Source organism: Suncus etruscus, chromosome 13 (genome assembly GCF_024139225.1).
Source record: "Suncus etruscus isolate mSunEtr1 chromosome 13, mSunEtr1.pri.cur, whole genome shotgun sequence".
Lineage (NCBI taxonomy): Eukaryota > Metazoa > Chordata > Mammalia > Eulipotyphla > Soricidae > Suncus > Suncus etruscus.
In genome coordinates this window covers 24897356-25041534 of record NC_064860.1, presented here as the reverse complement: position 1 = coordinate 25041534, position 144179 = coordinate 24897356, and the positions used below count along the sequence as shown (strand labels likewise).

At 45.1% G+C, this 144179-nt stretch overlaps 2 protein-coding genes, 1 long non-coding RNA gene and 1 pseudogene across 3 annotated transcripts; 1 reads left to right on the top strand and 3 right to left on the bottom strand.

The window, feature by feature from the left end:
• Nucleotides 1–43784: 43784 nt before the first annotated feature.
• LOC126025751 (60S ribosomal protein L17-like) lies at nucleotides 43785–44457 on the bottom strand (annotated as a pseudogene).
• A 6335-nt stretch (nucleotides 44458–50792) lies between these two features.
• C13H3orf80 (chromosome 13 C3orf80 homolog) lies at nucleotides 50793–51451 on the top strand. The gene has a single exon (XM_049785934.1). It carries the CDS (start codon nucleotides 50793–50795, stop codon nucleotides 51399–51401), a length of 609 nt encoding a protein of 202 aa, XP_049641891.1. The 3' UTR covers nucleotides 51402–51451.
• A 3555-nt stretch (nucleotides 51452–55006) lies between these two features.
• Nucleotides 55007–56361, bottom strand: LOC126026257 (uncharacterized). The gene is made up of 3 exons (XR_007501595.1): nucleotides 55984–56361; nucleotides 55268–55782; nucleotides 55007–55071 (listed from the first exon to the last, which is right to left on the bottom strand). It is a non-coding gene; the product is annotated as an uncharacterized LOC126026257 (long non-coding RNA).
• Nucleotides 56362–57765: 1404 nt separating this feature from the next.
• IFT80 (intraflagellar transport 80) lies at nucleotides 57766–133636 on the bottom strand. The gene is made up of 18 exons (XM_049785528.1): nucleotides 133405–133636; nucleotides 126263–126373; nucleotides 123462–123530; nucleotides 109553–109662; nucleotides 100883–100972; nucleotides 97859–97996; nucleotides 90048–90227; nucleotides 88615–88733; nucleotides 86274–86348; nucleotides 81804–81967; nucleotides 78262–78326; nucleotides 73274–73409; nucleotides 71509–71656; nucleotides 69575–69746; nucleotides 66958–67047; nucleotides 66674–66846; nucleotides 61890–62013; nucleotides 57766–58366 (listed from the first exon to the last, which is right to left on the bottom strand). Exons 1-18 carry the CDS (start codon nucleotides 133634–133636, stop codon nucleotides 58259–58261), a joined length of 2304 nt encoding a protein of 767 aa, XP_049641485.1. The 3' UTR covers nucleotides 57766–58258.
• Nucleotides 133637–144179: the final 10543 nt, after the last annotated feature.

Sequence of the window (144179 nt, the reverse complement as noted above, 5' to 3'; positions counted from 1 at the left end):
TCATCCCACTTCCTGACTGCTTCTGGGAAAGCATAGCAGAGTATCAGCTAACCAGGCACCTCGCTTGCTCCAATAGACACAGTCTTCTGGCCACAGTGCTTGAGCACTAGTGCTGTCAATTCTTTTTCTGTGCCAATTTGTTCTCTGCCTGCTCACTGGAGCAGGAAAGCCCACCACAGGCCTTCACACACTTTCTACTGGGTCCTAGAGCCTGTCAGCCACATATCCCAGGGCTGCATTCATCCATGCAGAAAGGGGTCACCTCCCAGCTGAGGGGACTGGCACAGTGTTTACCTCCCTCCCCCCCATCCACTTTGTTAGACAAAATGAATTCCACCCCAGCAATGACTAGAGTGCGTGCCAAGAATGTACGGACCTCCAGGTTCCATCCCAGGTTCTGACCCCCTCAAGCTTCTCTGGGGGTGTCCTTGTTGGGCCCCAGCAGCACCTTCAAGTTGAGTTTCACCTGGAATGGCCCCTGTGGGCCCCTGAAGACTCTGAGCCTTTGCTCCAAATAAAAGAATTCAATTTAAGTTAACTTTTAGTTTTGTTTTAGGGCCACAGCCAGCGATGTTCAGGACTTACTCCTGGCTCTGCACTTAGGAATTAGTCCTGGCAGTGTTTGGTGGCCCTATGAGATGCTAGAGATCAAACCCAGTCGGTCACGTGCAGGGCAAGTACCCTACCCACTGTACATTCTCTCCGACCCAAGTTATTTATTTTTCTCAATTTTGGCTTTTTGCCTCTCTGCACATAAAGAGAATAATTTCTGTTCTGTGAAAATAGTTAAAAACCCACAAAACGGGGCCCGGAGAGATAGCACATTGGTTTTTGCCTTGCAAGCAGCCGATCCAGGACCTGGTTGGTTCGAATCCCGGTGTCCCATATGGTCCCCTGTGCCTGCCAGGAGCTATTTCTGAGCAGACAGCCAGGAATAACCCCTGAGCACTGCCGAGTGTGGCCAAAAAAAAAAAAACACACAAAACAGGGACCAGAGTAATAGCACAGCAGTAAATCGTTTGCCTTACAAGCAGCCAATACAGGATGGACCCCGGTTCAAATCCCAGTATCCCATATGGTCCTCTGAGCCTACCAAGAGTGACTTTTTTTTTCTTTTCTTTTTTTTGGGGGGTGGGTGGGGTGGGGCATACCTGATGAAGCTCAAGAGTTACTCCTGGCTATGTGCTCAGAAATCGCTCCTGGCTTGGGGGACCATATGGGACAACGGTGTGTGTGTGTGTGTGTGTGTGTGTGTGTGTGTGTGTGTGTGTGTGTGTGTGTGTGTCACAGTCTGTCTTAGGCTAACACCAGCAAGGCAGACAACATACTGCTTGCGCCATGGCTCCGGCTCCGACCCAGGAGTGACTTCTGAGTGCAAAGCCAGGAGTAACCCCTGAGCACCACCAGATGTAACCCAAAACCAACCAAACACACAAAAACACAAAACAGCCAAAAAAGATAATACAGAGGCATTGCATGTGGCCAATTCCAGCAGTTTCATCCCCAGCACCTCATATGACCCTGAACCCTGCCAGGAATGATCCCAGAGCACAGCTGGCTGTGCTCAACTCCCTTCCAAAACAAAACAGTTTACTTATTTAACATGGGAGACAGAGGGTGTAAATGGTAAAAGATCTGAAGCAGAGGCCGAAGAGATAGCATGGAGGTAAAAGGCGTTTGCCTTGCTTGCAGAAGGTTAGTGGTTCGAATCCCAGCATCCCATACAGTCCCCGGAGCCTGCCAGGAGCGGATTTCTGAGCATAAAGCCAGGAGTAATTCCTGAGCAATGCCGGGTGTGACCCAAAAACAAAACAAATAAACAAACAAAGATCTGAAGCAGAGGTGGAGAGATTCCTAATGGCATTTTGGGGAAACCTTGACATGCAAACAGCCTTTTCAGTTGCTCAAAGCACTGACAAGGATCTTGGAATAAAGTCCTGTGAATAGAGCTGTTTCTCACCTGCTTCTCCAAGTGAGATACTTGAGATACTATCTCTTGCCTAGGGGCAGGCACATCAAACAGCTATGCCCAGAAGGCTTGTGAGGACAGAGTCCAGGAACATAACCCAAGACATCTCAGAGATCATATAGGCATTAATTAGCTCTGTTCTCCAGAGCGTGGATACCTCTAATACCTCTGAAAGGGTCTTCCAGAATGCAGGCAGGGAGGGCTGTAAATTTACAGAGTGCTTTCTCCACGGCTGCTTTATGGGGTCTGGAGTCACTCATCCACCCAATTTCCCCTCGCCAGCGCAGATCAGCATCAGAGAAACCCCAGTTGCACCGACTGTCTGTGCCCACTCACCTCTGATTTGTAAGTTGAACCTCCCCAAGTTCAACAACTTGAACATTGTTGGGAGTTAGTGTCTGTGGAAGATTCCAAGGAAGACATGAAGATGGCCTCCTCTTCCCAGAATGGGATTAATTCCTTTTTGGGGGAAAGGGGGCAGGAAGCCACACCTGGTGGTGTTTAAGGGCTTACTCCTAACTGGGCTCAGAGATCACTCTTGGTGGGGTTCAGAGGACACTATGATCTAGGCAGCCTGAGTGAACCAAGCACACCCCTGAGTCTCTGCCTTAAGCCTATGCCCCCATCTAGAGACACTTAACGTCAGCCCTTCCAGATCTGCTTCATCTCGGGCCCACCTGAACCTGTGTCTTCACAGCAGCATGATCTACACAGCTCCATAAACCTACACGGCTCCACAGAGTCTCCTGGAGTACTTGGAAGCTGGGTTAGACTCACTGCACCTCACCCCACACCCCCACATCGGGGAAAGGCAAAAATCAAGATTGTAGCCAAAGTCATGGAAGAGAAAGCTTTTATTTGTGCAGACCAAGAATTCAGATAGCCTGAACAAATGGACAAAAATGGAGTCCACTCCATTTTTATGTCTTCAAAAGCAGAAGCAAAGAAGCAAGTAAACAGGTTTATACCCACAAAACTGCAGTCAAGTCTGATGTGGCTTGAAGGACAAAGGGTTTTGCTCTGAATTGCTTTGCACTAACCAAGTTCTAAATTCTAGTGATTTGGATTCCTCCATACCTGTTTTGAAGGTACCTCTTTACCTTGTTTTCACCTCTTCCTGTGACCATAAATCTTCACCACTTTGTCTTTCTCTCTTTCTGATGCTCTTAAATCTTTTGTCAGCTACTTTTCACTCTCCGGTTATCTTCAATTTCCCTCAGGAAAGGAAAGGTGCTTTCACGTTAGGCATGGGATGGGAATCATCCGGGTAAGAGAGTCCTGCTGCTGATAGCCAGAGAGAAGGGAAAAATGGTTCACCCCTTTCATTTGAACATGACTTACATTGCCACTAACAGTCCTTTCCTGCAGTTTTACTCCAGCACCACACCAGCCGGGTTAGTCCCATTCTGTGGACTAACTCTTCAGTTTTGTTGCTTTCAGCCACTTCGGTTGCTCCCTTCCAGAGTATCTAGCAGACTGGAGCTGTCACTTCCCTAAAGACTTGAGGGGTGGATAATAGGCTGACACAAAGGTGCTCATTGCCCCTTATTCTTAAGGAAATGCAAATCAAAATGACAATGAGGTAGCATCTTACACCAATGAGAGTGGCACAGATCAAAAAGATTGAAATAGGGGTCCCCCCCCAAAGATAAAATGGAGGTAGGGCATTTGCCTTGCATGCAGAAGGACGTTCGTTCGAATCCCGGCATCCCATATGGTCCCCCGAGCCTGCCAGGAACGATTTCTGAGCATAGAGCCAAGAGTAACCCCTGAGTGCTGCCGGGTGTGGCCAAAAAACAAACAAACAAAAAAATGTTGAAATAGGAGCCAGAGCAATAGCACAGTGGCATGGCATTTGCCTTACATGCAGCCAACCTAGGACTGACCCTGTTTCGATTCCCAGCATCCCACATGCAGAGCCTGCCAGGAGCAATTTCTGAGCGCAGAGCCAGGAGTAATCCCTGAGCGCCGCTGGTGTGACACAAAAACAAAACAAAAGGTTGGAAATAATCAGTGCTTGTAGGGATGTGGTGAGAAAGGTCCTTCATTCACTTCTGTGGGAGGAACGGGGTGGCCCTAGATGGAGAATTTGCTCCATTTTTGGAAGGAGAAGCTCAGCCCAGCCCTACCTGCTGCCAGCCCCTCTGCCTGCAGACCTGTTTCCAGCCCTACTAGCTCAGCTGGACCTTTACTGATGTGAGGGCTCCTGAGGAGCTTGATTGCTTGCAGAGCATCCTCCCCAGGCTTCTCACCAGCTCAGCAGGACACCACTGCATGATAAAGAAAGGCCTATTAATCTGCCTTTTACAGTTTCAAAGTCCAGGGGTGGTCTCTGTAGCCACAGTTATCGAGTCAAAGTTTACAAGCAGAAACTATTTCCTCTAGCAAATGAATCCCTTTCTTTCCAGTAACGTGCAGAGAAAGGATCCTGCTGCAGATGGTAAAGCAATCAATCTGGGCATCAGCTAGGGTGCTTGCTTCATAAAAAGCCTACCTGGGTTCAATCCCTGGCACCCCAAGGGATCCCTCAATCACACCAGGAGTGATTCTTGAGTGCAGAGTTAGGAGTCTGTATACTTCCAGGTGTGACCCCCAACACAAAATTAAAAATCCATCAGTGCCATGGTACATGTAGAAACCCAGAAGGAAGCAATTTATCAGGTTGAGGTGGGTTTGTTCTTGTTTGGGGGTGTCAGGGAATCAAATTCAGGGCCTTGTGTACACCAGGCTTGAGCACTACCCTGGGCTGTATTCCCAGCATGAGACTGTCTGGATGTTGAGAAGAATCCTGCCTGTACCCTGGGAACAGTGAGACTGTGAATTGTTTGTTCTCATACTCTAGCATTTCCACCTCAGCTGTGAAGCCAGAATCCAAGCTTTCTATTCTCTACATAAGTGTTTATTTTATTTTATTTATTTGTTTTTGTTTGTTTGTTTTGTTTTGGGGCCAGGCGATGCTCCTACCTCTCCAGGAATCACTCCTTTTGGTGATTGGGAGACCAAATGAGGTTCTGGAGATTAAAGCTGTGTTGGTGAAGTGCAAAGCAAGCACCTTCCCAAGGGACTAGCTCTCTACCTCTCTCCCCACCCCATGAGTTCTTATTTTGGCTTTCTCAAATGACATACTTCCGGGGTTTTCTTTCTAGAAAGACACGTTCTTTTCTCTTTTTTTGTTTTGGTTTTTGGGTTACACCCGGGGTGCTCAGGGATTACTCCTGGATCTGCACTCAGAAATTCCACCTGGCAGGCTCAGGGATGCCGGGAATCGAACTGGGGTCCTTCCTGTTGTGGCAGGATGCAAAACAAACGCCCTTCCACTGTGCTATTGATCTAGCCCCTTTTCTTGTTTTGTTTTGGAGCCACGTAGTGATGCTTAGGGGTTACACCTGCTCTGTAATCAGAAATTATGCAAGGCAGGCTGGGGGTGGGGGGGTCGCTAAGGGGAACCATATAGGATGCCAAGGATGGAACCCAAGTCAGCTATGTGCAAGGTAACACCCCATCTAATGTACTATCACTCCAGACCCTCCCCACCTCCCGTTGATTGTTTTTAGTGTGGGATCACTCCAGCCTTCAGGCAACTCTGTGAAGCCAGAGATTGACTCCAGGACTTTGCCCATAGAAAGCATGTGTTTGATCAAATATGCCACATCCCCACCTCCCTATTTTATCTCTTACAGGAGCAGGGCACCCCCCACAATCATGCTGTCCAATTTGTTAGGAACTGAACTAATTATAGTTCACTCCAACATTATCTCTTTTGTTCATTTGCTCTTCACTCAGGGATCGATCTTGGTGGTGTGTGAAAAACCATATGAGGTGTCGGGGATCAAACCTGGGTCAGCCACAAGCAAGGCAAGCTCCCTCCCCAACTGTACTATCTTCTCAGCCCCCAAACCTTACTTGAAAAACTGAGAGGAGCATTTGTGTTCCTGTTTATTGCAGCGCCACCTACAAAAGCCCAAATCCGTAAACCCATGTGTGTGGATAGGGAAATCATGGTATGTGTATGCAATGGAATTGTACTCAACTATTAGATGAGGGAAAAAATCATGCAATTTCATTGCTTCATGGATAGATGTGGAAAGTATGAGAGAGAATGAATTAAGTCAGCAGGAGAGAGACATGGTCCAAAGTGATAGTGTACAGTGAGGAGGGTGTTTGCTTTGCATGAGGCCAGCCCAGGTTTGATCCCTGGCATCCCAAATGGCCCCCTGAGCACTGCCAGAAGTGATTCCTGAGTGCAGAGCCAGGAGTAATAGTAATCCCTGAACATCCTTGGGGGTAGCCCAAAAACCAAAACCCCTACCAAAAAAAAGGAGAGGGTCAGAGGAACAAACATAAAATGATCTCTCTCGTGTGTGGAATTTAAAAATACACAGTAAGGGAACAACAAATGACCAAAAGCAAGAGACCTGAGAGCTGCTTTACAGAACTGAGTGTTCCATGGTGTGTGTGTGTGTGTGTGTGTGTGTGTGTGTGTGTATGTAGACTGTGAGGAGCAGAAGGTGTGGTGTTGGAAAATTGAGTGCATGAAACATGAAACTCTATGATTAACAATATTGAAAATCACAGTAGTCTAAACTTTTAAAAAAGAAAAAAATTGTGGTCGCAGCCATAGCCCAGAGCATATTTATCCCTGGCATCCCATGTGGTCCCCTGAATCTGCCAAGAGAAATTTCTGAGCATAGAGTCAGAAGTAATCCCTGAGAACAGCCAGGTGTGTCAAAACAAACAAACAAACAAACAAAAAACCTGATATGAGGGACTGAAATAAGGTATTTGCTTCGCATGGGGTAGACCTAGATTTAATATCCAGCACCAAATATGGTTCCCTGAGCACCACCCAGAGTGATCCCTGAGCAAGAAGGCCTCCTCAGTAAACTATAGTAATAATAATAATAATAGAAAACTTTCAGGCCCGGAGAGATAGCACAGCGGCGTCTGCCTTGCAAGCAGCCAATCCAGGACCAAAGGTGGTTGGCTCGAATACCGGTGTCCCATATGGTCCCCCGTGCCTGCCAGGAGCTATTTCTGAGCAGACAGCCAGGAGTAACCCCTGAGCACCGCCGGGTGTGGCCCAAAACCCAACCCCCCCCCCCCCCCCGCAAAAAAAAAAAAAAGAAAAAGAAAACTTTCATTAGGGCCAGAGGGATAATACATAGGGTAAGGCATGCCTTGTACACAGCTGACCCAGATTTGATAAACCCCAGTACCCCATCAAATCCCTGAGTAAAAGCCAAGAATGAGCACAGCCACAGCCGGATGTGGTCTCAAAACAAAAATACTTCTTTGGAGAAATGTTAACTAACTGGGTTGAAAATAAAACACCCCATTCTGGGGCTTGAGTTATTGCACAGTGAGTAAGGCATTTGCCTTGCACGCAGCTGATCCAAGTTTGATCCCAGGCATCGCATATGGTCCCCCAAGCCTACCAGGAGCGATTTCTGAGCATCGAGCCAGGAGTAACCTCTGAGCGCTGCTGGGTGTAACCAAAAAAAGTATGTTTATTTCCTTAGAAGGTTCCAGACCAAGCAATTTGAGATAATTGTTAACAGGTCTAGAAATCCCAGCACTCAATTTAGGTCTGAGCTCAGAGGACACAGGATTGCTCCAGTGGGACACAACACCCATTTTCCCACGGCCAATGTGTCTGAACTGACCTGGCTGGGACTATCACAGGAAAAACAGAAGTTGTTTCAAGGGAGTAAAGGGGGGGCAATGGTGCTCACTGTTTCTCTGACTCACTCTTGGGATTTCACAACCACACATAACAAGTGTTTCCTGCTTGCAGCCCAGTCAGGAAGAGCTGAGCTGCATGGTCCATCAGCAGCTGAAAGCCGCATCTGTGCCCATTCCTGGCTTAGTCCCTGGCTCCAGTCCCTTAGGGACTAAGAGGAAAGCCCCAGAGTCCACAGGCTCTTGGAGCCAAAATAAAGACACCTGCACAGCTTGAAGAGCTGTCAACACAGAAATAAGTCAAAAGAGCATTAGAGTCAGCAGCATGTCTGAGTCTAGCACCCCAAAACATTTGAGAGGTTAAACAAACAGCTGCTCCCTTGAGCTGAAAGCTTTATGGGAACCCCAATATCCACTCTCAGAGTGCTAAGGTCTCCTGGGCTTCAGCTCTCACTCTCCAGAGCAGACTGACACAATAGGTCCCCCTGCTATGTTCAAAACATTCCTCATCTTCAGAACAGTCCCCCTGCCCCCAACTCTCCAAGGCATGCATCTCTTGGATCAGGGATGGAGATTTGGGGCTGAGGTCAGTCAAGATTTCTTACCAATTTCTAAAGAAGCATTAACCATTCTTGGACCAGAGCACTGCAGTGGATAGCACTGCAGTAGGGCGTTTGCCTTGCACACTACTGACCTGGGACAGACCCAGGTTTGATCCCTGGCATTCCATAGGGTCTCCTGAGCCTGCCAGGAGCAATTTCTAAGTGCAGAGTCAGGAGTAACTCCTGAGTGACACTGGTGTGGACCCAAAACCAAAAATAAAATAAAATAATAAAATAAAATAAAATAAAGAAGAATTAACCATTCTTTTAATCACCAGGAGAAAAACAATAGGAGACAAATGGGATTACCCACAATTCCTGTTACTGCAGAAATAACCCTTTAGGGACTGTTAAGATAGCTCAGAGTTAAGATGCTTGCCATGTGTACTGACAACTCAGTTTCCTCCCTGGTACTGCCTGGTTACCATAACATTGCTGGAGCAACTCCTGAGCACAGATGTGGAGTAGGCCCTGAGTACAGCCAAGTATATGAATTCAAAACCTCTCCCCAAGGAAGAGCCCCCTCCTCAGACACGGGCCCACTCCTTCCTCCTTGAAGTCTTAGGTCCTTAGCCTCAAAGATAATGCTTCTTTGTGTCCTTAAATCTACATATATTCAGATGCCCCAGATGTTTATAATTTGGTAGTATTGCATCCAATATCAACCACATTTGCTCCACCAACCCAAGAAGAACCCAGGGGCTTGGGCAAATTTTCTCTCATCCCACACATTTGTTGTTGGCAAATCAGCAAAATCATATGGGACGAAAGACCCTAAAGATAAAAAAAAAAAAAATTCCTGGGAAATGGAAAATCATGGATTGAAGCAGCAATGAGTCATTTCTAAACATAATCAGACAGAGCAAGTGACACTGCCTGAGTGCGGAATAACAATTGAGTCAGAAATGCCCAGGACCCTCTTTTCAAATCCCAGAAAACCCATGTGACTTGGACAGCAATAGCATTTAATTATTTAAAAGAATGGTCTATAGCTGTAATATGATATAAACCCAGTCTCAGGGCATAGGAGGCTGAGAAAAATTTAACTCAGTATTTTAAAGGCATATTCAGACATTTCACAACTTATTTGAACATTCCAATGAAAATCACGAAGTGAGAAGGTGATATCTGTATAAATTCCTTTTGTTTTTGTCATGGTTCTCTTCCCTCTTTAATCTCTACTATATTTTAGTGCTAGCATCTTTGCTTTCAAAACCATCCTGTTGGTTTAATTTTTTAAAGTGCTTTTCTCTACTCTCTTTCAAATAAATTATTTACCCCCTTTGAAAATGTTTTAAACATCCACCCAGCCAAAACTGATGTAATTGAGCCCAGAGGAATTGACGACACACCAAATAAAAATTTTGTGTGTGTGTGCTGGGGTTGCAGAAAAACTAGGAAAAGTTGACAGAAGAAAACCCTTAATCTTTTATTTTCAAGGAGGCAATGCAAATTGGAATGGGTCTATTTTTAAAATCTTTTTCAAAGCAGTATTAACATTTTAATGCCCCTTACCAATAAGTAAATCTCTAACTTGCAAAATAGTTAATTGCTACATGAAGCATGTCCCATACATTTAGTTAAAAAAATAAATATTATAATAGACCACAATAAATATTTAGTGCAATTGAGTTAGCAAGCAAATAGGGTTTAACTAGAGAGAATTTAACATACCAAGTATTGGCTGGCACAAACTTTTCAAAGTTCTGTTTTGTAGCAAAAAATAATCAGAACAGGGGCCAGAGCAGTGGCACAAGTGGTAGGGCATTTGCCTTGCATGTGCTAACCTAGGTCGGACGGTGGTTCAATCCCCAGGCATCCCATATGGTCCCCCAAGCCAGGAGCGATTTCTGAGTGCATAGCCAGGAGTAACCCCTGAACATCATCGGGTGTGGCCCCAAAACCAAAACCAAACAAACAAAAAATAATCAGAACACACAAAATAAACTGATTTTCCTTAGGCTCCCAAAACAAAATGAGCATGTTGGTACATCAATGCTGACCCTAAAACAACTACAGGAATGGGGCCAAATGAGGGCATCTCCCTGGATCTCCAGGACTACTCCAAGGGGTGCTGGGTAGAAGGTGCTGAGCCCCAAAGAAGCAGGAACAGGCAACACCACCAGCTGGCTCTGCTCCCACAGATTTCTCTGCTCTTTGGAGACCAAAGGCTGTGGCCTATGACAACCTTGGAAGCCAGAACACTCGATGGGGTAATGGTGACAGTCATGAGGGAGATGGAAGCCAGTGACAGATCTCATCATGAGGAGGAGGGCCTTAGAGTGCCTGGCCCTGGGGCCAGCGAGGTGGCGCTAGACTGCTAGGGGTCTGCAACCTTTCAGACATAAAGAGCCACTTGGACCCGTTTCCGAAGGAAACTGGGAGCCGCAAAACCATTGCAACATTTAAAACAAATATAACACTGCATATATTGTTTCTTACCTTAATGCTATATACGTCACCAGGTACGGCTGCCTCCATTGGCTCCGCTCCTCAGCTCCGCCTCACTGCTATAGATATAGCGGAGAGAAGCGGAGCTGAGATTAAAGCAGTATTTTTTTTTTCTGACATCGGCTCCGGAGCCGCGGCAAGCCTTCAAAAGAGCCGCATGCGGCTCCGGAGCCGCAGGTTGCCGACACCTGCGCTAGAGGTAAGGTGTCTTGCCTTGAAAGCGCTAGCCAAGGAAAGGACCATGGTTCCATCCCCCAGCGTCCCATATGGTCCCCCCAAGCCAGGGGCAATTTCTGAGCGCTTAGCCAGGAGTAACCCCTGAGCATCAAACGGGTGTGGCCCGAAAAACCAAAAAAAAAAAAAAAAAAAAAAAATAGAGTGCCTGGCCCAGTCCCATACCCTCCCAAACTTCATTCCTGAGAGCGTTGAAGTGGGTTTTATAACCACAAGGTTTGGTCCCAGGCGACTCTGGGGCCAATCAAAGGAGAGAGAATTTGAGGGGTGAAAAAATTGGTTGGAAGTTGTGGACTCGCATTCTCACAGCATAAGGAAAGTTGAGTAGAGAAAGCTCAGACTTAAGGGCAGGCTGCAGAATAACAGCAAGGAACAACCTACCTTCCATAGCATCTTATCTGCAAACCTAAATAAGTCAGGCTAACCGGATGATAAACTGAGAACAAATGCTTCTAGGCAAGCACCTTTGTCCTGAAGGGATGGGGGAAGCTGGTCTGACAAGGCCCCTAAGTACACCAGGGAGAAGTATGAATGGGCTGGGGCTCAGATGGGGCATAGATGTGGGGGGACCCAATACCACACACATACATGTATACAGAGTCTGGAGCCTTCCAGCCAAGACTGTTTAATACAATTTCCTGTAGACTTGAACAGACCAACTCTGCAAAGTCCTGAGAAAGGATGGGTAGGGAGGAAGGGACCCCCTTTATCTCTAGGAAATCCTATCTACAACATGCCCAGTCTTCCATCCACCTTCCACCTTCCTACTACTTCCTACTGCAGGAGTCTTGCCCCCAAAGGTCACTCATTCAGAGCTTCCACACAGGGTATGGAGGGTGTCAGTTACAGAGGGGGTCAGTACTGGGTTCTCTTCCCTCAGCTCCAAATTTCTACTCACAGCCTGAATGAAAGTCAAGTTCTAGGGCCGGTGATAGTCCAAGGGATAAGTGCGTGTCTGCACACAGCTGACCTGGAACTCTATATATAATCTCCAGAGCTCAGGAGTGATTCCAGAGGGCAGAGCAGGAGTAAGCCTTGAGCACACTGAGTGTGATAGCAAATTAAGGGGGAGCATGGGACTGCATAGGGGCTGAAGATGCAGCCTGCTCCCCTGTTCCTAAGATAGGGAGATGTTTCAAAACGTGCTGCTTTGGGGTCCGGGCGGTGGCGCTGGAGGTAAGGTGTCTGCCTTACCTGCGCTAGCCTAGGAGACGGACCGCGGTTCGATCCCCCGGCGTCCCATATGGTTCCCCAAGCCAGGAGCGACTTCTGAGCGAATAGCTAGGAGTAACCCCTGAGCGTCACCGGGTGTGGCCCAAAAACCAAAAAAAAAAAAAAAAAAAAAAAAACGTGCTGCTTTTGGAAACCCCTTCCCCATTATAGTGTAGGGGTGGGAGGATATTTGGGAATGGGAGTCCCCAGGTGGCTTGGGAAGTGGGGGGAGAGGCAGCAGTCTTCAGAAGAAAATCTCTCTCTCTGTCTCTGTCTGTCTCTCTCTCTCTCTGTCTCTCTGTCTGTCTGTCTCTCTCTGTCTCTGTCTGTCTGTCTGTCTGTCTCTCTCTCTCTTTCAGATGGGTGGGGCCAGAGCAAACAGCACAGTGGGTTGGGTGTTTGTCTTGGCACAGGTTCAATTCCTGCCAGGTGTGGCCCAACTGATCCTCAAAAAAATAAAAGAAAAAGTCTGAGGAAGGAAAAGAAGGAAAGGAAAAGGAAGAGAAAGGGTGAGAGGGAGAGAAGAGAGAGGGAGGGGCCGGAGAGACAGCATGGAGGTAAGACGGTTGCCTTATATGCAGAAGGACAGTGGTTCGAATCCCGGCATCCCATTTGGTCCCCCGAGCCTGCCAGGAGCGATTTCTGAGTGTAGAGCCAGGAGTTGCGGGGTCCTAGAGTCCCCCGGAGAGGCCCGGCCAGCGGGGAAACGGCTGGGAGGCTCTTGGACTTCCGCACTCTTATTTTGCTGAGTTAAAAGAACAACCACACCTGTAAAAAATCTGAGAGAGGTTAGTAAAGAAGACCCCAGGCGAAGTTCCGGTCAGAGGCAAAATTTATTGGGTTCAGCAACTCTTATATAGAGGAGGAGAAATGGGCAGGAAAAAGAACATGTCAATCATACTTTTTGGCGGGAAGGTTTTTAGAACAAAGGGCAGTAAAATATTCAGAAGGGATGGAGACCTTATGTCTCCAAAGTGGGATCTGCAGCCGCTTATCTGGGCTAACATCAGTCTGTGAAGGGGCAGGTTTTTGAAGGTAGCTATTAACTCCGGAAAGAAGCTAAAGGGAGTGGTCTAGATCTGGATTTAGCATTGGGGGTGTTCACTTTTCCTTTGGCTTCAAAGAAAAAATCTCCTTCAGCTGTGAAATACCTTTCCTGTTAGTCCAACAGCTTACAGCAAAATCAGCAGATGGGCAGCCTTAGGTAAAGGCTGCATAAAAGACAGAAGACAGAAAAATTGATCCTCTGACAGGATACTGTCTCCAACAAGGAGTAACCCCTGAGCATTTCTGGGTGTGACCAAAAACAAACAAACAAACAAAAATAAAAAAGAGAGAGGGGAGAAAGAGGGAGGGGAGTGAGAGAGAGACAGACAGACAAGTCATATCCTCAAGAGAATGTGTCTTCTACAGAGTAGAGAGAGCCCCCAGTATACATCCCATGGTGAAAGGATGAGTCACATCTCAAGAGGGGAGATGTGCTCTGATACCATATATCTAAGCATCACATGCACATAGCAATGATATGTGAGCCCAGAGAGCACGTGTGGCACTGCCTTTGTTCCAAATTGGCTTATCTAGAAAAACATCTAGTTTTTCCAAACCTTTCCTCCCACCATGGGCCTTCTACCTAGGCCAGAATCCTTCCTTAGCTAGTGTGGTTGCCAGGCGAGAGGGCTGGGGTAGTTGATGGTCTTTGATATTCCATTCCTGGCCTTGGTGACAAGCCCTGCTGGTGCTCATCTCTATAGGGGGTCCAGCCATGTCTGATCCTGCTGGGCTAGCACCAAGTAAAACAGGTAAAAGTCCTATCAGGTCTTAGGGTCCACAAGGTGACTCCTTGCTGTAATACTTTTAGCATCGTAGGGCCATCTTAGAGTAACTCCTTCAATTCCCATCTCTTGATTTTCTTACAGTCCAAGAACTCTTATTATGCCTCAGAAATCATTGCCATTGGGGAGGTGGGGGAAGACCTTCCTTACTTACCTGTTTCAAGACACCAGGGATAATTAAATCTGGGGTTGCTGCTTGCAAAATATGCACTCCAGCCCTTTGAGCCTCTTGCTTCGGGTCTTGTTTGTTTGGGGTGGGGGTTGAGGATACACACAGGTGTGCTCAGATATCAGGGATCAACCCAGGATCAATCACATACAAAGCAAGCACCCTGACCATTCACTGTGTTTCTGGTCCAAGCTTTGTTTTTTTTTTGGTTTGTTTGTTTTGGTTTTGGTTTTGATTTTATTTATTTTTGGGGGGTCACACCCAGCAGCACTCAGGGGTTACTCCTGGCTCTATGCTCAGAAATCGCTCTTGGCAGGCTCGGGGGACCTATATGGGATACCGGGATTCAAACCACCGTTCTTCTGCATGAAAGGCAAACGCCTTACCTCCATACCATCTCTTTGGCCCCCCAAGCTTTGGTTTTTAAATCAGGAAATTTTTGTTTGGTTGGTTGATTGGTTGGTTTTTGGACCACACCCGGCAATGCTCAGGGGTTACTCCTGGCAGGCACGGGGGACCATATGGGATGCCAGGATTCGAAACACTGTTGGTCCTGGTTTGCCCACTTGCAAGGCAAACGCCCTACAGCGGTGCTATCTCTTCAGCCCAGGAACTTTTAAGATCTGATTTTCTACCAGATTTTAGAGGTTTGTTCAGGGGTGTTAAAGGGTTATTCCTATCTCTGCACTCAGAGGTCATTCATTCCTGGTGGTGCTGGGGGACAATATAGGATGCCAGAGATTGAACTCCAGTCAGCCACATTCAAGGCAAACATCTTACTATATCTTTTAGGGCCTCACAGAATTTTTTATAAATAGATTTGTGTTTGTTTTTTTGTTTGTTTGTTTGTTTGGGGCCACACCTGGAGATGCTCAAGGGTTTCTCCCTGGCTCTGCACTCCAAAATCAATGCTGAAGGGCTCAGGGGACCATATAGGATGCCAGGAATATAACCTGGGTTGACCACATGCAAGGCCAGAGTCCTACCCACTGTGGTCTTGCTCTGGACCAAGATAGATTTATAGAAAGAGAAGCCCAGAGCCAGAATGTCCTATGAAGATTTCCTTTGAGCTACTCAGAATTGGGCCCAGAGCAACCAAGGGAGCTGGTTTTCAGGGAAAGGGAGAAGAGTAAAAAAAAAGGGGGGGGGCGGCGAGGTGTCGCTAGAGGTAAGGTGTCTGCCTTGCAAGCACTAGCCAAGGAAGGACCGAGGTTCGATCCCCCGATGTCCCATATGGTCCCCCAAAGCCAGGAGCAATTTCTGAGTACTTAGCCAGGAGTAACTCCTGAGCATCAAATGGGTGGGGCCCGAAAAACAAAAACAAAACAAAACAAAAAAACTCTGGGGCTGGAGAAATAGCATGGAGGTAAGGCATTTGCCTTTCATGCAGAAGGTCATCGGTTCAAATCCCACATCCCATATGGTCCCCCGTGCCTGCCAGGAGCAATTTCTGAGCATGGAGCCAAGGAATAACCTCTGAGCACTGCCGGGTGTGACCCAAAAACCACAAAACAAAACAAAACAAAACTGTGTGTGTGTGTGTGTGTGTGTGTGTGTGTGTGTGTGTGTGTTTGCACGCGTGTGCCAGAAAATTCTCTAAGAGTCACATTGGTTTATTTAGTGAAATTTTTTTTTTTGTTTTTGAGCCACACCCTGCTGTGCTCAGGGATTACTCCTGGCAGTATTCAGGGGACCAAATAGGGTGCCAGGGATTAAACTGAGATTGGTCATGTGCAAAACAAGTACCCTGCCCCATTTTACTATCCCTCCAGCCTCAACTTAGTGTATTTTCTGAACTGAGACTGCCTGCCACCCTTTGAGTCAATCTTCATTGTTTTGGGGGATCTAGGGGGCCACACATAGCAATGCTCAGACTTTACTCCTGGCTCTGTACTCAGGAACTATTAGTGGCAGGCCTGGTGTTTGTATGGGGGATCAACATCTTTTTTTGTTTGTTTGTTTTTTGTTTTTTGTTTTTGGGTCACACCCAGCGGTGCTCAGGGGTTACTCCTGGCTGTCTGCTCAGAAATAGCTCGTGGCAGGCACGGGGGACCATATGGGACACCGGATTCAAACCAACCACCTTAGGTCCTGGATCGGCTGCTTGCAAGGCAAACTCTGCTGTACTATCTCTCCGGGCCCAACATCTTTTTTATTACTGGAGCTATTGAAGAACAGGGAGGTGAGGCCAAAGCGATAGCACCGTGATAGGGCGTTTGCCTTGCATGCGGGGCTGACCAAGTATATACCTAGGCTTGATTCCCAGCATCCCATCTGGTCTTCCAAGCCTGCCAGGAGTGATTTCTTTTTTTCTTGTTTGTTTGTTTTTTGGGTCACACCCGGCAGTGCTCAGGGTTACTCCTGACTCTAAGCCCAAAAATCGCTCCTGGCAGGCTCAGAGGACCATATGGGATGCCGGAATTCGAACCACTGTCCTTCGGCATACAAGGCAAATGTCATACCTCCATGCTATCTCTCTGGCCCCACCAAAAGTGATTTCTGAGAGCAGAACTAGGAGTAACCCCAGAGGGTGTGGCCCAAAAATAAAAATAAAATAAAGTAAAAAGGAAGAGCGGAATGGGTACTTACCTTGCATAGTTTGAACCCTGGTACCACATATGATTCACCAAGCTCTGCCACAGGGTGGATCCCTGAGCACAGAGCCAGGAGTAAACCCCAAGCATCACAGGGTGCCTCCCACCTCCCAAAAAATGACGGGGCCTCTCAGAGCAATGTGGTGTGAAATAAAAGGAAGATCAATGCCATGGCAGATGGGGGTGTCCGTTAAGTAAGAATGTATCTGGGGTCATGTGTGAAAGAAAGGTCAGGCCCTGTTCCTGCTGCTGCTATCTTCCAAGGGGTGTCACTTAGCCTTGGATTTGGGTTGGGGTGATTGAGTAGAGAGGGGCTGGATGAGGTGGCAAGGGAGACCTTGTGGCAGTACTTAGAACTGCCAGAAAAGGAAAAAAGCTAATTGTTCTGAGGCCTGAGATATTCAGTGGGCTTAGTAGATCTATGCATGTGGTGGCCAGGGCCCATGGGCCCATTTCTGATACTCTGTGGTCAGTGTCTGGAACCCTTGGCTGTGACAGACTCAGCTTTTGTTTCTTGGCCACACTCCTCTGTGCTGGGGAAAGCTTCTCCTAATTCATTGAGTTTGGTTTTGGAAGTAGGGGAGTGTTATACATGAAGTGTTCAGGGCTTACTTTTGCCCTATTTCCAGTGCCAGGCATTGAACCCAGGTCCCTGACATGTAAAGCCCATGTCCAGCCCACGGAGCCAGCTTCAATGCTCATTTTTTCAAGATTTTCTGGAATTCAGAGCTAAGTCCCTATCTCTATAGGTCAATGGGAGGAGAGACCTTCCTTGTGAGTTCACCATCTGTCCATCTGTTCCTCTGTCCTCATTTCCTGTCTGCTGCTTTCCCCAGGGGATTTTTGGAACTGAAATCTCAGGATCTTCGTGCTCATTTTACAAAAACTTGAACTCTTCTGCTGAAGACCCTCCCAGCAAGAGAGCACAGTGGGCTGAGAGCAGCTCTGCATGCATCAGGTCTGGATTCAGTCTCTGACATCATGTGATCTCCAGAGTGACACCAAAGGTGACCTCTGAGCCCAGAGCCTGGAATAAGCCCCAAATAAACAAAACAGAAGCTTCCGCTGAGCTCCCACTCCAGCACATCCCCCAAGCCAGATGTTCAACATTGGGCCAGGCTCAGAAATGGTCATCAGCATTATCCATTCAGCTAAAGTAAGAGGGAGGGATGGGACACTCAATCTAACACCCAGTAGTGCTCAGAGCTTTCTCCTGTCTCTATACTCAGGGATCACTCTTGGTGACCTCAGGGAACTATATGGGATCCCAGGGATCAAACCCAGGTCGGCTGCATGCAAGGCATGCTCCCTCCCTGCTATAGTATCTCAGAAGCCATGAGCATTGAGATCTGACTGTGTCTTACACAGAGCAGCAACACAGGTAGGAGGGAGGAAGAAGAGGCCCTGAGGAAGTGGCGAACCTTGGCTGTGACTCACCCCTCCCACAAACTGCCAGACTTTAGACCTGTTGGGGGGTCTCAAAGGCTGAGGTAGCCTCTTTCCTACTGCCCTGAGTTCACAGGGCAGAAACAAGACTGCTCTGGTTAAGATCAGCTTACAATCTGGAAGCAAGCCAGGTGCCCTACAACAGATGGGTGACTAAAGAAGCTGTGGTATATCTACATAATGGAATACTATGTGGCCGTTAGGAAAAAATGAAGTCATGAATTTGGCTTATACTGTTGGAGACAGTATCCTGTCAGAGATAAATTTTTCTGTCTTCTGTCTTTTATGCAGCCTTTTACCTAAGGCTGCCTACCTGCAGACTTTGCTGTAAGCTTTTGAGCTAACAGGAAAGGTATTTCACAGCTGAAGGAGATTTTCTTTGAAGCCAAAGAGAAAAGTGAACACCCCAATGCCAGTTCCAGCTTTAGGCCACTCCCTTTAGCTTCTTTCCGGAGTTAATAGCTACCTTCAAAAACCTGCCCCTTCACAGACTGATGTTAGCTCCAGATAAGCGGGCTGCAGATCCCACTTTGGAGACATAAGGTCTCCCTCCCCTCTGAATATTTTACTGCCTTTGTTCTATAACCTTCGCGCCAAAAAGTATGATTGACATGTCCTTTTTACCTGCCCATTTCTCCTCCTCTATATAAGAGATGCTGGACCAATAAATTTTGCCTCTGATCGGATATTTCGCCTGAGGTCTTCATTACTAACCTCTCTCAGATTTTTTACAGGTGTGGTTGTTCTTTTAACCCAGCCAAATAAAGGTGCGGACGTCCAAGAGCCTCCCAGCCGCTTCCCCGCTGGCCGGGCCCCTCCGGGGGGCTTTAGGACCCCGCATTATACTGGATGGTCATGGAGAATATTATGCTGAGCAAATCAGTCAGAGGGAGAGGGATAAACATAGCATAATTTCACTCATCACAGGGAGATAAGGAAAATAAAAGAGAGTGGGGATGATATCCAGAGACAATAGAGATGAAAATCAGGAGCACCATTCTATGGTAGGTAGCTTGCTACAAAAAGCAGAGAGTGCAGTTAGACTAGAGAAGGTCTAATATGGAAAGGACATTCATGGCATCCCTTCATTTGCAGTAGTACAAAGCCACAATGTTATAAAACAAAAGAGAGGAGAGAGAAGGAGAGAGAAAAGAGAGTAAGAGAAAGTGAAGTAAAATGCCTGTGGGGAGGGGGGAGGTGGTCAGCGGGAGAGAAGAAAGCTTTTGGGGGGGCCGGGCGGTGGCACTAGAGGTAAGGTGCCTGCCTTGCCTGCGCTAGCCTTGGATGGACCGCGGTTCGATCCCCAGGTGTCCCATATGGTCCCCCAAGCCAGGAGCAACTTCTGAGCGCATAGCCAGGAGTAACCCCTGAGCGTCACCGGGTGTGGCCCAAAAAACCAAAAAAAAAAAAAAAAAGAAGAAAGCTTTCGGGAGAGTGAGAGGGAAACTCTTGACATTGGTGGTGAGAAATGCACACTGATGAAGGTTGTTATACATTGTATAAGTGTAACTCAGTCATGACTAACTTTATTTTTTGGGTTTTGGTTTTTGGGTCGAACCACAGTCCTTCTGCATGCAAGGCAAATACAGTCCTTCTGCATGCAAGGCAAATACAGTCCTTCTGCATGCAAGGCAAATACACTGCTATCTCTCCGGCCCCGTCATGAATAACTTTATCTGTGAAAAAAGAAAAACTATTATTATGAACAACCTTGAAATATATATGTATATATTTTTTAAAATCTGCTGTGCATAGAGAAGACCCAAAAGACTGGAGCCCAATGTTAGTGCACAAGAACCCCTGATTTGGACCCCATCAAATACATGCTCTGCTTCCTCCCTTCAGCTAGATTCTGTGTCTCTGATTACTCCCATGTCCCTGTACCACCACCACCACCACCACCACCACCACCACACCTGAAAAAAAAAAAGAATGATTACTCCCTTGGGAAGTGTAGTAGTCACTTGCATGAGAACCCCAGGACAACGATTTTGCAAATGGCTTGTGGTCAGTAGGATCCTCGCCAAGGGGGAGTTGGCCCCACTCACACACAGGCAAGTGGATGTGAGGAACCCGCCTCACACACCTCGAGGTGCTAATGATTGGATCGTGAGTTGGGCAGGTTGGGTGGACCTTTCTTGAAGCTGGGCAGATAGAAACATGAGCTGTTCAGCATGTCTTCTAGAATCTTCTACCTTCTCTAGAAAGGGATATTACTGCAGTTCTTTGCTACCACCTGTTACCCCACTGCTGTGATCTGGGCTTCCTCTTGAGGCCCTGGGTCTTCCTTCCTATGGACTGTGACAGTCACTCATCTCTCCCAACCCCCCCCCCCCAACTGTCTTGACCCACCAGCAAGACTGCAAGTTCAGGACTGACTCCTGGCTGTCTCTTGCACTCAGGAATCACTTCACTTCAGTCCATCACTCCTGATGGACTGGGATGCTGGGGATCAAACCTAGGTCTGCGGGACCGGAGAGATAGCATGGAGGTAAGGCGTTTGCCTTGCATTCAGATGGACGGTGGTTCAAATCCTGGAACCCCATATGGTCTCCCAAGCCTGCCACGAGCGATTTCTGAGCGTAGAGCCAGCAATAACCAACCTCTGAGTGCTGCCGGGTGTGACCCAAAAAACAAACAAAGAAAAAAAACCTAGGTCTGCTGCATGCAAAATAAATACTCCACCACACCTGCTATATTATCATGCAGACTCTTTATTTTTTTTTGGTTTTGGGGCCACACCCGGCGGTGCTCAGGGGTTACTCCTGGCTGTCTGCTCAGAAATAGCTCCTGGCAGGCACGGGGGACCATATGGGACACCGGATTCGAACCAACCACCTTTGGTCCTGGATCGGCTGCTTGCAAGGCAAACGCCGCTGTGCCTATCTCTCCGGGCCCTATCATGCAGATTCTTAAGGCATTTGTTCTCAATTAAAAAAGAGGAAGTAGGGGCCGGGCGGTGGCGCTAAAGGTAAGGTGCCTGCCTTGCCTGCGCTAGCCTTGGACGGACCGCGGTTCGATCCCCCGGTGTCCCATATGGTCCCCCAAGCCAGGAGCAACTTCTGAGTGCATAGCCAGGAGTAACCCCTGAGCGTTACTGGGTATGGCCCCCCCAAAAAAAAAACCAAAAAAAAAAAAAAGAGGAAGTAAAGAGATAGCACAGGTGCTAAGGCACTTGGCTTGCATGTGGTTGACCCCACTTGATCCCTGGTGCCACACGAGGCCCTCAAAGCCACCATCAATACCACCCCAGCATACAAAGCCTGGAGTGCGGGGACAGGTAACTCCTGCTAGTGGTGGTCTTCTGGGCTTGGGGGAGGATGTGCTGCTGTTACTGCAGCCACAGTTGCTGCATGGAAGAGGGAGAGGAGCTACTGACAGGAGCTTGTGTGTAGCTGCTGAGGCTGCTGCTATGGACATGAACTCTAAGATGAGAGTCGTGAAATGGAGGATTTAGGTGTTTGCGTGCTCTGAGTCCACAGGAACCCACATCAGCAACCACTGTGCATTACATTTTACAGTGGAAAACAAGGTGGCACAATGACAAAGGGCCCTTCTTGGTGTATGATAATGGGGCTCAATGCCCGCAGGTGCTGCAAATATAGTTGTGCCTAAAGATGCAGCATTCTCTGGTGTGCATGTCATGCTTGTGTCCTTCTCATGAGCTGCACACACGGTGAGCAAATGCCGGGGCATCCCCTTCCCCCTTGTTCTGTCCCCTAAGGCTTGCTCAGCTCTGAAATCAGTGAAAAATGAGCCAAGTTCTGTAGTAGGATTTTAATTCAATTAGCTATGGCTGGGAGGCACAGTCTAGATATCAGCATTAAGCTAATGGACCTTAACCTGGGGCTATTTTTTACCTTATGGGATGCAGACTACCTTAGAAAGTTCCAGAGTCTCCCCTTTCTGCCTACCTGCTGTCTGGCTCTGCCCACTTGAGCAGAGCTGCTTCCAGAGGCCTGTGTGGTGGAGAAGGTCAGTCCCTCTGTTAGAGCAGCTGGCAGAAAGCACCAAGGAACAACCCTGAACCCCACACAGCCCTGGCCCCAAAGGCTCATGTCTTGTTTGGGGCTGCCTAGGACCATCTTCAAGCACTAAGCTAGGGGCTTCCTCCTGGAAGTATATTTTAGGAGGATTTGGGGGTCAACCCAGCAGCGCTCAGGGTTTACTCCTGGCTATGCACTTAGAAATTGCTCCTGACAGGCTCAGGGACTATATAGGATGTCAGGGATCAAGCCCGGGTAGGCCATGTGCAAGGCAACACTACCTGCTGTGCTATCACTTCAGCCCCTCCTAGAAGCATTTTTCAGTTTCTTGGACTTCCTTTTTTTTAGGCTAGTCAAGTGAAGCAGTGGGAGTGGTTGGACTCCCATTATAGGCCCAACATGATGCTGATTGACTGCCTGCCTCAAAAATTAATAAAATTGGGGTTGGAGAGATAGCATGGAGGTAAGGCGTTTGCCTTTCATGCAGAAGGTTGGTGGTTCGAATCCCGGCATCCCATATGGTCCCCTGTGCCTGCCAGGAGTGATTTCTGAGCATAGAGCCAGGAGTAACCCCTGAGCGCTGCCAGGTGTGACCTAAAAACCAAAAACAAACAAAAAAATTAGTAAAATTTATTTGATTGGGGGTGGGGGACACAGAGATGCTCAGGTGCTAGTTTAGTTGTTTTTTTTGTTGTTTGTTTTTTTGTTTTGGTTTTGGTTTTTGGTTTTTGGGCCACACCTGGCGGTGCTCAGGGGTTACTCCTGGCTGTCTGCTCAGAAATCGCTCCTGGCAGGCACAGGGGACCATATGGGACACCGGGATTCGAACCAACTACCTTAGGTCCTGGATCAGCTGCTTGCAAGGCAAGCACTGCTGTGCTATCTCTCAGGGCCCTCAGGTGCTACTGTTAGGTCTGTACTTAGTAAATACAACTGGCAGTGCTCCTCAGGGGACCATATGGGATACTGGAGATCAAATATGAGTCAGCCACACGCAAGGCAAATGCTTTACCTATTGTACTATCTATTCAGACCACAAAAGTAATGAAATTTTGATTCACCACACACCACACATCACATCATACACACATATGTTTAGGTTTGGCTGCTTTCCCCTTCCCATAGGGAGCTCTCCCCAGGCCTCTCAATAGTGGAGAGCAGGATCTTGTGATCACTGACCTCTGCAGGAACCCCTGACTTTTGAGGAGAGGAAAACTTTACTTTTTTTCTGGTGCCTAGAACCCAGAGCTCACATGTGCAAAGCCTGTTCTCTGCCATGGGGTTGAGGGTGTTGTGTCCTTGACTTTAGTGGAACCAATGGTTGAGCTGTGATTGCTTTGTCATGGTTACTGCTCTTGGAGTCTCACCAGATAGACAGGAGCTGGAGAATCCACATACAGGAACTCTCAGACCTCACTTGGACAAGGTTTGATGGGGTGCCAGTGAGAGACTCAGAGCAAAGGGGCATCATGCCCATGGTCCCCTCTAGAACCCATACTAAGGCCAGAGAGGTAATCAGGAATAAAAGGCATTTGCCGGACCCGGAGAGATAGTACAGTGGTGTTTGTCTTGCAAGCAGCCGATCCAAGACCAAAGGTGGCTGGTTTGAATCCCGGTGTCTCATATGGTCCCCCTTGCCTGCCAGGAGCTATTTCTGAGCAGACAGCCAGGAGTAACCCCTGAGCACCGCTGGGTGTGACCCAAAAACCAAAAAAAAAAAAAAAAAAAAAAAAAAGGCTTTTGCCTTGTACCCACCAAGCTGTATTCAACCCCTGTACCACATGGAAGTCCTCTGAGCACTGTCTAAGGTAGTCACTGAGCACAGAGCCAGAACTTGCCCCTGGCTGTGTGGTCTTAAACCTACAAGAAAAAGAAACAGGGGCCTGGGCTGGAGAGATAGTATGGAAGTAAGGCATTTGCCTTGCATGCAGAAGGGCGGTGGTTCGATTCCCATATGGTCCCCCAAGCCTGCCAGGAGGGATTTCTGTGTGTAAAGCCAGGAGTAACCCCTGAGCGCTGCTGGGTGGGACCCAAAAACCATTAGAAAAAAAAATAAACAGGGGCCAAAGAGGTGGTGCTAGAGGTAAGGCTGCCTTGCAAGCACTAGCCTAGGACAGACAACGGTTCGATCCCCTGGCATCCCATATGGTCCCCCCAAGCCAGGGGTGATTTCTGAATGCATAGTCAGGAGTAACCCCTGAGCATCAAATGGGTGTGGCCCAAAAAACCAAAACCAAAAACAAGAAAAAGAAACAAAACTGAGAAGCTGCATTAGGGCAGCATATGCTGGTGTGGCCCTCATATGGCAGTCCTGGCATGCAGTGAGGTACGTCTCCACAATCCGCCCACACCTCCTCGCCAAGCAGTCAAGACAGTCTCAGAATCTGCAGCCTCCCACCAAAAGCCATTTGGGTCAAAATCCAAAATATATCACCTGGGTTATTGCTGAAAGGGAGAGTTACACAGACCAGACCCGATCAGAAGGACAAGGGGCAAAATAACAAAACCAGGGTAGGTTCTTGGAAGATAATGTGGGAGGCTGACCACAAGCATAATGGCTGGTGGGAGATCTGGTGGGAAACCAGGTTATGTCACATCTGGGCCACTGGATTAAAGAGGGTAGACAATTTGGGATTCATTCTTAGACCTTTTCGAAAATACTTTAGTGTGGGGGCCGGAGAAATAGCATGGAAGTAAGGCATTTGCCTTGCATGCAGAAGGACAGTGGTGGAATCCCAGCATCCCATATGGCAGGGAAGCCTGCCAGAAGTGATTTCTGAGCACAGAGCCAGGAGTAACCCTTGAGCATACCAGATGTGACCCGCCCCCACTCAGAAAAATAAAACAAAAAAAATTACACAAAGCTGGGCCCTAGACATCTGCTTTATGAGAAGAGGCAAGTTTGTATGAGTTAAGCATGCATGGGGAGAACAGGGGTCTCCCTACAGAAAAGATGCTAGGATGGTCTCAATAGGTGCCCCCAATATTCCCTCAAACCCAATATGGGCAGTCTTTTTGTTGCTCATTCTCGAGTGTGACCAGGAGGTGGCGATCATTGTTTATTGCTAGCTCATAGCAAATATCACAGATAATCTAATTCTTTTTTTTTTTTTTTTTTTTTTTTTGGTTTTTGGGCCACACCCTGTGACGCTCAGGGGTTACTCCTGGCTATGCGCTCAGAAGTTGCTCCTGGCTTCTTGGGGGACCATATGGGACGCCGGGGGATCGAACCGCGGTCTGTCCTAGGCAGCACAGGCAAGGCAGGCACCTTACCTCCAGCGCCACCGCCCGGCCCCCACAGATAATCTAATTCTTAGCTTGTTTGGATGAACCAGAGAAATTTACATAGCAGTGCTAAAAAAAAAGAGACAGGTAAAATAGTTACTGATATCAAGAAAAACTGTCTATACCTAATTGAGGTTTCAACCCCCTCAGCAGGAGAGGGTTTTTAGTTTTGTTTTGGGGGACACACCCAGCAGGGTTTAACTTCTTGCTCTGTTCTCAGGGAACTATCTGGCTGCTGGGTATTGAACATGTAAGACAAGCAACCTATACACTGTACTATCTCTCTGGTCCAGGGTTGAATTTTTATTTTATTTTATTAGGTTTTTGTTTGTTTGTTTGTTTTGGTTTTGGGGTCACACCCGGCAGTGCTCAGGGGTTACTCCTGGCTCTATGCTCAGAAATCACTCCTGGCAGGCTCCGAGGACCATATGGGATGTCAGGATTTGAACCACCGTCCTCTGCATGCAAGGCAAACACCCTACCTCCATGCTATCTCTCCGGCCCATTTTATTAGTATTTTTTTTGTTGTGTTTTTTTGTTGGTTTGTTTTTTTATTGGATCACATTCAGCGCTGTTCAGTGGTCACTCCTGGCTCTGCACTCAGAATTCGCTCCTGACAGGCTCAGGGGACCATATGGGATACCAGGTATAGAACCCGGGTCCCTACAGGATCAGTCGCATACAAGTCAAATGCCCTATTGCTGAGCTATCGTTCTGTCCCCCAAGGGAGGAATTTTTAAACTAATGATTTAAAATGAATGATTCTTTGTAAGGTAATTATGTCAGAAACAATCCTTTTATTTTCTTTTGTGAATAGCTTCATTGTTCTACCTTGTTCATTTTTGTTGTTTTTTTGTTTTGTTTTGTTTTGTTTTGGGGCCACACCTGGTGACTCTCAGGGTTTATTCCTGGCTATGCGCTCAGAAATCATGCCTGGCTTGGGGGACCATATGGGGTGCTGGGATTGAACCAAGGTCAGTCCTGAGTCAGCCACATGCAAGGCCCTACCACTGCACTAATGCTCCGAACCCTGATATGTCTTTTTTTGGGGGGAGGGGCTACACCCAGTGATGCTCAGGGTTTACTCCTGGCTATGTGCTCAGAAATCGAAATCACTCCTGGCTTGGTGGACCATATGGGACTCTAGGGGATAAAACCTCGGTCTGTCCTAGGCTAGCACTTGCAAAGCAGATGCAATTACTTCTAGCGCCACTGCTCCAGCCCCTGTTCTACATTTTTCTATCTATAAAATCTGCAGTTTATTTTTTTCCCTGGCTATAACACAAGATTAGGACTACAAAGTCATTATCTAAAAAGTTGCACTTGAAATTGCAGAAATCACCTTTGAGAAATCACCTGGTGCTTTGAGGATAAAAAAATCTGCTGTCGGGCCCAGAGAGATAGCACAGCGGTGTTTGCCTTGCAAGCAGCTGATCCAGGACCAAAGGTGGTTGGTTCGAATTCCAGTGTCCCATATGGTCCCCCGTGCCTGCCAGGAGCTATTTCTGAGCAGACAGCCAGGAGTAACCCCTGAGCACCGCCGGGTGTGGCCCAAACCCCCCCCCCCCAAATCTGCTGTTTGAGAGGCAAGAGCCATAGTATAGCAAGTAGGGCATTTGCCTTGCAAGCAGCTAATGTCGGTTCGATCCCTGGCATACTATATAGTCTCCTGAGCCTGCCAGGAGTGATTCCTGAGCCAGGAGTAACTTCTGAGCACTACAGTTGTGGGCCTTCCCCTTACAAAAGAAAAAAAACCCCGGTGTCCCATATGGTCCCCCCTGCCTGCCAGGAGCTATTTCTGAGTAGACAGCCAGGAGTAACCCCTGAGCATGGCTGGGTGTGGCCCCCCCCCCAAAAAAAAAGAAAAAAGAAAAAAAACACAGTAAGGGAATAAGAAATATTCCAAGGCCACAGAATCTGAGAACTGGTCTGTGGAATAGAATTTTCCATGCAGAGAAATGGGGGGGGGGGGTGAGGAAGAGGGCTGGGACAAAGGTGGAGGTAAATAAACATCTATGAAGATGGGGCTGCGATGTTGCATTTATGAACCTCTACAATAGACAATACTGTAAAATTGTAGATCACAGGGACTAAAATAAATTTGAAAACAGAAGAAACCATGCTCTAGAGTGGTTCCCTGTGTGTAGTACTGAACTATCTGGTGCAAAGTACTCACTGAGTACTGACTCTGAATCCCCATAGAGGTACTGTAACAAGATGGAGGATGTAACACGTGGCAGGCAGGGCCCCAACTTTGTCACATTGAGGGGTGGTGGATGGACTCTTGCCAACCCCAGACAGGACCTGCTCCATCTGCTCTGCCAGAGTCACTTCCGAGTTAACAGGGTACCAAAGTCAGAAAAGTTGGTTTCAGGGGCTGGAGAGATAGTACAGATGAGGGCGCTTGTCTTGCACACATCTGACCAGGATCCCCAGTATCCTGTGCTGCCAGTTGTGGCCCCCAAAAAACTTTTTTTTTTTTTTTTTTTTGGTTTTTGGATCACATCCGGCAGCACTCAAGGGTTACTCCTGGCTCTACTCTCAGAAATCGCTCCTGGCAGGCTCAGGGGACCATAGGGGATGCCGGGATTTGAACCTCCATTCTTCTTCATGCAAGGCAAACACCCTACCTCCATGCTATCTCTCTGCCCCCCCCCAAACTTTTTTTTTTGTTTGTTTTTGTTTTTGGGCCACTCCCGGCGGTGCTCAGGGGTCACTCCTGGCTGTCTGTTCAGAAATAGCTCCTGGCAGGCACCGGGGACCATATGGGATACCGGGATTTGAACCAACCACCTATGGTCCTGGATAGGCTGCTTGCAAGGCAAACGCCGCTGTGCTATCTCTCCGGGCCCACCCCCCCCCAAAAAAAAATTTTTTTTAAATGTTGATTCCACAATCTCTGGAGCAAGCAAGATGCACAGTGGGAGAGGACTGCTAGCGAACACTCTTTATTGATATGCTTCTTGGGACCAAATTTCCTTCACTCGCCTACTTTTGCCCACACAATAAAGCGCAGTGTTCTCTGTGCGACCTTGAAGCTGAAAATCCAGCATCATTCGAGAAGAGGCATAAGGTCCAGGAAAGTCTCCAGGCCAAATCCTTCTGCAGTCTGCAAAGCGGTGGGCCCCGAGATGTTCACCGCAGAACTTTCATGGCACTGAAAGATTTGCAATGGGTCAACGGCCCTTCCTCAGAGCCCCTATAAAGAGGGGAATACTGGGAAAATCGAGCAAAGGTTTATAAGGACAGGAGCCTGCAAGATGAACAAACAAATCTCATCTAGAATGTGGCCTGAGCCGGGGTGGGCAAGCAGAAGCTAATTCAACCTTGCTGTGAAATCTGATGCTCCGCAGAGAATTTGCACAGACAGAAATCAAGAGCAATGATAGTATGGAGAAATCTAGAGAAACACAAACCCGCTGCCTAGCCAGGAGGAAGGGAGAAAGGTTTCGTTTTTGGCTTCCTAAATGATGTATTTCTGGCCATCTCTGAATTATTTACAAGCACCTCTTCACTTCAGATATCTGAAGAGAATCGCCAACAGATAAGAGGGCAGACAGGCCTCTTGAGTGGGAAGAATACTCTCTCCAGAGACCTCCCCTTCCCCAGTGCAGAGACCCCACCTCACCTGCCTTGGGTACCTGGATCTAGCAGGACACAGGGAGGCAGGAGAGAACTAGTAGAAATCTTCCTGGAGAGAACAGGAACCAAAACTCTCCCAAGGCATTATCACAAACAGGGAAGCCATAAAACTCAGCCACCCCCAGTTTTCATCCCTGGGAGGAAATATGGCCATTAAGCCAGTAAAAGGGATGCAGCTCGTTAGCAAATAATTGCTCTCTGGCTGCAGGACAAGAAGCTGGTGACACTAAGTGCCATCTGTCTCCATAGAGCTCACGCCACCCATTCGGCCTCGGAGCCTCCCTGGCTGAAGAAGCAGCAGCAAGAAGGGGTGTGAGTATGATGAGTGACCCCAGACCCAGACTTTCCTAGCAGCCTCATGCTCTGGCTGCCCTCTGTCTCTCTGCTCTCCAGGATAGGCTTTGTGAAAAGTTTATGACCAAGAGTGTGGAACCAGCATTGGTGAGGGCAATAACAAAGTGCCATTTATTTGGAAGCAGATGGAGGGACAAGAATGACACATAGGGCCCGGAGAGAGAGCACAGCGGCGTTTGCCTTGCAAGCAGCCGATCCAGGACCAAAGGTGGTTGGTTCGAATCCCGGTGTCCCATATGGTCCCCCGTGCCTGCCAGGAGCTATTTCTGAGCAGACAGCCAGGAGTAACCCCTGAGCACCGCCGGGTGTGACCCAAAAACCAAAAAAAAAAAAAAAAAAAAAGAATGATACATAAAGCACAAGGGAAACTGAGACCATGAAAGGCAGCTCCAGCCTGCTTTTTAGTGAACACAAACACAAACCTGTCAGCATCTCTTCTGTTTCAGATGACTGGAAGGTATTGCCGTTCAAATAATTCTAATGCTTCTTCAGATCCAATAATAATGCTTCTTTTTTGTTTGTTTGTTTTTTTGGGCCATACCCGTTTGATGTTCAGGGGTTACTCCTGGCTAATCGCTCAGAAATTGCCCCTGGCTTGGGGGGACCAAATGGGACGCCGGGGGATTGAACCTCCGTCCTGATCCTTGGCTAGCGCTTGCAAGGCAGACACCTTATCTCTAGCGCCACCTCACCGGCCCCAATAATTCTTCTTATAAAACAATTCAGACCCAAATTTGAGACATAGTTTCAGAAGAAAGTTACTGGAAACCAACTTCTCAATTTCTAATATATATATACATGTATATGTATATATATTAGAAATATATATATTATATATTATATATATATATATATTAGGGGTAACAGAGGCCACTGAATAGGCTGAGAATGGGCTTTGCATGCAAAAGGCTCAGGTTTGATCCTCTGCACCAAGTACAACATGATCACTTGAGCAGAGCAGGAGTGAACCCTGAGTATAGTCAAATGGAAGGGAGAGAGGAGGAGAGGGAAAGAGGAAGGGGAGAGAGGAGGAAGAGAGAGGTGGGAGGGAGGAAAAGAGAGAGAGACAGAGAGAGAGAGAGAGAGAGAGAGTGCTGGGACTGTAAAGATTAAGTAACTGACATTTGTAAGCTTAGAAGATGCAGAGGCCTTGAGTGGGGATTTCGCAAGATTTCTCCTTGGACTCTACAAATTCAGTCCAGTCACAGAAGCCTGAGATCTTGGTGGCCTGCATGTCTACAGCTTGTCATAGGATCATTCAGGCTTAATTGGATGTGACTGGCAGTGATCAATTCTGCCGTCCTATATTACAGGACCCAATTCATTACCAGCTCCTTGGGGACTAAGTGTAGCATTAAATATGGTTGCAGCCGCAGACAAATTCATAATCTGCCTGTCAATTCCTTCTCTTACCTCATCACTCTCTGGGCTGCACAAAATGGCTTTCATTGAAGGAAGAATAATAAACACATCTTCGAACAAGCATGGGGCATGACCAGTCACAAAACACCCAAATGTATTTGGATTTTTCCCCCCTGGAGTTTTTTTACCACACCTGGCAGCATTACTCCTGGATTACTCCTGGCTCTGAACTCCTGACAGGCTTGGGGGACCATATGAGATGCTAGGGATCAAATCCGGGTCAACTGTGTGCAAGGACACCCTACTTCTGTGCTATCTCTCCAGTTCCTCAGAGTCTATTTTTTATTTTGCTTTTGGGCAGTACTCAGTGATCACTTTGCTGGTGGGGCTCAGGGGACCATATAGGATGTCAGTGATACAATTCCCATCAGCTATATGCAAGACAAGGACCACTGGACTATGTCTCTGGGCCCAGTTTTCCCTTTTTTTTGTTGTTGTTGAGGACAGGCTTGGTGGTAATTGGGGGAGCATATGGTATCCCCATACTACACAGTGCTCCCAAGACCCTTAACTTTTGTGCTTCTAGGACAAAAAGAGCTTGTAGTAGCTCTTTAATGTTTGACAGGAAGGAGAGCTCAGCCCTGACATCCCAAAATCATCACCAGTTAACACCCCATCTGTGACTCACAGTCTGCTGTCTGTGCCTGGAAGGAAATCCCTTTCCCCATAGAGAGGCCAGGACAGACACAATGAGAGGGGCTGAGTCCAGTCTGAAGCTATCCAGGAAACTTTTTTTTTGGGGGGGTCACACCCGGCGGTGCTCAGGGGTTACTCCTGGCTGTCTGCTCAGAAATAGCTCCTGGCAGGCGCAGGGGACCATATGGGACACCGGGATTCGAACCAACCACCTTTGGTCCTGGATCAGCTGCTTGCAAGGCAAACGCCACTGTGCTATCTCTCCAGGCCCTCCAGGAAACTTTTGAGTAGACAGCTGTTGCTTCTGTGCTGACACCAGCTCTTCTGGATTGCTTCATGCTTGCTAAGATTCTGGGGGGCCATGGATCTTGCAGGCTATGCATTAGGAAGAAGCTCTCAGACATGGTTTGGGAGGACCCTTAGAGTTGGACAGCTTTCTTAGTGAGCCAAGTGTTCCCTTAAACCTAAATCAGCAATTGGTGAGAGCACTGTGCATGTGGGGCCCCTGGGCCATCACCAGCACCTCACATTTTCAGAACATCCCAAGCATGATCCTAAAGCATAGAGCCAGGAATAGCCCCTGAGCATGGGTGGGTGTGGCCTTTAAACTCATACCAGAAACTCTAGAATGAACTACTCAATTCCCTGAAAACAGAGAACAGGGGAGAGGAAGCCCCCTAGAAGAGAGGATTCATAACATATCAAAGGATTTGAGGACAGGTGCAAGGCGAAAGGCACAAATGCTGCCCTCAAGTCCTTCATTCCCCTATTCCCATCAAGGCTGCATAAGGCAGCTCCGGTCTCCCTCTTCCATGCCCTGGAGGTTTTGCTTCTACCCAGCAGGAGCTCTCTTCTGTGTGTGGGACAGTGCTTAGCCTTCCCTGTACCAATTCTCATGAGAGCACAGACTTCCCTGGATCACCTCATCATAATCACAACTTTGGCACCAGCACCCCTCAGCTCTGCCTGTGGAAATTCTCCTGAGACACCCTTTCTCAGCCTCAGTTTCTTGGGCACCATTATCCTTCCTCTTGATTGTCTCCCAGATCCTCTAATCCTCCTCCTCCTTTCCCACCTTGTACCTGAATGCCTCCTTTGGAAACACTTGCCTGGACTCTGATGCCCATTTGGTTTGGATTTTGTTTTGTTTTGTTTTGTTTTGAGTAGTTGGCAATACTCAAAACTCACTCCATAATCTGCTCAGGACTCACTCTTGGCAGCACAAGGGGTAGACTGGATTTGGGTGCATGAGAAGAAATCCAGCTTGCATTCTTGTCATCATTTTAGTCTCTTTCCTGACCCTCAACTATATCAGTCTTTTCATGTTTCTTTTCCTGATGTTTTGGATCATGCTTAGAAATACTCGTCCAGAGGCCAGAGAGATAGCATGGAAGTAAGGTGTTTGCATGCAGAAGGACGGTGGTTCGAATCCCAGCATCCCCTATGGTCTCCCGAACCTGCCAGGGCGATTTCTGAGCGTAAAGCCAGGAGTAGCCCCTGAGCGCTGCCAGGTGTGACCCCAAAATTAACTAACTAACTAACGAACTAACTAACGAACTAACTAACTAACTAACTAACTAACTAACTAAATACTTGTCCATTAAAGAACCAGGCATAGACCAGTGTTTTGTCACTTGTGCTGTTGTTTTTGGGCCACACTCAATTTTGCTCAGGGATTAATCCTAAGGGCCGGAGAGATAGCATGAAGGTAAGGCATTGGCCTTGCATGCAGAAGGTTGGTGGTTTGAATCCCAGCATCCCATAGGGTCCCCTGAGCCTGCCAGGAGCGATTTCTGAGCATAGAGCCAGGAGTACCCCTGAGCACTGCCTGGTGTGACCCAAAAACCAAAAAAAAAAAAATGGGGGGATTAATCCTGGCTTTTCACTCAGGGATCACTCCTGGTAGGCTGCAGGATTATATGGGATGCTGAGAATCAAATCAGGGTCAGTTGCATGCAAGGCAAGCACCTACCTATTGTTCTATCTCTCTGCTCCCAAGTATGTTTACCACTTTTCAGGCCAGTGAGATAGAACAAATCAAATCTCACCCCACAGTGCTGAGAGACACCCCAGCTGAACTCCCATTGTCCCCTTATTCTTCCTTAATTGGTTGTCTTTACCTTGGGAGTCTTTAGTCATAAAACATTTAGCTGAAACATTACCAATTCAGCCCTATGGATAATGTATCAGCTGCATAATCCCCAATTAGTGTGGCCTCATCAATGCCTCCCTTGGGAGGGTTGGGGGATGTGGGAGGAATGATAGGGCTCCCTCTGGGCTCCCCAGCCTGGGATCTACTCTCAGGCATGGATGCAATCTCCCTGTATACTCTCAGTCCAGGAAGCTGCTCTCTCGCCAATTGATATTTTTTTAGGAATTGTACAACTCATTCTGGAGCTTCCTGGTTTGAATTTGGGTGCCATGCCCAGCAATGCTCAGGGGCCACTCCTGGCTCTGTGTTGGGGTTTTTCCATGACTGGGTATGTTCAGGGTCCATGAGACTCTGGGGCTGGCCCCAAGGTTCCATAGAAAGAAAACTTTCTTTTTGTGTGTGTGTGGCTTTTGGGTCACACTCGGCAGTGCTTAGGGGTTATTCCTGGCTCCAGGCTCAGAAATTGCTCCTGGCAGGCACGGGGGACCATATGGGACACCAGGATTCGAACCGATGACCTCCTGCATGAAAGGCAAACGCCTTACCTCCATGCTATCTCTCCGGCCCCAGAAAGAGAACTTTCAATGAACACGAGCAATAGCACAGCAGTAAGGTGTTTGCCTTGCATGAGGCGACCTGGAATGGACCCAGGTTCAACCCCCAGCATCCCATATGGTCCCCCGAGCCTGCCAGGAGTGATTTCTGAGTGCAGAGAGAGGAGTAATCCCTGTGCACCACTGGGTGTGGCCCAAAAAACTAAAATAAATAAATTAATTTAATTTAATTAAAAAAAAGAAAGGGAACTGTCATTTCTCCTGTTAATCTCTAATGCACAGACATTTTAGTGTGGTCCAAAGTGTTGAGTTCTGCTAGGAGAAAATGTTAGACTCTATCTCTTTTCTTCAGAAAACACAAATTTGAAAGATGTTCTGGCCACAGCTGAACTCCCTCTTATTCTTGGGTGAGCCCCGACAAGATCATCTATTAGTCAGAGAAGAAAAAAAAAAAAGAGTTAATTCCATAAAACGCGGTCACTGCTGGGCCAGCTCCTTTGAAAACATTTTAGAGATTTTTAAGGTCAAGAATTAATGGCCCGCTTGCTTCAAAGGGATCAATTTATTTCTTCAGTGTTCATTTTCAGAATCAATCATTTTGCGTCACCTAGAGAGCTTAAGAAATTGAACTTGAGAGCACATTACGGTAAGGCCCTCATCTGTCTGTTCAGGGCTTGCGGCTGCACTGAGCCCCACCCCCACCCCCACCCTATAAATCCCAGCCATGTCTGCTTTGCTTTGGCTTCACTGTGGATGGAGTAGCTGGTGGTACTGAAGGACTGCAGAGGCATTGGAAAGCACAGGCAGCAAAGCCAAGGGTTTGCAGGCATAGTTCAGACCAACACACCCAGGAGCTTGTAGACTGGTCTGCAGTGAGCTCAGGAAATGGACAAGATCAAAATATAGGGATGCCCTGCACTCACTTTACAGAGTTGTGCCTATAGGTGTTGCTTCAAATCCTCAATTGTTTAAATACCTGTGCCAATGAGATAGAAGGTAATGATTAGATACCTATGCATACTGAGTCATGTTGGTCAGGGATCCGCATTATTAAAACATCCAATTCAGGGCTGGAATGACAATATTGTGAATAGGGTTCTTGCCTTGCATATGGCTGATTCAGGTTCGATCCTTAGCTCTGGATGAAACAGACATGATGAAATTTCACACTCCTCACAAACTGGATTTTTCAGTCCTGGCAGTGAGACTAAAAGATTGAGATTCTCCTCTGCCCTTCAGTGCTCTGAGATCAAGGTCACACTCTCCGGCTATGTTCCTATTACAGGGCATCTGACTTTCAATCAAAGCTATCAATGCCTGAAGTAGGGAGTGGGGTGGGGTGATGGCCAGCTATGGTGTTGGGGTGGGGTCTTGCTCTCCTAGACCCTGAGCTAATCTGAGCCAGGAGCTAGCCGTGCATCTGGGCGATTATCCCCATATCTGGTTTCTGATGAGAAACAGGCATGGGTTCTGGGGGACAGATGAACAGCTCAGGTCCTCTGCCTGAATGGCAGGTGGAACTAAGGGTTCTGTGTAAGCCATGAGGGCAGTAGCAGGACAGGGATGGAGACAGGAGCCCTGCCTACTCGAAATGTTTCCTCTTGCTCCTCTTTCTTCTCAGGCCTGCTGACTGTTCAGGCCCTCCCACCCCTAGTAGGGCCCATGATGGCTATTACTTTTATCTGCTGGTGAGCTTTTGTCTGAGGCCAGAACAAATTCTGCTTCTCTCCTCTTTCCTCTGCCTTCATTCTACCTCTGCCCCTGTATCCCCCACACCTCGATGCATCTGCCAAATCCTATTGGGCACATTGCCAACACCCCTCCCACCCTCCACACCTTTCCAAAGAAGGACAAGTCAAAACTGGCTCCAGCTGTTAGAGGCCAAACTAAGGGTAGTGAACACACATGCCCCACGTGGTCCTTGGAGACCTGAGTTTCAGCTTCAACTGAGAACATGGGGGATGGAGGTTAGCAGCATTATTTGGCAGGGGCCTAGTCCAAGCTTCACCAGATTCCCTTCCCCTTGTTTAGTCCCTAATTGTCAGAACCTCTGTGTCTTCTTCCTTTGGCCCAAAAGTCCCCATGGAACAGTTATAATAATTCGAATCTCAGAGCAAGTATCAAGTGCTTGTTCATGCTTCTGAGAAACTACAGGACTTCAGGGCTGGAGAGATGGGATAGTGGGCAGGGCAATCATCTTGTATGTGGCCAACCTGAGTTTGATCCCCTGCCAAACTATAGTTGGTCCCTTGGGCCCCACCAAGAGTGACCCCTGAACACAGAGCTCTGAGTAAGTCCTAAAAGCCAAAGGTGTGGCCCCAAGAACCAAACACAGCAGAAGAAATTTGGAGTTCTCTGCAAGTGATCTTAGGTGATACCAGAAAGTTCTACTTTAGCCTTCTGCAATGTTGCTCGTAGGAGACTCATGTCTGCAGAAAAATTAGGGTAGAGCATAATGGAGGGCTGATCAGCTTTGCCATCTGCACTCTCCTTCCATGATAGGAAATCACCTGTCAACCTTCAGAAGGCCTCAAATTGAGGGACAGTTAGCACACGAGGCTTGTGGCTTATGGAAAATGTATGTTTATTATAATTTATTTATTAAAAAGTTGGGGGGTCACATCCAGCTATGTTCAGGGCTTGGCTCTGAGCTTAAGGATCATCCCTAGCAGGACTTGGGAGACCATACTTGAGGATGACAGTGATCAAACCTGAGTCAGTCATGTACAAGGCAAGTGCCCTCCTCACTGTATTAGCTAAGTGCATGTTTATTTTTAAAGAAAAATAAAAGGAAGAAGGTAGGACTATGGACATGGCTGGTTGAGAATACTGGCCTTTGCTTTTGCCATCCAGAAAAAAACCCTCCCTTTGATTGGAGAAGCTCAATGTTGCTCCTGAGGGTAGTGGGAAAGGATCAATTCGAAGGCATTAAAACAGATCAAAAGAGATGAAAGGAAGAGGAAGCAAAAGTAGAATGAAACAAGGGATGCTGAGACTTAAACAAGTATGCCTGGGGTCCCTGTGTTCTCTACTGAGAAGCATCTAACCACTCTAGCATTTACTCTTGTAGCCTCACCCCTACAAGATAATGATGATGATTCCAACATCAGTTAGCATCTTCCCAGGGCTGCTTTGACCATCTTCAATTAGGATTCATACAACAGATAAGCCAAGAACCCCCATTCTCATCCTCCTTCTGGAATTCCTCCACATACACCCAGAGCCCACAGATGTCCCCAAAGTAGGAAAAGGCACCTGTTAACGAGTTTCCGACTGAGCTCTGAGCTCTTTTCACTGACAAGACACTGCCCGCAGGAGCCTTTTTTTTTTTTTTTTCTACTTTTATTTAAGAAAGAGGACAGGGTAAAGTTAAAGTGGAAGCCCAATCACCCATAAGCAGAATTCTCGGTAGACCCCGCAGGAGCCTTCTTTACTTTCCCTTTTCTGGTGAAAATGTTTAGTTCTCAGTAACGAGTTACAGAGCATGTCTTGGTCAATGCAGTGTGCCCAGTTGGGGGACAGGGCAGCAGGGGCTGGGTTGATCAAAAAGCCCTGGGTTGGTGTTGAATCCACCAGCTCATGGTTAAAGGGATTTTTCCTAGCACGCTGGCTGTTTATTTATTGATTTTTCAAAACGCTTTCAAATTGCGGTTTGTTTCTCATGGAGGCTAAGCTGCTGAAAGTTGACCTCAAATCGACATAATTAACTGATTTTAATGTGCTCTGCTTAATTGATGTAGAACTGCAGTAAAAAAAAAAAAGTGTGGGGCCCGGAGAGATAGCACAGCGGTGTTTGCCTTGCAAGCAGCCGATCCTAGACCAAAGGTGGTTGGTTCGAATCCCGGTGTCCCATATGGTCCCCCGTGCCTGCCAGGAGCTATTTCTGAGCAGACAGCCAGGAGTAACCCCTGAGCACTGCCGGGTGTGGCCCAAAAACCAAAAAAAAAAAAAAAAAAAGTGTGTGTGTGGATAAAATTTTCCACTTATTTGAATGTTGTTTTTGGCTTTGAAAGACTCTGATTTCTCAACAATAAGTTTCTTAATGTTAGCTCGGCCCTAATTATTAGCTTTCAGATGATCATTTTGCCATTCTACTTCATCAACAGTTGTGTGGAAACTCATGTTAAACATATTTTCCTGCTTAGAAATGAGTAAATGGGGGCCGGCGAGGTGGCACTAGAGGTAAGGTGTCTGCCTTGCAAGTGCTAGCCAAGGAAGGACCACGGTTCGATCCCCCGGCGTCCCATATGGTCCCCCCAAGCCAGGGGCAATTTCTGAGCGCTTAGCCAGGAGTAACCCCTGAGCATCAAATGGGTGTGGCCCAAAAACAAAAACAAAACAAAACAAAACAAAAAAAGAAATAAGTAAATGTAGGATAATTAATATCAAATGGCAGCAGAGTTTGGCCAGCTGTTTCCTATCTAACACTGTTAAACCAGGAGAGAGTAAAGGTAAAGAAATAGAAACACTTTTTCCTGATAGGTAAGGTTGAATGCCTGGTTGTTTCTTTTTCTATCTAGGGGCTGAGAATCATCCATTTTTCCCACTGAGACCTACCAAGTCAAGGTAATTTTATTAAATAATTGAGTGAGTGAAGTGGGAAGAAAGATGCTTTATTTGGAGGAAATTTTAGCAGTTCGGGAATGGGAAGGCGACTTCCTCAGATCCTTCCCTGAGCCAGAAATGTTTTTCCTCTTTGCCTCTTCATAGAAATATCAGAACCTTCTGGAAAGCAAGGTTCAGGGCTCGCCTGCAGACATGTGGTGGTTATGGCACATTTCTGGGGGAGGAACTGTCAGAGATTCCCAAGGGGACTGTGACCTCAAAGATGTTTAGAACAAGGAGCCAAAGTGATAGGGCAGCAATAGGGCATTTGCTTTGCACACAGCTGACCCAGGGTGGACCTGGGTTTGATCTCCGCATCCCATATTGTCCCCTAAGACAGGAGCAATTTCTGAACACATAGCCAGGAGTAACCCCGGAGTGTCACCAGGTGTGACCCCAAAACAGAACAAACAAAAAAAAATGTTTAAAATCAGATTGAGCTTGAGGCCAGAGAGATAGCATGGAGGTAAGGTGTTTGTCTTTCATGCAGAAGGTCATCAGTTCAAATCCGGCTTCCCATATGGTCCCCCGTGCTTGCCAGGAGCAATTTCTGAGCATAGAGCCAGGAGTTTCCCCTGAGCACTGCCGGGTGTGACCCAAAAACCACCACCACCACAACAACAAATCAGATTGGGGTGGCTGAAGTGTTAGTACAGTGGGTAGAGTACTTGTCTTGAATGCCCATGAGACCCAGTTTAGTTTCCAGCATCCTACATGGTCCTTTGAGCCCCACCAGGAGTGACTCCTGAGCCCAAAGCTGGAAAAGCCCTTAGGACTGCTGTGTGTGGCCCCAAAACAAAAGAATCACAGACCATGGCCAGAGACAAAAAAAAAAAATAGGAGTTAAGTAGCTTACCTTGCATGCTGTTGATGCAAGTTTGTTCCCCATCTTTGCATAGGATCCCTAGAACCCCACCAGGAGTGATCCTTGAGCACAGCCAAGTGTGGTTCAAGTCTCCATATGACCCCCATAAAAACATGAAGTCCAAGAAGGTTGTTAGAGTCAGTTGTAACCAAGGTGGAGCTCACAGACTTCTGGTCCCCTTGAGCTGCTTTCACCTCTGACCCAATATCACTGCCCACCCCACCCCCTTCTGGAGGTCACTGCCCTCTGCCCTCACCCTGAAAATGCAGTGACTGGTCCTGAAAAAATGGGTAGAAGTCTCTGATCCAGAGGATCTCTTAGTTAAATATCCCTGTAAGACCAACAGCACAAAAAGTGGTCAGAGAGAAAATGCTTCCCTGGTTCCAAAAAATCTCAGTAACAATTCACAGATAGGAAAATTGCAGCTGCAATGGCTACAATATTCTGCTGCTATTGATATTGAATTACGGGGGGGGGGGTGTCTTTGGAGATGTAGAAACGTTAATGGGGCTGGACATCTCAGGGGAGAGTGATTAACTGATAAAACTTAGGCAAGAGCCCTGAAACTTCTGCATCAGAGTCACCTGGAGGGTAGAGATGATCCAAGATGCAGAGACCTACCTTAGGGTTTTATTCAGTGGACCTGAGACAAGACCTGAGAAAGGGAACCCTAACAAGCTCCCCAAAGAGTTCGAAGCTACTGACCCAGAAATCAGGCTTTAGACAACCATTTATTGGAGCCAGGGAGATGTCTCAATGGTCAAGGGTACAGGCTTTACACATAGAGGTGCTAGTTTGATTCATGGATGGTATGACCCAATACTTACTCCCCCACCCCAAACCAAAAATTGACACTTGTCTGGAATTTTGGTGATTGTTGCTATAATGCTATAATGTTTATACACATGGGTGAGGGAAAATAAAAAAATACTGACATTTTATACTACTATATTCCAAAGACAAGTGTGTGTGTGTTTTTGTTGTTGTTGTTATTGTTGCTGTTCACGTGGCCTGGGCGTCCTTACCATATGGAACCAAACTTCAATGTGACCTGGCTTTGGATGTCACTTGGGGTCACCCCAATTGCCTTCTATTGGTGCATTATGTGTGACCTTACCTGCAAGACCCCGCCCATTCCTGGGAGGGGTCTTGGAAAAGGTAGATAAACCTTTGAGCGAGGTCTTGGAAAAGGTAGATAAACCTTCAAGCGAGGGGATTAGGGGCACTCTGCCCTGCTGGGCTCTCTGGCTTTTGGGTCTGTGCCGCTTTTGGTCTTTGACCAGGATGGAGGTCAAAGGAAAATGGCTGAAAGGAGTTAAGAGGCAGAGCTAGCCTAGAATGGCTGAATGCTTGAAACGTTATGATGTAGGCCACACACATGTGGTGGATAGGGATGAATAAAGCTGATGCTTCCTGATGCCTGTCTCTGGATGAGTCTGATTCCGCCATTCACCTGGGCCTGGGACCCGCCGGCTGGATGGGGGTTGCAGAGCCACGTGGCCTGGGATGGCATCCACCTCCATCCAGCTCCATCGTTAATTATTTAATACAACAGTGCAAAGTGAGATCTCCTGGTCCCTTATACTATGTACCCCTCTCATTTATGGAGGCTGGAATAAGAGACCCCATCTCCTAGCACTACTAATTTGTGGGTTCATATTTGCATATGTGGATTTGGGGGTGACCACTGAGTCTGTGGTGGTCCCATGGATTCTATGGTAAGATGGGGGCACATGTTTGGTGTTGGAAGAACCAGAGTTTCCTGGTCTTCTTATCACACAGGCACTCTCTGTGTTCAGCAACTCTCTGTGCCAGCACTTGGTCCTCCCCCAGATTCCTGCCATAATTCATGTGTTTGTGACCCCAAATTCAAACATGCTAACACCAGAGACCCAACAGCAGACGCTCCTTCTTTGAATATTCCCTGCCCTTCTTTCAAGCATTTAAAGGTAAACTTGAAATTATGTCTCAAAGAACCTATTGACTTCCTGTAACTACAAACCCTTGGAAGAGCTTGCCAAAAATGTGAACTGCTAAGAGTCTATTAAGGAGCATTAATATTTTATTTTGAATTATGCAGATGAAAGTTTATAAACAAGGTTGTAAAAAAAATAAAGGGAATGAAAAAGCTGTGCGGGCAAAACAAGAAGTAAAGTGGAGCTGTCACCATTCTGGTTCAAATGGGAAACTTGCTGGATTAGAACAAAGAATGTCGGAAGCAGAAAGGAATCTGGGATTTGATAGTTCTCTTTCACTGTGTATTGCTTTGTTCAGCTTTAAGAGAAAGCAAATATTTGTTAACTGTCTTTTCTAAATGCTTTAATTATGGATTTGCTTTGTCAATCTTAATAAAATGATGTCTCTTGCTTCAGGGTTATATATGGAAAAGCGCTCAAAAGTAATTACTTTTATTTCCCAAGTAGATCACTTAAGAAGAGGCTCCTATTCACAGCTCAATCCCCTAAACTCTATTCTTAGCTGCATTTTTAATTTGACTCTATCTAAAACAAAATCGGTGTTATATGATATCGAGCAGCTTCAATATTAAATTAGTGCTGTGGCTATTGATTTTGTTCTTATCCCTATGTTTAAAATATGCATTGGCCTCCAAAGATACTCCCTTTAAAATAAAGTCTTTATATATTTAATGGTGCACAGTCTTTTTTTTTCTTTTGGATTTACTAAGGAGGTGGCCCTTTCTACATTATGTGGGTATAACTCAATGTATAGACAGATAAGCTATATTGGAGAATTCCTCAACATCTTAACTGGACTTTCAATTCAGGAAAAACTAGGCAGTGGGACAAAGGGGGGTTCTGTGGTCAGGACAATGCTACCCTCAAATGCTACCAGTGAGAATCAATGCACTAGTTTGTATGTACTCAAGACTCACATAATGATCTGGATCTAGGCATTTCCAGCATACTGGACACAAAAATGCTTTTTCCAAAAAACACTAACATCCATAAAATTTGTGCTCCATGAGAGTTTGGTAAAGGCTGTTAGAATGAATTCCAAAATAAAACCGGGGCTGGAGAGAGTACAAGAATTAGTTGGATAGGGCTGGAGAGATAGCATGGAGGTAGTGCATTTGCCTTACATGCAGAAGGTCAGTGGTTCAAATCCTGGTATCCCATATGGTCCCCCGAGCCTGCCAGGAGCGATTTCTGAGCATGGAGCCAGGAGTAACCCCTGAGTGCTGCTGAGTTGTGACCCAAACCTGCCCCCCCCACAAAAAAAGAATTAGTTGTGTAAAGGAAAATTTTCCCCTGAGTTCCCTAACTGCCCTGATCACCTACCCCCCTTCACAATTGTGGGAACTTGTAGACCCAGTTACAGTTCAACTTTCTTTCTGTTCTGACATGGTTCTAACCTGGTCATATTAACCCTGTAAGCTTGCACCTAAACCTTGCAAAAATGTGATTGAGCAAATGCCAGATACTTCCTAAAACAAATCAATCTACTGTAACTTTCTATTGTTTGAAATGCTATATACAGCTTGTAAGCTCATGGCTCGGGGCTGGCAGTTTCTGGCTTATGCTGGATTCTAGCACAGCCCCTGCATATGCTTGTAAGGAAATAAACCCACTGCTTTTGCATGAGACTGTGGTCTTGGTGTCTTTGAATGGCGCATCGTTCTCCTGGACTTAACAGTTGGCTTGTGGCTGAGTCCTGATCAAACTCCCTAGCACTGTATATGGTTTCTCAAGCCCCACCAGGAGACCTGAGCTCTGACTCTTCAGGAATGGTCCCTGAGTTCCACTGACTGTAGCCCACCATCCCACTCAACCCTCAAAACGTGACACACTGTTTGGACTCCCCAAAAAGGCCCCATCTCCAACAATACTTTCCATCACTCAAGGGCATCCCCTGTCCCAGCAGAAAAGACACATTCAAAAAGAATAATTTCATAGAAGATATGTTGCATCCAAACATCTCCCAAAACAGTAGCCACTGTCAAGTGTCACCGGGCCTGATTCTGATTTCAGCTGCTGCGGGAATTCAAGTGATAAAGTCAAAGTCACATTATTCTTTGCCATCTACCTAATCTGACAGGCAAGAAAAGGTCATTTCTTTTTGGTTTATGTTTTGGGTTTAGGAGATACACTTAGTGGTGTATCTGAGCACTGTGGGTTGTGACCCATAAAACCAGGGGGGTGAGGAATCAATGTGGCAGGGAGAACTTATATATGGGTTAATACACCCATGAGCCCTGTATATTCTTTGGTGCATCTTTTGTTTGTTTGTTTGTTTGTTTTTGTTTTTGGGCCACAACCAGTGACACTCGGGGACCATATGGGACGCCAGGGGATCTAACCTCGATCCGTCCTTGGTCAATCACGTGCAAGGCAAACGACCTATCACTTCCTAACCACTCTGGCCCATCTACCGTGCATCTTCGGTGCTTTGTTCACCTGGATATGCTCGGTGACCAGAAAATCAGCATTTAAACCCTTAAGTTCAGCATTGTTCTCTGCATTTTTAAGCATGTGCAATAAAAATTCAGCACTCCTTTTGGGCCAATGACCATGTCCAGCCCCACTGTTTGACCTGGGTGCACCTACCAAAGCCACCATTGTAAGGCTGGAAGGACACACACTGCTTCTGTAGGGTGACATCCTTCATATACTTAGTGGCTTTTTGGATATGCTTGCCCTTGATGGCCTGAGCCATTTCCCGAGTGTTCTTGAAGTGAATATGAATGTTTAAGCCTGTGGACTTGCATGATTTTTGTCAGGTTTTGGGGGTCCAGTGAATAGCGCACCATTTTAGCGGGGCCACCTACTGCTGCTATCAGAAGAGGAACCACAGTTTACCATATTAGAGAATTTCAAGGGTACCACTCAATATTAGAGAGAAGCAGAATGCTGGATGGAGGGAATCCAGGTCATCGACAGGGCAGAGTAAGGACAGTATAAAACTTTACCATTATCCCTGAATTCACGGAGAATATTCCAAAGGAGGTATTAACAACCATTTTTTCCTTGTCATAAAAGGGAGGCTGAGAATAAATGCATGCTGATACAGGAGGTAGTAAAATGTCTCACTGGGGCCACGTGATAAATAGCACAGGGAGTAGGGCTTGCTTGCTTTGCATGCAGCTGGCCTGGATTTGATCCTTGGAATCTCATGGGATTCTCTGAGTTCTGCCAGTGATTCCTGAGTGAAGAGCCCCCAAAGAATGGCCCCCAAACCGACAATTAAAAAATAAATAAAAGGGGCTGGAGAGATGGCATGGAGGTAGAGCATTTTGCCTTGCGTGCAGAAGGACGGTGGTTCAAATCCTGGCATCCCATATGGTCCCCCGAGCCTGCCAGGAGCAATTTCTGAGCGCATAGCCAGGAATAACCCCTGAGCACTGCTGGTGTGGCCCAGAAATAGTAATAATAATAATAATAATACATAAATATAAGTCTCACTGTACAGGAGGATTTTGTGGGATCTGAGTTCTCTGTCACTGAACATTTGGCTGGTTCCTTGACATACGGACAACCATCATTTCAAACCCACGAGTGAGAGAGAAATCCAATGGAGGTTATAATCAGAGTTCTCATTTTATATCCTGTGACTACACAAATTTCACTCTGGATATTTCTGATTTTGTTCTCATCTCTCTCACAGTTAAGAGAAGGTTTGCACTGGAAACTGATGGCTGACTTGTGATAAAGCAGTTTCCATAGTGAGATGAAGTCACTGAAAAATAATACTGAATAGTCATTTCAAGTTCCAGACTCCAGAGCTCCTCATGCCTTAAGCACAAAGCACAAAGCTAGGGATGGGCCTGGGAGGGAATTCATAGCTAAGAAAACAGTTTTCATGTGCAGGAATGCATGCACAAATAGCCTGTCTGCTTCAGTATCAACTAAATCATTTTTTTCATGGGTTCCAAAAAGTGGCTTCAGAATAACTTTATTTGTTGACTTTCTGCTTCCTTTCTTCCTTTCTTTCTTCCTTCCTTTCTTTCTTTCTTTCTTTCTTTCTTTCTTTCTTTTTTCTTTCTTTCTTTCTTCTTTCTTCTTTCTTTTTCTTTCTTTTCTTCTTTCTTTCTTTCTTTCTTTCTTTCTTTCTTTCTTTCTTTCTTTCTTTTTCTTTCTTTCTTTCTTCTTTCTTTCTTTCTTTCTTTCTTTCGTGTGTGTGTGTGTGTGTGTGTGTGTGTGGTTTTTGGGTCACACCCGGCAGTGCTCAGGGGTTATTCCTGGCTCCAGGCTCAGAAATTGCTCCTGGCAGGCACGGGGAACCATATGGGACACCGGGATTCGAACCAATGACCTCCTGCATGAAAGGCAAACACCTTACCTCCATGCTATCTCTCCGGCCCCTACTTTCTTCCTTTCAAAAGCTGGAAAGTGAGCTCATGTGACATTTATGCATCTGAATATAAGTACTTGAAGGCAGAACAAATGATTTTTAAAAAATTTTAACTTTATTTATTGATTGATTAATTAGTTTCTGGGTCACACACAGTGGTGCTCAGGGATTACTTCTGGTTCTGCATTCAGAAATCACCCCTGGCAGGCTGGGAGACCATATGGGATGCCAAGAATCAAGCCAGATCCTCACCAGGTCTGCTGCATGCAAGGTAAACGCCCTACCACTTGCTATCTCTCCAGCTCCAATAACCTTTTTTGTTTTATTTTGTATTTTTTTGGATCACACCCAGTGATGCTCAGGGGTTACTCCTGGCTATGTGCTCAGAAATCGCTCCTGGCTTGGGGGAACCATATGGGACACTGGGGGATCCAACCGCAGTCTGTCCTAAGTTAGCGCATGCAAGGCAAATGCCTTATCATTTGGGCTTCTTCTCCAGCCCCCTCAGCCCCTAATGCTTTTAAACTCTATTTGGGAAGGAGCTGTGCTCAGGGCTAACTCTCACTTTGTATTTAGGTTGTCTCCTGGTCCAGGATTGGCTTGTGCAAGGCAAATCCCTGAACCCTAATACTACTTCTTGAGTTCTTGTTTTGGAACTTTTCCTTAAGCACCAGAGCAGGACAAAGAGCAGAGCTGTTCATGCTCACAGGAGGTGCTCCAAAGGCCTGACTTTAGGTAAGAGTGGGCCCCAATCCCTTCTCTCTATGCCTTTCCTTTTTTTTTTTTTTTTTTTTGGTTTTTGGGCCACACCCAGAGATGCTCAGGGGTTACTCCTGGCTGTCTGCTCAGAAATCGCTCCTGGCAGGCACGGGGGACCATATGGGACACCGGGATTCGAACTAACCACCTTTGATCCAGGATTGGCTGCTTGCAAGGCAAACGCTGTTGTGCTATCTCTCCGGGCCCATGCCTTTCCTTTTTTTTTTTTTTTTTTTTTTTTTTTTGGTTTTTGGGCCACACCCGGTAACGCCCAGGGGTTACTCCTGGCTATGCGCTCAGAAGTTGCTCCTGGCTTGGGGGACCATATGGGACACCGGGGGATCGAACTGCGGTCCGTCCAAGGCTAGCGCAGGCAAGGCAGGCACCTTACCTTTAGCGCCACCGCCCGGCCCCCATGCCTTTCCTTTTTAACATGCTATTCAGGGACTATTTTCCATCAGACAGGGTTACTTTTTATTTATTTGATTGTTTTGTTTGTTTGTTTACGGATTTTGAATCATACCAGGCAGCGTTCAGGGGTTACTCCCAGCTCTATGCTCAGAAATCGCTCCTGGCAGGCTCGGGGGACCATATGGGATGCTGGGATTCGAACCACCATCCTTCTGCATGCAAGGCAAATGCCCTACCTCCATGCTATCTCTCCGGCTCAGGCGGATACTTTCTTTTTTTGTTTTGTTTTGTTTTTGGGCCACACCCAGCTGTGCTCAGGGGTTACTCCTGGCTGTCTGCTCAGAAATAGCTCTTGGCAGGCACGGGGGACCATATGGGACACAGGGATTCGAACCAACCACCTTAGGTCCTGGATCAGCTGCTTGCAAGGCAAACACCGCTGTGCTATCTCTCCGGGCCCAGACGGTTACTTTTTAATTTTGGCACTGGGACCTTTGTCTATGCTCTGGAGTAATAGAGGGTACAAGATTTGAGTCTGTCCTCCTCGCCAAGTGACTAGGATTGAAGACTTCCTGGCACCAAGTCCACCCTGAGTGGAGAGAAGGGGAGGGTGAGCAAAGATGAGTCTGTCTTTACTGGGGCTTCCCCAGCCACAGAGTGGCTTGTTTTTCCTTCATGGGGTTGTGCACAATAAATCGCATTACAAGGGAGATGAATTAAGTGAGCTAGAGAGATGGGAGCAGAAAGAAAGCTAGCTCATTCCTATGGAAGGTCTTTAATGCGGGGGCACTTTGGGACCATTTATGTGGGAGCAGAAAATCTAATCAAATTCCATTCTGAGCTCATTTTTCAGACTTTACTTTTTTCTGTCTTCCTATAGGTCACTGTTAAGAGGCTCTGCTCTGCCATATACTGTCTTGTTTGTTTTTTTTTGGGGGGGGCCACACCCGGAGCACTTAGGGGTTACTCCTGCCTCTGTGCTCAGAAGTCACTCCTGGCAGGCTCAGGAGACCATATGGGATGCCAAGGACCAAACCCGGGTCTGTCCCAGGTTGGCCATGTGCAAAGCAAACGCCTTACCGCTGTGCTATCACTCTGGCCCCATGCCATATACTATCTTGGAAGGTCTGACTCCTTAAAAGCTTCCTGAAAAAAATGTAAAATGTTGATGCAGTATTTCATAATTTTAAAATAATAAGTGGGGGCCTGGAGAGAGTGCAGCGGCGTTTGCCTTGCAAGCAGCCGATCCAGGATCAAAGGTGGTTGGTTCGAATCCCGGTGTCCCATATGGTTCCCCATGCCTGCCAGGAGCTATTTCTGAGCAGACAGCCAGGAGAAACTCCTGAGCACCGCCGGGTGTGGCCCAAAAACCAAAAACAAAAAAAAAAAAAAAAGTGAGCCCAAGGTTGGATCCCCACTACAGCATGGTCTCCCAAGCATTGCAAGGTGTGGCTTCATATAATAGAAAACAAAGTCAGAGGGGGCTGGAGTAATAGCACAATGTGTAGGGCACTTACCTTGCATACAGCCAAGCTGGGTTTGATTTCCAGCATCCCTGAGGTTGAAAGGAGTGATTTCTGAATGGAGAGGCAGGAATAACCCCTGAGCATCACTGGTTGTGCCCCAAAACAGAATAAAACAAAACAAAACAGGTCAAACAGAGCAAGACAAGAAGGACAATGTAGCCTCAGGCAAACTCATCTAAGTGCCTTCCATTACTATCTCATTCCTGAACTATTAGCAGAACTCATGAAAGAAGGAAAATAAACTCTCTTCAATGCATATTTGTCGTTGGGGAAGGAGGAGAAAGAACCAGGTACCATAAAACAGAGACAGTCTTTAGGTTTTCTGTTTTAATTGGTCCTTCTGTCACCCAGTCAGCAGAGGTCTGTGAACATAAAGAACATTTCCTGAGGATTTCGCCAAGTGATGGGTTCCGGAAGGAATGATAGATTTGATGTGGGGTGGAGTGGGGAAGAAGGGTGCACAGTTACTCAGGGCATAGAGAACTTGGGGGAGACTAGCTTGAAAGGCCTGGGTGGGTCAAGATAGGAAGAGTCTCCTGTCTGAGCCCCCCAACTCCAGGAGGAGAAAAGGTTTTTTTGTCTTGCTTTATTTTTATTTATTGATTAACTGATTGATTGGTTGCAGGGCCACAACAGCAGTGCTCAGGAATTACTCCTGGCTCTGCACTCAGAAATTGCCGGAATTGAACCGGGTACTTCCTGGGTCGACTGCATGCAAGGCAAACGCCCCACTGCTGTGCTATCTCTCCGGCCCAAAAAGGATGTTTTGGAGCATGAAGCAACTCAAGTCCCAGCAGTAGAAATATTCTAATTGCTTTGTTTGGGGTAGGGGCTAACACATTTAATCTGCTAGCACATGGCTCAGGTAGTACAGAGGTAAAACGAGTGAGTGATTGTTTGCTTTTCTGTTTGGCAGCTGAGTCCAAGGTCAAGAATCTTCTCCTTTTTTCTGTCAACTGTTAAGGAATTTCCCTGTAGATTTTGTGTGTGTGTGTGTGTGTGTGTGTGTGTGTGTGTGTGTGTGTGTGTGTGTGTGTGTGTGTGTGTGTGTTTCCCTGCATTTAAGGGACCATTGGGACGAATAAACCAAAATACTAACAAGGTCATTGCCCAGCTCAATGGGCCTCCCATAAAAGCCCCTGTTAGCATCCAACACTGCTGTGAGGGACTGCACAGTTCAGCAGCACTTTGAAGATGCTGGGGGCGAGGAGAGAGCCTCCAAAGACTGTGACTTCAAAAAATTTTTTTATTTTCCCCCCTGAGGAACTGGAGCTATAGAACAACGGGGAGAATTCTTGCTTTGTAAGCAGTTGGTCCGGGCTGGTTCCGGTCCCTGGAGCCCTAACAGAAGTAAGTGATCCGTGAGCGCAGAGCCAGGAGTGAGCAGGCTGTGGCCCCCCAAACAGTAACCAAGCAGTGCCCTCCCTGGACCGTGCACTTTTCGGCAAGTAAAATCGCAGGAGGGAAATAACCTTGAGAAGCTGCTCAAGAAGGGGCTCAGCAGCTGACCGCGTTAGTCCTTGGCCCAGGACTTGCGACGCCCCTGGACCTTGCAGAGAGAACTGTTTGGCTAGTGCCAATCGGGGCTTCTTTTACGCAAAGCCCGGAGCTCGCCCGGCTCTCCAGCGGGGACTGGTGCGTGCGGTGGCCACGGTGGTGCTGCTGGTGGGGTCACCTTGGTAGACTGCCCCGGGGGTGGGGGATCCTCTCCTCCCCATTGTGGAGAGCTCCGGGGGTGCGCTCCAAGGCGCGCGGCGCGTGTCCCCGCCCCCGGCGCTGTGCCCTTAATGGCCCATCATGCATTTTTAATCAGAGCGATGGCGAGAGGGCCGGGGAGCGCGCCCCGGTGCCAGCGCATTTAAGTGGCATTCCCGGGAAGACCCACCCGATCGCTTGCAGCCGAGCAAAGGGACGGCAGGAGCCCCGGGCGGGGGGCGCCGTGACCCTCCAGGGGGAGGCCCGGGGGTCCCCACCATGCGGGCGGCGCCCGTGCCAGGAGGGCGCGCGGGGCCGAGCTCCGGCCGCGGAACGGAGCGGTGAGCCCCGGACGCACGGCGACACCCAGCGCGTCCCCGGGCCCGGCGTCGGCGGCGTTGGCATGTGGGGCCCCGGGGCGGCGGCCGACGGCCCCGGGGTGGTGCCCACGCTGCTGCTGGCGCTGGTGGCGCTGGCGGTGCCCTCGCGGGGCGGCGGGTGCGCCGAGCTGGCGTGCGGGGAGCGGGAGCGCTGTTGCGCCACGGCCAACGCCACGGCCGTGCGCTGCTGCAAGCTGCCCCTGCACGCCTTCCTGGACGGCGTGGGCTGGGTGGTGCGCAAGCTCTCCGGGCTGCTCATCCTGCTGGTGCTCTTCGCCATCGGCTACTTCTTGCAGCGCATCATCTGCCCCAGCCCGCGCCGGGCCCCGCGCCCCGGCCAGGCGGGCCCCTCCGCGGCCCCCGACGCCCACGACGCCGACGACGCGCCCAGCGCGCTGCTGCGAGACGAGGTGGCCTCCGGCTCCCAGGACTCGCTGCTGGACCGCGGCGGCCCCCCCGAGCGCCTGTCGCCGGGCTTCCTGCAGCTGCCCAGCTACGACGAGGTCAAGTACCTGCCCACCTACGAGGAGTCCATGAGGCTGCAGCAGCTGGGCCCCGGCGACGTGGTGCTGCCCGTGTCGGTGCTCGGCGCCCCCGAGCCCGCCCCCCGGAGCCGCTTCCCGCTCATCTGAGCCACCGACGAGGTCTCCGTTCGGACCCCGAGTCCCTCCACCGCCGTTGAGTCGGCTCAGGGTCCCCGCTGCCACCGGGAGTGATAGGAGCGCCCGGGCGCACTCGTGCCCCTTCCCGGCCGACAACACCCCCAAACCCTGCATCTTTCTAGCCAGCAGATCACAGGCTCGTCGCCTGATGGGGACCCCTCGGCCCCCCATAGTGGGGATGCCCGCTCAAGACGCAGTGGTTTCTCTGGCGACATCCTTGCTGGAATAAGGTACCGTTGGACTTTTGGTTTTCCCATACTAGGAGGAGATCCTCTTTATTTGCCTTTCACCAAATGCACGCGGACAGCGTTTCTGCAGCTTCATCAAAGGTCAGCCTCTGGGGCCTACACAGCTAGGAAATGACCCGCTTTCTGCCAGGATTATTCAGTGAAATGCGGGGTGGCATTGCACCTACCGTATTGGCAAGGAGGCAAGGCCAAAGGAGAAAACGTAGCATAAAGAACCACGAGGGATATTTTATTTTCACACTTCGGGAAGAATATATTTTATTTTTACTACTGTGGCATACAATATAACTTTTTTAGTAATTACCCCTGTGAAGCCTGGGTCTCGTGCCCACTCTGTGGTGGTCATGCTGGGAGCATGCCCGCCTCTCTGCTTGCTTTCCTTTGAAAGACCTTCTGCCAGATCAAAAGCTAAGAACTTGTTGTGATCCTTAACTTTTGTGTTATGTGGTGGTATCCTGGGGAAGGGCTCATTCTACTCACCGGGAGAGGAACAGGAATGTTACTTCAGTTCTTCCAATCTATGCAATGTGCTTGCAGCAAATTCTATAAAATATCTCTGAATGCTTGACGGGTTGTTGTACATATGCTGCTGTGTACAACACGCACCTATATTCCTTATAATCATTAGTTTCTGATGCTCAGAGAAAGCAAACAAAGTCTTCTTGGGTGGAGGCAACTGGCATTATTTTGACAGATTATACACAGCTGTCACATGTGTTACCTAGAAACACTTTTCTTTTGATAGGAAAAGTCTGAAAATCTGGGTAATTCTTCAAATGCCTGAATTGGATTAGCTGAAAGGGATCTAATTACTTTAAATGTTTAAAAGTGAACTGGAAATGCCTGGTAATTCTGAATCTGAAGCCTGAACTGTAACCAAAGACATTGGTTTAGTCTGAACTTGTGTTATTAAAGAAAATTCATTTGCAGTGTGTTAAAATGAAAGAACATTAAAATCTGTGTGCAAATTTTAGCAGATGTGTGGCTATGTGGGAATGTATTAAGTTATGAAATTCGAAGCTTTGTTCTTGAGAAGCATTTGTAAGATATTTATCGCCAAAACCATCAGGCCTGGGTTGAGACTACTGAAAATTGTATAAGCTTTAATGAAGTCACATTATACTAAATAGACACACATATTAATGTTATTCAAACAGTTGTAAATTTAATTACACATGGCTAGTGAGACCATGCATTGTTTAAAAGAGAAAGGCATTATGTGATGTTTGTGGATATACACTGATTTTCATATCCATTCATTTTTGAAACATCCACCTAAATATGCAATTGCCGGTCCCTGGGTTATATATATCCTGTATGTTGTTACTGTTAACATCTTGAATTTTACATCAAAGCCCTAAAAAATGCACATATACACATTTTGTCTTTTATGCCAGCCTTTCTCCCACTAAAATTCAGAACCAGTAGCGTGCAATGAAGCTCCCCATCTGGCCATTAAGTCAGTTTTATGCATGTTCTTTTTGGCTATATACATCAAACATTTTTATTCACATCCTTCAATTCAAATGAAGTGAATTTTCCCCACTTGGGTCTTTTTTCTCTTTTCTTGTAACTCATTGATTTCTCAGGGACACTTTTGTTCAGAGAATGTGGGAGTGATCCTTATAAAAGATATCCATCAGCAAGTCTTGGAAACATACACACAGAACCTGTTTCTTTTTCTTTCTTTTATTTTCTCCTTCCTTCCTTCCTTCCTTCCTTCCTTCCTTCCTTCCTCCCTCCCTCCTTCTTCCTTCCTTCCTTCCTCCTTCCTTCCTTTCCTTCCTTCCTTCCTTCCGTCCTTCCTCCCTCCTTCCTTCCTTCCTTCCTTCCTTCCTTCCTTCCTTCCTTCCTTCCTTTCCTTCCTTCCGTCCTTCCTCCCTCCTTCCTTCCTTCCTTCCTTCCTTCCTTCCTTCCTTCCTTCCTTCCTTCCTTCCTTCCTTCCTTCCTTCCTTTCTTCCTTCCTTCCTTTCTTTTTGTTGTTGTTGTTGTTGTTTTCAGGTCATACCTGGCAGCGCTCAGGGATTATTTCTGGCTCTACGCTTAGAAATTGCTCCTGGCAGGCTCAGGTGACCATATGGGATGCCGGGATTTGAACCACCGTCCTTCTGCATGCAAGGTAAATGACTTACTCCATGCTATCTCATTGGCCCCCAGAATCTATTTCTGAGGATAGAAGGCCCATGTAGAAACTTGGTTTTTTGTTTGTTTGTTTGTTTGTTTTGGGGGGGGCTCACCCAGAGGCACTCAGCGGTTACTTTTGGCTCTCTGCTCAAAAACTGCTCCTGGCAGGCACGGGGGATCATATGGGATGCTGGGATTAAAACTGCCATTGGTCCTGGGTCGGCCGTTTGCAAAGCAAATGCCCTGGCACTGTGCTATCTCTCCAGCCCCAGAAACTTTTTTATTTTTAAGTATTAAGAACAGGAGCTAGCTGGTCAAGATTTAAAATGCAACCTTGGAGTTATTACATAGCCAGAACATACATGTGCTCTCATGTATTTGGGTTTTTTTTTGTTTGTTTGTTTTTGGGTCACACCTGGCAGCGCTCAGGGGTTACTCCTGGCTCTATGCTCAGAAATCACTTCTGGCAGGCTCAGGGGGCCATATGGGATGCCAGGATTCAAACCACCATCCTTCTGCTTGCAAGGCAAACGCCTTACCTCCATGCTATTTCTGTGGCTCCAGGTATTTGTTACTGTAGAAAATAGTAATAGTGGGGCTGGAGAGAAGCACAGTGGTAGGGCATTTGCTTTGCATGCAGCTGACCCAGGACGACAGGCGGCAGTTTGAATTCCAGCATCCCATATGGTCCCCCGAGCCTGCCAGGAGTGACTTTTTTTTTTTTTTGGTCACACCCAACAGCACTCAGGCGTTACACTCAGAAGTCGCTCCTGGCAGGCTTGGGGGACCATATGGGATGCCCGGATTTGAACCAATGACCTTCTGCATGAAAGGCAAACGCCTTACCTCCATACTATCTCTCCAGCCCCAAGGAGCGACTTCTAAGTGCAGAGCCAGAACTAACCCCTGAGTGCTACCAGGTGTGATCCAAAAATAAAAAAATAAATGGTTCGATCCCCCGGTGTCCCATATGGTCCCCCCAAGCCAGGGGCGATTTCTGAGCGCATAGCCAGGAGTAACCCCTGAGCGTCAAATGGGTGTGGCCCAAAAAACCAAAAAAAAAAAAAAAATGAAAATAGAGTATTGGCTGAGCATAATCTATGGCAAGATGCTGATTTCACTTTTTTTTGGAGGGGGGGCACACCCGGTGATGCTCAGAGGTATTCCACTCCCGGCTATCTGCTCAGAAATCGCTCCTGGATTGGGGGACACTGAGGAATCAAACCGTGGTCCATCCTGGGTGAGCCACATGCAAGGCAAATGCCCTACTGCTGTGCCATCGCTCTGGCCCCTTGTTTTTGTTTTTTTTTGTTTGTTTGTTTTTTGGACCACACCCGTTTGATGCTCAGGGGTTATTCCTGGCTAAGCACTCAGAAATTGACCCTGGCTTGGGGGGACCATATGGGACACTGGGGGATCGAATCGCAGTCCTTCCTTGGCTAGCATCCAAGGCAAACACCTTACCTCTAGTGCCACCTCACCGGCCCCTTGTTGTTTTGTTTTAGGGCCACACCTGTGGTGCTCAGTGCTTTTGTATTCCTGGCTCTGTGCACAGGGATCACTCCTAACAGTGCTCATGGGATCGTATGGGGTGCCAGGGATTGAACCTGGATTGGCCACATGGAAGGCAAATGCCCTACCTGTTATATATACTATGGTTCTGGCCAAGATTTTACTTACTTTGAGTATTCTGCTTTAGATAGTTGAAGAACAGACACTTATCTACCTTTATACATCTGCCTATTTTTATCTATAATCTATCTCATGTATTTGTTGCTAGACAGTCACATGGATCCATCTTAACCAAACCCTGAAGATCTAGAAGGCCCAGTTTCCCCAGTACTCCTGGGTTTCAGCCATCAAATTAATTTCCATACTAAAACATGTCAGGCCTATTTTATCTCTGCTGATTTCTTGGGAGGAGAGAATGAATATTCATTCCTGGATATGGTAAGAAACCATCTGAGATGTGAACAGACCTTTTTGTGTGTGTGTGTGTGTGTGGTTTTTGGGTCACATCCGGCAGTACTCAGGGGTTATTCCTGGCTCCAGGCTCAGAAATTGCTCCTGGCAGGCATGGGGGACCATATGGGACGCTGGGATTCGAACCGATGACCTCCTGCATGAAAGGCAAATGCCCTACCTCCATGCTATCTCTCCGGCCCTGGATGTGAACAGACTTGATCAATTTCTATATAATATAAAATAAAACAACCAGTGGCTTAAAAGAACGTGTTATTGGGGTTCAGTGAAACATCAAAGGGCAGTGGCTTAGGGGAGAGTGATTACTAGGGTGAGCATCAGCAGCTACATCAAAGGCAGAAGGTCATGTCCTGGAATCCAGGTTCTTTGGCAGAGGCTGAAGGGAAAAAGAAAATGGTGCCAACACTTCCAAGGGACTCTGCAAAGCCCTGATGTCTAACTTCACACCTCCAGTCCCTTTCAAGCTAAGTGAATATATTCAAAGCTGAATAGGTTATAAATATGAACTTGGCATTCAGACTTCTACAATGCTCTGCATTGCCTGTTGCTTAAAAATGTTGTGAGTCATTTGAATTGGGGGGTCACACTCAGTGTGACACAGGGGTTACTCCTGGCTCTGTATTCAGAACTCGCTCCTGGCAGGCTCAGGGGACTATACGGGGTACCAGGGATCGAACTGGGGTTCGTCTGGGTTGGATGTGTGCTCCTGGCAGGCACGGGGGACCATATGCGACACTGGGATGAGGGGTGGCCCAGAGAGCCCCAGCACTGGTGGGGGGGTACAAGTGACCCCCAACAGCACCATCTCAGTGCCCTCATGTGGGGGAATTGGCTGCTAAGAAGCACTGGATAGGGCCACTTGCCCAGATCCGTGAGCACTGTTTAGGAACTCTTCTTTTTTTCTTTTTTTTTTTTTTGGTTTTTCGGGACACCTGTTTGATGCTCAGGGGTTACTCCTGGCTAAGCACTCAGAAATTGCCCCTGGCTTGGGGGGACCATATGGGACGCTGGGGGATCGAACCGTGGTCCTTCCTTGGCTAACGCTTGCAAGGCAAACACCTTACCTCTAGTGCCACCTCGCCGACCCCAAGTTTAGGAACCCTTCTAAAAAGGACATTAGTTCTGTGACTGTGGGATCAACACTCAGTTTAGGGCAGCATTGTCAGAACAGAAAGAAACTGTAAAAACACTCATAGGTATCAGAGAAGCATTAGAACATAGACTTTCATTCTTCACTTTAAAAAATAGCATCAAAATGAAAATAATAGGAATGTTACACTTTAGCTATTTTTATTTTTGAGCTTTTTATTGAACTATAATATGATACAGAAAATCTGTTTAAATTTAGGAGGACAATGACTCCATCATATTTTACCAACTCAGCAAAACCTATACTGGCATCTGGAGAAAGTCCAGGACATAGTCCTAGTCAGAGAAGACAGGCCAAGAAGACAGAAATGTTTTAGCCAAGAGCAGGCAGGTTCACTGAAGTGAGTGAAGGCACTCCCACATTCAGACACACTGGCCCTTAACACACCATTTTTGAGAAGGGCCGTATCTGCACTGGAGGGCACACTGGATGAGGCTGATCATCTAAGGAGATTGTCCGATACCACACCTGAAGCCTTTTGAGAGGAGAGGAAGGAGGCAACAACTTTTTGCTCATCTTCTTTGTTGAGTACTAGGAAGCACGTAGGAGAATGGATGTTGTAACCATTTAAGGTACAACTCAGGGCATACTCTGGCACTTGCCACCTGGTCTAGCATCTCCCTGCATAGAGAGAGACCCTGCTCCTGCCTCTCCGAGCCCTGCCAACCCTGATCTGGCACATGCCACTTGGCCTTGCTCATGTGACTCTGCTCCCCTGGCACTACACAGGCATAGCTGTGTCCTAGAAGGTCCCTGCTTGAGCTGTGACAAAGGGCAACAGAGGGTGCCTCTATATTCCCAGCGTTGTGATGTTGCCCCTGTGCCACTACACATCGGGAGAACCACTAGGAATGCTGCAGAACAGGACTTGGGGCTGTGTTCCTACATAAACTGTCTCTTGCGTTCAGGTCACTCTCTCTGTAGAGGCCAAGTGAACAGGTGTGCTAACATCCATTCTAAAGAGTCTGGGGTCAGACGACATAAAAACTGGGGATATAAGGAGGTTATAAATTTCATACATACATGGGAATACTTTGCTATCCTGGTCTAGAAAAATACAAAATTACATCAGTTATAAGACAGAGGATGGGTTCAGTGGGTGGTTGCTCACCTTGCTTGTGTGAGGCTCTTGGGCTGCATTTCCAGCACTGTCCTGAACCCCCAAGTATTTTGTGCTTAATCTTTCTTGATGCACTCAGGATTAAATACCTGGTAAGTGCTGATACAAAGATTCTGCTTTTCCCTTTGCAACAGAAACGTGAAGGCGAATGAATCCCTTTGGAGAGAAATGGGGCCAAGCTTCCTAAAGGTAAGCCTGGTGCTTAGGGTTTCAGACCCAAGTTCTTGGTCTGGCTGCTGGCTGCACGTTCCTGCTCTTTAATGACTTCAAGTTCCATTTTGGCTTTGATATTCTCCCAGTCGATTTGGATCTGTAATGGAAGAAAACTCCAGCTTAGGGGGCCGGAACAGTGGCAGAGCGGTAGGGCGTTTGCCTTGCACGTGGCTGACCTAGGACGAACTTTGGTTCGATCCCCTGGTGTCCCATGTGGTTCCCCAAGCCAGGAGCAATTTCTGAGTGCATAGGTAGGAGTAACTTGAGTGTCACTGGGTGTGGCCCAAACCCCCCACCAAAAACCCTACAGCTTACATTTGTGTTTCATTCAGAGTAAACACGAGTTTAACAACACCCCCTCCCCCCAAAAAAAGAAAATAAATTCTGAGTTCTAAAACTGGAAGAAGGGGCCGGCGAGATAGCATGAAGGTAAGGCATTTGCCTTCCATACAGAAGGATGGTGGTTCAAATCCCGGTATCCTATATGGTCCCCCGAGCCTACCAGGGGCAATTTCTGAGCGTAAAGCAAGGAGTAAACCCTGAGTGCTGCCAGGTGTGACCCAAAAACCAAAATAAATAAATAAATAAATAAATAAATAAATAAATAAATAAATAAATAAATAAATAAATAAATAAAACTGGAAGAAAAAGAGGAAAGAAAAGAAGGACTCTCCCTGTGAGGAACAAGCTTTGGGGATAAAAGCAAAGAGAGTAAGTAAGGAGCAAAGTGACAAGCAAAGACAGGCATATGGCTGCAGAAATGGAAGTGCTGAATGTCCAGGTTCTGGAGTTGTATGTGTGTGTGTAAAGTTCTGTCCTTCTCCACCCCATCAGGTGGTACTGGAAGGTGGAATGCAGGTGAGTTTAGTTGAACAGGGGGCCCATCAGAACAATGGGGTGGATGATGGTAGAAGGTAGGAAGCCCTCAAGCCAGGTCACCCCCTTTTCCTTTCCCTCGTTCTCTCAGGCCCACCACAGGATCTAGGAGAAAGTATGTCCAAACAAGATGGCAGGATAAGGTAGAATTTAGGCCTGAGTAAACAGCAGGATCAGCAGGATCTTAGGCTCAACAGATAGGTTAGAGATTAAGGAGAGCCAGGACAGATGTTAGGAAATCACTAGGGTGTAGGCAAAGGCCCCAGACTAGGAAGGCAAACACTGGACAGAGAGCAGCACAGGGACAGGATCAGTCAGTCTGTCATCTGAAGACTGTGAGAGATGGACAAGGATGTTGTACCTGGGACTGGGACAAAGTACGACCAGATGAGTGATGTTGAACATGGGTAGAGGACAGACCTGGACTTTGGGAGGGATCTGGACACATCTATTAAGTTGTAAAATAAACTCTAACTTCAAAACCTGCAGGGCGTGGTCGGCAAATCTATCATATGGTTCTCAAGAAACCACCAGCATAGGGAAACCCAATTGCTAATAAAATCTATTCCCCAGGCACCAGGCCACTCAGTTCTGGGCTGGAAGTTGATGGACTTATGCAGTTGGTTCTTTTTATTTTATTTTTGAAACTTCCATATCACTTCTCTGAAGATGAAGTCATCTGAGGCATTTTCAGAACTCCCTGAACTAATGATACTTAGCTCATCTATAATACACACTCAAGATTCAAGGAGAAGGTTGCAGACACCGGTTACTGTCATGCTGGCCAGAATGGGATGTCTTTTTTTTTTTTTCGGGCCACACCCGTTTGATGCTCAGGGGTTACTCCTGGCTAAGTGCTCAGAAATTGCCCCTGGCTTGGGGGGACCATATGGGACGCCAGGGGATCGAACCGTGGTCCTTCCTTGGCTAGCGCTTGTAAGGCAGACACCTTACCTCTAGCGCCACCTCGCTGGCCCCGGGGTGTCATTTTCATGGCAAATGCTCATTTCTAGGTCTAACAAAATATGTGTGGGGAGAGGAATATCATTGTGTCCTGAGGAATATCCTGACGAATATCAGTCTTCAGTGGATGTGTCTCTGTTTCTCCTACCACCCACATTCCAGCAGAAATGAGGGCACTCAGCACCCCAGCCCTGACCTGAGTGTTGCACAGGACAGCATTGTGCACAGGAGTTATTCACTGTCCATATCCTGTACTTACTCTTTGGGATCTGCAGTGTTAGAATCAATCTGATTTCCCTCCTGAGCAGGAGCAAGCACTTGCAATGGTTTCCTGGAAACCCTGGCCCACAGGTGATCTCTGTCTCTGTGGCCTAGGCAGATGGCCACCAGCAGTTTGGCTCAGGTTTTCCTGAGTGCTTTGTCCTGGACTGACCAGAGGTTCTGGGGGGACAGAGAGCCACAGGGTCTGTCTCTGGATCTGTGGGCGTGTGTCTGGTGAGGTGACCCCTGAGGTACAATGTGGCTTTCTACTCTCTCAGAGTAACAGAACCATCTCCAGCTGTGCTCTGTGTAATCCAAGGGGCAGAGAGGAAATGTAGAATTTAGGAGAACAAATCCAGGCATCATATGTCATTCATCTAAAGTCAGTTCCCCCAAGCCACAGCAGCCTAGGGCTGTGCCTAGTGTCTCCCCAACACACTGACAGACATGGTTCAGTTCTGTGACTAAACTCAACTAATATGAGCAGCTGAACCCTCTCAGGTGGGACCAGACTACAGACTGAAAGCTTCAGAACATAAAAACCACTAGAAGGGATGGGGCTGGAGAGATAGCATGGAGGTAATGCGTTTGCCTTTCATGTAGAAGGCCACTGGTTCGAATCCCGGCATCCCATGTGGTTCCCTGTGCCTGCCAGGAGCGATTTCTGAGCATAGAGCCAGGAGTAATCCCTGAGCACTGCTGGGTATGACCAAAAAAAAAACACACCAGAAGGGGCCAGAGCAACAGCACAGAGGTAGGGCGTTTGCCTTGCACCTGGGTTCGATCCCTGGCACTCAGGGGTTACTCCTGGCTCTGTCCTCAGAAATTGCTCCTGGCAGGCTCGGGGCACCTTAAAAATATTTTTAAAATAAAATAAAAAAGGCAGCCCCCAACTGCAACATAAATGGAATATTACAAAAACAGACTTGTATTCATCAAAGCACGGCTATGTTGGCCAGAAAGATAGTGCCGGGGTTAAGGCTCTTGGTTGGCATGATGCAGGCCCTGATTCCAGTCTCAGCACCACCAAGGGTCCCCTGAGCCCTACCAAAGACTCACTCCTGAGAAGGGAGCCAGGGATTGCTCCTGAATATCATTGGGTGTGACCCAGATCATGCTTTCCTCCAAGGAGCCAGAAAACTTAGTTTATAACTCTGTGGTCAAAATAAGATATGACATAAAGAGAAAAGGAATGTTTTTAGAAATTATGAACTATTCAAAAAATGTCTTATTCAAAGGATGACTCATGTATGTTATAAAAAACATAATTATAGGGCCCAGAGAGATAGCACAGCGGCATTTGCCTAGCAAGCAGCCAATCCAGGACCAAAGGTGGTTGGTTCGAATCCCGGTGTCCCGTATGGTCCCCCGTGCCTGCCAGGAGCTATTTCTGAGCAGATAGCCAGGAGTAACCCCTGAGCACCGCCGGGTGTGACCCAAAAACCAAAAACCAAAACAAAACAAAAAAAACCCCATAATTATAAAATTGTAATTATTATAGAATAGTGCAAACTACTTACACCTTCTGCATACTGGAGATATCGTTTATTTGTTTCTTGTTTGCTGAATGTCTCCAAAAACTTCTGACGGTAAGCAAGAACTGTATCGACGTGTGTTTTATATTTCACAGCCAGTTCGAGTGCTCTAAAACAAGAAATGAGACAGGAAATGAGGACTGCCTCTGCAGGCCTCTCAGGTGGAAAGTAGGGGGTGAGAGGGTCAAACAGGAACCTCTCCTGTTACTTCCATCAGTGTAGTAATTGCTCATTGAGAAAGTCTTAGAAATCAGCAAGCCATGTGAGCAGATGAAGTGATTGAAGTGGTTGAAATGAATGAACGCCCCCACTTCAGGGGCCTGGCAAGCTCACTGCTGTCTCTTAAGTCTACAATGAATCTATTCAACAGCTAACCAATTACTTCTCTCTTTGCATTGTTTATTTGGGGACAGTGGAGAGACACAGCTTCTTCAGCGCTCTCTAATATGTTGACCCCTGCATGTACTACCAGTGGCTCACACTTGAAAGGGGTTTGATTTAACATACTCTGCAGGGCCAGATCAGCATTCTAATCTGAGAGATCACCATACCTAGTTCTCCTTTGAGCCCAGAATAATGATGACCTACAGGGGGTCTACATTGTGTGGCTCTTTTTGCTTGACTTGGTTTGCTGGGGTAGAGTCCTCTAATGTTTAGGGGGGTCATATAGTGTCATAGATCAAACTTGGGGTTTCTACATGCAAGGGCTTTTGAGCTATCTCCCAGTATGTCACAATGTATGAGTCTTCAGTATAAAAATGTCTCAGGAGGGCCCGGAGAGATAGCACAGCGGTGTTTGCCTTGCAAGCAGCCGATCCAGGACCTAAGGTGGTTAGTTTGAATCCCGGTGTCCCATATGGTCCCCCGTGCCTGCCAGGAGCTATTTCTGAGCAGACAGCCAGGAGTAACCCCTGAGCACCGCCGGGTGTGGCCCAAAAACCAAAAAAAAAAAAAAAAAGTCTCAGGAAAGGTTAGTACAGTGGTAGAAGAACATGCTTAAAATATGACTAACCCTAGTTCGACCCTTGGTGCCATATATGATCCCCCAAGAATTTCTCCCTGGGGGGCTGGAGTGATAGCACAGCAGTAAGGCATTTGCCTTGCACACGGACGACCTGGGACAGATCCAGGTTCGATCCCAGCATCTCATATGGTCCCCCCAATTTGCTAGGAACAATTTCTGAGCACAGAGTCAGAAATAACCCCTGAGTGCTTCCGGGTGTAGCCCAAAAACCAAAATAAATAAATAAATTCACCCTGAGAGAACCCAGGTATTCCCAGCTTAAAGAGCACCATAGGCCATTAGGTTGAGGACAGAAGAGGCCTGGGTTGCCTACATCAGAGTTCCTCATTACTCCCAAATTAAATCTGTTTCATTCTCAGTAGTTCTGATGTACCTTACTGTTGACTTAAAATGAAATCATCATTTTGCTTTACTAAATGAATTTCTTTACATGCAGAACTTTTTTTAAAAATTTTTTTAATTGTTTTGGTTTTGGGCCATACCCAGTGGTTCTCAGGGGTTACTCCTGGATTTCTGCTCAGAAATTGATCGTGGCAGGCACGGGGGACCATATGGGATGCCGGGATTCGAACCACTACTGGTCCTGGGTTGGCCGCTTGCAAGGCAAAAGCCCTACCGCTGTGCTATCTCTCCAGTCCCTATAAGTGGAACTTTATCTTATCTTTTGTTTTATTAACATGAAGGAACTTTGTTGCTGGTGCTAGCTTATTTCCCTTTGCAAAGACCAACAGTGACCAAATGAAGTGAGCAGAACACAAGATTTTCTAATTTTCAAAATAAATATGAAGTTTGCTGGGCCCTTTCTTTCCTCTGTCCCCTCAGCTCTAGCTGCTCTTAACTGCCAGCCTCCCCTTAGACAGGGCTGTAGTCAGGCAGCCCTAGTAATGAGGAACTCTGAAGTAGGCAACCCAAGGCCACTTCTGCCTTAGTCAGGCAGTGGGGCAGATGCAGTCAAGCCTCAGACAGGCAGTGGGGCCTGAAGCAGTCAAGTTTCAATATTCTTTAGCCTGTTCTGGGAAACTGGCCCAGTCTGACCTCTATGTTCTCTCTGCTTCCTGTCATACTCCCACACTCCCTGGCAAATGGGAACCCTCACCCTTCTCAGGCAAGTTTGGGGAGGGAAGTGATGCTGTTACATTTCTTAGAAAACTGGGAGAATTTTAGGGACATTCAACATGCCTGTGTGGAGGGATCCATGAGGAAAAAAAATGAACAAATAACCTCAGGTGCCATGTTTGAATCACTTCAGATGCAGGTTTGAATTTGACAGAGTTGAGAAGGTATTAAGGACAGAAAGCAGATACTAATAAAAGGCAAGTAGAACATAGCATCAGTCTGAGTTTAGCACATAAGGTTTCTTTTTTTTTTTTTTTTTTGGTTTTTGGGCCACACCCGGCAGTGCTCCATATGGGACACCGGGATTCGAACCAACCACCTTTGGTCCTGGATCAGCTGCTTGCAAGGCAAACACCACTGTGCTATCACTCCGGGCCCATAAGGTTTCTTTTAAAATATAGATAGGTAGGGGGCTGAAGCAATAGTATAGTGGGTAGGGCATTTGCTTTGCATACAGCTGACCTGGGTTTGATCCTCAGCATCCCATATGATCCCCTAAGCACTACCAGGAGTAACCTGAGCATGGCTGGATGTGGCCCCCAAACAAAAACAAACAAACAAACAAACAAAAAAAAAACAAAGCCAAAACAACACCCAGGTAGGGACTAATTTGCAGCTGATGATTCTGGGTGCCAAATGGTCCCCTGAGCACTAAGCTGGGTGTGGCCCATAAACACAACTAAGAGGGGCTGGAGTGACAGTTCATGACATGGCAAACTTTGGTTCGATCTTCAGCACCCCATATGCTCTCCTGAGTCCTCCAGAAGAGAAGTGATTCCAGAGGAGAGGGAACAGAGTCAGCTCTCCAAGCCTCAAAAGAGCAAGTCACAATGTCTCACACTGCGTTTACCCAGGCTCATCCCCAGAATAACTCCAGTTCTGTGGAGGTAAGGGAACCTGGTGATGCCCAGAGGTGCCAAGGAGGCTGAGTGCCCATTCCTTATTTATTTATTTATTTATTTATTTTTGGTTTTTGGGCCACACCCATTTGACGCTCAGGGGTTACTCCTGGCTATGCGCTCAGAAGTTGCTCCTGGCTTCTTGGGGGACCATATGGGACGCCGGGGGATCGAACCATGGTCCGTCCTAGGCTAGCGCAGGCAAGGCAGGCACCTTACCTCCAGCGCCACCGCCCGGCCCCCCATTCCTTATTTATCACTGTGTACATGGAGGGGTTATTGGGGGCACAAGACAACGTGTTCTCGGTGGGAAGTACGTGAGCATCTATCTATTCTGGGTGGGGTATTTCAAAAACTCAAAGAGATACTTTGTTCTGGATCATTAATATCATTAATTATGCAGAAAGGACAGGATGTGATATGCCAGCCTGCCTCTTGATACTAGATACTATTAGCCAACCTTCAGTTATTATTGTTACAAAATTGAATTTCATTCTCTGATTGAACAGCAATAGCTAAAGGTAAACATTCAAACCAGAGTGCTATTTTAAATGTTCTCTAAAAACATCTTCTGGGTAAAAAATTATTCCTTCACTCTGTTAGGAGGGGGATTCACTTCAAATTATATAAGGGCTATGAGAACAGTATGTCTCCAGCTTTAAAATGGTTGTTTGGCAACCAAACAAATGTGACATTAGATTATGGGGCTGGAATGAATCCATGTTTCTTCCCTGATTTTTAAATAGAACCAAGTTACATAAGAAGTTATAACTTCAAATTTTCTAAGATAATTTGAATAAACAAAAGCACTGTGTGTAACTGACAGAATGACAGAAGTAGAGAAACCATTTCTTACCAATGCTTGCATAAAGCACAATATTCCTATCCAAGCTTCTAATTTCTGCCTCGCTTCAGTCCAGTTTCTGAGAGAATCAGCTACCAGCAAGCTCCTAGAGTGACTGTGAATAGCTGACCCACCAAGGCTCCACTGCATTTGGCTGAAGGCAACTTCAGAGTCAAACATGAAAGACAGAAACAAGCCAGCAGGAATAAGCCTTCTGCCGGCCCCATTTATTCTTTGGGCTACTCAGACTTGCTAAAATTAAGAAGCCATCCCAGACTTCACAAGCCACTGCCTCTGTCATGGAGGCATGATAGCATGGAGGCAAGTCTCTGCCAGTCCCACTGGCCGCAAGTCCCTCCTTCATCCTCTGCATCACTGGTGTGCCTTCGATTTCACCTTCTGATGGAGCAAAAGGTTCCATCTTCCACACATTTCTCTTCCTCATCCATCACATAATGTCCTGGTCTTGATCTTTCACCATACACATTACTTCCACTGGCTCCAAACCTTACCCACTTATAGATGACTGAAATTCACATCTCCAGTTTACCTCCTCCTCATAAAATCCAGGCTCTTGGATCATCTCTGATTCCAAATATTCCAAATCTAAAATATTAGAACTCCCTAGACCCTCTTCCAAGTTGGCTAAAGTTAGTGACTCCATCTAGTATTCCAAGTCAGAGATGTGAGATGGTTTAGAGAACATGCCTAATTGAATACAAGTTTAAGTAAGTATACATCTGTGAATAAATGTATAGAGAAATCCTTTGGGGAAATTAGACTATTAAGTACAATAGAGAAGATGATTAAGGGGCTAAGGGTAGATAGAAGGATACATTAAGGCTTGTTTTGAAGGTTTTGAAATGGATGAAACTAGTCTTATTACCTTTCCCAGTTGTAGAGGTTAATATTGATCTGGATCGCTTGGTAAACAAGGCCAGCTTGAAGAAGCACAATTTCAGCCTCTTGCATGTTCCCACTGAACATTAATATGTGGGCCATTTTTGATTCTTTGGATGGAAGATCTTTTATAGAATTAATGTATTGAACTTTATCAATCTTTTAAAAAAACACAGAAAAATTTCATAGTGGATTTTAGTAGAAATATAACAGATTAGAATAAGAAACATGTCTTAAACACACTTCTACAGGGAAGGACTCATTATTCACCTCACCAATGGCTGCATAAGCTACTTCTGCTGTAGTCATATCACGATTCGCGACTGCCATAGCTGCAAGACAAGCCCACATTGTTTGCTCCTAAAGTGAAATACGAGAACAATGACTTCAGATGTGGGTGAACCACTTTTTTTGTTTGTTTTTTGGGTCACATCTGGCAGATTGCAGGGGTTACTCCTGGCTTTGCACTCAGAAGTTGCTCCTGGCAAGCTGGGCAGGGGAACTATATGGGATTCCGGGATTCGAACCACCGTCTGTCGTGGATTGGCTGCATGCAAGGCAAATGCCCTACTGCAGTGCTATCTCTCTGGCCCCTTGGCTGAACCACTTTTAAGTAAACAGTATTTTTAAATTGAACAAAATTATATTTTAACTAAAAAAATAATTGGTACCATGGTCTTGAAAAAAAATGAACAATTTAAGAAATTATATGATAGAAATTTCATTGTGATTTCTTTGTCAAGGACTCATAACAGAAGATTTTGTTTGTATTTATTTTTGTAAAGTTTTTATTTCTAAATCAAAAATGTATATATGGGGGCCGGAGAGATAACACAGCAGTGTTTGCTTTCCAAGCAGCCGATCCAGGACCTAAGGTGGTTGGTTCAAATCCCAGTGTCCCATATGGTCCCCTGTGCCTGCCGGGAGCTATTTCTGAGCAGATAGCCAGGAGTAACCCCTGAGCACCGCCAGGTGTGGCCCCAAAACAAAACAAAACAAAATATATATATATAAATTTAGTCTAAATCAAAGTTATAAACATTAGGGGCTGGAGTGGTGGTGCTAGCGGTAAGGTGTCTGCCTTGCCTGCGCTAGCCTAGGACGAACCACAGTTCAATCTCCCAGCATTCCATATGGTCCCCTAAGCCAGGAGCGATTTCTGAGCACATAGCCAGGAGTAACCCCTGAGTGTCACTGGGTGTGGCCCAAAAACCAAAAAAAAAAAAAAATAATAATAATAATAATAAACATTAGTCTTTTTAATAAGCTGCTAAAGGATATAACTTATGGGTGCCAGAAAAATAGTGAAGTTCTGAATTAAAAAAAAAGTTCTAATCTGGCAGATGGTTTCCAACAATCTCTGGAAGGAGAGCCTAAAAGCATCCTCCAGGGCAGGAAGAGGCCCCAAGAAATAGAGAATTTACTGCAAAGAAAGCTGTGTTTGTTTCCCAACACCACTAGGAGGGGGCCCAAGCAACACTGCAGGGAGAAAACCCCTGAGCACTGCCAGATGTGGCCCCCAAGTGAAAAATAATGCCTACCTAGGGACTAGAGAGAATTCACCAAATAAGGTGCTTGCCTTGCACAATGAAGACCTGGATTCAATCCCCAGTATCATCTGGTCCGTCAAGCCCTGCCAAGAGCCATCCTGGATCACAGAGCCAGGAATGAGTCCTGAGCACAGCTGGGTATGGCTTGTGGCTCAAAAACAAAAAATAACATCATCAACAAAAACTGTGCAAGGCAAGTGCCTAACCCCTGGCCAGAGTAATAGTATGGCAGATAAGTTACTGGTCTTGCATGCATCTACCCATGTTTGATCCCAAGCATCCCATATGGCACCCTGATCCCACTAGAAACCCTGTTCAAAATCAAAAATGTGCCTTACCCTTGTACCATCTCTCTGATTCTTATTTTTGCTTATGTTTTGTTTGTGGGCTATGCTCAGTGGTACTCAGGGGCTACTCCAGACTCCTCTCTTGTCCAGTTCTGCTTGGGAAACTAGGTGATGCTGGAGAGAAAGTGAGCCCTTCACATGCAAGACACCCAGTAGTGCTCAGGTTTTATTCCTGGCTCTGCACGTAGAAATTACTTGTGGTGGGGGCAGGGGAGGCATATGGGGTTATGGGGACTGAACCTGGGCTGGTCGCATGCAAGGCAAATACCCTCCCCACTGTGCTGCTGTCTCTCAATACCTGCAATACTGAGCTGCTCCTTGGACCCTACGTCATGCCTTCTTTAGTGAATGGATAGTACTTTATTACAAGCAGATGGGGTGGGGAGAGTTGGTTGAGGATGGAGCTTAGAGCTAAGCACATGCTTTGCCTGGGTTGAGTCTCTGGTACAATATCCACTCATACACAAATTCATACATACATATACACATAACCCTAACATCTATCCAGAAATCAAATTTAATAAAAAGCTTTCTGGAGGCCACACCTGGCAGTGCTTAGGGATGACTCCTGGTTCTGAGAGAGCACTCCTGACAGTCCTCAGGGAATCATATTTATATTGTATTACCTCTCTGGCCCCATAAACCTAATATTATCATAGTAAGAAAGAGATACCTGGGGGCCGGGCGGTGGCGCTGGAGGTAAGGTGCCTGCCTTGCCTGCGCTAGCCTAGGACGGACCGCGGTTCGATCCCCCGGCGTCCCATATGGTCCCCCAAGAAGCCAGTAGCAACTTCTGAGCGCATAGCCAGGAGTAACCCCTGAGCGTCACAGGGTGTGGCCCAAAAACCAAAAAAAAAAAAAAAAAAAAAAGAAAGAGATACCATCCTATCTGCAATTTTCAAATTTTATCTTTTATCATTTCTCCTTTTGCACAAAAATGTCTGAACTACACAGACATGCTCACACATAGCTAGGGGTGCAGAGCAATACCTTGACAAAGCGGCAAAGCCTCACGGCGTCCTCCCACTTGGAGCTGCTCACGTACTCATGTAGAATAGCAGGGTACGGGGGGATACTGATGTGGATGAGAGAGCCATCAGCTCGCCTGATGGTAACCTGATTTCCAATGAAACTCACAATGTGGGGGTTTTTACTAAATTCACTGTGGACAAAAGAGCAAGGTACAATTTACATTTGGAGCAAAAATGTCTCTATGTAATTAATATAGGGTATGAATTTATATTATACAAAGAGATGAAACCGCTACCTTCTTTTTTTTTTTTTTTTTTTTTTTTGGTTTTTGGGTCATACCAGGCAGTGCTCAGGGGTTATTCCTGGCTCCAGGCTCAGAAATTGCTCCTGGCAGGCACGGGGGACCATATGGGACACCGGGATTCGAACCGATGACCTCCTGCATGAAAGGCAAACGCTTTACCTCCATGCTATCTCTCCGGCCCCCTTTTTTTTTTTTTTTTGGGTTTTGGGCCATACCCAGCAGTGCTCAGGGGTTACTCCTGGCTGTCTGCTCAGAAATAGCTCCTGGCAGGCACGGGAGACCATATGGGACACCGGGATTCGAACCAACCACCTTTGGTCCTGGATCGGCTGCTTGCAAGGCAAACGCCGCTGTGCTATGTCTCCGGGCCCGAAACCTCTACCTTCTAAAATGTACCTCCTGTCCCTCCCCCAAAACTAGTTCTTGAATATATATATGCTCAAAAAACATTTTGACTCAAAGCTGCAATATACACTTAAAGCAAAACACACAGTTTGAAGTGGCAAAGATCACTACAGATTAGAGAGCTATTCTTTTTTTTTGGGGGGGGGTCACACCCATCAGCGCTCAGGGGTTACTCCTAGCTCTACACTCAGATATTGCTCCTGGTAGGCTCAGGGGACCATATGGGATGCCAGGATTTTAACCACAATCTTTCTGAATGCAAGGCAAACGCCTTACCTCTATGCTATCTCTCCAGACCTAGAGAGCTATTCTTTTTTTTTTTTTTTTTTTTTTTTTGCACTGGGGACCATATGGAACGCTGGGATTCGAACTAACCACCTTAGGTCCTGGATCGGCTGCTTGCAAGGCAAGTGCCGCTGTGCTATCTCTCCGGCCCCAAGAGCTATTCTTGAAAGCATTTGAAGTGATCTATTTTAAGGTAAATTAGACAAAATGAATGAATCACTTAGATCCAGCTTTCAAAATGAAACTATCAAAACTATTTTTTCAGACAAAGTGAAAGAGCTAAGTCATCATTATTATAGTATTTTTAATGATGTCTCTAGTTTTGCTTAGATTGTGAAATTGAATGTTAAAAACAAACTCAGTAAAGATTTTTGTTTTTTGGGGGGGAGGGGCCACACCCGGTGGTGCTCAGGGATTACTGCTGGCTCTGCACTCTGAAATTGCTCCTGGGGGGCTGGACAAATAGCACAGAGGTAGAGCGGCCGGGTGTGACCCAAAATCAACAACAAAAAACAAACAAATCACTCCTGGTTTAGGGGACCATATGGGATGCCGGGGATTGAACCCACATCCATCCTGGGTTGCCACATCCAAGGCAAATGCCTTACCGCTGGCCCTTCAGTATAGATTTTTAAAAATAAAAATGTAGAGTTTAGAAGTCTTGGATTTCTGTTTATTTCAAAAATAGTGACTGGAGTGATAGCACAGCGATAGGGCATTTACCTTGCACGCGCCAACTCCAGATGGACTCTGGTTCGATTCCAGGCATCCCATATGGTCCCTTAGCTGCCAGGAGTGCAGAGCCAGGAGTAACCCCAGAGTGCTACCTGGTGGGGCCCCAAAACAAGCAAACAAACAAACAAATAACCTTGCAGAATTAAAATTTGAGGCAAAAATACAACACTCTCCTCATCTGATTTACCATAATCAAGGGAACTCATAGGAAGCTGTTCTTTACCTCGCATCCTTTTCATACAGGGTTTTAGGCAGAATGTCTTTGTCCACATAAACTGTATTGGGGTAATACCATATTGTAAATCGAGTGTCCTGAAGTCCACAGAGAATATTACATGCATCACTCCACGCCAAAGTATGCACCATTGTTCCTGAAGGACAAAAATGTTAAAGTGACTAACCCAAAAAACTTCCTTTAAATGAGCTGACATGTAGAAGCCATCTAATTTCTGATAGAAAAGACTTTTCTGATCATAACATGAAAAAAGTACAAGTAAAACTTCATATACTATTTTATGTATTTGTTTTTTTCCTTGGGGGTTGTTTTGATTTTACTATTCTGGGGCCACAGCAGCACAGTTGTGCTTAGGGCTTACTCCTGGGTCTATGTTCAGGGGTCACTCCTAGTAGGGCTCAGGTGACCACAGTGTTCTGGGGAGAAACTATTCACCCAATACCCATCAGATAAGGGGCTAATCTCCAAAATATACAAGGCACTGACAGAACTTTACAAGAAAAAAAAAACATCTAATCCCATCAAAAAATGGGGAGAAGAAATGGACAGACACTTTAAAAAAGAAGAAATACAAATGGCCAAAAGGCACATGAAAAAATGCTCCACATCACTAATCATCAGGGAGATGCAAATCAAAACAAATATGAGGTACCACCTCACACCACAGAGATTGGCACACATCACAAAGAATGAGAACAAGCAGTGCTGGCGGGGATGTGGAGAGAAAGGAACTCTTATCCACTGCTGGTGAGAATGTTGCATTGGTGATGGGGGGTGTCCTTATATATGACTGAAACCCAACCACAATCATGTTTGTAATCAATGTGTTAAAATAAAATATTATTTAAGGGGCTGGCGAGGTGGCGCTAGAGGTAAGGTGTCTGCCTTACAAGCGCGAGCCAAGGAAGGACCGCGGTATAGCCAGGAGTAAACCCTGAGCGTCACCGGTGCGGCCCAAAAACAAAAAAACAAACAAACAAACAAAAAAAATCATTTAAAAAAAAATAGGGGCCGGGGCCGGTGAGGTGGCGCTAGAGGTAAGGTGTCTGCCTTGCAAGCGCTAGCCAAGGAAGGACCGTGGTTCGATACCCCGGTGTCCCATATGGTCCCCACAAGCCAGGGGCAATTGCTGAGCGCTTAGCCAGGAGTAACCCCTGAGCATCAAATGGGTGTGGCCCAAAAAAGCCAAAAAAAAAAAAAAAAAAATAGGGGCCAGAGAGATAGCCTGGAGGTAAGGCGGTTCAAATCCTGGCATCCTGAGCATTTCTGAGCGTAGAGCCAAGAGTAATGCCTAGCGCTGCGGGGGGGGGGGGGGGGGGGGGGGGGGGAGGGGAGTGACCCAAAAACAAAAACAAAACAAAAAACAAAGGTGGGTTGGTCATATGCAAGGAAAGTGCCCTGCTTTTACTATCACTCTGGCCTCTGGACCATTTTTTTTGGTTTTTGGGTTACATCCGGTAGCGCTCAGGCATTACTCCTGGCTCTAAGCTCAGAAATCGCTCCTGGCAGGCTCGGGGAACCATATGGGATGCCAGGATTCGAACTGCTGTCCTTCTGCATGCAAGGCAAATGCCCCACCTCCATGACATCTCTCTGGCCCCATCAAATTAAAACATATTTTAAGTGAAGTAGTTAATAAATTGTGTGCATCAAATTATAACTAAGCTTTTTCAACAATTAAGCTATTTAATATGGCATAATATAAAGAATAGATCTAAGAAAATTGAAAGGAATTAAATTAACATTATTTTACCAAGTTTGATAATTTGTTCTTCCTTCCCAAATCGTTTTACTGATGTAATATAGAGGTCTCTATTTTTGTCAATGAAAGCAATTTTTCTATCATTGGTAAGTCCTTTTTGATCCAGAGCAATTTCCAAAATCTCATTCTATAATTTAAAAAAATAAGAATCCATTAGTACTTGATATCAGATTTAAATTCTTATAAACATTTATTTATTTAAAGATCAATTCTTCCATCACTTATAATGAAAGGGTAATAATTTTAAGCTTCTAATTAATATACTAATCATTCAGACATTACACTAAAATGCAGTTTTTTCTTCTTCTTTTTTACAAGAAAATAACCCTTTTGTTTTTGGGCCACATCCAGCTGTGCTCAGGCTTATTCCTGGCTCTGTGCTCAGGGATCACTTCTGGTGGGGCTTGGGGGGCTATCTGGAGTACTGGAACCAAAGGCAAGTTGGTGGCATGCAAGGCAAGCACCCTCTTTGCTGTACTATTGCTCTGGCTCCCTAAAAAACGTTCTTTCATAATACTGTAGAAGGGGTGTGGAGTTAAGAACACTATGAATTATGAACACTATAATTATGAACAAAACAAAACAAACTGTTTTAAAAAATGCACCCTAACCCAAATTGATGGGTCAGGATTATTTTAGTAGTTCATAATGTGTTTTGTTGTTGTTCTGGGGTCAGACGCAGCAATACCTAGGGGTTACTCCTGCTTCTGCTCTAGCCTCCTTAATAAACTTTTATAAAAACATTCTTCCCAGGGCTGGATAGATAGTATACCAAATAAGTTGCCTTATTTATTTATTTATTTATTTATTTATTTATTTATTTATTTATTTATTTATGACTAACCCAGGTCCAGTCTCTGGAAGGTAATATGTTCCTCCAAGTCCCACAGGGGCAATCCCTGAGCACAGTGCCAGGAGGAAGTCCTGAGCACAGCAGAATGTGGCCTAAAAAACAAAACCAAAAACTATTCTCTTTTCCTGGGGCTGGAGAGATAGCATGGAGGTAAGGCGTTTGCCTTTCATGCAAGAGGTCATCGGTTCGAATCCCAGCGTCCCATATGGTCCCCCGTGCCTGCCAGGAGCAATTTCTGAGCATGGAGCCAGGAGTAACCCCTGAGCACTGCCGGGTGTGACCCAAAAACCACAAAAAAAAACAAAAAAAAAAAAAAAAAAAAAAAAAAAAAACTATTCTCTTTTCCTAAGAGTACCATAATTTGCATTTTAAGCCAAAATTATTTTATTTCTTGTCTATTAAGGTTTGCAAGAAATATAACTTAGTTTTCAAAATGCTTCTGGGGACTCTGACATTTACAGTATATAATCATTGTTCTCACCATAGGAAAAAATTATAACTCTATGACATGAATTTTGTTTAGTATTTTTGTTTTTGCGGGGGCCACACCTGGTGATGCTCAAGGGTTACTCCTGGCTCTGTGCTCAGAAATCACTCCTGGCTTGGGGGACCATATGGGATGCCGGGGGATCGAACTGTGGTCCATCCTAGGCTAGTGCGTGCAAGGCATCTGCCTTACCGCTTTGTACCACCACTCCGGCCCCCTATGACATGAATTTTTTGTTGTTTTGCTTTTGGGGGCACATCTGTTTGACTCTCAAGGGTTACTCCTGGCTATGTGCTCAAAAATTTCCCCTGGCTTTGGGGGACCATATGGGACGCTGAGGGATCAAACTTCGGTCCATTCTAGTCTAGCGCTTGCAAGGCAAGCAAGGCCTTACCTCTAGCACCACCTCTCCGGCCCCTATGACATGAATTTTAAGTTTACTTATTCAGTGACTATTTAGCAATATATACAAGTATTAAATCATTATCTTGTTCCTCTGAAACTAATGTACCATCATGTCATTATATCTCAATATAAATAAAGAGCTCTTCACAAATAAAAAAGTATTGCTTCTAATGCCATATATATATGTATATAAATTTATGTTGTTGTTTGTCCCCTTTTGTCTTTTGAGTCACATGTAGTCATGCTCAGAGCTTACTTCTGGCTCTGAGCTTAAGGCATCACTCCTGATAGGTTCTGGAGACCATATGGAAGCTGGAGATTGAATCCTGGTTGGCCTACCAGCTGTACTATTTCTCTGGCCCCTATGAACATATATTTTTGTTTGTTTGTTTTGGTCACTCCCAGCGGTGTTCAGGTGTTACTCCTGGCTCTATGCTCAGAAATCACTCCTGGCAAGCACAGGGGAATATATGAGATGTCGGGATTCGAACCACTGTTGGTCCTGGGTTGGCCACTTGCAAGGCAAATGTCCTACCACTATGCTATCTCTCCAGCCCCAATGGACATATTTTTAAAAATATCCTCTAGCAGCTAGAATTTCCTCTCTAAGAAATTCAGAATCAAGGATAGAGGATAATAATGTGCACACCATGAGGAAGCCCCCTCCATACCCCTCTTTAGATGGCTCCACACTGTTCAATGCACATCTACTACTAGATCTTTCCCCATCTTCCTTCTGGGTCACCCCTTTGCAGGCAACTTGCTATTCATGAGAAACATCTCCCAGTCCTATAATATTTATTTACTAAGAGATTATCTTGAGCTCTAATTTGGTTCTACTGTTCATTTGGGGTCTACTATTCTACTATTCTTGAGAATTCACTTAAATTTTTTTCTGTGATACAAGGCAAAGAGAAAATCTCCTGTGTAATTAAGTTAAATTGTCCTATGCACCGTAATAACTCTCTTCCCCCTCATGCTCTGATTTCAAGTGATTATCAGGGCATCATCCAATGATTGTAGGGAAACAGATATCTCAGGTGCTTTCCTGGACAGATACAGAGATGGGGAGACATAAACTGACATTCCAAGAGAGAACTTAGACTACAACAATGACAATTGCTCCTGTCCCTTTACCTATGGCTCCAAGAATATATCCCAGACATGCTAATGCATGTGCAGGAAGACATATCACTAATAGTAACAGCAACACTGGAAACAGGGGCTGGAGTGACAGTACAGTTGTAGGGCATTTGTTTTGCATGTGCCTGACCCAGCACAGACCTGGGTTCAACCTCTGGTGTCTCATATGTTCCCCCAAACCAGGAGTGATTTCGTGTGTGTGTGTGTGTGTGTGTGTGTGTGTGTGTGTGTGTGTGTGTGTGTGAGATTTCTGAATAGCCAGGATAACCCCTGAGTATCACCAGGTGTGGCCCGAAAAACAAAACAAAACAAAACAAAACAAAACAAAAAGACAGAAAACATGGTGAAAGTGATATCCCAGCACAAGAAAATCAGTTCAGAGACAATCATGACCTGTTCCATGTGATGGTGGGTTCAGAATAAGTCAAGGAGCACTTTGTGTGCTGATCTGGGAAGGTCTGTGGAAAGGGAACTGAATAGTCATATCATAGTACTCTCTGTAGAGAGAGAGAGAATAACATGTAGGTAATAAATAATTCACTGGGGGCCAGAGCAATAGCATAGTGGATAGGGCATTTGCCTTGCAACAGCTGACCCAAATTTGAACCCTGGCACTCCAAGGTCCCCCAAGCACCATCAGGAATGACCCTTGAGCAGAGAGCCAAGAGTAACCCCTGAGCACTGCTGGGAATGGTTCAAAAACAAAATACAAAAAACAAAACATTACTTTTTTTGGTGGAAAGGAAGTATGTTGGTAAGAAACTATACTATGAAGCTTTTGTTTCGGGGGGGGGGGGGGGTGTTGGGTCACAACTAATGTTGCTCAGGGGTTATTCCTAGCTCTGCACTCCTTGGGGAACTGTATAGGATACCTGGGACCGAACCCAGTCCATCCCAGGTTGGCTGCATGCAAGGCAAACACCCTACAGCTGTGCTATCACTCTAGCCCTGAGGAAGGTTTTTCACTGATATTTTCTTTTCTTTTCTTTTTGTTTTTTGCAGGGGAGGGAGTTCCTTCTAGGGAACCACATATAGTACTGCTTGGGGGTTATTTCTACTGGTGTTCAGGGGAACAAGAAGTGAAGAGCATCAAATTGTTATGTAAAGCACACATTCAACTTTTTTGTTTGTTTTTTGGGGGACACACACGGTGATGCTCAGGGGTTACTCCTGGCTATTCAGAAATTGCTCCTGGTTTGGAGGACCATATGGGACACAAGGGATCGAACCACTATCCATCATAGGCTAGCGCTAGCAAGGCAGACACCTTACCACTTTGCGCCACACATTCAGCTTTTTGAGCTATCTTTAAACTGGTTGATTTTTTAATTATTATGAATGTATAATTCAAATTTACAAGCAGTAATTTTGAAAAAAGAACATAAAATACAGAGTAACATTTTACTTGTAGTAATGAACAAGGCTCAACGTTTCTAAAAATTTCACTAATTAAAAGGAAAATTCAATAAAATGTGCTCTTTTGCTTAAAGCTAACCACCAGTAACCAATAAACAATACAGGATGCAAGGTCTCTCTGTAATTCTATATATTTTTCTCAGTTTAACTACAGTCTTAAAACCTCAACACAATCCTGGCTCAAACTACTAAGCGTACTTTGTAGACACAACTTCTTTATTTACTTAGAGTCACTGACAGTTGACTCAAGACATAACATTTTATTGAGAAGAGTCAAAAGCCTAGAGAAAAAGACTAAGTTGGGGTGTTAAATGAGTTCATTTGCACGATTAGAGAATGTTCCGGAGCTAGTCTTCAATTCTAACATTCTGGGGTAAGATATTCTCTGTAGAATGTGCTAGGGATTTAAACACAAAACTCATTTCTAGGGCTGAAGAGAAGTGCAGTAGGTAAAACACTTGCTTTTGCTAGGAGCTGACCCAGATTCAATCCCAAGCATTCCATGTGATCCCCTGAGCACTGAGCACGGTCAGGAGTGATTCTTAAGTGCAGAGCCAGGAGTACGCCCCGAGTATCACTGGGTGTGACCTCAAAACAAAAGCAAAAATCAATTCATGTTTACTCTGCTCTAAAGTGGAAAGCTTCACTTCATTTGGCAGGAGACAGAGTTGTTACCTTGTGAGAAAGAAGTTTGCCATCACCCAATGGCTTTCCTGTGGATGTCTCAAACAGGTAGATTACTGGGGAAAAACACAAATTAATGAATTAGAATTCATGGGTAACTGTGAATGGGAAGATCAGGGAATCTCTGTGGAGCAGTATCAAATTTCTCTAAGTTATATTTTTGGGGAAAGGCATATCTGACAATGCTCCAAGGGCACTCCTGGCCCTACTAGGGACCCATGTAGCCTGATGAATCCAACCTGGTCCTTCCCCTCCACCAGGCCATCTCCTACCCAGAAAGAATTTTCCTTCTCTTCCTCCCCCCACCTCTCTTCCTTCCTCCTCTTTATTCCCCTCCCTTCCCTCTCCTCTCCTCCTTGGCAGAGCTCCCAAGCCCTTTGGATTCCCTGAGTGACTGGGCTGTCTTTGTTCTGAATACTGAGGGCCCATGGAGCTTCAGGTGGGAGTTGGTCACCTCTAATATCAAGTTTGTGATTAGAAGCTTGAGACTTTCAGCTCCCTGACTTCTGAGGATAAGCAGATAGGAAATTGGCTTCTATCATGTGACCAATGATTTCTTCAAGCATGCCTATGCAATAACACACCCAAAAGATGAGACATAGGAGTCCCCATAGGGTATCCTGGGTGGTACTGGAGAAAGCATCCAGGCAGGGGCTGTGCTGGGAAGGGCTGTATACGTAAGTATGTACAGAAACAGCGTGGGGATAGCTTGGAACACAAAAGGAGGCAGGACCAGTGACCTCCACTGAAGTTTGCACAGACTCTCTAACTAGCATCAACTCTTAACTCTGTAGCTCCTAAGTAATTGTAACTCACAACTCCCTAGAACATTGTAGCCTTGGCCTTCTTTTGAGTCCATAGCCAGGAGTAACCCCTGAGTGTCACTGGGTGTGGCTCAAAAACAACAACAAAATTACATAATAATCTTGTTTTGTTTTGTTTTTGGGTCACACCCCCACACTCAGGGCTTACTCCTGGCTCTATGCTCAGAAATCGCCCCTGGCAGGCATGGAGGACCATATGGGATGCTGGGATTCGAACCACTGACTTTCTGCATCCAAGGCAAACACCTTACCTCCATGCTATCTCTCTGGCCCTTTCTTCTTCTTCTTCTTCTTCTTCTTCTTCTTCTTTTTTTTTTTTTTTTTTTTTTTTTGGTTTTTGGGCCACACCCGGCGGTGCTCAGGGGTCACTCCTGGCTGTCTGCTCAGAAATAGCTCCTGGCAGGCACGGGGGACCATATGCGACACTGGGATTCGAACCAACCACCTGTGGTCCTGGATCGGCTGCTTGCAAGGCAAACGCCGCTGTGCTATCTCTCCGAGCCCCTGACATGATAATCTTGTTTGGCAATCAAAACTTATGGAAGTAAAAGATAATTTTGAGGCCCGGAGAGATAGCACAGCAGTGTTTGCCTTGCAAGCAGCCGATCCAGAACCAAAGGTGGTTGGTTCGAATCCAGGTGTCCCATATGCTCCCCTGTGCCTGCCAGGAGCTATTTCTGAGCAGACAGCCAGGAGTAACCCCTGAACACCGCCGGGTGTGGCCCAAAAAACAAAAAACAAAAACAAAAATAACCAACAAGGTAAGCACCTTACCCACTGTTTTTGTTTTGTTTTGTTTTGTTTTTTGGTTTCTGGGCCACACCCAGCGGTGCTCAGGGGTTACTTCTGGCTGTCTGCTCAGAAATAGCTCCTGGCAGGCATGGGGACCATATGGGACACCAGGATTTGAACCAACCACCTGAGGTCCTGGATTGGCTGCTTGCAAGGCAAACACTATCTCTCCGGGCCCACCCACTGTTCTCTGTTCTATTTTTTGTTGTTGTTGTTGTTGTTGTTGTTTTTGTTTTGGGGTCACACCCAGTGGTGCTCAAGAATTACTCCTGGCAGGTGTGGGGGACCATATGGGATGCCAGAGATCCAACCTGGCTTAGTTGCGTGCAAGGCAAATGCCCTATCCGCTTATGCTAATGCTCTGGCCCCATTACCCATTGTTCTACCTCTACAGCCCAAGGCTTTTATATGAAACTTTAAATTGTAATTTTTTATTAATTTATTTTAGAGATACCTATGAAAAACAAAAAACAGGGGCCGGAGATATAGCATGGAGGTAAGGTGTTTGCCTCTCATGCAGAAGGTCAGTGGTTCGAATCCTGGCGTCCCATATTGTTCCCTGAGCCTGCCAGGAGCGATTTCTGAGCATAGAGCCAGCAGTAACCCCTGAGCACTGCCTGGTGTGACCCAAAAACCAAAAAAAAAAAAAAAAACAGCACAATATTTACTAACTTGGGGCCAGAGAGATAGCATGGAGGTAAAGCGTTTGCCTTGCATGCAGAAGGACAGTGGTTTGAATCCCAGCATCCCTTTTGGTCCCCCGAGTCTGCCAGGAGTGATTTCTTAGCATAGAGCCAGGAGTAACCCCCTGAGCATTGCTAGGTGTGACCAAAAAACCAAAAAAAAAAAAAAAAAAAATTACTAACTTGTCAAAAGAAAAAAAAAAATCTACTTCCTTTTTTCATTTTGTTTTGTTTTGGGCCACACCCAGTGATTCTCAGGGGATACTCCTGGTTATGCACTCAGAAATTGCTCCTGTCTTGGGAGACAATATGGGATGCCAGAAATCAAACTGAGGTCTTTCCTGGGTCAGCTGCGTGCCAGGCAAATGCCCTACCACTACACAATCACTCCAGCCCCAACTTCTTTTTATTTTTTTAAGTAAGTATTTTTTTTTTGGGGGGGGGGTCCACACCCGGCAGCACTCAGGAGTTACTCCTGGCTCTATACTCAGAAATCGCCCCTGGCAGGCACAGGGGACCATATGGGATACCGGAATTTGAACCACCGTTCTTCAAAATGAAAGGCAAATGCCTTACCTCTATGCTATCTCTCCAGCCCCCTTTTTATTTTTTAAAAAAAAAAAAGTCTTTGTAGTTTTTTGGTGGGGGTGGCTTTTGGAATATACCCAGTGGCACTCAGGGGTTGTGTGCTGTGCACACAGAAATTACTCCTGGCAGGCTGGGGACCATATGGGATGCTGGAAAATGAACCAAGGTCAGCTGCATGCAAGGCAAATGTCCTCTATACTGTGCTATTGCTTCGGCCCAAATATCTACTGACCATGAAGTTTTAATGATGTGACATTACCTATATCCCAATAGAACTGAGTATATAGTATGATAATTTAGTTCTTTATTTCAACTTCAGGAGCTTTTCAATCTTTCATAAAAAGTTGATATTATGGGTCTGTCTTGAGGCCAGAGAGATAGCACAGCGGTAAGGCATTTGCCTTGCACGTGGCCAACACAGAACAGACCCCCACCCCACCCCCGTTCGATTCCCGGCATCCCATATGATCCCCCGAGCCTGCCAGGAGTGATTTCTGAGCTCAGAGCCAGGAGCCTGAACACTGCTGGGTGTTGACCCCCCCCCAAAATGTTGATAATTATGGATGAGAAAATAGGCATTAATTCATGAAAAATTCACTGTTAAATTTCATGGCAATGTGACATAAAATTATAAAACTACACTTACCTTTTTCATCAGTTTTATCTTTTATTGCTATGGTATCATTACTAAGAGACACTGTCTGTGCATTCAGAATATCTGTTCTCATTCCAGGAAATTTTGGAGAAGAAATGAAGCGCCCTTCATAAGAATATAAGTAAATACCACCACCATCTACCAGAAGAAAATGTCTGAAAAATAAAGAGTAACAATAGGCTCAATAGATATTTACTGTAATCCATTTTAACTTAGAGAATACTGTATAATTAGAAAAAATCTAAATGGTATCTTGTAAAAAACTGTATAATTAGAAAAAATCTAAATGTTATCTTGTAAAAATGATGTATATAAAATATTAACATCAGGGCCAGCATTTTTTTTGGGGGGGGGGGCCACATCTGTTGACGCTCAGGAGTTACTCCTGGCTATGCGTTCAGAAATTGTTCCTGGCTTGGGCCCAGAGAGATAGCACAGCGGTGTTTGCCTTGCAAGCAGCCGATCCAGGACCAAAGGTGGTTGGTTCGAATCCCGGTGTCCCATATGGTCCCCCGTGCCTGCCAGGAGCTATTTCTGAGCAGATAGCCAGGAGTAACCCCTGAGCACCGCCGGGCGTGGCCCAAAAAACCAAAAACCAAAAAAAAACCAAAAAAAAAAACAACAAAAAAAAAAAACAAAGAAATAGTTTCTGGCTTGGGGGACCATATGGGATGCCAGGGGATTGAACCGCGGTCTGTCTTAGGCTAGCACTTGCAAGACAGATGCCTTACAGCTTGTACCACCGTTCCAGCACCTAGGGCTAGCATTTATTACAGCAAGATGTTTTTTGGTTTTTGTTTTTTTTTTTTGGTTTTGGGCCATACCCGGCGGTGCTCAGGGGTTACTCCTGGCTGTCTGCTCAGAAATAGCTCCTGGCAGGCACGGGGGACCATATGGGACACCGGGATTCGAACCAACCATCTTAGGTTATGGATCTGCTGCTTGCAAGGCAAGCACCGCTGTGCTATCTCTCCGGGCCCTACAACAAGATGTTTTGATTCTAAAATATGGTGGCCAATAGTAAACAGATTCATAGTAAGGCATATTCTATGTCAAGGAATCATGTTTGTGAACAAAGAAAGCAAACTATCTCTGGTAACTTTAACTCCATGGTGATAATTTATGGCAAATAAGGAATAGGTATGCCAAAATATATTTTATATATTATATATATTAAATATATTTAATTTACTCCTACTGAACAGTTATTATAAATTATTTGTTTATTTTGTTTTGGGGTCATACCTGGCGGCGTTCAGGAGTGACTCCTAGCTCTGCACTCAGAAGTCACTCCTGGCAGGCTCAGAGGATCATATAGGATGCCGGGATTTGAACCAGGGTCCATCTTGTGTTGGCCACATGCAAGCAAATGTTTTACCATTGTGCTATCACACAATGTTCTTTAAAAGAATTTCTAGAGTGAGGCCTGAGTGATAGCACAGCAGGTAGGACATTTGTCTTGTACAAGGTCGACCAAGGTTCGATCCTGGCATCCTGTATGGTCCCCCGAGCCTGCCAGGAACGATTTTTGAATGCAGAGCCAGGAGTAAACCCTGAATGCTGAGACCCCAGTCTACTTGTATATCTAACCTTTTTATTTCCTTAGCATGACTAAGTCAAAAAGTCTTTTTTGGTTTTTGGGTCATACCCAGCGATGCTCAGGAGATACTCCTGAATCTATGCTCAGATATCACTCCTGGCTTGGGGAAGCATATGAGGTGTGGGGGATTAAACTTGTGTCCATCCTGGGTCAGCCGCATGCAAGGCAAATGCCCTATCATTTGCTCTCTCCAGCTCTAATTCAATTATTGATCTAAAGAAGAGCAAATGATCAGCGATGTACTATATATAATGTAATAATATATTATATATTTATATTATATAATTATGTTGTTATATAATTGATATATAAGTAACATTATATTGTTGTAATCAATACAATGTAATATTGTATAATTATAACAATTCTATAAAATTATATATTATATATAATGTGTGTATATTATCTACATTAAGCTGATCTACGAGATGTCATATTTACTCAACTTACACTATTGCTATGTATTCGAGTGTCTGCTTTCCTAATGCTGAAGACTTATGTTTTTAAATCTTTTGATTCAGGAATTGCTAATTTTTCTTTCTTGCTTTGGAAACAAGTACTAAAATGAATAAAAAGTCAGTAGATAATGAATACCATTATTCATTACTAATGCGTACTTTATTTAACTGAAGGGTTTGGCACACACACTTCAGCAATTGAAAAGAAGATTCACTAATGTTGGCAACATGAATTGTCATTATTCTTTCTTTGTCTTGGCCCTCAAAGCATTTTCTCTTCTAAAGGCACTGGAGCTTTTTAACCTCCTTAGGAGTAAACAGCATGCTTCAAAGGGCAAACATTTCCAAATGACAAGGAATAGGCAGCAAATAAAATCTTCCTTAATTATATCTAATCTATTTTACCATTAAAATACATCTTAACAATGGAGCCGGAGTGGTAGCACAGCGGTAGGGCGTTTGCCTTGCATGAGGCTGACCCAGGACAAACATAGGTTCATTCCCCAGCAACCCATATGGTCCCCCAAGCCAGGAGCGATTTCTGAGCACATAGCCAGGAGTAACCCGAGTGCCGCTGGGAGTGGCCCAAACAACAACATCAACAACAACAACAACTACACACCTTGACTAGCTAAGTACACATTTCATCAAAAACATTTACAAATAACAAATTGTATCTTTATTTGGAACTGTTACGAGTAAGACAAATTTCACAAGTATGCTAGCACGAAATAAAACACAGTTCAACGGCAAGAAACATTTTGACATGGTTCTTTTCTTGACTATCCCTCCATGTCACCACATGATGAACACAAGCTTTTTGAGACTTATGCCATCTGTTGGTGCATGAGGAGTAGGGCCTGGTGTCCATCTTTCTCTGTGTGACTCACTACCAGGCAGTCACACTATCACCTGCCTGCTACCAGCCACCATGCCCTTTCTTCTTGCTTTCAGGAAAGGTTGGCCACCAAGAGACCTGACAGCAGCTTCTGCAAAGGGCCTGCAGGGGTGAGTTCAAATGTGAGACTAAAGTCAGTGGTGTGAGAACAAAGATTTCTAGAGTGACTAATGCTGGAAAGGGCTGAAACATTCCACCTTGTTCTAGGCTTCATGACTGGGGCTTCCTACACCTTACTCCTCACTCAGAGGAGATGATGCCTCTGAGACACAGAACTGCTGTCTTCAAGGAAAAACAGGTTCTGGGGTGACACTCTTCCTACCTGAACCCAGTTAGCTGAGCGAGTCTCTTGCCCTTTAAACACTGACAGACAGGGGAGACATTATTTTCTCCAAGTGAAGTCACAGCCTCGTAGCCAGACTACCTCATGCTCATCAGCTCAGTTGCACTGTCAATATTTTCTAGTGACTTTCAGGATTTACAACAAAACATAAAGAGCAGAATAAGCAAGAGAAGAGCCATTACTAAGTAATATTTTTCAGCTATAAAAGTCTAAAATTTGAGTCTCTTACTTTTTTTTTTGTCTTTTAAAATATATAGTAAGGGCCAGAACTATAATACAGTGGGTAACATTTGTTTTGTACTTGGCCAACCCAGGTTTGAGCCCCAGTGTCCCATATGGTCCCCCAAAACTGCTAGGAGGATTACTGTGTGCAGAACCAGAAATAACCCCTGAAAACTGCTGGGTTTGACCCCCAAACAAAATAATAAGTAAATAAGTAATAATATAAGTATTAATAATAATAATAATAAGTATATAATTAGCAGAGGGGGACTGGAGAGAGAATATAGCAGATAGAGTTCATGTATGCTGCTGATCTGGGTTCAATCCCTGGTGTCCTATATGGTCCCCTGAGCACCATTGTGGGTAATTCCTAAGCCAGACCCAAAAGTAATTCCTAAGCCAGTGTAGCCTCAAAACAAAATAATATATTAAAAATAAATAATAATGGAGCCGGGGCAGTGGCACAACGGGTTTGCTTTGCCCGAGCTAGCCTAGGACAAACCATGGTTCGATCCCTGGTGTCCCATATGTTCCCCCAAGCTAGGAGCAATTTCTGAGCGAATAGCCAGGAATAAATCCTGAGCGTCACTGGGTGTGGCCCCAAAACAAACACAAAAAAAATAGAAGAAAAAGACTGATTCCAAAAACTTAAGTACACTAAGTAAATGGTGTATTTTAAAGAGTGGTTTCTGGGGCTAGAGAGATAGTACAGCAGGTAGGGCATTTGCCTTGTAAACAGCTGACCCTGGTTTGATTCTTGGTATCCCATATGGTCCCACTACTCTGCCAGGAGTGACTTCTGAGTGCAAGAGCTAGGAGTAGTCACCTAAGCACCACCAGGTCTGGCCCCAAAAAACAAAAAAATAAAATAAAAGTGTTTTCCTGCCATCTGATATAGTTCAAAGGCAAACTCAGTAGACAAGCATGAGAAATAAATTACCTTTCAGCCTGCAGAATCAAGCTAACAGTTCCTTCTTTGAGATCAAATATAAGTGGTGTATTCCAGTTCTTTGTACTAAAGACAAATAAAACATTTATTAACAATAAGAGAAAACAAAAACACAAATACTCTTTAATAAGTAGACAGGTAGCATTTGAATAAAGTGTCCTCCATTTCACAATTACTATGCATATATTTATATTTATATTTTATATTTATACCACTGGGCACATTGTTCCAAAATTCTTCATTTACTGGAGAGCAAACCTATCCTAGCCAGCCCGAGCACATGGTGAGCATGCAATAAATGTTTCACATATCAGAATGATATTGGGATTGAGGAATCCTAAGTATTATTCTTGTCTAAGTTTTGTCATGTATTAGCTCTGTGACCGACAAGTAATCACATGATTCTCAACTGAAAAATAAGCTGGAAGTATATGAGGAAGAACAACTTGATCTGGGGCCAGGGATGTGGTTCAGTGATAGAGAATTGTCCTACATGCAAAATGTTCTTGGTTCAATTCCCAGAACTCTATCTCCCCAGAAAACTTAGCTTCCTAAGCACTGATACTCATTTTTTTTTTGGGGGGGGGGGGCAGACTCGGTGACACTCAGGGGTTACTCCTAGCTATGCCCTCAGATATCACTCCTGGCTTGGGGGACCATAATGGACGCAAGGGGATCAAACCGTGGTTCGGCCTGGGTCAGCCGCGTGTAAGGCAAACATCCTACTACTGCGCCATTGCTCCGGCCCCAGCACTGATATTCTTAATTTTCAAGTGGAAATCGGGGTGACTTATTAATAAGGTGTCTGGTTAACTGCTATACAATAGACATTGAACAGACAAAAACTCTAGTAACAATGACATGATGAACGTGATTATTTCTCCTAGACTCCAGGGTTATCATTGAACTGAATAAAAAGATGTTTGCAAATCTAAGCATGATCTCAATGTCAGTATAGCCAGTTTATTAAATAAGTGATAAGGGACAAGAAAGAGAGAACATTGAGGGTAAGGCATTTTCCTTTCACATGGGCAACCAGGATTTGATCCTCAGCATCCCATATGGTCCCCTGACCCTGCCAAGAGTGATTTTTTCTTTTTTCTTTTTTTAAAATGAAAGGGCTACAAATTCACACTTAATATTGTATACAATATAATCAAATAATACAATTAGCTAAAATAAGATTTACAATGTGCAATTTATTCAAATGGAACTGTTTAGTGGTTAAGGAGACAGTTATGTGCCAGAATGATGTAATTTTTTTGCATGGTTTAATGAAAATGGAAAAGCTATTTGTCCAAATAAAAACCATGTTCACTCCGTGTACTTAATCTTGCTTTTCTTCTTTTTTCTTTTTATACAAAGGCCACTGAAATGTATAAAATGATTTGAACATGATGGTGGTATCAAACTCAAGGAGTGATTTCTGAAAGCAAAACCAGAGTAACCCAAGTGTTGCTGGGTGTGGCCCAAAACCAAAAATAAATAAATTAATAAACAGAATAAGTAGATAAATAAATGGAAAAATACCTCCTTTGATTTTCTTTTTAAGTTTTAAGATTTTTATTTTTAAGTACATAGAAATTGCTCTTGTTGGTGCTCAGGGGACCATATGAGATGCCAGTGATCAAACATGGGTCAGCTATGTGTAAGTCAAAGGCCCTACTGTTGTCTGTACTGTTTCTGTACTGCCTTTTTTTTGGGGGGGGGTGGCCACAACCGGTGATACTCAGGGGTTACTCCTGTCTATGCGCTTAGACATCGCTCCTGGCTTGGGGGACCATATGGGACACTGGGGGATCGAAAGGCAGTCCGTCCTAGGTTAATGCATGCAAGGCAAATGTTCTACTGCTTGTGCCACTCTGTACTGGCCCCTGTACTGCTCCTTTAAATTTTTTTTTTTAATATGATCCAAAGATAGGGATAGGTCGAAAGAACATTTCCAAATAGAAAGCCCATCTTCAAATTATCAGTTGTTTTACAATTTAAAATCTGTTTCATAATTTGAATATATACACATATACTTAGTGTGATATTGTCATAACTCAATTACTGCATGAAACTCTAAGTTATAACTATTGTACAGGGGCTGGAGAGAGAACACAGTAATGTAGGGTGCTTGCCTTGAACTGTTCCACTCTAGTCCAACCCCTGGTATCCCATATGGTCCCTGGCACTACCAGGAGTGATCCCTGAGCACAAAGCCAGGAGTAAAACACGAAAGCAGAGTAAGATGTGGTCCCCAAATCAACCAAACTTCTCTAACATGAAAGCCTGAAATGAATTTCTTATCATGGACAAATTCCCAATCCAAGACCATGGAGATGCTTACGAGAACACATAGCACTGAAGGGATGTGGAAACCACCAAATGCGCATAGTTCAAAGAGGCTTTGATCACTCGGTCCCGGAATTCCAGCAAATCCACTGCATCATTAAGTACATTACGGACCTATGTGAGAAAAAAGAAACACAAGCCAGCAAACAGCATTTAAACTAACCATGGTTTCTATAGATTGTCAAACCCCAAAATTCAATGTTCTCTTCCTTACCTTATCATGTAAGGTAATCATGTAAGGAGAAGCAGTCAGTAGGAGATACATTATAAGCCAGCATATTTAAACACAGAACCCGACAAAGTTCAGATAGAATTCTTAGAAATAAATAGAAAAAGAACCATGGCCATTTCTAACTTGCAAGTGGATCTGATGAATGCATCTTTTTACATAGAGATCAGGCCAAAGGAGTGTGGCATGCAGGATTTGGAAAGTGATGAAACTGGTTCAGTTCAGTTTCCAAGGATGTAAATCCTTGGGGAAAAAAAATTTGGTGGGGTGGAGGGTCACACCCAGTGAGGCTCAAGGCTTAATCTGGCTCTGCCCTCAGGAGTGAGATAGGGGATGCCAGGAACTGAACCTGGGCCAGCTGGTTGCAAGGCAAGCACCCTCCCAGCTGTGCTACAGCTCATCCTACAGGAAATGCTCTGCTCTCCTGACATGAAACTAATTCATGATGAGCTGGGGAAAGCTTAGGGGTCAGGGACACAGGTCTTATCTGTGCACAATCCCAAATTTGATCCTTAGCACTGCCTCTAAGCACCACCACAATAGACCCCATCCACACAGCATCATCAGAGCTAAACTAAACCAGAGTACTAAACTATTAGGTCCACTTGGCTGAGTGTGGTGGAGTGGTCACTTGGCTCCCCTGTCCACTGTTTGGGGACCCCCCACGCCAAGTTATAAAGCAGAATTAAAAGTTTTGAAAGTGGGGCCGGAGAGATAGCATGGAGGTAAGGCGTTTACCTTTCATGCAGAAGGTCATCAGTTCGAATCCCGGCGTCCCATATGGTCCCCTGTGCATGCCAGGAGCAATTTCTGAGCACGAAGCCAGGAAAAACCCCTGAGCACTGCCGGGTGTGACCCAAAAACCACAAAAAAAAAAAAAAAAAAAAAAAAAAAGTTTTGAAAGTGAATTTCAAACACAAGTTAAAAATAATTAACAGGAGACCAGAGAGATAGGATGGAGGTAAGGCGTTTGCCTTTCATGCAGAAAGACGGTGGTTCAAATCCCGGCATCCCATATGGTCCCCCTAGCCTGCCAGAGTGACTTCTGAGCTCAGAGCCAGGAGTAACCTCTAAGTACCACTGGGTGTGACCCAAAAACCAAAAAACCAAAACAAAACCAAAAAAAAAAAAAAAAAAGATAATTCTCTCTTCTGTAGAGTGAACTTCAGTGAAAGCAGTGATCTTGGGACATCTCATACCTGCATAGTCCTTCTTTTAGTGAGTGTCACTTGAAAATTCTTCCACTCCCAGCGCTGCTCCACCACATGAGCAAAGACCACGTGTCCGTTTCCACAGGCACCGGCAATCTGCGTGCCATCCACTGACCATGCGATGTTGAATATGCTGCCAGTGTTGGGCTTCTCCAGAGCATATGACCACTGGGAAATAAACAGAGACTCAGAAAGATACTCTAAGGCGGAGGAATCATGCAGGGTTCAGTCGGCCTGCCTTGCAAGGTCCCAGCCACACATTCAAATCCCTGTTGCCCACATGTGCTAAGGGAGATCCTAGTAGCTCTGCTTTCTATAACCTCTGGCACCACAATTTCCAGACAAATATGTGTAAGATCCACAGAAAAGGTAGTGCAACACCAGAAAGCACAACTAAAAAGAAGTATGAACACCATGGCCTGGGATTACATTTTTGAAGGAATTTTTACTCACTTTAGAAAACTAAGGGCCCGGAGAGATAGCACAGCTGCGTTTGCCTTGCAAGCAGCCGATCCAGGACCAAAGGTGGTTGGTTCGAATCCCGGTGTCCCATGTGGTCCCCCGTGCCTGCCAGGAGCTATTTCTGAGCAGACAGCCAGGAGTAACCCCTGAGCACCGCCGGGTGTGGCCCAAAATCCAAAAAAAAAAAAAAGAAAAAAAAAAGAAAACTAAGCAGGTAGAAGAGTGACATCAAACCACCAGCAAATGCATTACACAAAGTTAAAATGGATTAAAAACTTGGATATAAGACCTGAAATGAGGGGCCGGAGAGATAGCATGGAGGTAAGGCATTTGTCTTTCATGCCGAAGGTCAGTGGTTCGAATCCCAGCATCCCATATGGTCCCCAGTGCCTGCCAGGGGCGATTTCTGAGCATAGAGCCAGGAGTAAACCCTGAGCGCTGCCAGGTGTGACCCCCCCCCCAAAAAAAAAATAAAACAAAACAAAAGACCTGAAATGATCAAGTCCCACGGCACAACTGATGTGTGAGAGCTGCCGGACACCATGGCTAACAAAATTCAAGTATCACAGCTATGTAGGTGTGGTAGAATCACAACTGCAACCAAAGAAAGCTGGAGAGGAAGGAAATAAAAATGAAAGCATGGTTGCGGCTGGAGAGATAGCATGGAAGTAGTGCGTTTGCCTTGCATGCAGAAGGACAGTGGTTCAAATCCCGGCATCCCATTTAGTACCCTGTGCCTTCTGCATGAAAGGCAAACACCTTACCTCCATGCTGCTGTGTATGTAGACATTTCAATGGGATTATTATGTTACTGACCCTACCCTGATCAGTGATTGTGCCCTACCCTAGGGTGTGACCTGGCATTCTGCTCCTACCCTAGGGTGATACCTGATTCTGCTCCCACCATTGGGTGGTACCTGATTCTGGGGGATAAAAGCAAGGGCCTGTGGAAGGCGGGGAAGGGGGGCTTTTTGGCTGGAACTGATGCTGAGGCTTTTGGCTTCAGTCTTGTCCTCCGAATAAAGCTGAATTTTCACAAACCTGATTGTCTGCTAGCCTTTTACCTGCCGCTTCACCTCAGAACCACTGGCTGAACAGGGTGGCAGACGTGTGTTCCAAGCTGGAGGGGAAAGACCTCATCCTCCATCCCTCCATCAGTCAACCCCATCAAGGGCTGACTTGCAACACATGCTCTCTCTCTGGCCCCCAGCTTCCTATTCTTAAGGATTTATAATGTCCCTACTTTAAGTCATTTTCTTTATTCTGAGAATAATAATAATATACTGTTGAAGTAGGCAGCACTCATGGATCTTAGAGTGTTTCAGGAAACTGAATCTACATTGGTCACATGTAGAAAAGAACCATACAGTTAAGCCTCTCAGGTTTCCAATGTCCCTATTTTTTTGTTTTTGTTTTTGTTTTTGGGCCATACCCAGAGACGCTTGGGGGTTACTCCTGGCTATGCACTCAGAAATTGCTCCTGGCTTGGGAGACCATATGGGATGCCGGGGGAAACAAACCACAGTCTGTTCTAGGTTAGTGTGTGCAAGGCAAATGCCCTACTACTTACACCACCACTCCTGCTCCTCCAATGTCCCTATTTTTTTTTTTTTTTTTTTTTTTTTTTTGGTTTTTGGGCCACACCCGGCGGTGCTCAGGGGTTACTCCTGGCTGTCTGCTCAGAAATAGCTCCTGGCAGGCACGGGGGACCATATGGGACACCGGGATTCGAATCAACCACCTTTGGTCCTGGATCGGCTGCTTGCAAGGCAAACGCCGCTGTGCTATCTCTCCGGGCCCCAATGTCCCTATTTTTGAAGAAATAATTATTCTCTTCAGTAAATAGAGCTGGGAAAACTAAGCAGGTAGAAGAATGACACCTAATACTAGCAAATATGGATTAAGACTTGGATATAAAACCTGAAATGATCAAAGAGATAAAACGTGGGTGATCCATTCACAACACTGTCCAGAGAGATGTCTGTGGTGACTAGACTCCAACAGGAAAATTGAAACAAAAGAAGCAAAGAGCTTCAAAGCAAAAGAAACTAGCATTCACATAAAGAGGAATTCTCAGAAGAGGGAGAGAATATCTGCACATCATTCATCCATAAATCAGGGGTTAGTACCCAAAATATATAAAGAATGCATACATTAAATAACAAAAGGCCTAATCTATTGTAAGGAGAATGGAGAAAAAAGCTGAACAGACATTTCCCCTCATATTACATATAGATGGCCAGGAGACATATGAAAAGTGCTCACCGCCAGTGAAACAAAGGCAAATCGAAACCACTGTGTACAGAACCTCACACCTGAAGAGAAAGGCTCAGATCCCAGACCAGGAACAAATCCTAGAGGTATAAGAAAGAGGCCCTTCCTATACTCCATGTAACCTCAGAAACAGTTTCAGGTTCTCTCACAGGATCCAGTAACTCCCTCGAGTATCTGCCCAGAGATTAGCTTGCGTCAGAGTACTGATTTCAGAACTTATGTACCACCACAGCACCGTTTCTACCAGCCATGATCCAGAAATGACATCAATGTCCAATAAAAGGAAAGTGGATAAAGAAGGTATGTTCTACACATGGGGCTATAAAAATACGGAGAAAATTGGGGATGAAATTTAGAGGATTATGCTACACAAACTGTCAGAAATAAAAAGATACAGAATAATTTTACTCACACGTGGCCTAGAAAGAAAAAAGGAACAAACCAAACCAAACAGAAACCCTTAGAGTGTAACTTCAAAATGGGTTCCCAGAGGGCATGAATGAAAGGTAAGAGTGGATAGGCTGGAGAAAACAGGGTGGCTAAAAAGAGGGGGGTGATTGTACCCCTAGTGCATGCAGTGATGTGAACTTCAAGGAAAACATTTGAAGGCAAAAGTATAAGAAAAAAGATGTGACTGTAATCATTCAATCGCATTCTGAAAACTGGAAACTGCACAGAGTACAGCTAAAGATTAAAGCAACTCTAATAAGGTACATAAGATAGAAATAATCAGGCCTATATTTCTTTTCTCTTTCTTTTTTTGATTTTTGGACCACCAATGACGCTCAGGGATTACTCCTGGCTAAGCAATCAGAAATTGCTCCTGGCTTGGGGGACCATATGGGACGCCCAAGATCTGTCCTAGATTAGCCACATGCAAGGCAAATGTCCTATGGCTGCGCTACCGCTCTGGCCCCCGTATATTTCTTTCTAATGTAATCTCTTCTATAACCTATTCTCAAGAAAGGTGCCAGAGTGATAATATAGTGGGTGGGCATTTGCCTTGCATGCATTCAACCTGGTTCAATCCTGGCATCCCATATAGTCCTCTGAGCCTGCCTAGAGTAATTTCTGAGTGCAGAGGAGGGGTAACCGAAGCGCCACTGGATGTGGCCCCAAAAAACCAAAACAAATAAAGTTAAAAAATAAAATTATCTGAAATATTATTAAGCAACAAGCGGGCCGTGTGTGTGTGTGTGTGTGTGTGTGTGTGTGTGTGTGTGTGAACACTACCAAACTTCTGGAAAACTACAACTATTATAAATATACTAGATTAACCAAATTGTCTCATATAAAAGCAACAGCGCCACCTGCTGATAAATGAAAGCAACAAGGTCAGCTTACTGAAAATGTCAAGGACCTTACAGCCTTACAGGGGTCTCAAACTCAATTTACCTGCGGGCCTCAGTAGGCAAAGTCGGGGTGATCTTTGAGTGTAAAGTCAGTAGTAAGCCTTGAACATTGGGGGGGTGACCCAAACAAAACAAAACAAAACAAAGATTCCTCTAGGGCAGGGCCACAAAATGTTGTACGGAGGGCCGTTTGCAGCCCATGGTCGAGAGTTTGAGACCCCTGCCTTACAGATTCACCTGTTCCTATGAGTTTTGCTCCAAGTCAACATAATCTGATGCAATTCATTACTATAATCGAGACATTACTATAAAAATAATCTCAACATAGAGTTTTTTATCTTAAATCTTATAATCATTCTCTTCATAAAAATCACAACCAAGTGTCAGAGTGATAGTCCAGTGTTTAAGGACACTTTCCTTGCATGTGCCCAATCTGGGTTCACTGTTCACCTGAGGCTCACCAGAAGTGACCCCTGAGCACAGTCAGGAGTAATCCCTGAGTACCGCCATGTGTGGCCTCAAAACAAAAGAAATACCACGGGCCAGAGAGATAGCACAGTGGTAGGGCCTTGCACGTGGCCAACCCAGGATGGACCTGGGTTTGATTCTCGGTATCCCATATGGTCTCCCGAGCCTGCCGGAGCAATTTCTGAGTGCAGGACCAGGAGTAACCCCTAAGTACCACCAGGGGTTTTAAAAAGGGTCTGCCGGAGAGATGGAGGTAAGGTGTTTGTCTTTCATGCAGAAGGTTATTGGTTCAAATCCCGGGCATCCCATGTAGTCCCCTGAGCCTGCCAGGAGTGATTTCAGAGCATAGAGCCAGGAGTAACCTCTGAGCGATGCCGGGTGTGACCCAAAAAACAAAACAAAACAAAACAAAACAAAAGGGTCTGGAGAGATAGCATGGAGGTAGGGTATTTGCCTTACATTCAGAAGGACGGTGGTTCGAATTCTGGCATCCCATATGGTCCCCCGAGTCTGCCAGGAGTGATTTCTGAATGCAGGGCCAGGAGTAACCCCTGAGTACCACCAGATGTGGCAATAAAAATTTTTAAGAAGGGTCTGGAGAGGGGCCGGAGAGATGGCATGGAGGTAAGGCGTTTGTCTTTCATGCAGAAGGTCATTGGTTCAAATCCCGGCATTCCATATGGTCCCCCGAGCCTGCCAGGAGCAATTTCTGAGCATAGAGCCAGGAGTAACCCCTGAGCGATGCCAGGTGTGACCCAAAAAACAAACAACAAAAACAAAAAAAAGGGTCTGGAGAGATAGCATGGAGGTAGAGTGTTTGCTTTGCATTCAGAAGGATGGTGAGGGCCCGGAGAGATAGCACAGCGGTGTTTGCCTTGCAAGCAGCCGATCCAGGACCAAAGGTGGTTGGTTCGAATCCCGGTGTCCCATATGGTCCCCCGTGCCTGCCAGGAGCTATTTCTGAGCAGATAGCCAGGAGTAACCCCTGAGCACCGCCGGGTGTGGCCCAAAAACCAAAAAAAAAAAAAAAAAAAAAAAAAAAGAAGGATGGTGGTTCAAATCCTGGCATCCCATATGGTCCCCCGAGTCTGCCAGGAGTGATTTCTGAGTGTAGAGCCAGGAGTAACCCCTGAGCGATGCCAGGTATGACCCAAAAAACAAAAAAACATTTTTTAAATTAAAAAAAATATATATCAAAGCTATGTTAAAGACATGGTACAGGAGGTTAATGAACTTGTCTCAGTTGCAGTTGACCCCAGTTCAACTCCCAGCACAATATATAGTCATCAGAGCACTGCCAGGAGTGGTGGCCCTAAGAACAGAACCAGGAAAAGTTCCAGAACCTCCCTGGGTATGATTTAAACCCCTATTCCCATCAAAGATAAAGAATAAAATATATTATGGCATGTCAAGGGAGAAATGATGGCTCTAAATAGGGATGAACAGATAAAATGTTTCACAGTAGGTTTGTGGGTGTTCCTGGACCCAGACTAAGCTCTGCTGAGGTTGGGAAGCATGTGAGGATGAACAGAGCCATTCACAGCAACACAGGGGTGGGAAATGGCCAGGAATTGGCCCAAGGCCTCCCACTCATGCACATCTATGACATAAGTTGTGAAATCTTACAAACTATCCAGCAAGTCAAAAATAATATGCAGAAAACTAAAATGGACAAGATCAAAGCTTACCACAGTGAGAAATGGAACACAGGGAGATTTGAGACTAGAGAAAGTAGCAAACAGGTTGGGCAGAGAAAAGACAGCAGCCTGCAGGTCAGTCCTGCCTGCCAGTCACATCGAGACAGGAAAATGGGCCTTAAACTGTGGGGAGGACAAAAGAATAAAGAAATCTCACCCCACTGAAAATGAGTTCAAGTTCCAAGGTACAAATCTTTCCAAAGTACAAACCTGACCCATGGCAGTGGATTCTATGAATGGATGCAGGTTCCTGAGAGCTTCTACTTTCATGGGGGAAGAGAGACACAGACCTAGCAGTGCTCACAACTATCTCCTGGCTCTGTTCAGGGCTCACTCCTGGTGGGGCTCAATGGACTCTATGGAGTGCCAGGGAATGAAACTGAGTGCCTTACCCATTGTACTATATCACTCTAGCACACACACCCTAAGAAATTCTAAAGATATGAGGGGCCAGAGACATAGCATAGCAGAAGGTGTTTGCCTTGCTCATAGCTGATCCAGGTCAGACCTTGGTTTGATCCCTGGTGTCCCATATGGTCCCCCAAGCCAGGAGCAATTTCTGAGTGCATAGCAAGGAGTACCCCTGAGCATCATGGGGTTGGCTCAAAAACTCTCCAAAAAATAACTTTCTGAAGACATTAGAGTCAGAGAAGCTTATTTATTTATTTATTTATTTATTTATTTATTTATTTATTTTGGGGGAGTCACACCCGGCAGCGCTCAGGGCTACTCTTGGCTCTATGCTCAGAAATTTCCCCCGGCAGGCTCGGGGGATCATATGGGATGCCAGGATTTGAACCACCGTCCTTCTGCATGCAAGGCAAACGTGTTACCTCCATGCTATCTCTGCAGCCCCAGAAGCTTTCTTTTTTATGTAACAAAAATTCAAAATATTTAGAGCTAAAGCATAGTGCAGGAGATCGGGTGTTTGTCTTGCAAGGGGTCCGCCCAGATTCAATCCTAGCATCCCATATGATCTTCAAGCCTGCCAGGAGTGATTCCTGAGTGCAGTCAGGAATAACACTTGACGACTGCCAGACGTGGCCCCAAAACAAAACAAACAAGAAATTCTTAAATGCTAACTACTTGACAATCTTTACTAATCATACTTAAAGCTAAATATTTCCAGAAAGACAAAAATCAAAGTACATCCCATTCCTCAATCTCAGAGAGCTTATGGTTCCCTAAATCTGGAATCAACTCAATAAGCCAATGAAGACAAGTCAGAAAGATGCCATCAAATACATCCAACTAAAAATGTTTTTAAAAAACTAAGATTCCAGGGCCTGGAGAGATAGCATAGCGACGTTTGCCTTGCAAGCAGCCGATCCAGGACCAAAGGTGGCTGGTTCGAATCCCGGTGTCCCATATGGTCCCCCGTGCCTGCCAGGAGCTATTTCTGAGCAGACAGCCAGGAGTAACCCCTGAGCACCGCTGGGTGTGACCCAAAAAACAAAAAAACAAAAAAAAACACTAAGATTCCGGCTTGCAATGTGTTACCACCTGAATGACAACAAATTGGTGTTTGTTCACCAGTCTCACTTACCCCTGTTTTATCACATAAACGCAAAGTGTGAAATGATCCAACGGCAAATAGTTCTCCACCTGGAGCCCAGGCAACAGAGGTGATAGGATGCTCATGAGGTTGGGAATTGTATAGAAGACGACCATAACTATCCCACACCTACAAAAAGTGAATTAAAAAGCATTTGTTAACAGTCACCACATTATTATAAACAAGTTTGTCCTCTGGTAAGTTATCAAGTAAGGATTTAGAATCAGCATTTTATAATATTAGTGACTAAAAGCCTCTATTCTCACACAAAAGTTATATGTCTTTTTTTTTTTTTTTTTTTTTTTTGGTTTTTGGGCCACACCCGGCGGTGCTCAGGGGTTACTCCTGGCTGTCTGCTCAGAAATAGCTCCTGGCAGGCATGGGGGACCATATGGGACACCGGGATTCGAACCAACCACCTTTGGTCCTGGATCAGCTGCTTGCAAGGCAAACCTCGCTGTGCTATCTCTCCGGGCCCATGTCTTTTTTTTTTTTTTTTTGGTTTTTGGGCCACACCCGGTAAACACTCAGGGGCTACTCCTGGCTATGCGCTCAGAAGTTGCTCCTGGCTTGGGGGACCATATGGGATGCCGGGGGATCGAACCTCGGTCCTTCCAAGGCTGGCGCAGGCAAGGCAGGCACCTTACCTCTAGCACCACCACCCGGCCCCTGAAGAAGTAGTTATATGTCTTGAGCCTTAATAGCTTCCAAAAATTTTTATAACAAGATTGTGAAATCTTTATTTTACTTACTTTTGTGGGGGAGGTCACACCTGGCAGTGCTCAGGGGTTCCTCCTGGCTCTACGCTCAGAAATTGCTCCTCGCAGGCTCGGGGGACCATATGGGATGCCAGGATTCAAACCACCATCCTTCTGTGTCTAAGGCAAATGCCCGCTGTGCTATCTCTCCAACCCCAAAAATTTTATTTAAAATTAACCTGATTTCAGATTAGGGAACATGGTTATACTAGTATATATGGTTTTAATGTCCAATTACTGTACCCAGCACCATCACAGTTCCCCAAGACCCCAGTCCATCACTGGCTCATATGACCTCTAATCTTCCTCTTCATTCTCCACAGCCCTCTCCCTAACACTTCCTGGTATGCTGAGTTTTGTGATCCAAAACAAAGGGTTTGTCAGTATTGATACTGTCTACTTTCTTGTTTTGTCTCTATTCCACACACGAGGAGAGATCATTTGGTGTTTGTCCTCCTTGTCTCTGGCTTTAACATGATGTCTTTCAACTCCATTCATGTTGCAGCAAACTAGGGGAATCTAACCTTTTCTTTCAGCTGTGAAGCTTTAAGGAATCAAAATATTGCATACCTGTTTAATAATACAATTTTGAAATGTTCAGGTTTTGTTTGTTTGGGGCCACACCTAGTAGTGCTCAGCTGTTACTCCTTGCTCTGTGCTCAGGGGTCATTCCTGGAGGCGCCAGAGGGACCATATAGGATGCTGGGGGTTGAACCCAGGTTAGCTACATAAAAGGCAAATGCACTACTCACTGTATTATCACTCCAGCTCCCAAAAATGTTCATATTTTTTCATATTTTTCCCAGTAAGGGTTCTATCAACTTTTATTTTAAAAAGTAGTGATTTCAATTAAGCTTCTTCTAACTGTAGTTGCCTTAAATCTTATTATTTAGGAGCCAGAGAGATAGCACAGCGGTATGGCATTTGCCTTCTTGCATGCAGAAGGACCGTGGTTCAAATCCCGACATCCCATATGGTCCCCTGAGCCTGCTGGGGGTGATTTCTGAGCATAGAGCCAGGAGTAACCTCTGAGTGCTGCCAGGTGTGACTTAAAAATAAAAAAAATAAAAAATTATTCACAATTTATGCAAATTGTGCATATTATGCAAATTCTTTACGCAATATTGCATATCGTGTACTAAACCAATGAAACTGTTTTTTTAAAACTTACGAGGGGCTGCTTTAAACTGAGACACTAAAACTAGAATTTCCATTTTATTGCTACTTATTAAGTCAAATTGCATAGGACAATAAGCTAAATCATCTAAGAACCCCAGAACTTTAAAATATTAGAGGGGAGCAGGGTGGTGGCGCTAGAGGTAAGGTGCCTGCCTTGCCTGCGCTAGCCTTGGACGGACCGCGGTTCGATCCCACGGCGTCCCATATGGTCCCCCAAGCCAGGAGCAACTTCTGAGCGCATAGCCAGGAGTAACCCCTGAGCGTCACCGGGTGTGGCCCAAAAACCAAAAACCAAAATATATATATATATATATATATATATATATATATATATATATATATATATATATATATATATATATATATATATATTAGAGGGGCTGGGGCTGGAGAGATAGCATGGAGGTAAGGTGTTTGCTTTTCATGCAGAAGGATGGTGGTTTGAATCCCGGCATCCCATATGGCCCCCTGTGCCTGCCAGGGGCGATTTCTGAGCATAGAGCCAGGAGTAACCCTTGAACGCTGGCAGGTGTGACCCAAAAACCAAAAAAAAAAAAAAAAAAAAAATTAGAGGGGCAGAGTGATAGCGATATGGTATGGCATTTGCCTTGCACAAGGCCAACCAGATAGACCTGGGTTCAATCCGATACCCCATGCCTGCCAGTAGTGATTTCTGAGCACAGAGCCAGGAGTAACTCCTGAGTACAGCTGGATATGGCCCCAAAACCAAAACAAACAAAAACAACTTAGAAGTGATAAAATAGAGGCCAGAGAGATAGCATGGAGGTAGGGCGTTTGCCTTGCATGCAGAAGGACGGTGGTTCAGCATCTCATATGATCCCTCGAGCCTGTCAGGAGCGATTTCTGAGCGTAGAACCAGGAGTAACTCCTGAGCGCTGGTGGGTGTGACCCCCCCAAAAAAGTGATAGAATAGTAATTTTTTTTATAAAATAATAATTTGTTACTTTACTAGAAGTTAAATGACCTGGCTAAAGGACTAAAATAACTGTTTTATAGGTTTTTCTTTCCACCAAAATTCTATTTTTTCAAGCCGATGATAAATTCAAGTATTACCTACCTTATATTTACAGTCTTCACCAGCAGATAAGATCAAATCATTCACTGAATTCCAGTCTACTTTTAGAATGATGCCATCATGAGCCTTCCACTATAAGAAAGACACGACACAAACTATAACTTCAAGAGCATGTTAAAAGCTGTACATTCTTCCTTCTTTGCTCCCTTTCATTTTCCCTCTGGCCTCCCATTTTTGCATCACAGCTGGCAGTGCACAGGACTTACTCCTGACGCTGTACTCAAGAATCACTCCTGGTAGTGCTTAGAGGACCATATGGAGTGCCTGGGTCAAACTCAGGGCAACCACATGTAAGACAAACTCTACCTGTTGATTAAAAATATAAACTATAGAGATCCACATGTTGGGTGAGAGGCTGCCCCAGGCACTGTGTTTTTAACCACTCAGGCAGACAGGTCTGATGAAGCAGGGTAACATGAAAAAATAATTCACAAGCAGTCGGTTAAAGTTTCGTCGAAGTCAGCTTGTTTTATGTCCTCCACGAATCTCTCTCCCTCTTCGCTGCTTCTCTGCTATGCTTTTTGCTGCCTCTCCTCTCCACCTCTTTCTGCCTTTTTTTTAATAATAATTTTTATTTTAACCACAGTGAATTACAAATCTTTCACAGTAACAGTAATATTTAAGGTACATCTCTTTCTGCTTCTTTTTTGCCTCCCCCGAGGCTGACTTTTTTGTGTGTGTGTGTGTGTGTGTGGTTTTTGGGTCACACCCGGCAGCGCTCAGGGGTTATTCCTGGCTCCAGGCTCAGAAATTGCTCCTGGCAGGCACGGGGGACCATATGGGGCACCAGGATTCAAACCGATGACCTCCTGCATGAAAGGCAAACGCCTTACCTCCATGCTATCTCTCCGGCCCCATAAGGGGGGCTCAGGAATGTTTTTTGTTTTGTTTTGTTTTTTGGGTCACACCTGGCAGCACTCAGGGATTACTCCTGGCTCTATGCTCAGAAATTGCTCTTGGCAGGCTCAGAGGACCATATGGGATGCCGGGATTCGAACCAATGACCTTCTGCATGAAAGGCAAACACCTTACCTCCATGCTATCTCTCCGGCCCCTGGGGGCGCCCAGGCTGATATTTTTATTCTTTATTTAAAATAGCCTGCCCTTTCTCAGGTATGCAGGTCTGATCATCCAGGTGGAATTAACATCTCAAAAAAAAAAAAAAGCTTAGGTAGGGGCTGAAGAGATAGCACGGAGGTAGGGCATTTGCCTTGCATGCAAAAGAACAGTGGTTCGAATCCTGGAATCCCATATGGTCCCCCAAGCCTGCCAGGAGCTATTTCTGAGCGCAGAGCCAGGAGTAAACCCTGAGAGCTGCTGGGTGTGACCCAAAAACCAAAAAACGGAAGGAAGGAAGGAAGGAAGGAAGGAAGGAAGGAAGGAAGGAAGGAAGGAAGGAAGGAAGGAAGGAAGGAAGGAAGGAAGGAAGGAAGGAAGGAGGGAGGGAGGGAGGGAGAGAGGGAGGGAGGGAGGGAAGGAGGGAGAGAGGGAGGGAGGGAGGGAAGGAGGGAGGGAGGGAGGAGAGAGGGAGGGAGAAAGGAAGGGAGGGAGGGAGGGAGGGAGGGAGGAAGGAAGGAAGGAAGGAAGGAAGGAAGGAAGGAAGGAAGGAAGGAAGGAAGGAAGGAAGGAAGGAAGGAAGGAAGGAAGGAAGGGAGGGAGGGAGGGAGGGAGGAAGGAAGGAAGGAAGGAAGGAAGGAAGGAAGGAAGGAAGGAAGGAAGGAAGGAAGGAAGGAAGGAAGGAAGGAAGAGCAATAGCATTGTGGGTAGGGCTTTTGCCTTGCATGTGGCTAACCCGGGTTCAATACCTGGCATCCCATATAATCCCCTGAGCACCTCTGGGTGTGGCTGTAATATCAACCCTCCTCAAAAAGACATTTAGTCCTTTTCCATAAATTCTCTTGTTCTCTCTCTGGGAAAATTCCAATTTCCTTTCACAGCCATTGTGCATATATATCCTCATTTGTTTATCTACTCTTTTTTGGGGGGTGAGGGGGACCCACAACCAGTAACGCTCAGGGGTTACTCCTGGCTGTGCACTCAGAAATCTCTCCTGGTTTGGGATCCTTGGTCAGCACCTAGTTCAAGGCAAACACCCTACTGCTTGCACCACCACTCAAGCCCATTTTTCTACTTTTTAAATTTCCAATTTACTAATGAAAGCATCTAACACTACATATATCACCACACTATAATACAGATCCTTATACATTCTATCAACTGCACAAATACAAAATTGTCTCCTAATTCCGTTTTTCTTTTTTGTGGTGCCAGGGATTAAACCCAGAGGCCTCAAACAAGGCTAGTGCTCAATTGATAAGCTATACCTCAGGACCCTAGTTCTTCCCTTTTGTGGGGGACGAGGGGGTTAAATCCAGTGGTGCTCAGGGATTACTTCTAGCTCTGCACTCAGAAATCGCTCTTGGCAGGCTTGGGGGACCATATGAGATGCCAGGAATTGAACCCAGGTCAGCCACATGCAAGGCAAATGTACTACTGCTGTGCTTATCACTCTGGAGCCCAAGTTCTTTCCTCTTTTAAAACTTTCTCCCATGTGGTGGTGCCCGTGCTAGCCTAGGACAGACCACAGTTCGATCTCCTAGTGTCCCATATGGTCCCCCAAGCCAGTAGTGATTTCTGAGTGCATAGTCAGGAGTAACCCCTGAGAGTCACCAAAAACAAACAAAAAATTTCTCCCATATAGATATCTGTAAAATCACCTCATGCGCTGTATCTCCAGCCCCAGGTGAAAGCATCTTAATCAGGGTATGCATGAAATAATCCAGACCAAGCTGAGGGTGAAACATGTGTAGTCTGGCAGTCTTTTACCTAGTCACCCAGATTTACAAGAAAGACTATCTCTGTTTGGGGGTAAATCCAAATTGTAAACAAACATACAAAGAAACCAGGGGTGATCTATGTCTTGGATAATATAAGGTTAACCCAACAGATATCATCTTGAATATTCTCATCAGCAAAATCTCCTAAACTTCATTCTCTTTCTCTTCACATCTCAGAATAAGTCAATGCTGACCACATAACAAAGGATGCTTTTCACATTATGTATATATGCTACATAGCATGAATATACATATATGTCACCAAGAAGCTGACAATCCATAAAGCATGCCTGTCCTGCTCTTAAATAATTCATATACCAATTTAGCTATTTCATAAGTCATTACGAGCTATCTTTCACCATGCTTGCACAAGAAAATATAACTGAAAATAAAACTTACTTGAAGACTGTCAAATATATCTTTTTTTTTTTTTTTTTGGTTTTTGGGCCACACCCGGCGGTGCTCAGGGGTGACTCCTGGCTGTCTGCTCAGAAATAGCTCCTGGCAGGCACGGGGGATCATATGGGACACCGGGATTCGAACCAACCACCTTTGGTCCTTGATCGGCTGCTTGCAAGGCAAACGCCACTGTGCTATCTCTCCGGGCCCTGTCAAATATATCTTATATTAAAATTGTCAGAGCCGGGACCAGAGAGATAGCATGGAGGTAAGGCATTTGCCTTTCATGCAGAAGGTCATCGGTTCAAATCCCGGCGTCCCATATGGTCCCCGTGCCTGCCAGGAGCAACTTCTGAGCATGGAGCCAGGAATAACCCCTGAGCACTGCCGGGTGTCACCCAAAAAAAGCCACACCCAAAAAAAATTGTCAGAGCCAATTAGTACCATAAAAAAGTGACTGCTTTATTAAAAAACCATCAACATGGTTTATAGTAGTCAATAATACGTATGCTTCAGCACACAAAGTTCCTGTCAATGACCATCATTGTGTCAAAGATCCTCACCACTGTTCCCAGGTTTTTCTAGCCCTGTTCACCGCTGCCTCTTCCCTGAGTAAGCACTTAGAGGCTTACTTCCCAACCCCTTGCTTTCACTAAACACAAATAAAATTTTAAAGGTAGGCCAAATAAGCTCTAAGAATTAGCAGTAATCCATACTTTGCTTTCTTCAAGGTACTTTATGTGTTCTCAAAAATATGTCTTGAGGGGGCTGGAACAGTGGCGCAAGTGGTAGGGTGTTTGTCTTGCACACGCTAACCTAGGACAGATTCCCCCAGCGTCCAATATGGTCCCCTCCAAAGCCAGGAGCAATTTCTTTTTTTTTGGTTTTTGGGTAACACCCAGCAGCGCTTAGGGCTTACTCCTGGCTCTATGCTCAGAAATCGCCCCTGGCAGGCTCGGGGGACCATATGGGATGCCAGGATTCCAACCGCTGTCCTTCTGCATGCAAAGCAAACGCCTTATCTCCATGCTATCTCTCCAGCCCGCCAGGAGCTATTTCTGAGCACATAGCCAGGAGTAACCCCAAGTGTCACTGGATGTGGCCCAAAAAGCCAAAAAAATAATAATAAGGGGCCGAAGAGATAGCACAGCGGCGTTTGCCTTGCAAGCAGCCGATCCAGGACCTAAGGTGGTTGGTTTGAATCCCGGCGTCCCATATGGTCCCCCATGCCTGCCAGGAGCATTTCTGAGCAGATAACCAGGGGTAACCCCTGAGTGCCGCTGGGTGTGGCTCAAAAAATAAAAAAATAAAAAAATAATAATAATAAAAAAATAAAAGTTTGATATTGTTAGAATAAACTCATTCTGTTTATTAAAACATTAATCCAATATTCTAAAATAAACCACAAGAACAAAAAATAACATCTTGACACAGATATATAAGGAAATTTCAAATATTTCCTTTTAAAACTATAAAAGTAGGGGCCCTCCAGGGCAGTAGTACAATGGGGAGGTTAGTAAACCCTCCAAGAGTGGCCCTGAACACAAAGCCAGCAGGAAGCTCTGAGTACTACTGAATAAGGACTAAAAAAATTACAAAAATCAGTTCTATCTATTTAAAAGTTATAAACAAAATGCTTTTAATTTTATTATACTATAATTTAGAATAGCAAAGTGAATATTATATGTGATCCATAGACAGGCTTCAGTTATATCTCAGTGTATTCAGTATTCTTGACATTCCTTTTATGTTGCTGTTTTGTTTTTATAAATTTTGGGGCTATTCACATTGTCTTCAGGGGGTCATGCCTGGCAGGGCTCAGGGGACCATATATGGTGCTGGGATTGAACCCAAGTTGGCTATGTGCAAGCTCTACACAGGTACTCTCTCTCCAGTCCCTGAATATTTAAAATTGTACCTAATCCTGTGACCATAAAATAACTTAAAACACATCTGTAATTGACTGGCATCAGTTGAGTTGAATTAAGAGGAAAGTGAGCTTCATTCAAAATGTAGCCAGGTGTTATTCTCTACAGTAAAAAGGTGTTGAAAACCATACACTTAGCAAGTGTAGTTTTCTTTTACCTATGAATCAGAAATAGTGGAGAATATCATCTATTGAGGGAAAGATACTACAACCTAGCCATAGTACCTTGGCACCCCAGTAGTAAACTCCCATGAAACTACTGCATTCCATCCCCAATATTACCTGTCCACACCAATTTACCATTCAAAGCCCCCATGGGTCTTTTGACATATCTAATACTTTGTGGCATAACTTTTTCCTCTTGTTTGCATAGATCCAGTAAAATGGGATATCTTTATTTTTTTGTTTTGTTTTTGGGTCACACCTGGCAGTGCTCAGGGGTTACTCCTGATTTACGCTCAGAAATTGCTCTGACAGGCTCGGGGGACCATATGGGATGCCGAAATTCGAACCACCAACCTTCTGCATGCAAGGCAAACACCTTACCTCCATGCTATCTCTCCGGCCCCTAAAATGGGGTATCTTACTGAAAAAAATGAGTTTCCCTCTATTAGACCTAAGAACTCCAAAATTCAAATGGTGCAAGTAGATCTTACAAAACCCTGAACATTTGTCATATTGACTTGACTTCAGTTGCTCTAAAATGAGCCATACATCCCAAAATATGGGTCCCACTGAGGGACTTAGACGGCACTGGGGTAGGCTTTGTGCCACCCTGGCAATGACATGGAACCAGGGCAGGCTTCGTGCTACCCTGGCAACAACATGGGGCATGAGAGAGCCCAAATGCTCAAGTGTGATGTCTTAGAAGAAAAAGAGGGAAAGGGAGCCTTTACTTTCTCCAAAACATAGAAAAAGGACCCTCTAGGGTTAGGCAAACTAAGACTGGCCTAAAGCCTGTAGTTGAAAGGTATGACCAAAACCTTCCTGGGAAAGGCCACCTTGTTTTAATCTAATCTAGGTTAAAAGTTTTTAATCCTGGGGCCAGAGAGATAGCATGGAGGTAGGGCATTTGCCTTGCATGCAGGACAGTGGTTCAAATCCCAGCATCCCATATGGTCCCCTGAGCCTGCCAGGAGCAATTTCTGAGCCTAGAGCCAGGAGTAACCCCTGAGTGCTGCCGGGTGTGACCCAAAAGCCAAAAAAAAATGTTTTTTTTTTTTTTTTTAATCCCAGCTCTTACTGCACCTATGTAAAATATCAACCACTTTTACTGCTCTGCAATAAACTCTGCTCTGGGCATATTAGAAGTGCTCATCCATGCAGTTGGCAGAACAGATACTACTGATTCTGGGATCCTGCCTCTTGTGGAGAAAAGAAAAGTACCGTATTTTCCGGCGTATAAGACGACTTTTGAAACAAAAAAAGTCAACCGAAAATCGGGGGTCGTTTTATATGCCGAGTATATCCCGGAAATGTTTCAATATGCTGCTAAACGAAAATTGTCTGAATATTGGCACAAAACGAATTTTCCAACTCGATCCTGCACCAATCACTGCAAGGCTGCTTGGACCGCCTCTCTAACTCAGCCAATTCAAGCAGGCTTTTTATGCATGCAAATTAGACAGTGTTCTGGACCCGAATCTACACTGAAAAAGCCTGCTCAGATGGGCCAGAGTCAGAGAGGAAGTCTATTACAGTAGAACCTTTGAACCTTTGCTTGTTGTGATTGGCTCACTGTGGTACATACAGTTGCAGCACAGGAACGTTCTGTCTGATACAGTGAATATAGGCCTAAACCTATGTTTTAACTTCAAAATTAGGGGGTCGTCTTATACGCCGGAAAATACGGTAGTACATATGGAGAGCAAAGGCCTAACTAGTCTATTGAAATTTTTTTGTTTAGCAAACAGAAAAGGGGGAGATGTAGCTAATAACACAGAGCACACACCCTACTTTCCCCAAATTAGAGACTGCCCTAGTTTCCTCTTTCCTTCATTCACCCTTTTTGAGATGTAAAGACCCTCTCAGGCTTGATCAGCATTCGATAAGTACCTTTGTGTGTTAACTATGTTGGCCCTTCCCACCCCTACCCCTACCCCTACCCCCGACTGAGTCTGGCCAATAAAAATCATACAGGGAGGGGCTGGGTAGTGGTGGCACTAGAGGTAAGGTGCCTGCCTTGCCTGCGCTAGCCTTGAATGGACCGCAGTTCGATCCCCTGGTGTCCCATATGGTCCCCCAAGCCAGGAGTGACTTCTGAGCACATAGCCAGGAGTAACCCTTGAGCGTCAGCAGATGTAACCCAAAAACAAAACAAAAAAAAAAAATCCTACAGGGAGAGGCGGCCAGAGTGATGGTGCAAGCAGTAGGGCATTTGCCTTGCACCTTGCACACACTAACTAAGGACAAACAGCAATTCGATCCCACTAATCCCAGATGGTCTCCCAAGCCAAGAGTGTATTCTGAGCACATACAGCAGGAGTAACCCCTGTGCGTCAGCAGGTGTGGTCCAAAAACAAACAAACAAACAAAAAATCCTACAGGGAGGGAAGTCAGTGGCTCTTAGTCCTTGAGGCTGGTAGTTTCCTGACCCCAAGCTTTTCTTCCTTAAGTCTGTCTTGTGGGGGCCCGGAGAGATAGCACAGCGGCGTTTGCCTTGCAAGCAGCCGATCCAGGACCAAAGGTGGTTGGTTCGAATCCCAGTGTCCCATATGGTCCCCCGTGCCTGCCAGGAGCTATTTCTGAGCAGACAGCCAGGAGTAACCCCTGAGCACCACTGGGTGTGCCCCCCCCCAAAAAAAAAGTCTGTCTTGTGTTTGTTTTTTTGTTTGTTTTTAAGCCACACTCTGTGACACTCAGGGGTTATTCCTGGCTATGCACTCAGAAATCACTCCTGGCTTGGGGAACCATATGGGATGTCGGGGATAGTGCAAGGCAAGCGTTCTACCACTTGCACCACTGCTCCGGCCCCTGTCTTGTGTTTCTTAATCCTTGCAGAGCCCCTGCTTCATACCTGTTCACCTGGGGTAGGGTTATGGCAAGTGGAGCCTGTATAATAGAGTGGGACTATAAAAAGACTTCCAAAAGAAAGGGCCTTGGCAGGGAAAAATATATAGCTCAGAAAACATGCCTCGCTCTGCCAGGCCCTGGGTTGGAGCCCAGGCACCATTTAGCACCCTGAACACCAACAAAATGTGACCTCTCCCTTCTTCCCACAGCAGCTTCATTGCTTTTTGTTTTGTTTTGGGCTACACTTGGTGACATTCAGGGGTTACTCTTTGGTTTTTGGGCTACAATCAGTGATGTTCAGGGGTTACTCCTGGCAGGCACAGGGTACCATAGGGAATGCCCTGAATCGAACCTACTTGGCCGCATTCAAGGTAAACACCCCAACCCGAAGTACTATCATTTGCCCCACCCCCAGCAGCTTTTTAAAAAGGAAGTGGCCAACTCACTTAGCAGTGTAAAATGCCTGGGCAGCAGTACCTGTAAAACTTTGGCGTTTGGTTGGAGTGGTTTGATGACCAGCTGCTTGCCTGCGGTATAGAGCACCTTTTCAGAATCAGGGCCCCATGCCACTGAATACACTGGCGAGCCTGTGAACAAGAGGAAGAAATATGAAGCTGACAAGCTTTCATTATTACACCCTATGCAAAGGGGCCAGTAATGAAGATCAAAAAAGGCAAGGTGATGTCATTCCATTTCCTCCTTTGCAATGAGTGGCCTTCTCCAATCTGATATTAAAATTCAGACTGGGGTCATATTGACCAATGAAAATCTAGCTGTATTTTAAACTAATATTGATCTTACTGAGGGAAATATAAAGTTGTATGGAGCTTGAGATAGTGATCTATTAAAATACATAAAACTGATATACTGGGGCCAGAGTGATAGTATAGTATAATCTTTTTTTTTTAGTTTTTGGGCCACACCCGGCAGTGCTCAGGGGTTACTCCTGGCTGTCTGCTCAGAAATAGCTCCTGGCAGGCACGGGGATTCAAACCAACCACCTTTGGTCCTGTATTGGCTGCTTGCAAGGCTAACACTGCTGTGCTATCTCTCTGGGCCCAGTATAGTATAATCTTAAAAGCAGCCAACCTGGGTTGTTATCTCTAGCAGCCCAGACAATTCCCCAAGCCTATCAGGAGTGATTCTTGAGTGCAGAGCCAGAAGTAACCCCTGAGCATTGACAAGTGTGGCCCCCAAACTAAAACCAAGCCAAAACAAACAAAAACCAACAGATGTTTGTTTTGTTTTTTGGGCCACACCTGGCAGTGCTCAGAGGTTACTCCTGGCTCTACGCTCAGAAATGGCTCCTAGCAGGCTTGAGAGACCATATGGGATGCTGGGAATCGAACCTGGATCTGTCCTGGGTCAGCCACATGCAAGGCAAACACCCTACCACTGTGCTATCATTTTGACCCATGTTTCAGTATTTTAAAATATAAGAAGGAATATCCTGCTAGTTACTATCGGTATTAAACTGAATCAATGCATAAACTGATTTAAATATTTCATACAGGACCAGAGAGATAGCACAGTGGTAAGGTGTTTGCCTTGCACACGGCTGATCCAGGACGGATGATGATTCGAATCCTGGTATCCCATATGGTCCCCTGTGCCTGCCAGGAGCGATTTCTGAGCTCATAACCAGGAGTAATCCCTGAGCACCACCAGGTGTGGCCCAAAACAAAAAACAAACAAAAATATTCTATACAAAAATACACACTGACAGATCACTCTATTCCTGGTCAACAGAACTTCCCATCATCTACTGTGTACTGTTTAAAACTGAAGAAATAAGACAAGTGCTTGCCTTGTATATGGTCTACCTCAGTGGAACCCCTGGCACTATATAGTCTCTGAGAACCACCAGGAGTGATCCCTGGGCAGAGCACCAGGAGTAAGCCCTGAACCCTGCTGGGTGAGGTCCCACCTCCTCCACCCCACAAATAATGCCTTGGAGATAGAGAGCTAGTACAGCAGGTAAGGCATGCTTGCTTTACATGCAACCACCCTGGCTTGATACTCAACACTACATATAATCCCTAGAGCATTACCGGGAGTGATCTCTGAACAGAGTCAGGAGTAAACACTGAGAACCATCACATACAGCTCCAAAACAGGAAAAATAATTTTTATTTTTGTAGAACAGAGGATCAAACCCAGGTCCAAACAAATGCAAGTCAAGTCATGTACCACTGAGCCCAAGGCCTGGCTTAAAAAGGGCAAATTCAACTCTCAGAGAAGAGTTTTGCTCCCTATACTATAACTTTTTTTTTTTTTTAATCACACCCAGCAGCGCTCAGGGGTCACTCCTGGCTCTACGCTCAGAAATCACTCCTGGCAGGCTCAGGAGACCATATGGGATGCCAGAATTCAAACCACCGACCTTCTGCATGCAAGGCAAACACTTTTACCTCCATGCTATCTCTCCAGCCCATATAACCAACATTAAAAAAAAAAATTTCCAGGTGGTTGGTTCGAATCCCGGTGTCCCATATGGTCCCCCGTGCCTGCCAGGAGCTATTTCTGAGCAGACAGCCAGGAGTAACCCCTGAGCACCGCCGGGTGTGGCCCAAAAACCAAAAACCAAAAAAAAAAAAAAAAAAAAAAAAAAATTTCCTAAAACAGGAATTTAGAGATGATATTTTAATTTTTTTTTTTTTTTGTTTTTGGTTTTTGGGCCACACCCAGCGGTGCTCAGGGGTTACTCCTGGCTGTCTGCTCAGAAATAGCTCCTGGCAGGCATGGGAGACCATATGGGACACCAGGATTTGAACCAACCACCTTATGTCCTGGATCGGCTGCTTGCAAGGCAAACACCACTGTGCTATCTCTCCGGGACCTATTTTAATATTTTATTTTAGGCACATATTTACAATATTTTGTCAATGACAAAATCCCTCACCATCACCTCCACCAGTCATGGGCCCTGGCACTGGACCATCTGGGCATTAATGGCCATGGATCATTGCAAGACATTTCTGTGGCTTCTGAGCACTGCCTTAGAAAAGAAAATACCAAAATCTATGGAAACTAGACTGATGCCAATTGACAGTAAGTAATCAGTCATCAATAGGGAGTAAATTTCTGTGATAAAAACACTTGTGCTGGGGCTGGAGAGATAGCATAGAGATAGAGCGTTTTCCTTGCATGCAGAAGGGCGGTGGTTCGAATCCCGGCATCCCATGTGGTCCCTGAGCGATTTCTCAGCATAAAGCCAGGAGTAACCCCTGACTGCAGCCCAGTGTAACCTAAAAACAAAAACAACAACAACAACAACAACAACAACAGCAAATGCTTGTGCTCAAATTGCACCTTTCAGTGTCATCTTCCCAAGTAGGCCTTAATTCAGTTATAAGCTAGTCTCGGTGCTTTTCCAAACTTTTTTGTTCCCACACATGCTTCCACATGAGCTTTGATAATGTACTAGTAATCAAGATCCTGCAGGGTAGAGCTTGACCAGAGGATCCTACTGGTGGCAGTCAGGACAACCCCCTTTGCCCTGAATGTCCATGTGCCTTTTACACACAAACATCACACTACTCAGAAATCTTCTCTATGAGTAGCCAAAACAACTGTCTTTCAAAGTACACAGAGTTCAATGTCAATAACCCCCCAGAAGATAAAATCAAAATGTCAAATATTTCTAATATTTGATGAGAGGTATGAAAGGGATAAAAACTTATTTTAGACTGTGTAGTAGAATTTTTGGTGTCTTAATTATCCACTTTACTGTAGTCTGAACTGTTGTTCAAAAATGTAAATTGGCATTTTAATTCTAGACAATTAAACCTTCATAAATACACTCAGTAAAAACACTAAACTATAACAGCTACCCCGAAGGAATTCATTCAGCAACTACCACTTGCATTGTCGGTGACTCTAGGTCACAGCTATCATGAGGGAATTTACTGGAGGCAGGATGAGAAACTGGGGACATAATCGTCTCTTTACGGTTGAATTTGTGGTTCCATTGGGTTAGCTATGTTTATAAGTCATATATATCTTCAGAATACTAACCTTTGCCCAGAGTCATAGAGATTTCTTATTTCCTGCATATAAAACAATTTTTCTTGTTTTTTTTTGTTGTTGTTGTTATTTGTTTTTGGACCACACCCTATGACACTCAGGGGTCACTCCTGGCTTGGGAGACCATATGGGACGCCGGGGGATCAAACTGTGTTCCCTCTGGCCCCTAAAAGCAATTTTTAAACAACAACCATTTTTTTTTTTTTTGGTTTTTGGGCCACACCCGTTTGACGCTCAGGGGTTACTCCTGGCTATGCACTCAGAAATCGCCCCTGGCTTGGGGGGCGGTCCGTCCTACGCTAGCGCTTGCAAGGCAGACACCTTACCTCTAGCGCCACCTTCCCAGCCCCCAAACAACAACCATTTTAAAGAAAACTAGTATAATAGGGGCCGAAGTGGTGGGCGTTCCATATAGTCCCCCCCCCCAAGCCAGGGGCAAATTCTGAGCACAAAGCCAGGAGTAGGGCTGTGAGAGATAGCACAGAGGCGTTTGCCTTGCAAGCAGCCAATCCTGGACCAAGGGTGGTTGGTTCGAATCCCGGTGTCCCATATGGTCCCCCGTGCCTGCCAGGAGCTATTTCTGAGCAGACAGCCAGGAGTAACCCCTGAGCACCACGAAGTGTGGTCCAAAAACCAAAAAAAAAAAAAAAAAAAAAAAGCCAGGAGTAACCCCTGAGCGTCATCAGGTGTGGCCCAAAAACAAAACAAAACAAAACAAAACAAAATCATAAAAAACCTAGTATAATAATAAATAGTAAGAAAATTAGCTTCTAAAAAAAAATGTAAAAAATCGCTTGTGGGCCCGGAGAGATAGCACAGTGGTGTTTGCCTTGCAAGCAGCTGATCCAGGACCAAAGGTGGTTGGTTCGAATCCCGGTGTCCCATATGGTCCCCCGTGCCTGCCAGGAACTATTTCTGAGCAGACAGCCAGAAATAACCCCTGAGCACCGCCAGGTGTGGCCCCAAAACACAAACAAACAAACAAAAAAATCGCTTGTAATATGGTTTTCAACCACTTTTCTTCTATAAGAAAATAAATGCAGAGTTATGAGAAATAAGCACCCTAAGTTAGGTTCATTATAGTTTAATATAACTAAAATGCTATTTCAAGCTTTCTTATCTTGAGGATTTAATAACCAAGAGTTAATTATATTCATCCTTACATTTATAATAAACTATTGATTATAAAACTAATGTACTCATAAACATTTTGTTTTTCTGGGGGGCCACACCTGGTGATGCTCAGGGGTTGCTCCTAGCTATGCACTCAGAAATCACTCCTGGCTTGGAGGACCACATGGGACGCTGGGGATCGAAACCAGGTTCATCCTGAGTCAGCCACGTGCAAAGCAAACATTGCTCCAGCCCCATTTGTAAATATTTCTTCTTCCAAAAGAATATGTTATTACATCTTCTAATTTCAGTAGTTCTGATATAAATCACACAATGTGGATAAATTCACTTCAGTAAGAAATATAATAATTTCTATTATATTTATTTCACTAACATTTGAAAAAAAATGCATACTATTTTAAATGTTTTTAAAAACATTAAGACACTGGGCCCGGAGATATAGCACAGCGGTGTTTGCCTTGCAAGCAGCCGATCCTGGACCAAAAAAGGTGGTTGGTTCGAATCCCGGTGTCCCATATGGTCCCCCGTGCCTGCCAGGAGCTATTTCTGAGCAGACAGCCAGGAGTAACCCCTGAGCACCGCTGGGTGTGACCCAAAAACCAAAAAAAAAAACCAAAAAAACATTAAAACACCAAATTACACCTCCTTTTTCAGAAGTTAGTCTAAAAATTAAAATCAGCTTTTAGGGGCTGGAGCAATAGCACAGTGGTAGGGCATTTGCCTTACACATGGCTGATCTGGGACCAACCTGGATTCAATCCCGGCATCCCATGTAGTCCTCCAACCTGCCAGGAGTGATTTCTGAGTGCAGAGCAAGGAGTAACCCCTGAGCACCGCCAAGTGTGGCCCCAAAACAAAACAAAAAATTCAGCCTTTAAACTGAACAACTTTAAAACAAAAAGATTAGTAGAGGTTTAAAAAAGTGTAACAGGGGCCCGGAGAGATAGCATAGCGGCGTTTGCCTTGCAAGCAGGTGATCCAGGACCAAAGGTGGTTGGTTCGATTCCCGGTGTCCCATATGGTCCCCCGTGCCTGCCAGGAGCTATTTCTGAGCAGACAGCCAGGAGTAACTAACCCCTGAGCACTGCTGGATGTGGCCCAAAAACCAAAAAAAAAAAGAAAAAAAAAAGTGTAACAGGCTGGAGTGATAGTACAGCAAGCGTGGCACTGCAAGCAGCAGCTAAGCCAGGTTTGATTCCTAGCATCCCCTATTCCAAGCCTTCCAGGAGTGATTCCTGAGTGTAAAGCCAAGAGTAACCAGAGTACAGCCAGGTGTGGGCCAATTCCCCCCCCCCCCAAAAAAAGGAGATATCATTCATTTCTTTATTAACCATATCTGAGCAACAAAATCAAAACTTGTTTTCTAGTAATTGACTTCTGACTTTCTCATATTGGGAATTTTTATATACGTTCCATTTCAGTTAAGGCACTCAAATGTTCTTGTTTTTCTGAGTTGGTACATTAAGATCAGGTGACCTTTTTGACATTTTTCAAGAAACCACATGCACCTGGGGTTGTGCTAAATGTCAGACCCTTATCTCTCTCTAAAACAAATTATCTAAGTTCTTTCAACCTGTTGAAGGCATCTTAAACCACAGAAGAGGAGACAAAATTGTATTTCGATTGTTTTAAGGAAGTACAATGTCCAATATATCATGTTTTTCACATTCATACTAAAAATGTTGTTTTGCATGTTTTTAAGAATGCCCTGGAAACCAACGCCTCATGATTAAAAAGACGTGCTCACCATCTCTGTCTTAAATGCACTGAGGCTAAAACTTAGCAAGGTCTGGCACTGTTAGCACTAGCATGACTACGAACAACTTTGTAAAGCAAGATGCAACCATTTGTTGACTGTGTTGCTCATGAGTGGGTACTTTTTTTTTGCTAAATAATTAAGAACTCAAAATTGAGAATTATTTCTCCTACTTGTAGTGAGATATACTAGCATATAGAAATCAAATAAAATTTGGGGTCAGAGCAATAGCACAGCATTAGGGAGTTTGCCTTGCATGCAGCTGACCCAGGATAGACTCAAGTACGATCCCTGGCAACCCATACTGGCCCCTGAGCCTGCCAGAAGCGATTTCTGGATTTCTGAGTGCAGAGGCAGGAGTAACCCATAAATGCCACTTGGTGTGGCCCCAAAACAAAAACAAACAAAAATTTTAAATAAACCCCTCCAATGCACCTTAGAGATTATGTGTGTCACTGAATTGATAGAGACATTTAAATAAGAGCTTTTCCTTTAATGTAGCCACAGTACCTCTTTCTCAGAGAATCACAACTGTGCTCTCATTCTAGTAAGGGAAAATGACTCCTCAGAATTATCAGGAAGAATGATGACTAAATTAATTTTTCAAAAAGCAAACACCCAAGAAAACCTATGTAACATGAGCTAGCTGAATCAAACAAAGTATGGGGGGAAAAATGCCTCAAATTTGGAATGGGAACCTTTTTGTATCAGAGGAAAGTACCATCCCCATTTTCCATTTCTGTAGGGGCTCTAGTCAGCAAGAAATGAATTCAGGAACTTACTTTAATTAACATAACCACAGTAAAAATCACAAAGATGCTTTCAACAGTTTATGGAATCTCAACTTTGACAATAATTTGGACTTATTTTTGTGTGACTGTACTCCAAGGTGGCAAGAGTGTCCCAGTTTCACTTAGTTTAAACATTATGTGTATGAATGGCCATGTGTGCATGCAAATTTGTGAGTATGTCCTCAAACATGCCAGGCCTACACTTCACCAAGGAGCCCTGGACCTCCTTAAGCCTCCCCCGCCTTTTTTAGGGGGACCCACACCCAGTAGTGCTCAGAGATTAACTCCTGACTCTACTTTGGGATCATGCCTAGCATGATCATGGGACCATAAGTGGTACCCAGGATCAAAGTAAGACAAATGTGCTGTCCACTGTATTATCTCTCTAGCCCTCTACTTTGGACTTCCTTTTTTTTGGGGGGGGGGGCCACATCCGGTGACGCTCAGGGGTTACTCCTGGCTATGAGCTCAGAAATCGCTCCTGGCTTGGGGAACCATATGAGACGCTGCGGGATCAAACCGAGGTCCATCCCAGGTTAGCTATATACAAGGCAAATGCCCTACCGATGCGCCACTGCAACGGCACCTACTTTGGACTCTTTTTTTTGTTTGTTTTTTGGGTCACACCTGGCAGTGCTCAGGTGTTACTCCTGGCTCTACACTCAGAAATCGCTCCTGGCAGGCTGGGGGGACCATATGGGATGCTGGGATTCGAACCACTGTCCTTCTGCATGAAAGGCAAATGCCCTACCTCCATGCTATCTCTCCGGCCCCCTACTTTGAACTTCTTTTTTTTTTTTTTTTTTTTTTTTGGTTTTTTTGGGCCACACCCGGTAACGCTCAGGGGTTACTCCTGGCTATGCGCTCAGAAGTCGCTCCTGGCTTGGGGGACCATATGGGACGCCGGGGGATCGAACCGCGGTCCGTCTCCTAGGCTAGCGCAGGTAAGGCAGGCACCTTACCTCCAGCGCCACCGCCCGGCCCTACTTTGAACTTCTTAAACTTCTAGTTCTCAGGAGTTCAGATCTAGAATGAACTTCAAAACCTATATAGTCTCTAGAAATAAAGAAGAATCTTATAATTAAAGATTATTTCCTCTTTGGGGCTAGCACTGTTCTACTTTGATTTCACTGGTGATTTCCCCAGAAGCAGAAAAAGTGAGGGGGCCCAGTTTCAGAGATGCCTTTCTCCAGGGAATCTGCAACTCAGTCTAGAAAAACATTCCATGTGACTCAGTGGAAATTCTAATAGGTTAACTAAGAAAATCTATCTACCTAATTTAATTTTGTTTATTATTCTAATTAACATAAACTTGAATGACAAAATTCAGTGACCTAAAAATGATTGTTTGTGCTGCCATTTGATTTAAGAAAAATCATAGCTCTGTGGAATGTGTATGAAAAATATTTCCAATACAAAATATAATAAATTCATAAGTGGCCTATACTTTGAGACATAAATAGTATTTTAGCTTTAATGGAAATCCTCTTTACCCATTTATTTAAGAGAAATAAAAAAGATTAGTTGATCAAAAAACCAGTGTAAGCTCTCGGGCTGGAGCAACAGCACAGCGGTTAGGGCACTTGCCTTGCTTTGATCCCCAGCATCCCATATAGTCCCCTGAACCTGTCAGGAGTGATTTCTGAGTATAGTGCCAGAAGTTACCCCTGAGCACTTCCGGGTGTGGCCCCTAAACAAATAACAAAAACCACCACCAACATAAAAAAAAAAAAAAAACAACTATGTAAATTCTAACCCTTAGAAAAGGCTGGAGAGGGGCTGAAGTGATAGCACAGCAGTAGGGCATTTACCTTGCACTAAGCCTACCAGGGATAGACCAGGGTTCAGTTCCTGGCATCCCATATGGTCCCCTGAGCCTACCAGGAGCAACTTCTGAGCACAGTCAGGAGTAAACCCTGAGCACCATTGGGTGTGGCCCCAAAACAAAACAAAATAAAACCAAAGGCTAGAGAGAAAGAATAGGAACAAATCTCCAGAACTTTGGATTAGGCAATGATTTCTTAGATAAAATATTGTAAGTTGTGGCCAGAGTGGTAGCACAGTGGTAGGGAGCTTGCCTTGCACAAGGCTGACCCAGAATGGATGAGGGTTTGATCGCTGGCATCCCATATGGTCCTCCGAGCCTTCCAGGAGCGATTTCTGAGTGCAGGGCCAGGAGTAACTCCTGAGTGCCACTGGGTGTGACCCAAAAAAATCAAAACCAAAAAAAAATAAAATACCATACGTAGAAGCAACCAAAGGGGGAAAAAAGTAGATATGATGACATATGTCTCACTTGCTGAAGACTTCTAGCATTTTCCACCTAACATTCCCAATGGACAACTGTGAAGTGCAGATTCCATCAAGAATCATCAACGATGGGGCCAGAGAGATAGCATGAAGGTAAGGCGTTTGCCTTTCATGCAGAAAGTCGGTGGTTTCAATTCCAGCATCCCATATGGTCCACTGTGCCTGCCAGAGGCAATTTCTGAGCATAGAGCCAGGAGTAACCCCTGAGCGCTGCCAGGTGTGACCCCCCCCCAAAAAAAAATCATCAATGGTTTTTTCTGTCCAGCAAGGACTATGCCTTCATGACAAGAATTACAACTCAGGTAAATAGCCCAGATTTCAGAGAGGTAGCATTCGAGCCATCAATGGGAAAATGTTTTAAGGTCAGATAGGAAGATGGTTCTCTGCTGAGGAGAGGCTCACAGCATTGGCTATTGTCACCTGGGATGGCTCTGGAACAGGCCTCTGTATGGGTAGGATGATGCATTCTCATAGGAGGTCATGAATAGCCTGGCTTATCCAGAGCAACCAGAGCTTTATTCTCCAGGATACCAGGTGAGACTCTAGGGAATGGAGTGGTAAAAGGTGCCATCTCTAAACACTGACTGGAGTTGAAATAATTGATACTATGTTTCCAGAGCCAGGCCCAAAGTGCCCGGTCACTTCCTGATGGGCTGGAAGCAGGCAGCACCTCTAATGGTACTCGGGGCCTCTATCCTAGGCACTCAGTTGCACTCAGCAGCACCATGGAAGTCTCTGCCCTGGGAGCATGTAGGGGCCTGGTGGAAAGTTTTCCACATGGGGATACTCTTGGATGTGTCCTCAGGAAATCTCTGAGGCAGATTCTTTTCAACATACTCCTTATATCTGACACCCAGAAAGTCATCAAGCCTGCTAAAACAGTGCCAGGGTTCAAGTGCCCAAATACATGTAGTTGCTTGAATAATGCCAGGAATCACTTCCAAGCAGAGCAGACATAGCCAGAAATAGTCCCTGAGCACCACTGGCTATGACCAAAATATCCCTAAGTATGATGCTACGATTCCACACGGATACATGAAATACTGATGCAAGTTACTGGTATTTTAGCACCTGAAAGCAACAGAAAAGTGGCCCAGCTTCTTGATTCTTTTTTTTTTTTTTTTTTTTTTTTTTGCTTTTTGGGCCATACCAGGTGATGTTCAGGGGTTACTCCTGGCTCTGTGCTCAAAAATCGCTCCTGGCTTGAAGGACCATATGGGATGCCAGGGGATCAAACTGTGGTCCATCCTAGTCAGCGCATGCAAAGCAAATGCTCTACCGCTTGAGCCACTGCTTTGGCCCCAGCTTCTTGATTCTTTTGTTTTTCTTTTTGTTTATTTTGGGCCACACCCAGTGACACTCAGGGGTTACTCCTGGCTAGGCGCTCAGGAAATGCTCCTGGTTTGGGGGACCATATCGGACACCAGGGGATTGAACCTTGGTCTGTCCTAGGTTAGCGCATGCAAGGCAAACGCCCTACCACTGCACCACTGCTCTAGCCCCTGCAAGTAGCTTCTCAATGATATTGAGAAGAAAAGAGTTTGTTCCTGAAATGTATTGCTTCAGTTTAACTTTTTTGCTAGATAATTAATTCAGCAGAAAACCGTCTTCCTATCTAACCATTAAAACATTTTCCCCACTGATGGCTCCAATGCTGCCTCCCTGATATCTGGGCTATTTAATACCTGGGTTGGAGTTTTTGTCATGAACTAATTCTCTAGCAAATAAGCACACAGCTTCCCAATTATGAGTTCAGATAGTAATAAAATGTCCTAATGTATGTGAAAATAAAAGTTTGTTTCATGAACATTTAAGTAAATTTCATTTGGTTAAATGAACGTTAGGAAAGTTGAATTTACCTATTTTGGGAAATCTATATATTAAAAGATAACACTACATAACTAAGTAACAAAGAAGTTTGATAAATGAACCAGAGTAGTAAAAATTCACCCGAGTGCAGAAGTCTTCTCTTAAGGACATGCCCTTAGAAAATGCAACCTGGGGCCCAGAGAGATAGCACAGCGGCATTTGCCTTGCAAGTAGCCGATCCAGAACCAAAGGTGGTTGGTTCAAATCCCGGTGTCCCATATGGTCCCCCGTGCCTGCCAGGAGCTATTTCTGAGCAGACAGCCAGGAGTAACCTCTGAGCACTGCTGGGTGTGGCCCAAAAAACAAAAAAAAAAACCAAAACAAACAAAAAAAACAAAACAAAAAAAAGAAAATGCAACCTTGGGGCCCGGAAGGTGGCGCTACAGGTAAGGTGTCTGCCTTGCAAGTGCTAGTGTAGGACCGACCAGACTGCGGTTCAATTCCCCAGTGTCCCATATGGTCCCTCAAAGCCAGGGGCAATTTCTGACGCATAGCCAGGAGTAATCCCTGAGCGTCAAATGGGTGTGGCCCAAAAACCAAAAAAAAAAAAAAAAAGAAAATGCAACTTTATTTATTTATTTCTTTTTGGGTCACACCAGGCGGTACTCAGGGGTTACTCCTAGCTCTGTGCTCAGAAATCATTCCTAGCAAGCTTGGGGGACGATATGAGGTTCTGGGGATTGAACTGGGGTCTGTCCTGGGTTGGCCACATGAAAGGCAAATGCCCTACCACTGTGCTAGTGTCTGGCCTCCAGAAAATGCAAATTTTTTTTTTTTTTTTTTTTGGTTTTTGGGTCACACTCCACTGCGCTCAGGGATTCTTCCTGGCTCTGCGCTCAAAAATCGCTCCCAGGGGCCGGGAAGGTGGCGCTAGAGATAAGGTGTCTGCCTTGTAAGTGCTAGCCAAGGAAAGACCTCGGTTCGATCCCCCGGCGTCCCATATGGTTCCCCCAAGCCAGGGGCAATTTCTGAGCGCTTAGCCAGGAGTATCCCCTGAGCGTCAAACGGGTGTGGCCCAAAAACCAAAAAAAAAAAAAAAAATCGCTCCTGGCAGGCACAGGGGCCCATATGGGATGCCAGGATTCAAACCACCATCCATCCTGGATTGGCTGGGTGCAAAGTAAATGCCCTAAGGTTGTGCTATCTCTCCACCACAAAAATGCAACTTTAAAATCAAAACAACAGGGGGCCAGAGAGATAGCATGGAGGTAAGGCGTTTGCCTTTCATGCAGAAGGTCATTGGTTCGGCATCCCATATGGTCCCCTGAGCCTGCCAGGAGCAATTTCTGTGCATAGAGCCAAGAGTAACCATGAGCGCTGCCAGGTGTGACCCCCCCCCCCAAAAAAAAAAGCAAAACAACAATGTTTAACAGAAGTAGCTCCTCAGAAAACATTTTTTCTTTCAACATCAAAAGGGATTTTTTTTTCTTTCTAAGGCAACATTATCTGAAGACCTGATGACTATATTAAGTGGTAGAGAGAAGTCTGAATATTGGAAAACAAGCCATTGTCCTGAAGATAAGCTCAAAGCTTATCAATGCTTATCAAAAGTCTAAAAGCCATAGAGGGAAGTGTGGCCATGCTGATCCTGGTAGGCCCTACCTCCCAGAAAGGGCCCAATGTAGTTCTGTGGTAGAACTCCTGTCTCACAGAGATAAAGTTTTTAGTTTGATCCCAGTGACACAACAAATATGCAGTCTCTGATGTGTCACAATTAAGTGTGTGTGTTCTTGGGAACTACAATTAAAGTGTGAAACTGCTGGCAAGCCCTGTAACTAAAAAAAATGTTTAGGGGGGCCCGGAGAGATAGCACAGCGGTGTTTGCCTTGCAAGCAGCCGATGCAGGACCAAAGGTGGTTGGTTCGAATCCCGGTGTCCCATATGGTCCCCCGTGCCTGCCAGGAGCTATTTCTGAGCAGACAGCCAGGAGTAACCCCTGAGCAACGCCGGGTGTGACCCCCAAAAAAAAAATGTTTAGGGGCCAGAGGGGTGGTGCAGAGCAGTAAGGCTCCTGCTTTGCCAGTGCTAGCCTAGGACAGACCATGGTTGGATCCCCCGGCCTCCATTATGGTCCCCCAAGCCAGGATCGATTTCTGAGTGCAGTGCCAGGAGTAACCCTTAAGTGTCACTGAGTGTGGCCAAAAAAACAAACAAACAAACAAAAAGTTTAAACACTAAAATCTGGGGGGCCAAAGAGATAGCACAGAGGTAAGGCATTTGCCTTGCATGCAGAAGGACGGTGGTTCAAATCCCGGCATCCCATATAGTCCCCTGAACCTGCCAGGAGCGATTTCTGAGTGTAGAGCCAGGAGTAACCCCTGAGTGCTGCCGAGTGTAACCCAAAAACCAAAAATAAATAAATAAATAAATAAAATCCAGTGTGAGCTCCAGATACTGCAATAATAAAGGGAAGAAAGGAGAATATATAATTGGAGAGAGAAAGAAAAAGAAAAAAAAAGAGAGAAAGAAGGTAAATCATTTTTATTGATGGCATACTTACCTTGCTGAGCTAATGTTGATCTTAGCATCCCAGTCTTTGACCAAATTTTGATTTGTCCATCTTCTCCAACTGTAATAAAATAAAAGCTGCCATAAAAGTATAAAAAAGACAGAGAGAATGTACAGAAGATAGGATGCTTGGCTCCATGTGGCCAACCAGGGTAAGATCCCTGACTCCACATATAACCTCCTAAACCTTGGCAGGAGATCCCAGAGGACAAAGCCAAGAGTAGTCCCTGAGCACTAACAGATATAGCCCAACTTCTCCCCAAATTACAAGTAACAGAAAAATATTAAAAAATACAAGCCGGGGCCTGAGAGATAGCATGGAAGTAAGGCATTTGCCTTTTATGCAATAGGTCATTGGTTCGAATCCCGGCATCTCATATGGTCCTCTGAGCAATTTCTGAGTGTGGAGGCAGGAGTATTCCCTGAGCGCTGCAGAGTATGACCCAAAAACAAACAAATAAACAAACAAGAATACAAGCCCCGGGGGCCGGAGAGATAGCACAGCAGATCCAGGATGAATTTGCGGTTCCAATCCCAGCATTCCAATCCCAGTGCTATCAGGTGTGGCCCAAAAAACCAAACATCCCCGTCCCCCAAAATAAGCAAGCCTGGGGCAGGAGCATATTGCAATAGCTTAGAGGTAGGGTATTTGCCTTGCACACGACTGACCCAGATGCTGATTCCCAGCATCCCATATAATCCCCCAAGCCTGCCTGGGGTGATTTCTGAGTGCAGAGCCAGGAGTAAACCCTGTGCACGGCTGGGTATGGCCCAAAAAACAAAAACAAACAAAAATACAGGAGCAAAAAATACTGGAGTAATAGCACAATGCGTAGGACCTTTGCTTTGCACACAGCTGACTCAGGTTCAATACCCAACAACCTGTACGGTCCCCTGAGCCTGCCAGGAGTGATTTCTGAATGCAGAGCCAGAAGTAACCCCTGAGTATCACCAGTTACGGCCCCAAACTAAAAAATAAAGTTTAAAATTTATAAAAAAAAATTTTTTTTTTGGTTTTTGGGCCACACCCAGCGATGCTCAGGAGTTACTCCTGGCTGTGTGCTCAGAAATAGCTCCTGGCAGGCACGGGGGACCATATGGGACACCGGGATTCGAACCAACCACCTTTGGTCCTGGATCGGCTGCTTGCAAGGCAAACACCGCTGTGCTATCTCTCCGGGCCCCTATAAAAAAAAAATTTAACTTAAAATATTAAATTTATATGTAAAGCACAAGTATTTATATTAATACATATTTAGAGTTCAAATAACAAATCAAGGTGCTTCCTAATTGCAAATTTTAATTTAAATTACTTTGAAACATTTTATTAAAGAGGCCTAACTTCTAGATTTATACAATGAAATACTATGCATCTATTAGGAAAATTGAAGTAATGAAATTTGCTTATACATGGATGATATGGAAAGTATAACGCTGAGCAAAATGCATCAGAAGGAGAGGAATAGGCATAAAATGAGCTCATTCATTTGTGAGATATGTGTTTTAGAATTTTCAAGAATTTTAACTTTTGGGCTCGGAGAGATAGCACAGCGGTGTTTGCCTTGCAAGCAGCCGATCCAAGACCAAAGGTGGTTGGTTCGAATCCCGGTGTCCCATATGGTCCCCCGTGCCTGCCAGGAGCTATTTCTGAGCACACAGCCAGGAGTAACCCCTGAGCAATGCCGGGTGTGGCCCAAAAATCCAAAAAAAAAAAAAAAAAAAAAAGAATTTTAACTTTTGTTAAAATTTTTTTAGAATGATTAACCATTCTAAAGCTTTCTTTTTTTTTTTTTTTTTTTTTGGTTTTTGGGTCACACCCGGTAACGCTCAGGGGTTACTCCTGGCTATGCGCTCAGAAGTTGCTCCTGGCTTGGGGGACCATATGGGACACCGGGGGATCGAACCGCGGTCCGTCCAAGGCTAGCGCTGGCAAGGCAGGCACCTTACCTTTAGCGCCACCGCCCGGCCCCCTAAAGCTTTCTTTAATAGAACAATCTCAATAAGCATGGCAGTAAGAAAACTATTATTATGATATTGAGTTAGAATATAATTTTATGGGCAGGAAAGAATGTAATTTTATATTGTGGTTTAGATTACTACTGTGTAGTTCAGATTACAACTAGTTGCTTTAAGATAGTGAGAGATGCTATAGCTAAGTGAAAATACTCTTTTTTTTTTAGAAAACTCTGTTTCTTTCTTCTTCTTTTCCTGTTTTTGTTTTTGGGCTACACCTGGCAATGCTCAGGAGTTACTCCTGGCAGGCTCAGAGGACCATATGGGATATACTGGGAATCGAACCCAGTTCTATCCCAAGTTGGCTGCATGTAAGGCAAATACCCTGCCACTGTGCTATTGTTCCGGTGCCCTCCTCTGTTCCTTTAAGAGACAGGAGTGATAGTACAAGAGTTGTTAAAGTGCTTGCCTTGCTCATGGTCACCCTTGTTCAATGCCCAGTACTATATGATCTTTTAAGCACCACCAGGAGTGATCCCTGAGCACAGAGCCAAGTACAAACCCTGAGCAATTTCTGGCGTGGGAAAAAGAAAAAAGTAAGAAAAAAGGACTAGAGTGATAGAACAATGGGTAGGGTAGCTTGCCTTGCACACAGGTAACCTGGATTCATTCCCTAGTATCACATTTGGTTCTCTGAGCCCTTCCATAAAGGATCCCTGAGCAGAGATCCAGGACTAAGTCCTAAGTACAAGTCATGTGTGGCCCAAAAACCAAAACAAAAAATTTTTGAAGTTAAGACAAAGTTTTCTTTAAAAACCTTGTTGAAAGCAGCCACCCTACCTGTAACCAATGCTGTTCCTTCATAATTCCATTTTCCAGCAAGCACTGCTCCACAATGAGCTTCTACACTCTTTTCTACTCTTCCTAATTTAGAAATCAAGTGAAATTTACCTGAAAAAAAGAAGATTTGAGAGGTTGATTTTATTAAATTAATTCATTTAATCAACTAACTCTAGGAAAATGCCATAAGTAGACAGGTTAGCATCTGAGGACCTCTGATGAGGAATATTCTAACTCTTACTCCTTGCAAACCCTCACATACACTGGGAAACAGATGCATCAGGAGACCTCTAAAACCCCTTAATAGTGATGTTATAAAATCATGCTGAGAGTTCAGCAATACTAGAAAACTCTGCAGCCATGTGGCAGATGCAAGGGAAGAAATATGCAAAAGAAGTCATTGGCTTAAGCATTTTTGCAACCTGGAATTATTTTTCTTTAAAAATGTTTCCCCTTTTGAGGCAGGATATAGAAAAAGTGGTGCCAATCCATAAAAGTTTGGGAGTACTATAAGACAGAGTGATACTATAAGACTGAGTACTATAGCCACAGTGATAGCACAGCGGTAGTGCATTTGCCTTACACAAGGCTAACCCAGGACAGAAGGTGGTTAGATTCCTGGTTTCTCATATGGTCCTCTGAGCCTGCCAGGAGCGATTTCTGAGCACAGAGCCAGGCCCCCTGAGCGCTGCTGGGTATGACCCAAAAAAACAAAAAACAAACAAACAAACAAACAAAAAGAGTGGGGAGAGAATTTCATAGTAAAGCAAGGAAACTATGGAGCAAGCCAGTGCTTCAAGCTGACTCCAATTTTTGATGATGAGTGATTGGGGTAACCATCAAGAGGCATTTACAGTAGGCTGATTTTTGTTTGCATAGGAAGGCAGATTGCCAGGGAGATACCTGAAGTTAGCTGCCTGCAAGTTACTGAACGATCTTGCTGAATTAACAGTTGATACTGTCAATTTAAAAACATTTGTCTGGGCCGGTGAGATGGCACTAGAGGTAAGGTGCCTGCCTTGCAAGTGCTAGCCAAGGAAGGACCATGGTTCGATCCCCCGACGTCCCATATGGTCCCCCCCAAACCAGGGGCGATTTCTGAGCGCTTAGCCAGGAGTAACCCCTGAGCATCAAACGGGTGTGGCCCCCCAAAAAATAACAAAACAAAACAAAAATACAAAACAAAACAAAACAAAACACATTTGTCAGAGGGGAAGGGAAGAAGAAAAAAAGAAAACATTTGTCGGAGCCCGAAAGATAGCACAGCGGCGTTTGCCTTGCAAGCAGCCAATCCAGGACCTAAGGTGGTGGGTTCGAGTCTGGCATTTCATATGGTCCCCCGTGTCTGCCAGGAGCTATTTCTGAGCAGATAGCCAGGAGTAACCCCTGAGCGCCACAGAGTGTGACCCAAAAACTAAAAACATTTGTCTTAGGTAGTTTAACATAAACAAAAGAAATATGCTACTTGTCCTCAAAAAGTTCACACATACATACACACAAAAAATAAGAAACTGAAAGAACATAAGTAAACTATATAAGAGATGTTAAGGGATACATCAACAGGGCAAAGAATATGCAAGCCCAGAAAGCATGACAGAACAGTGAGGTCTGAATGGCCATGATGTCTGGCAACTGAGAGGGCAAGAATTAGTAACAGTGAAATAATGGTGAAGGGTTCAGTACATTGTATGACTGAAACTTTGTAACTGTATATTCTATGGTGATTCAATTAGAGAATTTATTTGAAGAAAAAAAACAGTGAAATGAGAAACTGTGGGCCAAAGAGATAGCATGAAGGTACAGGGCAGAAGGACGGTGGTTAGAATCCTAGCATCCCATATGGTCCCCTGAGCCTGCCAGGAGCAATTACTGAGCATAGAGCCCTGCAGGAGTAACCCCTGAGCGCTGCCAGGTGTGACCTCAAAACAAAAAACAAAACAAAAAAAAAAAAGAAAAAGAAAAATTGCTTCTCAACCAAACTTTGCCTCAGAGGACTTTTTTTTTTGGGGGGGGGGGCACACCTGGCATTGCTCAGGGGTTACTCTTGGCTGTCTGCTCAGAAATAGCTCCTGGCAGGCACGGGACCATATGGGACACCGGGATTCGAACCAACCACCTTTGGTCCTAGATTGGCTGCTTGCAAGGCAAACACCGCTGTGCTATCTCTCCGGGCCCTGCCTCAGAGGACTTTTAATTTAGTTGTACTTTTTTGTTTGTTTGTTTTTGGACCACATTCAGCAGTACTCAGGAATTACTCCTGGCAGACTGGGGGACCATATGAGATGCTGGGGATACCTAGGTTGGCCATTTGCAAGGCAAACGCCCTACCCCTGTGCTATCACTTCAGCCCCTCAGAGGATTTATTTCAAGCTTACTTGTAACTTAGAGTTTTTCAAAGTTGACAAAAAGCAGCAATTGACAAAAAAAAATTTTAAACAAGATGTTCATGAGCTTCCTCTCTTCCTCCCATCTTCCCTTCCTCCCTTCCTTCTTTCCCTTCCTCTCTCCCTCCTTTCTCTCCCTTCCTCTTTCTCTCTTTATTTTGTAGTTTTTGGCCCACATCCAGCAGTGCTCAAGGCTTACTCTAGGCTCTGAACTCAAGGATCACTGCTGACTTTGATCGGGACCATTTGGAATGCAGGGGCTTGAACTCTTGTCCACTGCATGGATTTGTAGCAAGGAGTTCTTTAGTATCTGGGCTCTGGTTGCCAGTGACTATATATAGAAAGGGTCACTTCGGGGCCGGGTAGGTGGCGCTGGAGGTAAGGTGCCTGCCTTGCGAGCGCTAGCCAAGGAAGGACCGCGGTTCGATCCCCCGGCGTCCCATATGGTCCCCCCAAGCCAGGGGCGATTTCTGAGCACATAGCCAGGAGTAACCCCTGAGCGTCAAACGGGTGTGGCCCAAAAACCAAAAAAAAAAAAAAAAAAGAAAGGGTCACTTCCTGTATTGAGCTGCTTGGGTACTATGCAGTGCCAGGGAAAGAAACAGTGTTGCCCAAATCCAAGTTTTTACAGATCTTTATGATTGCATTGGGTTAGTATCACAGCCTGTGTGACCCAACATAAACTCATCTTAATTTCATCTGTAAACCCTTTACCAGGTAACATAATTTAAAAAAGGGGGGGGGGCGCAGAGAGATAGCATGGAGGTAGGGAGGTAGAGCATTTGCCTTGCATCCAGAAGGACGGTGGTTAGAATCCCGGTATTCCATATGGTCCCCTGAGCCTGCCAGGAGCGATTTCTTTTTTTTGTTTGTTTTTGGGTCACACCCAGCGGTGCTCAGGGGTTACTCCTGGCTATCTGCTCAGAAAAATAGCTCCTGGCAGGCGCGGGGGGACCATATGGATTCGAACCAATCACCTTAGGTCTTGGATCCGATGCTAGCAAGGCAAACGCCACAATGCTATCTCTCCAGCCCCAGGAGCGATTTCTGAGCATAGAGTATGCCCTGAGAGCTGCCGGGTGTGACCCAAAAATCAAAAACCAAAAAAAAAAAAAAAAAAATGCTCATGAATGGCTTTAAACATCTTTGGTGAATTCTAACTACTAGAATTGCTTAAAAACAATAAATCCACTCTAGCTTTTACTGCATTTCTATGGGGCTAGAATGGCCTTCAAGAGGGGGACATATGGGCCCTGAGCAATAGCACAGTGAGAGGGCATTTGCCTTGCACAAGGCCGACCCTGGAGGGACCCAGATTCAATTCCTGGTATCCCCATATGGTCTCCCAAGCCAGGAGCAATTTCTGAATGCATACCCAGGAGTAACCTCTGAGCATCAAAAAACAAAAACAAAAACAAAAAACAGTGGGATAAAGTCTGAGGAAGCAGAGAACACTTTCATACTCTGAAAGTATTATTAGCAATTATTTTTTCAGAGGGGAAAACCAGGAATTTTACAATGGATTTACTGAATACAACCTTTTGAAGTAATCAAAGACAATATCACCACCAAAGGATCAAATTGTCATCATGAATCTCCCAATTTGATACTCTAAAAATTAAAAATGTATAAACTAAATCTAATCATGAGAAACCATCAGAAAAACACATTAAGGGACATTCTATTCAAAACAAAATAGGCCTGTAATTCTTCAAATCTGTCAAGATCATAAAAGACAGACAAAGACAAAAGCAGTTTCCAGATGAAAGGATGATGGAAAGGCAGGACAAAAGCAACGAGTTATTCTGTTATTCTGTACAGAATAAACAAGCTGTTACATAAGACATGATTAGGACAATCATTCAAATATAAGTACTAACTGTAGATTAGATAGTGAGTATTGCATCAATGTTAAATTTCCTAATTTTGATCTATGTATTGTGACTGTTTAATAGAAAAATCCTAATTCTTAGAAAATGCAGAGCACTGATGGTTAGTTAACAGGGCATGTTTTGAAATATTCTCAAAAGCATCAGAGAAAGGGTCCAAAGCAGTGGCACAAGCTATAAGGCGTCTGCCTTGTGCGTGCTAGCTTAGGATAGACCAGGGTTCGATCCCTGGCGTCCCATATGGTTCCTCAAGCTAAGAGCAATTTCTGAGTGCATAGCCAGGAATAACCCAAGCATCACCGGGTGTGGCCCCCCAAAAGAAAACAAGACAAAATAAAATTCTCAATATTTACTCACCATGAGTAAGCTATTAAATAATTCTCCATATCTAAGTGGAAATCAACTCAGTCTAGAAATTAATGACTCAGATTAATAGAAAATTTGAGGGGCCATCTAAATAGTACTAACTTGCTAACTCCCAACTCCATTCCTACTAATAACAAAGAAGTTAAGTTGAGATCTTATGTTGGGTAAAAAATAATCTCTGGGGCCGGAGCGACAGCACAGCAGTAAGGCATTTGCCTTGCATTCAACCAACACAGGACAAATGAGTTTGAATCCTGGAATCTCATATGATCCCCCGAGCCTGCTGGGGTGATTTCTGAACACAGGGCCAGAGTAACCCCTGAGCACCACCAAGTATGACCCAAACAAAAACAAAAACAAAAAATAATAATCTCGGGGCAGGCGAGGTGGCACTAAAGGTAAGGTGTTTGCCTTGCAAGTGCTAGCCAAGGAAAGCTAGCCAAGGAAAGATCAAGACAGCGGTTCGATCCCCCAGTGTCCCATATGGTCCCCCCAAGCCAGGGGCAATTTCTGAGTGCTTAGCCAGGAGTAACCCCTGAGCATCAAACAGGTGTGGCCCGAAAAACAAACAAAAAAAATAACAATAATCTCCACATTCTGGGGTTGGAGCAGTAGCACAGCGGTAAGGCGTTTGCCTTGCACGTGGCTGACCTAGGATGGACCAAGGTTCGATCCCCTGGCATCCCATATGATCCCCCAAGCCAGGAGCAATTTCTGAGCACAGAGTCGGGAGTAAACCCTGAGTGTCACCAGGTGTTGCCCCCCCCCAAAAAAAATACCCTCCACATTGTTTAGTGCATATACTTGGAAAGTTAACTTTGAAAGGGTAGGGGGTTTGCCTTGCATATGTGTGACTTGGGTTTGATCCTGCACTTCCCATGTAGTCCCCTAAGTCTGCCAGGAGTAATTCCTGAGTGCAGAGCCAGGAATAATCTCTGATCACCCTGGGTGTGAATTTTTTGTTTTGTTTTGAGGTCACACCTGATGGTACTCAAGGTGCTCAAGGATTATTCCTGGCTCAATGCTCAGAAATTATTTCTAGTGGGTCTGGAGAGAGCATAGCAGAAAGATGTTTGCCTTGCATGCAGCTGACCCAGGACCGACAGTGGTTCAAATCCCGGCATCCCATATGATCCTCCGAATCTGGAAAAAGAAAAGTAAAATTTCCTGGATGGTTCAGAGGACCATCCTGAGGATCAAACCTGGGTTGGCTAGGGGCTGGAGCAATAGAACAGCGGTAGTGGTAGCGCATTTGCCTTGCATGACCCTGGACGAATTCAGGTTCAATCCCCAGCATCCTATATGGTCCCCTGAGCCTGCCAGGAGTGATTTCTGAGCACAGAGCCTCCTGAGTGACACCAGCTGTGGCCCCAAAACAAACAAACACACACAACACCTGACTTGGCTGTATGCAAGAGAACTGCCCTCCACACTGCATTATGGCTCTGGCCCCTGATAAGAATTTTTAACAATTTGAACAGACATATGAGAAGATAAGCTTGGGACAGAAAAATAGCACAGCAGTTAGGGTGCTTGTTTGCCTTGAATGTGGCAGACTGAGGTTCGACATTCAGCATCCCATATGATCCCTGAGCCTCCCAGGAGTAATTCCTGAGCACAGAGACAGGAGTAACCCCTGGGCACCACCAGGTATAGCCCAAAACAAACAAACAAACAAACAAAAAACAGCTAAAATCTAGATTCAATATTCAAAGGCATGTTGATTTGCAATCTTTCATGACCATAACCACAACCAAGTGACTACCAGGCAACTGAATAAAAAACATTGAATGATGTAAGCATATGAACATATAAGCAATTTAAAATATGTTATATATATATATATATATATTTTTTTTTTTTTTTTGGTTTTCGGGTCACATCTGTTTGATGCTCAGGGGCTACTCCTGGCTAAGAGCTCAGAAATTGCCCCTGGCTTGGGGGGACCATATGGGACGCCGGGGGGATTGAACCTCGGTCGCGATCTTTCCTTGGCTAGCGCTTGCAAAGCAAACACCTTACCTCTAGCACCACCTCGCCGGCCCCTAAAATATGTTATATTTTAAATATAAAGATGAGGTGCCAAAATAAAAAAAAAAAGATGAGGTGCCAAAGAGATAGTAAGTTGGTAAGGTTTTACCTTGCATGCAGCCAACCTTGGTTAGATCCCTGGCACCTCATTATGATTCCTTGAGTACCACCAGGTGTGGCTCTCAAACCAAAGAAAAGTAAATAAAAATGAGCACAGAAATTTTTTGTTTTTGTTTTTTTTTTTGTGGTTTTTGGGTCACACCCGGCAGTGCTCAGGGGTTTTTCCTGGCTCCGTGCTCAGAAATTGCTCCTGGCATGCACGGGGGACCATATGGGACGCCGGGATTCGAACCGATGACCTTCTGCATGAAAGGTAAATGCCTTACCTCCATGCTATCTCTCCGGCCCCTTATTTTTTTTTGTTTTTGTTTTTTTTTTTTGTGGGAGCACAGAAATTTTTTGAGAAACCTACCATCAGAACTTGTGAGGACAAAGCTCTCTGCTTGTGTCTGTTTCTTGATGCCAACACTTTTGGGAAACCAGTGAAGATCGATCGGGTAAATCTCATCAGGAAGCTTCACTATCTGGGTCGTCTCACTGGTTAATAGGTTCCACTTCATGATCTGGTGGTCATCGCTACAAGAATAGAGCTCTTCTGCTGTTGTCCAACCCACACAGCTCACTAATTCTTCATGTGACCACATTAAGGAGACATAAGAAGTCAGATATCCCAACCAATTAAATAATCTGAAGATGCAGATTATCAGAGGAAGTAAAATAGGGTTCAATAGTTCAAGCACCAAAAAGGACTTTTCATTATATGATTCATAATTTTCCAAATAAAGGTAAGTTTATAGTTTGGGTCCAAGGAAATTGTTCAAAGCAGAAAAGATACTACAATAGGTAGGGAACTTGCCTGCATGAAGCTGAATCTGATCCTCGACATCTCATACAGTCAGTCCTCCAAGCACTACTAGAAATAACCTCTGAGTATTAGCAGGTATGGGCCCACATATAACAAAAACAAAAAGCTGGAATGTATGTTCTGCTATGTGAGTACCTGGGTTTGTATGAGCCCTGGTACCATACAGTGTTCCTAAAAAACTGCTGGACATGGTCCACAGCACTACTGAGTACAGCCCAAAAAGGGGGGGGGGACTTATTAAAAGATCCATAGGGCCAGAGAAATAGCATATTGGTAAGGTGTTTGCCTTGCATGCAGCCGACTCAGGATGGACCCATATTCAATCCCCAGCATCCCAGATGGTCCCCTGAGCCTGCCAGGAGTGATTTCTGAGTGCAGAGCCAGGAGTAATCCCTAAGCGCCACAGGGTATGAACCAAAAACCAAGAGGCCTCCCCCACAGAGAGAGAGAGAGAGAAAGAGAGAGAGAGATATCCATAGACCAGGGTTTGCCTTACATGCAGTCAAGACGGGTTTGATCCTGGACATCCCATATGATCTTTGAGCCCACAAGGAGTGATTCCTGAGTACAGAACAAGGAGTAAGGTCTGAGCAACACTGGGTGTGGCCCGAAAACAAAAGAAAAAAATATTCACATGCCAAAAAAAAAAAAAAAAAGAAATAGAGTTGACTACATGAAAATGTAAAATTTGCAAGTTAGAACATATTCCAAAAAGGGCAAAGGTACACAAAATGTAGAAGTCTGAAAATTGCTACCTGAAATTTGCTGGGGGACAGATGAGATAAAAGGCAAGCTGTTGACTTTTCCTATCTTCATAAAGAATTCTGGATTTTGGGCCCGGAGAGATAGCACAGCGGTGTTTGCCTGCAAACAGCCGATCCAGGACCAAAGGTGGTTGGTTCGAATCCCGGTGTCCCATATGGTCCCCCGTGCCTGCCAGGAGCTATTTCTGAGCAGACAGCCAGGAGTAACCCCTGAGCACTGCCAGGTGTGACCCAAAAACCAAAAAAAAAAAAAAAAAAAAAAATTCTGGATTTTAAATGGACATTTTATTTCTTTGAGTGAATGAGGAGATGCCTTCCCCAAAATATTCAGTGGACCCAACAACATTCCCAGCAACTACCAGCCACTGTTGAGAGGACCTACGCGTGGCTCTCTCTGTGACCAATGTTATTTGGGACTGGTGGAGCTGAGTGCCATCAGGAACAGTCCCAGCCATGTTTGGGTGAGTGGGGCCATGCTGTATATAAAACATGGGCCCTTACACAGCACAGCATGAACTCTGGCTTTTTAAATCTCCTTGTACCTTAAACTTAAATTGTAAAGGTCTAAAATTTTTAGGCTAAGCATGTATTATAGATCTTTTATGAGAATGAGGTGAAAGAAGACTGAAAGCTAACAGTAAACTATCTGCTTAAATAATGCATTATAGTAACAATTAAGCAAAGGGTAAAAATTCCTATAGCTAGCCAATATGAAAATCTTTGCAAACTTTTGAACACTAAGGTCAGGAAATTAATTCCATTTCAATGTGCTGTACCAATAAGATGCTTGATAAGAGAGGAACTCTTGAATTCTTACATTGATCCAATGTTGAATATAACATTTATCAACAAAATTTCTATTAAGAAAAAATAAAGGTGTCAGGACTAGAGAGACAATACAGAGGTTAAGGTTCTTGCCTTGCTTACACAGCTGACCCCAGTTTAATCACTGGCACTGCATAGGATCAGCAAGCACTGCCCAAAGTCACTTCTGAGCAGGGAACCAGAAATAAACAATAGTACATAATATCATACCACCTGGTATGGCCCAATTCCCCCCAAAAAGAGAGACCCCATCAATTCTCACTTCCTCCTTCATAAGGCTGATTTGCCAGAACTGCATGCTAAAGAAGGCATCTCAGTTGGCCATAAACAAGAGGTATTTTCTCTTGGTTATTTCTGAATTTCTGCGTGACCAGGTCATTTGGGGGTGGGGAAGGCTGCTGGCCCTCTTGTATGATATACTATACTACCTTTGCATTTCCTCTGCTGCTCACCAATGCTTTTACTGACTTACCTAACCATTGACAAACCTTCTCTATGGAAAAAAGAAATAAGATGTGGGGCTGGAGAGGTAGTACAGCTGATTAAAAAAAAAAGTTGCCTTTCACACAGTCAACCAGGGATCAATCCCCAGTACTCAATAATTCTGGGGTGTTAAAATGTTGGTTTAAAAAAAAAAATGTTGGCTTTTGGGGCCAGCCATACTTACTCCTGGCTCTGTGCTCAGAAATTGCTTCTGGCAGGCTCAGAGGGCTATATGGGATGCCGGGGAACCTGGGTCCATTCTGAATCTGCCATGTGTAAAACAATTACTCTACTGCTCTATCACTCTGGCCCAGGGTTTTGGGGTTTTCTATTTTCTTGTCATGCTTCAAAATATAACAACAAACAATTAAGCTGAAATAAACAACTCATTTTAAGGGAGATGAAGGTATAGGAATTGGCTAAAAAGATAATCAAGTGGCTTTATCAAGGACCTTGTCAAGGTTGCAGGCATGGATGCTTTGCATATGAGAATTGGGTGCATGCACTACATGGTCCCTGAAAGGCTCCCAGGAAAGATCTCTTTTCCAAGGAATGAACTTGAGAAAGTAACCAAGTTCTTAACCAAAGCTCACAGGACTGTTGGGCAAAGCACAAAAAGGAAGGAAAGAAAGAAAAGTGTCAGTGGAATATTCAGAATGCAAAATCATCTGAATGAAAGGACCTGGCTATCACTAGGGAACCTTAGAAATGATGCTTCCACATAACAGCCACTACCCAAGCAATATTAGTAAAAGCTAGAAAAGGAAGAAACACAGACATACTCTACACTCAGCTGAAGTTGATAGAGCTATAAGCACACATTTATTTTTTTTTTGGGGGGCCACACCCGTTTATCGCTCAGGGGTTACTCCTGGCTATGCACTCAGAAATTGCCCCTGGCTTGGGGGGACTATATGGGACGCCGGGGGATCAAACCGTGGTCCTTCCTTGGCTAGCGCTTGCAAGGCAGACACCTTACCTCTAGCGCCACCGTCCCGGCCCCGTAAGCACACATTTAAAGTGTAGACCAAACTAAAGCCAGGTGTGGGGCCGGAGAGATAGCATTTGCCTTGCACCTCAGTGGTTCGAATCCTGGCATCCCATATGGTCCCCCGAGCCCACCAGGAGCAATTTCTGAGCATAGAGCAAGGAGTAATCCCTGAGTGCTGCTGGGTGTGACCCAAAAAAAAACAAAAAACAAACAAACTAGAGTCAGGTAAGAGAGGAGGGTCTTTAAGACAGAACAGTGGCATTACATAGGAAAAGCTGACAAGGAGCCAACCCAAACTACATATAATTGCATATGGCATGAAATTGTTATATGACTTCTAAAATTTACTCAATGCTCAAGAACATGCCTGGTATGTGTGAGGTTCCTGGATTCGATTCCTGCACTGCAATAAATAAAGATTAAATCCTGGGCTGCAGAGGTGGTTCAGGAGTAAAGGTGTTTGCTTGTGTTCAGTAAACCCTGACCCCCAGCGCCATATAGTATGCCAGGCAAGTGCTTGGCTCAACCCTGAAGTTCCCTGACACCCATTCCAATACGGACTTGGTTGCCCTGGAGGCCCCAGATCACGCAGGGGGGTAGCCCAGCAATCCCAGGGACCATAGGGCTCAAGCTGCACTTCCTTTTCAAACCTTCATATTGAACAGTTGGCAAAGAATTGCTGAAGGCAGCCCTCAGCTACCTGAGAACCCTCTCATCTGCCCTAATAAAATCCCTCTGAAATCACACTTCAAAAGTAAGAAAAAAAAAAAAAAGGGAACAGAGAAATGGCATAGAGGTAGAGCATTTGCCTTTCATGCAGAAGGACAGTGGTTCGAATCCCGGCATCCCATAGGGTCCCCCGAGCCTGCAAGGAGTGATTTCTGAGCACAGATCCAGGAGTAACCCCTGAGCACTGCCGGATGTGACCCAAAAACCAAAAACCAAAAAAATAAAATAAAATAAAATAAAAGCTATTTAAGGATAAATAACTGGAAGCATACCTTCACCCAAACAGGTCAAATTAGTGATCAACACAGATGAAAACATACAAATTCAGGAAATTTGAGTTATCAACTTTGTCTAAATCTGTGCTTTACACTTTCCAAGGATCTCACTTTTCTTCATTTCAAATATGCTGCAGATCAACATTTTCTCAAACAAAATTAAAATAAACTACTAGGGGCTGGAGAGATAGCACAACAGTAAGGCATTTGCCTTACATGCTGCTGACCCTGGACGGACCTGGTAGGATTCCTGAAGTCCCATGTAGTCCCCCGAGCCTGCCAGGAGCAATTTCTGGGCGCAGAGCCAGGAATAACCCCCGAGCGCCACCAGGTGTGGCCCAAAAACCAATCAATCATTAAGAAATAATTGAGTTAAGAAATGATAGATAGGGGCCGGGCGGTGGCGCTGGAGGTAAGGTGCCTGCCTTACAAACGCTAGCCAAGGAACGGACAGCGGTTCGATCCCCCGGCGTCCCATATGGTTCCCCCAAGCCAGGGGCGATTTCTGAGCGCATAGCCAGGAGTAACCCCTGAGCATCAAACGGGTGTGGCCCAAAAACCAAAAAAAAAAAAAAAAAAGAAATGATAGATAAAAAAAAGAAATAATAGATAATTGGCTAAGATATGGATTAGGAGAGAAAGAAGAATGAGTAAATATGGTAAAAATAAGTAAAATAAAGAGAGAAGAGGGCCCAGAGAGATAGCAGCACAGCGGCGTTTGCCTTGCAAGCAGCCTATCCAGGACCAAAGGTGGTTGGTTCGAATCCCTGTGTCCCATATGGTCCCCCATGCCTGCCAGGAGCTATTTCTGAGCAGACAGCCAGGAATAACCCCTGAGCACCGCCGGGTGTGGCCCAAAAAACAAAAAAAATAAAATAAAATAAAGAGAGAAGAAACTCAAACCCTTTAAAGTAGTTGTTGATTTGGTTTTTCTTTCTTTCTTTCTTTCTTTTTGGGTATGTGTGGGTGTTTGTGGATTTTTTCTTGTTCTTTTTTTCTGTTTGTTTGTTTTGGGTGGTTTTTTTTTTTTTTTTGGTTTCTGGGTCACACCCAGCGGTGGTCAGGGGTTACTCCAGGCTCTGCACTCAGAAATCCCTCCTGGCAAGCTTGGGGGACCTTATAGGATGCTGGAATTCAAACCATCATCCTTCTGCAAGGCAAATGCCTTACCTTCATGTTATCTCTCCAGCCCCTTTTTCTTGTTCTTTAGTCTTTATTTATTTATTTATTTTTGGCTTGTCTTTCATAGTTGCTGGTTCTTGTTTTTATTTGTTCTTTCTTTGCTATTTTTTGTATTTTTGTTGTTACAGCTTCATTGTTTCTTTGTTTTTGTTTTCTCTTGTGTTGTTTTGTTACCTTTTTCTCTTTTCTTCTAAATTCATATTTATAACACCCTACACGATTCCTTATAGGTTTTATTTTCTCTTTTTTTCTTCTTCCCCTTTTCATTTCTTACACTTCCAACAACCACATTACTGAAATCATCTTACTCAGCCTCATAATTTGAAGGGGAAAAAATGGACAGTCCAAGGATTGTCTAGTCATCTGAACATTTAGTGAAAATAAAAAAATGATCAGACGGGGCCGGAGAGATAGCATGGAGGTAAGGCGTTTGCCTTTCATGCAGGAGGTCATCGGTTCGAATCCCGGCGCCCCATATGGTCGGTCCCCTGTGCCTGCCAGGAGCAATTTCTGAGCCTGGAGCCAGGAATAACCCCTGAGCACTGCCAGGTGTGACCCAAAAACCAAAAAAAAAAAAAAAAAAAATCAGACTTGATCAACAAACCCAAAGTCTACAACAACAGAATCAATACCCAATCTACAACAAGCTATAGGGGCCAGAGAGATAGTACAGCGGCGTTTGCCTTGCAAGCAGCCAACCCAGGACCTAAGGTGGTTGATTCGAATCCCAGCGTCCCATATGGTCCCCCATGCCTGCCAGGAGCTATTTCTGAGTAAATAGCCAGGAGTAACCCCTGAGCATCACCGGGTGTGGCCCAAAAACCAAAAACAAACAAAAAACCCAAAAAACATACAACAAGCTGTACAAGTGGGGACCAGTTACACTAGCATCCTGGGGGGTAAAGGAAAGAGAAGTGGGACTAATGCTGGGAAAAGGGATGGAGAGAGGACAACACTGGTGGTGGAAATTCATTATCACTATGTACCTTAAATATTACTGTGAAATATTTGTAACTCACTTTGGCCACAATAAAAATTTAAAAAATAAACCAATCAATAAATAAAGTTTAAAAAAATAAAATATAATAAACTACTAGCTAAATTGAGACAACATCCAATTGCTACAAAAGATTTATTTTTAGGGGAGAGTTTCACACCCAGTGATATACCAAGTAGTAAGTCTCTGCACTCAGAATCAGTCCCCCACCTCCACCCCCGCAAAAAAAGAATCACTCCCAGCTGAGCTTGGAGGACCATATGATATGGGATACTGAGGATCAAACCCAGGGCAGCTACGTGCAAGAGAAGTGCTTTACCCATTCATTGTACTATCTCTCCAGCCCCATCATCATCACTAAAAAAACTCCTTACTCCAGGCACACGTGTATTGCCAGAGGACATGGTGCCCACACAGGTTGCCCACATCACCCCTGTTGACGTATACTTTCCTACTTCCACGCTGGGCTGTGTACCAGGGATCTCTCCACCTTTGGAGAAGGTCTACTCTCTTTTTTTTGCTTTTAGGTCACACCCTGCAGCGCTTAGGGGTTCCTCCTGGCTCTATGCTCAGAAATCGCTTCTGGCAGGCTCAGGGACCATATGAAATGCTGGGATTTGAACCACCGTCCTCCTGCATGCAAGGCAAATGCTATGCCACTGTGCTATCTCTCTGGCCCCAGCTTTTTAAGTTCTTAAATGCAATACTTAAGATAGTATGAAATTTATCAAGTTTTGGGGGTAAGGGGCCAAGTCTTGGACACATTGGTGGAGAAATAAATAAGGGCAGAACTAAATATCTAAGCTAAAATCAAAGATAATAGAATCAAGTGACCTAAACTTTAACAACCTAAACTTAAAGGAGCCCGTATACTGGTAGTCCAGGGGCCAAAGGATGGTGGTATAGGATGCATTCTGAGGCCATTGGTGGAGAGAGGTTGACAATGGTGGTGGGAAGGGACCTGACTCATTGTATATCTCAAATTCAACTATGAAGGATTCTGTTAATCACAATTTTTTCAATAAAATAAATAAGTATATATCCATCAGGTGATCTAACTAGTCACTCATCCCAAGAGAAATAAAAATGTCTCGAAACTCAGAAAATTGTCAATAAGAACTGTAAAGTAGGTATGACTGAAACTTAATCATGAACAAGTATGAAAATTGTGGAAATAAAAACTGTATTACACGGAGAGATAGCACAGCGGCGTTTGCAACACCGATCCAGGACCAAAGGTGGTTGGTTTGAATCCCGGTGTCCCATATGGTCCCCCGTGCCTGCCAGGAGCTATTTCTGAGCACACAGCCAGGAGTAACCCCTGAGCACTGCCGGGTGTGGCCCAAAAACCAGAAAAAAAAAACTATATTACAAACAACTTTATTACTATGATGTTTACATAAAGTAATTCAAAAAGAAAAAATAAGTACAATTTTGAGCAAATGATTTGCTTAGAAGAAATACCCCACAACACTAGCTCTCAATGATTTAAAAAAACAATGTAGTTAAAGGACTGTAAAAGGAATGAAAAAGAATCTACCCCCAGCTAGAATACATAACCGAGGCTGCGAGTTCAAAAGGATATGCTTTGGTTCTTTCAAGAGGGATATCTTCAGTCTCATGTCTCCACTTCCCAGCAAAGGTATACAATGTGGCTGGTAGATTCACTGTATGATAAAAGTCAAGGAGAAAATATACTATCTGTATTACAAACAAACACACAGAGCAAATAAAAGACACCAGTAACCCCCAACCCACCACCAATAAATTCCTTTCTTTAAACAATATTTCTTTTTTTTTGGTGGGGGCATACCCAGCATCGCTCAGGGGTTTCTCCTGGCTCTGCGCTCAGAAATCGCTCCTGGCAGGTTCAGAGGACCATATGGGATGCCGGGATTTGAACCACCTACCTTCTGCATGCAAGGCAAACACCTTTCCTCCATGCTATCTCCCATATGGCCCCAGGCCATATTTCTAATCTTGCATTTACCTTTGACCCTATCATTATTGTGTGGAAACACCATATAACTATGTATCTATGGTTCTGATACATTTTTTACTTTTTTTTTTAAAGGAGGAAGTTTACACCCATAAGAGCTTAGGGCTGACTCCCGGCTCTGTTCTGAGGGATCACTTCTGGTAAGACTCAAGAGACCCTTTGGGGTGTCAGGGACCATCCCAGGTTGAAAGTATGCAAGGCAAACATCCTCCCCACTGTAACTCTATAAACCATAGTGAAACATCATCCCCATGGTCCAATCTGAGGTATACTCTATTGGTGGCCCAATTGCTATGGATGCGCTGGTGAAAGGATGAGTGTTGGACATTGTATAATTGAAACTAAGTCATGAACAACTTTGCAACTGTGTATCTCACAGTGATTCGATTGAAAAATGTGTATATATATGTATGTGTATATATATATATATATATATATATATATATATTGCCCATACTTTTTTGCACTTGACTCACTTTTTTGGTGTTTGGGCCGCATCCAGCAATGCCCAGGGCTAATTCCTGGCCCTATGCTCAGGAAATACTCCTGGCAGCATTGGAGGAATCATATCTAATTACCATATTGGTGCATATATCAAAACTGGGGCCCTGTGTAAGTCATACATCTACTCTATGCTCCTTTGATCATCTCTCCAGCCCTTATTAGCACTTTTTTTTCTTTCTTTCTTATTTTGTTTTTTTTTGTTTGTTTGTTTATTTTTAGCACTTTTTTTTAATGTAAAATGTGAGAATTCTCTTTTCAGATCGGCTAGATTTATAGGGTAATGGTTGTTAGTAGGTGATTTTGGAACAGAAAGATAAAATATTCTTTCAAAAAAAGATTCTAGGGGCCAGAGAGATGACGCAGCAGTAGGGTGTTTGCTGACCCAGAACCAAAGGTGGTTCTAATCCCGGCATCCCATTTGGTCCTTTGTGCCTGCCAGAAGTGGTTTTTGAGCACAGAGCCAGAAGTAACCCCTGAGTCGTCGGGTGTGACACCCCCAAAATAAAGATTCTAAACTAGCTCATTTTAACCAACCAGCTTCTTCTTATAATAAGACTGTCAATTTAAAAAGAAAAAAGAAAAAAAAGACTGTCAATTTTGTAAGGCTTGTCTGAAGTATTGGAAGTCATTGTCACTCTATTTCTTGTGACACTAATCTCATTTCAATACTTAGTGTTCATGTGGCCTCGTTAGAGTCAATAAGTGCACAATTTCATCCACTTTATTGATTTATCAAAATTACATTTCTCTCATTAGTCATTAAACATGCCACACTTAAAACAACCAACAAAAAGTCAGTAAAACTAGGATTTATCTTGTTTTTCTTTTCTTATCCCCTCACCACAAATTTAAATTTCACAAAATATAGTATCTAATTTTTTTGTTTGTTTGTTTGTTTGTTTGTTTTTGGGCTCACCCAGCGTTGCTCAGGGGTTACTCCTGGCTGTCTGCTCAGAAATAGCTCCTGGCAGGCATGGGGGACCATATGGGACACTGGGATTCGAACCAACCACCTTTGGTCCTGGATTGGCTGCTTGCCAGGCAAACACCACTGTGCTATCTCTCCGGGCCCATATAGTATCTAATTTAGGGGTCTATTCTTAGTAACTAAAACCTACAATATCTATTATTTTGTTATATATACAATTTTCCTTTAAATGACTCTGCTTTTTCTTCCAACTATGAAAGCACTAGCATGTCCACCACTGACCAGGCCTGATTCCAGTCTCTTTCTCCTTAATACCTTCCATGTGACTACCATTGAGTTTCTTTTTGGGGAGGGGTGGGGTGGGACCCCACACCCGGTGACACTCAGGGGTTACTCCTGGATATGAGCTCAGAAATCGCTCCTGGCTTGAGGGACCATATGGGACGCCCGGGGTAGGTTGTCCTGGATCAGCTGCACAAAAGGCAAAACGCCCTACCGCTGTGCTATCACTACGACCCCTACTATTTTATTTACCTTTTTTTTTTTGGGGGGGGCACACTTGGTGACACTCAGGGGTTACTCCTGGCTCTGCGCTAAGAAAACGATCCTGTCTTGGGGACCTTATGGGACATCAGGGGATCGAAC

What these genes read in the sequence shown, in the direction of transcription:
- IFT80 (XM_049785528.1), bottom strand. Translation starts at nt 133,636, where the DNA reads ATGTGGTCACATGAAGAATTAGTGAGCTGTGTGGGTTGGACAACAGCA. An exon ending in GTGAAGACTGTAAATATAAG is followed by an intron (nt 97,997 to 100,882) that starts GTAGGTAATACT and finishes CACTTTTTGTAG; the next exon opens with GTGTGGGATAGTTATGGTCG. An exon ending in CTTCAGTGCTATGTGTTCTC is followed by an intron (nt 86,349 to 88,614) that starts GTAAGCATCTCC and finishes ATTTGTCTTTAG; the next exon opens with TACAAAGAACTGGAATACAC.
- C13H3orf80 (XM_049785934.1), top strand. Translation starts at nt 50,793, where the DNA reads ATGTGGGGCCCCGGGGCGGCGGCCGACGGCCCCGGGGTGGTGCCCACG.